Below are 144,179 nucleotides of genomic sequence, written 5' to 3' on the forward strand. Positions count from 1 at the left end.
GATTTTTTTATTTCAGCTCACGAAACATGGGACCAACACTTTACATGTTGCTTTATATATTTGTTTGGTGTACAAGGGGATTCAATTTTAAATGAGAACATACAGTAATTGTTGTTTGTCTTTAGTGTATTTCCCTTCCTTTCAATCCATATCCACAATTTACAAACCATAATGTTCATAGAAATCAATACCATTTTGCTTCTAAGGTCCTTGATGGAAGACCTTGGACCAGATAACAATCCCTTTCTTATCTCTCTTGTCCATCTTTCTGCTTTCAATGGTTTCCTAAGAGCACCTAAAGGCTCTCACAAGGCAAACATGCCACTAAGCTTTTCAGTTGTATTTTTTGAAATCCTTTTACAAGAGGTGATTTTTAACAACTTCCTAATCCCCCTCCAGGCAGGTCAACTCAGTCTGGTGCCTGATCCACTGCTGTCGACCTCGGCCCGGCACCGGCGAGCCTTAACCTTGGATCCCCCCCAACCCTCCAGGAGGCGTGTGGATAGGGGGAGTGGGGCTAGGGGGAGTGGGGCTAAGGCCTGAGGTGTGTGGATAGGGGGAGTGGGGCTAGGGGGAGTGGGGCTAAGGCCTGAGGTGTGTGGAGAAAGCAAAGACATGCCACATTATATGCTTTAACATGACTGGCAAATCCACCGCGGTTAAACAAACTTAACCTTCATTTGTGAAACGGTGCAAATCAAAGGGCAAAAAAGGACTTGTGCTGGTAATTACCGCTGGGGGAGAGCAACAGGGGATTCAGGGATGGAGGAAGGAGAGAGGTGAGCGCCGGGAGATAGAGAGGGGAGAATACAAAAAGAAGGGGAATCATTTAAGGAGAAGACGCATTTGTAATGAGTTTGCCCAGAAATGGATTTTCCGCTGTAATCTTTTATTTATATGCAGGCTGGTCTCCCTCCCCGGCAGTGTGAGGGTCAGTCCTCTGTGAACCCTGTCAGGACCCCACTCAGTCAAACACCCAAAGACCAGGGAAAATGGTATTTTAGCAAAGGCAAACATTGTCCTGTCTTGGCTTAAGGGGCGAAATAGCTGTTTATTTTTAAAAACTTGTTCCCCTTTATCCATCATGCCAGAAAGTCTGTCAGGAGGAAGGAAGACAGGGGCAAATTGAAATTGGAACTAAGTTTAGACAGTTATCATCATAATTATCCAATTAATATTAATGGAGTAGAGTGTCATTAGAGCATCTCAATTAGGCAGAGGGTATTTGGTTAGCAAGCAACCACCAGCAGAACAACTTGGAGGAATGGCTGTGTATGGTAGAATGCAGTACTACTTGTGAAGGAGTGGCTTTCACTAAACATTCACACTGTGTTACTTGATTTATATTATTACTATTGGCAATTGTAATTTATTGAGGGAGTTGTGATTGCGTTTTGTATATTTCATCTTCCGTAAATTAATAACTTGTATAGGTGTCTCTGAGGAATGAGATGTTCAATCTTAAAGGGATTGTTTATATTAGGCTACATATTTTGATTGTCTCAGACGGAATGGAATAGATGGATCATACACAGGTCATAATTACTGAGCTCATTAAATGTGTTCGGTTTGTGTCCACCGTGGTGAGCCACTATTTCAGCCAGCCAATGTTCTTCTGCGCATTAGAATGATGAAATAGATTGCATACGCCTATAAATAGATCACATATAGGTGATCCAATATCTAGCTATATTACTCAGTATCCCAACATAATAAACACATTCAACATTGAATGGCTTTTGTTGCTCTGACTTCTTCGGTTTATTTAGTGGGTCCATATTTCCAGTAGGTCTAAATACAGGACATGTGGGTCTGGCGTTTTTCTTCCATCCACTGCAAGGCTCTGTGTGTTCGGTTCATTAAACGCAGACGGTGTCCAGGACTAGAGGAACATCCAGCAACATGCATTAGTCATATCTGTCAACGTGGATTTCGGAAAGGAGTGAATGCGTGACAATAACTGAATGAAAATGAGAATGAACAAATGCATAAATAAATATTTTCCATATGAATATAAGATTTGCCTACATAAGGGTGTGTAACATTTTTACTATGTCATTAGAAGCAGAACTATCTTTGGTTCTGCTCACACAATTCATTCATCTCTCTTTAGGCTACTGTATGATGCTAGCTCACATTAGGCATCATTATTCAGAAACCTGTCAGAGTTGATGTGAAGTGTTTACCTGACAAAATAATGACCCATTTTTATTATTCCGTGCATGAAAAGAAATGCATCGACTAAAGTCATTGAAATAGCTGTAGGCCTACTCTGATGGATTCATAATGGAATAGGCCTAGGATTACTAGGCTAAACACGGACAAGTTCTAGCCTTGTTTTGTCACCCAACCTGAAAACATTGCATTTCGTGATTTACATCAGGCCAACTGTGGATTTTCAATAGAGTAGACCTATATTTCGAATTTAGTACATATAAACTGTAGGCCAACATAAACCAAGTACATTTGACCACTGAAATGGTTTCGTTTTATTTAACCAAATTACAGCAGTGTAAATATATAAAGCTAGTGGTCTATAATTGGTATGAATTTAAGACACTGAATATGGGATTAAATCCAATTATATGGCACAGGTGAAAATACCCCAATCCTAGTTTCTAGTTTTCAAAGTAGATTATTCTATAAACTAAGCAGTCTATTTGAGTTCTTGGCATGGTAAACTCACTGTCATCTCCCGCATGTTGTAGACTTGGCCTGCTGCAGAAAAGAAGCAACACATAGATTTTTGTGCTGAAAACTACGCTGGAGGAAATTATACATAACCAACAATTGTTGTATATGAAAGCAAACAAGAGCATTACTGAAAGAGATGGAAGTAGTAGAGGTGCCACAGTACCATGGGCTATTGTTTTGGTTTAATGTTTGAGTTTGAGCGTTTCGTGTGATTTGTTTTCTTGTGTGAGCCACCATTGCCACCTGGTGGGGAAAGTAGCACCAGCGTAACTTGATGACCAAACCCCTGCATACCCATTGAAACCAGTAGAGGGCCGAGTGAATTCATTTAGAGAATTCCACCTCTAGATGTTCTGCACGTCTGACCTTTACATTATTGCACTCAATATGTTCGAAATAAAATAGTAACTTGCATTCAAATGGACAAGTAGGCCGAGATAAAAATGCAGCCCAAGAAATGTAAGGGAATTTCTAAAAGTTTATTTTTCAGTAATGATCAAATGCAATAAAATATACTCTTAGAGAAATAATAAATATACACATTTTTTTTATAAACAAAATGCACAATTTACAAAAACTTCCACTGTGTGCCTCGTCCTATTTAGATATTAGACCTTATTACAGTTATAGCTGTTAATATTGTCATTAGTATGTCTATCATCATTAATATCAATATTATTCATAATAATATTTAATTTAAGGTGGTTTGACACCTCTCTAGACTCCTCTGAGAGTTCCAGACCTTGTGCTATACTCATTATTCTATCATATTTTTTTCTTGAGGTTTAAAGACTCAGCCTCTACAACTGACAACTTCATAATATAGATGCCATATAGTATCTTCCATTAGATGTCTGATAGACCGTTTATCCATTTTATCATGGGTAAAAGCTTATTCCACACAGTGTGAGTTTAAATAACTTTTCACAGACTGTTGCATCTCCCTTCACAGAAGCCTGAAGATGGACCGGTCTGTCTCAGAGGTCCCTGTCTGTCTGTCTGTCTGTCTGTCTGTCTGTCTGTCTGTCTGTCTGTCTGTCTGTCTGTCTGTCTGTGTCTGTCCCAACCCTCATATCCATGTCCTGTGAATGTGAAAATGTTCTAATGATCTGTGTAATGTATGTTCCATGCCCATAGCAGTTAATATCCACCTCCAGTTCCCGTTTGCAGAATCTTTATATGTAGATATTTGTATGTTCTAGGATTATGGCACATAACAATGCTCACTCAGGTATGGAGACAGTCAGTGTGTGTGTGTGGAGAGAGCTCCACTGTGTGGTCAGGAGGTGAACAGCAGGTAAGTGATAAGCAATGTTAGCAGGTTGGTGAGAGAGTGGGTGGTGCCAGTGTTGGGCTGGGCTGAGCTGGGCGTGGGCAGGGCAGAGGGGGAAGCCTTGCTGGGGGCCTCCATGGAGGGGTAGAGATCTGCCCTCCTGCGCTGCTCTTGGTGGGTGAGGGCGGGCTCCACTGTCACGTAGCCATTGGTTATCCTCACATTAGGCTGAGGAGGTGTGGTGCTGGAGGGTGAGAACCAGATCAGTCAGGTTAACTGGAACACTGCAGTAGTTTCTGACAGATCTTGTTACTGTCTCTCGCTGTGTGAGTGCTCATCCTGTCCTATGAGTGTGCAGTTACACTGTCTGCTTCTCTTCATGTTATGATACTCTTTGTTGCCATTGGATTGTTTCAATACAGAGCTGGAGACAGTGTGTGTGTTTGTGCTCCTCTCACCTGTCACCAATGCGGACCCACAGGTCACTGAAGAGGCGGGGGCGGCTGTGACCACGGTGGGCCTTCCGAGGGCGCTTGTGTCTCCCAAACTCCTCCAGCTGGCTCAGGCTGTCTGGCAGCAGCATGTGGGGCAGCTCCTCATCCTCCAGCCCCTCCAGCCCATCATCCAGGTCTGAGGGACTGGTCACCCAGTCAGACGGAGAGACTGTACCCGCATCGGAGCCCCCATCGCTGGGGCTTTCTGTTGGTTCTCTGTGGGACAAAGAACTATGCTTATTAAATATTAGAACATTGTGATATAGACCTGGATGTATGTGCCCTTGTCACTAGAAAAGATGAAAGATAACAGAATAATGTTGGTGAGTAGTTTATTTATGTCATGTAATATATTTTAGGGAAGTTCTCCTTCGAGGTTGTGTGCGAATGTGAAATGGTGCGTGGTTTAAGGTGACCTGACCACCACGGTTCTCTCCAGCCTACCTATAGGCTCCAAAGGGCTTTGAACTTCCAACAGGGACACAATGTCCTCTGTGCTTGTAAAGAGTTTACGGAGTATCCAAATCTGCCACAAGGGAGGAAGCTGTAACCCCTCTGACCACATTGACAACTCAATACCTTAGAAATGTATCCTTACCATATTCATTTGCTTGAAGTAGTCAAGGATGTAACACGGTCAGATAGGGCAAAGTAAGGTTTCCGTTACATTGCTTTGATCAACACCGTCATACGAGAGCAGGAAAGGAGGATACATTTCAAAAGCATTGGAACTTGGTCCTACACTGATCCACATTCCTTACCTGTCATTTATGCCACTTCCTTCCCTATCTGATTACCGGTAGTTGCCTGTAGGCATAGATCTAGGATCAGAAAACACTCTAATTGACCTTAACGTTTAGGCGCAACTTCTGCCTACTATGCATATGAAGGGTCATATTGCTTTCCCGTCAGTAAACACCCTGGAGGTTTGACCTCCCAATGAGGCCCCAGATCCAGACCACACACTGTTCAGCTCTGTGTTCGCCAGTATTACACTGTCTACAGATGCTGGCTGCTGTGGGCTACAGCCACTCTACACTGAGTCACTTTGCTTTGGTTCCTTTTGTCATAATCTCTCTATTGAGCAGAAAACACATGATGCCTCTGGGTGCAGGCCCAGTTTTGAGGTTTACACTTCATAACCTCCGGAAAAGCTTCCTGCCACATTGTATTGTTGTCAGCTCATATCAGAGAGCACAAAGTGTTTGGAGCAGTTTTGTGTGTTTTTCGACCACAATCAGTCAGTTCTTAAAGCAGAAGTGTTGTGGCCCGCAGCTCGGCTGAGGCTGGGCCTGGGCCTGCTCTGTGTATGAGCCAGGGAGGAATAGTTTTGTTACAGCTGTAATTCGCAGTGAAGGAAGTGAGTTTGTAAAAGCAGTGGATGGAGGAGATGTTTTACTGTAGCTCTGCTTTATGTGATTTCCCTTGTTGGTCCTCATTTGTCCATTTTCACCCTGGTTCCAGTGAGTGCTGCAACCATTAGCACTGCTATTTTAATGGGCCCGACCTGCACGGGCCTTAGATCAACCCCCCAGGTCCTGCTACTGCTGCTGCTTGCAGGGTGATAGGGAGCCTGTCCCAGCATGCGGGTGTTCAGGGGTGGGAAAGTTCACTGGGGAGACTGGGGACTGGTTTCCATGAGGAGATGCAGCACCCCTCTTCAGGAGGCAGATGGTTGAGGCTCTTTCTGTGAGATGGCCATGCCAAGGGGCTGCTGGGAGCGGGCTGGCCTACCTTTCACAGCTGGCGGGGGGAGGGAGAGATGGAGGAATCAAGGGATTCCTACATAGTTGAGGTCTGGTTGTAAAGGTGTACTACATGTACCGAAGCATGTGTGCTACATTTAGCACATCTATGTGGTGTCAATTAGTACATGTCATGTGTTTCTGCTCTGGAGTGAATACGGTTGATGTGGTATCGTAAACTTCCGTGGTAAATCTGAGACTGTGTGTTTGTGAATGTTCATATGAATTAGTGCCCAATGCCCATACACATGTCAATGTGTGTGCATGTGTTTTGGTTGTGGCCCTACGGTGTGGGCGGGGAGTGTCTCTGTACTCACTCTGTGATTGGTTCCTGGTAGTGTGATGGTGCGTGCACCACCTTGTAGCCCTCCTGTCTCAGGATGTCCAACACACTGTGGTTCCCCATGAAGTGACCTAACAGGAAACACAACAGGTCAGTTCACATCTCAAATAATGCTGTACATGATAGACAGGGCCAAGAGTTTTCCCTGATCAGGCCATGTGGTCCAGAAAATGTCTTCTCCTTAGTCATGATGACAGGCTACAAGATAGTCTCTAGTCTAAAACAGAGGTCTGAAGAGACAGGAATACAGGGGTTATCCTGCCGAGAGTACTTTGTGAACCGACTGCAAACCAATTTCACATGTAGAATATCACGAAAATGTCGGTAGTCAGACGCCAACAGCTCGCTGAATGATTGGTAATCCACATTTGGTCCGATGTGTTCAACTGTTTAAGGTGGCAGACGGGCCATCCTTAGTTCCTAACATATACTGACCCTTGATCTTTCTCTGCACTTGTTCCTATGTACTGACCCTTATTGACCCCATATTGTAGTGCACTCTGCTCCTGGCCCCCTTCCTCAAACCCCTTGTTCTTTTCTGATTCCTTCATTCTGACATCAAACAGACAGGTCCCAGCCACACATTGATGAAAGCAGTTTTATTCCTCCCTACCGTGAATAATCCCAGGTGTCACTCAACCCAGTAATACGGCCTAATGCTCTCTGACATCACCCCCCCAGCACGCTCCCCCAGCTTGTTAACAGCACGCTGGCAATCTTCAAGGGCCCTAGCTCGCCTGCTTTCCCAAACCTCTATTTTATTATTATGATTTGTCTGATCATTCCTGAGGGGAGAAAAGGCGGCGCTACACTTTCTTGGCGGCGGAGTTCAAAGACTGCGTGGGGATTGGCAGGGGAGGGAGGAGAGGCTACCGCCGAGTGTCGGTCAGATCAGACGGCCAGATTACAGCACTCTCCCTCCACCACACCAAGCCCCTCCAGAGAAGAGAGAAGAGGAGGGGACAGACACCCTATTGAGGGGCCCAGACTACTCCTCTCCTCTTTCTCCTCTTTTGACTTATTTCTCCTCACCCCTCCTCTCCTCTCTTCACGTCTCTCCTCTTGCCTTCTCTCTTCCTTCTACTCTCCTCTCCTGGCCCCTCCACAGCAGAAGGCTGCTCCCAGAATGGCAGATTCAATCATCCCCATGTCTTTGTCAAGCAGATATTTCATTCATTTCAGCTATGAAGCCCTTTTACGGTCAGTGAAAAAAGTCCTGTGCATTCCGTCTGTTAGGTCAAGCTGTCTGTTTGACGTCTTATTTATTTTCTCACTTTTAGATAGTGTGTAAGTGTGTGTGAAGGGGCCTGCATATGTGTGTATGGTCATCTCCCTAACAAGACACCAAACAGCCACAGAGATCAGGACTGTAGCCAGGAACACACGCCTGCTACAGGGGGCCAAGTGCACCCTCCCGTCTGTCTGGTCTGACCTGTCACTCAGAGTGAATGTGTGTATTCACTGTCTGTGGTCAGACTGTTTCTGACTCAAGAGACCATTAGAGGAGGTCGAAAATACATTTCTGATATCTTGCGTTCCTCTCTCTTTCTTGATTTGTGAGGGCGCTGTCGCGTATCCCCTGTATGATCCGGAGCCTGGCGTCTTTGGTACCTGAACCCTGGCGAAAATTAATCCTGGACCTGCGTGTGTAAAGGTTCCAAAATCTGTGACCAGAGTACCAGGTATTGTGACACGACAGCGGAAGTTGCGTGGAACTTTATGTCCGTTGTACACAGGCAAGCTTCCTAACGCCACGTAGAGTGTGTGCCGCGCAAATCCCCCCGTGAAATGGTTATTTTCAGGTCTTATGAAAGCAAAACATATTCTGTAGAATTTTCACAAACCATCCAAGAAATCAAACCAGGTTACCAAATGTGAAACACCTTCAATCCCTCACCCACACCCAAAACATCTACACAAATAAACACCCATACACAAACAAACAAATATACCTGCACCACACACCAACACACACATTTAGTAGCCACACACATCCCTCTAAAAGTAGAAGTAGATCCTCCTCCCTGTAAAGACTTCTGTGGCTCTGTCCGGTATGTGGCCCTACTCGGCCAGCCAGTGTGTTTATTTGGTGGCCACACTGATGATTTAGACCACTGAGGATTTAGATCACTGATGATTTAGACCACTGATGATTTAGACCACTGAGGATTTAGATCACTGAGGATTTAGACCACTGATGATTTAGATCACTGATGATTTAGACCACTGATGATTTAGACCACTGAGGATTTAGATCACTGAGGATTTAGACCACTGATGATTTAGATCACTGATGATTTAGACCACTGAGGATTTAGATCACTGATGATTTAGACCACTGATGATTTAGACCACTGAGGATTTAGATCACTGATGATTTAGACCACTGACGATTTAGACCACTGATGATTTAGATCACTGATGATTTAGACCACTGATGATTTAGACCAATGATGATTTAGATCACTAATGATTGAGAATACTGATGATTTAGATCACTGAGGATTTAGACCACTGAGGATTTAGACCACTGAGGATTTAGACCACTGAGGATTTAGACCACTGAGGATTTCGATCACTGAGGATTTAGATCACTGTAAACAATGTGGTGCTAAGAAGCAGTAAAAGAGAGGCAGGCGGCTCATAGGGCAAACCCAAAACAAATCCATTATGGGCTTAATGAGAGAGAAGTCCTGCCTTCTTATGGATCTAATAGCTCTTTCCTGCCCTGCCCTGCCTGCTGTTGTGCCACTGGTCAGGGTAGACTGGAAAATCCTGGGCTACAAACACACTCCTACCAGGGAGTTCCTCCTCAATCCAGAGTTAATTACTTTTCTACAGTAGCTTCCCATCTCTCCCTTCCAAAAGATGCCCCCTCCCTCATTCTTTCTTTCTATCTCTCTCCTAATCTCTCTGTATCTATTTTCCTCTATATTTTTATTTCTCTCTCTCTCCCCATCCCTCTCTCCTCTATAGTAGCGTGTATCTGGTTGCCACCCAGGCTGAGGGGTTTGTGGGGTCAGCACCTTATTACTCACACCGCCTGTCCTCACTTGCACCCCTCCTTCCATCCACCCCTTTCTCCATTCCTTTACCCATCCCTGCTTCTACCCACCCCTGCACCCTGTCAATATAATCAAGCAACGCTGGATGAGGAGAGGATATAGAGGTAATCCCTATAACAGAGGTTGGCAACAGGCAACAAAACAAGTGGTTTTCAAGTTTAAAAAATAAAGATAAAGATAATGCTTTTGGCTTATTTGTTGTCAATGTTCATTGTTCAAATTATAATAACCCCCCGCCCTGACCATCCACAGCTGAATCTAGTTTAGGCATTAACTCCAAATTTTAAAGTTAGGCATTAACCTTAGGCTCCTTCTAATTCCCTCTCCTCCCGGAGGAACTTGGCTCTAGGACCATGCCTAAGGACTACCTGACCTGATGACTCTTGGCTGTCCCCAGTCCACCTGGTCGTCCTGCTGCTCCAGTCTCAACTGTTCTGCGGTTATGGAATCCTGTGCTACCTTGTCCCAGACCTGCTGTTTTCGACTCACTCACTCACTCTCTCTCTCTCTCTCTCTCTCTCTCTCTCTCTCTCTCTCTCTCTCTCTCTCTCTCTCTCTCTCTCTCTCTCTCTCTCTCTCTCTCTCTCTCTCTCTCTCTCTCTCTCTCTCTCTCTCTCTCTCTCTCTCTCTCTCTCTCTCTCTCTCTCTCTCTCTCTCTCTTTCTCTCACTCTCATATCTGCTGTATGCTCAGCTATGAAAAGCCAACTGACATTTACTCCTGAAGTACTGACCTATTGCACCCTCTACAACCACAGATTATTATTTAACCCTGCTAGTCATTATGAACGTTTGAACATCTTGAAAACAATCTGGCCTTAATTGCCATGTACTGTTATAATCCCCACCTCGCACAGCCAGCAGAGGACTGGCGACCCCTCAGAGCCTGGTTCTTCCTAGGTTCCTGCCTTTCTAGGGAGTTTTTCGTTTTGGGATAGGTGTAAAACAAAAATCGCTAGCAATGCCTTAGCAAAACCGAAACATTCTTGAAGGTAACAGCCCTCTCTGTTGTCCCTAGTGGCCGGTTTCCATGTCATCTCCTGACGTCCTAAAACATGAATTGACGTCGAATACTGACTTGTATCAGGGGTGACCTAGCTGGTCCTATAATATAGAGCGTGATGAGTATAAGGACAGATTTAAGGAGAGAGGGAGACTGTATCAGCATCAGAAGGAGAGAGGGATCCATGCCCTCAGAGAATGGGCAGTCAGGATGGCTGGTGGACCCCTGTGGGGAAGGAAGAGGGTGGAAGTAGGACACTGATGTAGACCACAACACACAGAACCCACGCTGGGCACTGTTGCAATGCTGCAAACAAACACAAGCTGTTGCTTCACAGGCTGTGGAACAACAGACCATGAAAAAAGAGAGAAGAAGAGAGGGATGGGTAGAGAGAAAGGGGTGGAACCAAGCCCCACAAAACTGGACTGAAAATAATGATTCCTCTACCCTGATTGGAAATGTGAGTGCTATCTGATGTTTGGGTGTGTGTGTGTGTTCATGCGTGCATTTGCGTGTGAGTGCATGCATTGACAACGTGTGTGCGTGTATGCATGTGTACGTTCACGTGTGTGTGTGTGTGTGTGTGTGTGTGTGTGTGTGTGTGTGTGTGTGTGTGTGTGTGTGTGTGTGTGTGTGTGTGTGTGTGTGTGTGTGTGTGTGTGTGTGTGTGTGTGTGTGTGTGTGTGTGTGTGTGTGTGTGTGTGTGTGTGTGTGTGTGTGTGTAATATTCCACAACGTGAGAATGAGTAATGTAACAAAGGTTTAATAACTCCAGCATCCCTTCACCTTAACCCTGGGTGTACATTTGCACCTCTACAGTACAAGCACATCTATAAATCACCTCCCAGCCTCCCAGTCTGCAAACCGAGGGAGAGAAATCCTAGCCGCAGTGCATCTGAACCAGCTGAACCATGGCGTTGAACAGAGTACCTCTCGCTTGACGTGTAAATCTAAAGTAAGGAATCCCACTATTTTTGTAGAAGGGTTTCCCCTCCTCCTCCTCATTCCTCTCCTTGTCTCTCCCCTTCTTCTCTGTAATGATTTTATATCCTATGTATTAGGCTTAGGAGGTATACCGTATCTACCATATATACCGTATTAAGTATTATTGACCGTATGATTTTCAGTGCCAGTTGGGTCACCCTTAAAGCTTAAACCCCCTCGGTTTCATCGCTACAGCTTATAACTAAAAGTTAAGTATCTAAGATTTGCCAAATAAATTATCTCAGGGCTCCAGCTATGCATTTGGTTGGCTAACTTGCTAAGTAAGTAGCTAGCTTGCCAGCTCAAGCCATTCGGTTACAGCAGAGACAATCAATCCCATTCTGGATCAAGATCCCTGCTGCCTAAATTCGTTCTGTGCATAAAAAACAAGTTTACCTTTGGAAAGAAATAGAGGCCCTTATTTCACCTTTATTTAATCAGGTAGGGTAGTCAAGAACAAGTTCTCATTTGCAACTGCGACCTGGCCAAGATAAAGTAAAGCAGTGCGACACAAACAACAACACAGAGTTACACATGGAATAAACAAACATACAATCAATAATACAGTAGAAAAAATATACAGCATGTGCAAATGAGGTAGGATAAGAGAAGTAAGGCAATAAATAGGCCAGGGTGGCGAAGTAATTACAATATAGCAATTAAACACTGGAATGGCAGGGTTTGCAGAAGATGAATGTGCAAGTAGAGATACTGGGGTGCAAAGGACCAAGATAAATAAATTAATACAGCATGGGGATGAGGTAGATTGGATGGGCTATCTACAGATGAGGTGCAGTGATCTGTGAGCTGCTCTGACAGCTGGTGCTTAAAGCTAGTGAGGGAGGTAAGAGTCTCCAGCTTCAGAGATTTTTGCAGTTTGTTCCAGTCATTGGCAGCAGAGAAATGGAAGGAGAGGCGGCCAAAGGAAGAAATTGGCTTTGGGGATGACCAGTGAGATATACCTGCTGGAGCGCTTGCTACAGGTGGGTGCTGCTATGTTGACCAGTGAGCTGAGATAAGGCGGGGCTTTACCTAGCAGAGACTTGTAGATGACCTGGAGCCAGTGGGTTTGGCGATGAGTATGAAGCGAGGACCAGCCAACAAGAGTATACAGGTCGCAGTGGTGGTTAGTACACAGGGCTTTGGTGACAAAACGGATGGCACTGTGATAGACTGCATCCAATTTGCTGAGTAGAGTGTGAGAGGCTATTTTGTAAATGATATCGCCGAAGTCGAGGATCAGTAGGATGGTAAGTTTTACGAGGGAATGTTTGGCAGCATGAGTGAAGGATGCTTTGTTATGGGAACTGTATGAAGGTATGAAAATCTGGACACCAGCCAACCCTACTATGCATGCAGCCCAATGAGTGCCTCCATCAGAGGGGGTTGATGACCGATGACCGGGATCGATCGTGTCCCAGTCCTGTTCCCCAAATGCACACTGAAAATAAAGAAGACTTCTGCAGCATTGCACACACTATCAAACTGTCGGGCCAAATGAGAGTTCACTCCAGAGAGCCGGAAGAGCTATCTTTATATCCTCCTTTCTTACTTCTGATGAGCTGGTGGCAGCGCACGGTGAAGGCTCCGTGCAGGATTTTGCGACTGGCCATTCTTTATATGTAATACATGGAATTATTCCTTGGGTAATAGCAACCTTTCACAGCTGTTTACGTAATGACCTGGAGCCAGTGGGTTCCAGGTCATTACACCCTCTTCTACCCCCTGTGGGTGAGACCCTCGGAGTGCCTTGACTGGTGGGGTGTGATGACCGACAATTGTGAATGGTCGTGTCCCGATCCTGGTCCCCCAATGAACGAACTCAGCAATAATAATTTGTATATTTATACTCATCTACCCCCTATAGGTCAACCACGAGGTACCGATGCACCAAGTCCAGTGTAATGATCTTCGTCTGTTGTTTGTAGAGAGTCAGACCGAAATGCAGCGTGTAGGTTACTCATGACTTTTAATGAAGAATAATGCGGTACATGAAATAACTGAAAATACAAAAACAACAAACGAGTGAAACTAATACAGCCTATCTGGTGACTAACACAGAGACAGGTACAATCGCCCACGAAATACAAGTTATTACCTCGTACCCGTAAGTAAGCCCGTAAGCATTTCATTGTTAGTCCACACCTGTAGTTTATGAACCATGTGACAAATACAATTTGATTTGATTTGACTTTGTTGTGGACGCTCAGAGACCCACGGTCTCCTGAAAACATGGACCAAGTCAGGACGGCTGTAGGGGTCAGTGGATGGACCAAGTCAGGACGGCTGTAGGGGTCAGTGGATGGACCAAGTCAGGACGGCTGTAGGGGTCAGTGGATGGACCAAGTCAGGACGGCTGTAGGGGTCAGTGGATGGACCAAGTCAGGACGGCTGTAGGGGTCAGTGGATGGACCAAGTCAGGACGGCTGTAGGGGTCAGTGGATGGACCAAGTCAGGACGGCTGTAGGGGTCAGTGGATGGACCAAGTCAGGACGGCTGTAGGGGTCAGTGGATGGACCAAGTCAGGACGGCTGTAGGGGTCAGTGGATGGACCAAGTCAGGACGGCTGTAGGGGTCAGTGGATGGACCAAGTCAGGACGGCTGTAGGGGTCAGTGGATTTCTGTTGGAACATTTCAAGTGTTTCCTGCTGGCTTTAAATATTTAGACTGTCTGTCTCAGTCTGTCTGCCAGACCCCACATGCTACTGTCACTGCTGCTAACCTGCTGGCAGAGAGAGACAGAGAGAGAGAGAAGGGAAAAAGAGAGTGGGGAAAGAAAGAGAAAGTGTACAGGGAGAAAAAGAGGGAAAGAGAGATGGGGTCGACAGGGACTTGCAGGGGTTGGGCCTGTGGTGGGTTTAAAACATTTAGTCAAAATTGCCCCCTCTGTTTGTTTTTGTTGCTGACAGCTGAGGTCTTAACTCCTTGTCTGCTAGGACGGGGGGGTGAGGGCAGCTGGCAGGCGTCTGGAGAAAGGTTCCCTATCTTGCACACACACACATACGCTGACTGCTATGCGATGTAGACACGTGATAGAAGCCATGGCATCTCGTAGACCCCCACAATGGTCTATTTATCTCTCTCATCTGATTCCTTCTCCACCTTTCATCATTTAATTTCCTGCCCTCCAACTTTCACCTCCTCATCCCCTCTTTATTGCAATAAGCCCCCTCTGCCACATGCTAGTCAGGTTTAGCTCTCAGATCAGCTGATACATAATAATTCATAACAGACTTTACGCAAATTGTGTCCATGCAAAACGTGTGTGTGTGCACGCCTGTGTGTGTGTGTGTGTGTGTGTGTGTGTGTGTGTGTGTGTGTGTGTGTGTGTGTGTGTGTGTGTGTGTGTGTGTGTGTGTGTGTGTGTGTGTGTGTGTGTGTGTGTGTGTGTGTGTGTGTGTGTGTGTGTGTGTGTGTGTGTGTGCACGCGTGTGTGTTTTTGTCTGCGTGCCAGAGAAAGTGTGTGTGCATGTGTATTTGTATTAGCCAGAGGAGAGTTATGGAGATGGAGTGAGAGTACATGTTTTAATGCAATGTGGCGTAGCAGTCATTAGTGCTGAATGAGCTGTGATATGTTTTCAAGAGACAAATGAAGCATGCAATCTACCCGCAGTCTAATGAGCCCTCCATCTAATTAGAGCTGCCTGGGAATCCCACCAGCACACCGGATAACGCTAAACCAACCCTCAGGGCCTGAGAGGGACAGAGTCTATGGGCCTGACAGAGAGAGAGAGGCTAGCACTATGGGCCCAAACTCCTCATTTTAGACTAGATGAGTTATCAGTAGTTATTTTAATGATAACGGTGGAAGGTGTCATACATAATATATTACGGGTCAGGAAAAATATTCACTACCGTTCAAAAGTTTGGGGTCACTTAGAAATGTTATTGTTTTTGAAAGAAAAGCACATTAGTTGTCCATTAAAATAACATAAAATTGATCAGAAATTCAGCGTAGACATTGTTAATGTTGTAAATGACTATTGTAGCTGGAAACAGCTGATTTTTAATGCAATATCTACATAGGTGTGCAGAGGCCCATTATCAGCAACCATCACTCCTGTGTTCCAATATCAATGTGTTAGCTAATCCAAGTCCATCATTTTAAAAGTCTAAGTGAGATCCTCTGTCCAGTGTCTGTGTTCTTTTGCCCTTCTTAATCTTTTATTTTTATTGGCCAGTCTGAGATATGGCTTTTTCTTTGCAACTCTGTCTAGAAGGCCAGCATCCCAGAGTCGCCTCTTCACTGTTGACGTTGAGACTGGTGTTTTGCGGGTAATATTTAATGATGCTGACAGTTGAGGACTTTCTCAAACTAGACACTCTAATGTACTTGTCCTCTTGCTTAGTTGTGCACCGGGGTCTCCCACTCCTCTTTCTATTCTGGTTAGAGCCCGTTTGCGCTGTTCTGTGAAGGGAGTAGTACGCAGCGTTGTACGAGATCTTCAGTTTCTTGACAATTTCTCGCATGGAATAGCCTTCATTTCTCAGAAACAAGAATAGACTGACGAGTTTCAGAAGAAAGTTATTTGTTTCTGGCTATTTTGAGCCTGTAACCGAACCCACAAATGCTGATGTTCCAGATACTCAACTAGTCTAAAGAAGGCCAGTTGTATTGCTTTAATTGCAAAAGGGTTTTCTAATTATCAATTAGCCTTTTAAAATGATTAACTTGGATTAGCTAACAGAACGTTCCATTGGAACACAGGAGTGATGGTTGCTGATAATTGGCCTCTGTACACCTATGTAGACATTCCAGTAAAAGAATCAGCCGTTTCCAGCTACAATAGTCATTTACAACATTAACAATGTCTACATTTGTAACGGCTGTCTTGGGAAGAAGGTGAGGACCAATGCGCAGCGTGGTACGTGTTCATCTTTTTTAATGTAAACTGAACACTGAATAACAAAACAACAAAGAAAACAACCGAAACAGTTCTGTCTGGTGCAGACACACAAAGACAGAAAACAACCACCCACAAAACACAATAGAAACCAGGCTCCGTAAATCTGGATCTCAATCAGGGACAACGATTGACAGCTGCCTCTGATTGAGAACCATACCAGGCCAAACACAGAAATGGCAAATCCTAGAAAACGAACATAGACAACCCACCCAACTCACACCCTGACCATACTAAAATAAAAGACAAAAAAAGGTCAGAACGTGACAACATTGCATTTCTGATCAATTTGATGTTATTTTAATGAACAAAAAATTTGCTTTTCTTTCAAAAACAAGGACATTTTTAAGTGACCCCAAACTTTTGAATGGTAGTGTATGTAAAATATGTTATAATGTCAATAAAATGTTTGTGAGAGATTTTCATGCTGCTGCCTTGCACTGTATAGAGACTGTAAGGAGAGTTGGAGACAGGCAAGTGATGAGGCTCCACACTGGGTCTGCTGCTAATGGGGAGATGACTGATGCAAAGATTATGTTTTAATATCGCACCTCTTCAGCTCTGACTTGTGGTGGATCTAATATCAGACAGACCTTGTATGTGTTCCTGTGTGTGTGTGCTCATCTGCCTGTCTTGTGTGTGTGTGTGCGTGTCTGTGTGCGTGCGTGTATGTTTGAGTTAAAGACGTATGCAAGACAAAAAAGGCTGACCCCCGCCCCAGCCCAGTGACACGGGAGACGGGGCCTGTGCATCGTCAGTCTCACGCACGGGAGGGGGTGAGTAGGAGAGGGGGAGGCAGGGAGTGACACGTTAGCCCAACAGGGTGGACACTAAAACAGGACAGAGGCACCACTGTCAAATAATACAGCCACACTGATACAGTAATACAGAAACACACATTCACAACACAACAAACACACACACTGACACACCTGTACAAATACAATACAGAGCAATCAGTGCAAGACCTCTAGTCATCTTTCACTGGTGTCCCTTTGTTTCTCCTCCTATCCTTCTGTACTCTTTTCTGTATCCATAAAACGTTCCTACTGGGAGGAGGGGATGACATGGAAAGACAGAGTGAGACAGAGCAGATGGAGTTAAAGAAGAGAGAGAGATGGCGTCAGTGTGATACAGGGGGGATGGAGGCAGACAGGAAAGCAGACAGAGACAGACGAGGAAGAGAGAGAAGAGAAGAAAGAGAGAACGAGGGAGACGTTGTGACAAAGCAGGAGATATCTAGAGTGGAACAATAGGACCATGGTTTCAACAGAATGGAAAAACCTGCACTGAAATATTCTTTGTTTTAATATTATTTAAAAAAATCTAAAGTCTGAACAAACAGACACGAATAATAACCTAGTATAGATAAACACACATACATAGTGCACACAAAAACTCTGTGCAACAGACAAAAGTAAATATAAATATTGATTATGTATTTTATTGCTGTAGTCATTAATAAACAACTATCTAGGTCATACAACTCACAGTCCCCTTACAGACACACATGCATACACACACACATGACGAACACACACCAACAAACACACACACACACACACACACACACTGCAACACACTTTCTCAGTGAAGTGGTGGCTGGGCTGTGGTTGCTGGAGGAAATTCCAGGGGATGTTTTCAATAATAGAACGTAGGCAGCAGCAAGGAATTAGCAAATGAGAACCTTCTGAAACACTGCTCCAACACACTGCCGCACCACCTCCTCCCCATCAAACTGATCATGAATATTAGTGTGTTATGTAGAGGTGGTGTGTGTGTGTGTTGGCCAATGAAAGAGAAAGTGCTTGTGAGTGTGCTCTTAACCAATTCCTATCAGCTGGTGCTGTGTGTCATTCTGTCCATGGAAAAGTGTACAACATTGTCTTGGCCAGATCACCAGTGTGGTATGCTGTACTTCCACAGTCCTTACAGTAGAAGGCTGCTGCCCAGGATTCTGGATGTTACACCACAGTAACAGTACAGTAACAGTCTGGCTCTTACAGTACAGTCACATGATGAGCTCCCTGAAGAACAAAGCACTGAAGATAAAAGGAGCAGATGGGGGAGAGAGATAGATAGATAGATAGAGAGAGGAAGGGTGGAGATACTGCTGGATACATCTGTATATAAAGTCAGTTCCTGTGAGAATAAGTCCACCTCCCAACTGGAGGTCGACCGATTATGATTATTTTCATATGGCAATGCCGATACCGATTATTGGAGGACCAAAAAAGCGGATACCAATTAAAAAAAATAAATGTATTTGTACTACTGAATAAACCTTTTTCTCCCCAATTTCGTGGTATCCAATTGTTAGTATCTATCTGTCTCATCGCTACAACTCCCATACGGGCTAGGGAGAGACAAAGGTTGAAAGTCATGCGTCCTCCGATACACAACCCAACCAAGCCACACTGCTTCTTAACACAGCGCGCATCCAACCCGGAAGCCAGCCGCACCAATGTGTTGGAGGAAACACCGTGCACCTGGCAACCTTGGTTAGCGTGCACTGTGCCCGGCCCGCCACAGGAGTCGCTGGTGCGCGATGAGACAAGGAAATCCCTAGCGGCCAAACCCTCCCTAACCCGGACAACGCTAGGCCAATTGTGCGTCACCCCACATACCTCCCGGTCGCACCGGTTACGACAAAGCCTGGGCGCGAACCCACCCGCTGGTGGCACAGCTGGCGCTTAACCACTGCACCACCTGGGAGGCCCATGAACACTTTTTAAAAACTTAATATAATACATTAATTAAATTAATTAATTGGTTTAAATCATGAAAAAACAAAGTGTTGGAGACGTAAAAGTGCAATATGTGCCATGTAAAAAAGCTAACATTTGAGTTCCTTGCTCAGAACATGAGAACATATGAAAGTTAGTGGTTCCTTTTAACATGAGAGTTCAATATTCCAAGGTAAGAGGTTTTAGGTTGTAGTTAATATAGTATTTATAGGACTATTTTACACCAGCCATGAGGTTGATAGGCTTGAAGTCATAAACAGCGCTGTGCTTGCGAAGAGCTGCTAGCAAAACGCACGAAAGTGCTGTTTGAATTAATGCTTACAAGCCTGCTGCCGCCTACCATTGCTCAGTCAGACTGCTCTATCAAATCATAGACTTAATTATAACATAATAACACACAGAAATATGAGCCTTTGGTCATTAATATGGTCGAATCCGGAAACTATCATTTTGAAAACAAAACGTTTATTATTTCAGTGAAATGCGGAACCGTTCTATATTTTATCTAACAGGTGGAATCCCTAAGTCTAAATATCCTTGTTACATTGCACAAGCTTCAATGTTATGTCATAATTACGTAAAACTCTGGCAAATTAGTTCGCAATGAGCCAGGCGGCCCAAACTGTTGCACATACCCTGACTCTGCGTGCAATGAACGCAAAAGAAATTACACAATTTCACCTGGTTAATATTGCCTGCTAACCTGGATTTATTTTAGCTAAATATGCAGGTTTAAAAATATATACTTCTGTGTATTGATTTTAAGAAAGGCATTGGTGTTTATGGTTAGGTACAATCATCCAACGATTGTGCTTTTTTCGCAAATGCGCTTTTATTAAATCATCCCCCAGTGTTGCATCAAATATATGCAACGCAGGACACGCTAGATAAACTAGTAATATCAGCAGCCATGTGTAGTTATAACTAGTGATTATGATTGATTGATTGTTTTTTATAAGATAAGTTTAAGGCTAGCTAGCAACTTGGCTTCTACTCCATTCGCGTAACAGGCAGGCTCCTCGTGGAGTGCAATAAGAGGCAGGTGGTTAGAGCGTTGGAGTAGTTAACTGTAAGGTTGCAAAATCTGTCGTTCTGCCCCTGAACAAGGCGGTTAACCCACCGTTTCTAGGCCGTCATTGAAAATAAGAATGTGTTCTTTTTTTATATATATATTTTTACAAATATTTTATTTTTGCATTTTCCAAGAACATTCAAAACAAAAGTGAAAAGATATTAGACAACGATAGGACAAAGTGACAGTAACAGACGAGCGTAACAAAAATAAAAATAATTATAATAATAATAATAATAATAATATATGCCATTTAGCAGACGCTTTTATCCAAAGCGATAAACAAACATATAATAAGAAAAAAAAAGAAAAAAGAAAAAATAACGAGACATTGGATCACCTGCCGTAGGCTACATATTATACTTTACGTGTGAAACATTATGTGAGGATTATATATAGATTCAATCAATGAGATGTGGGGGATTCTCCACATATATGGAGATTCTCCATATAGTCAATAAAAGGTTGCCAAATTCTGTAAAATGTCTTTAACTTATTCCTCAAGCAGTAAGTGATTTTCTTCAAAGGGATACAACTATTAACTTCCGATAGCCACATTGCATCTGGCAGGGAGGAATCCAATTTCCATTTCAAGGCAATACATTTCTTGGCAATCGCTAGCAATATTTCTGTTAGCTTTATAGTATGGCTTTGCCTAAGATTGGTGTTAGTAAAGTTACCCAGTAGACAGACCTCCGGGTCTATAGGGAATACAACCCCGTGAATTGAGGATATGGTATCGCATACCCCCTGCCAGAAACCGTGTAGTTTTCAACACTGCCAAGTGGAATGGAGGAATGTTCCTTCATCTGAGCCACATCTAAAACATAGGGAGGAGATTTCTGGGTTGAACTTGTGCAGTCTAGATTGGGTGATATAGAGCTGATGGAGGAAATTAAACTGGATCAGTCTGTATCTGGAGTTCAATGTGGATGTAACCCCATCCCTGCATAGGTCACTCCATAGATCCTCATCAAGATCAATACCCAGATCTTTCTCCCATCTAAGTCAGGGTTTATCTAGCCCAGGCAGTGTTAGTCCTGACATAAGAGCATTGTAAACACGGGAAATGGTCTTGAACAGTGGTTGGTCTGCGTGGCAGAGTTGTTCAATAGGTGACATCTTAGGTAGGTTCCATTGTCCCTTGAGAGTCACCCTAATAAAGTTTCGTAGTTGTAGGTAGCTAAAGAAGTCCCTGTTAGGCAAGTGGTATTTCTGTTTCAGCTGATCAAAAGACATAAGAACTCCCTCCCCGTAACAATGTTCCAGAAGAGTTATCCCCTTATCAGACCATGTTCTAAAGTTACTATTCTGGAAAAACATAGGGATCAATCTGTTGTTCCATAAAGGGGTTTTAGGGGAAAGGAATCCCCCTCGTCCGAACAGCTCATGCAGTTTGCACCATGCCAGGACAGAATGTATGATTAAAGGGTTGTCTGTGATGGTTTTTATAGATTTTCTGTCCCATTTGTAAAACAAATCTGCCCCAGTGTCATCATTTACCTCAAGCTTTTCAATGTTCAACCATGAGGGAGAGGGACCATTGTCAAACCTCTGAGCCAGAAACCTAGACTGTGCAGCCCAGTAGTACATTCTAAAATTGGGGAGGTTTAAGCCCCCTTGACTGTAATCAAGGGTCAGTTTATCCAGGCCAACCCTAGGGGTTTTGCCGTGCCAGATAAACCGTCTGGTCAGTTTGTCGAGAGAGGAAAAAAATGCTGTGGGAACAGGGAGAGGGAGAGATTGAAACATATATAGAAACCTGGGCAGGACATTCATTTTAATTACATTGATTCTACCCAGTAGAGTGAGAGGTAGGTCCATCCAATTACAAAGGTCAACCTCCATCTTTTGCAACAAACTGGCCAGATTGAGTTTATAGAGGTTGTTCAGATTACCATCCACCATTATGCCCAAATATGTGAAGCCCATAGGAGACCATCTAAAAGGAAACTTGTGCTTGATGGTATGATGGTCAAAGACAGACAACGGTAAGATTTCGCTTTTATCAAAATGTACCTTATATCCAGAGAAAGAACTATAACACTGTAGTAGGATCTGCAAGTGAGAGAGGGAGTGTTCTGGGTTTGTTAGAAATAAGATAAGGTCGTCCGCAAAGAGTGATAATTTATGGGTATGGGGGCCCACCTCAAAGCTATGTATGTCAGGACACGTTCTAATAGCCTCAGCCAACGGTTCGATGGCGAGGGCAAAGAGGTGGGGGCTAATTGGGCAACCTTGTCTGTTCCCCCTATAAAGAGGGAAAGAGGAGGAAGTAATCCCATTGGTAGCAATCCTAGTTTTAGGAGATTTGTAGAGTGATTTTATCAAATTTACAAACATGGTACCTAAACCGAACTTTTCCAAGATGCGAAAGAGGTATGGCCATTCAACCCTATCAAAGGCCTTTTCAGCGTCGAGGGAGACTGCGACACTAGGTATTTTGTTTTTGTTAGCAAGGTGAATTATATCAAAGAACCGTCTGAGATTATTGGAGGACAATCTATTAATTATGAAGCCAGTCTGATCTGGGTTGACCAACAGAGGAAGACATGACTCCAGTCTCTTAGATAGCATCTTGGTGACCAGTTTACAATCTGTGTTAAGGAGAGAGATTGGTCTATAGGAGGCGCACTTTAGCGGGTTTTTCCCTTTCTTGTGGATTACAGTAATCACTGCTTGAGAGAAGGACCTTGGAAAGCAGTTGTCTTCTCTGGCTTTTTAAGTACCTCCATAAGGTAGGGGACCAACAGCTCCCTAAATTCTTTATAGAACTCTGGAGGGAAGCCATCCTCCCCAGGAGATTTATTAGAAGGTAAGGATTTAATGGCCTCCAACAATTCAGGAACTGAGAAGTGTTCACTCAGGCGCTTGCTGTCTTCCCCTGACAGGCATGGGAGGTTGAGAGAGGAGATAAAGGAGTCGATCTCTGATAGATCATCACTTGATTGGGAAGTGTAGAGGTCTTCATAGTATTTCTTAAAAGTATTATTAATTTCAGTAGGGTCGAAAGATATCTCATTAGTAAGAGTTTCTATGGCATTAATTGTCCTCTTACTTTCCTCTGCTTTCAGTTGCCATGCCAATACTTTGTGAGCTTTCTCTCCAAGCTCATAATAACGCTGTTTTGATTTAGTGATGGCCCTCTCAGCTTGATATGTGTTCAGAATATTATATTTAAGTTTTTTATTTACCAAAAGCCTGTATAGATCTTTAGTCGGGCCTCTTTGGTAGGTTTTCTCGAGCTCGGAGATTTCAGATTCAAGGGCACTCAGTTCCGCACCGTGTTTTTTCTTCATCCCTTTAGTATAGGAAATAATCTGTCCCCTCAGGTAGGCCTTCAATGTGTCCCAAAGAATGAAGCTGTCAGGAGCAGAGGGTTTGTTTGTCAAAGTAAAAATATTGATCTGCTCTTTGATGAATGCACAAAATTCAGTTTGCTTTAGGAGTGTAGAATTTAGTCTCCATCTATATGCTCCGTTTACCTTGGTAGGAATGGAGATTAATAATAACAGAGGAGAATGGTCACTAAGCAATCTGGGGAGATACTCGACATCTAACACTCTATGAAACAGTTGTGTCGAAAGTAAAAAGTTATCTATGCGTGTGTGTGTCTTGTGTGGGTGTGAATAAAAAGAGTAGTCCCTATCCTGTGGGTGCAACTGTCTCCAGATGTCTAGTAAATTGAGATCTTTCATGAATGACATGGTGAGCTTGCCGGCTTTGGTAAGAAGTGAGGGTTTATCAGAAGACCTATCAAGAACTGTAATCTAAGCAAAGAAAAAGCAACCAGTAGCCATCCTGGTGGTGCTTGAGCAACCTGAAGGAAGACATTCTGAATAAACATATGGTCATCGAAGTTAGGAGCATAAATATTCAATAGGGTCCCAGACTCTGAAAACATATGCCCCTGCACCAAAACAAACCTGCCAGAGGGATCAGAGATGGTGTTGTTGACGCAGAAGGGGATGTGTCGACTTATCAAAATTGCAGTTCCTCTTGCTTTGGAGTTAAAAGAGGATGCAAAAACTTGTCCTACCCATTCCCTCTTCAATTTCTTGTGTTCACTGGCTGTAAGATGTGTTTCTTGTAAAAACACAATGTCAGCCTTTAATTTCTTAAGGTATGTATAGACTCTTTTCCTTTTAATCGGGCTGTTAAGACCTTTTACGTTGAATGTGACATATTTTAGTGGATTATGCATAGTTTGGGTTTCAAATATGTAACTGAATAGAAATCTATCATATGCAGATAATTAGGAAATATTTCAACTTTGGTTTGAGCACAAAAGTGACATGTGTGTCTCTTTAGGAAGGAAACAATAAACATATAAAAAAAAAATATAAAAAAAATCCCACCCACCCCGATTGTCAGACTAAAACAACAATCAAACATGAATACACTTGTAGAGATACGTTGCTGCTCGCTTTCCATCTCGCTCTTACTAGCTAAACCTTGGCTTAAACTAAAACCTGCGAGCTCTCTATTTGAAAACAAACATTGTGAATAGATATTTATGGCTGAATATTTACTGCCCACGGTAAGGGATGCTTGAGTCTCTTTTCGGAAGATTAACATAAATGAGGGGGAAAGCAGTGGGCCTAAACCCACTTATTGCTTCGCCCAGTAGATATGGACTAAACCAAAATATACTCTCCTCTAAATGTAATAGAACTCACCCCGGGAAGATACGGTTAGTTGAAAATGTACAAATCAATTATAGTGACCGGGAGATACCAGCAGTTCTATCCGGATAAGAGAAAACAAACAAACTGAATTTGATCCCCCCGGAGAGACCGTCCTGGCTCAGACGTTGCTCAGTTCTTTGAGAAAAGTGTGCACTTCTCCCGGTGAGATGGCTTCGGCCTTTGTACTGAACTTTCATCCGCGCAGGGTGGATGAGGTAGCCGGTGATGTTCTTCTCCTTCAGTGCTTTGGTGGCAGGTCTGAACTGCTTGCGGCGTCTGGCGAGATCCGCGCTCATATCTGGGAAAAGGCTGACCCTCTTTCCATCGATGGTGATGTCCCCTTTGGCTCTTGCAAGTTGCAGTGTCTTCTCTCTGTCTTTGAAACGGACGAACCTGATCAGGACGGCTCGTGGGGGCTCATCTGGCCGGGGTTTCGGCGCTGATGTTCTGTGGGCGCGTTCGATTTCCAGCGGCTTGGTGAAGTTGATTATGCCTAGGACCTCCGGGATCCCATCGAGTGAAGAAATGGACCGGGTCACGGCCCTCGCTGTCCTCTTTCAATCCCACCACACGGATATTTACTACGTCTACTCTGGTTCTCCATCTGATTTACCTTGTTTTTGAGGTAGGCATTGTCCTTTTGCAGTTGTATCAAGACCTGGTCGTGTCTAGCGATGGTATCTTCAACTGTGCTAATGCGCAACTCTGCGTCAGTCGTTCTCAAAAGGAGATCATTCATGGAGGATTTCAGGTCGTCAATGGAAGAATGGAGTTCAGCCGATTTCTTATCAATTTTCAGAGAAAGACCTCTGTTACCATCCTGAATTTCCCAGAGGAGAGTAGCCAGCATGTTGGCTGGCTCGCAAGAGGCTGCTGAGAGCAACAGTCTGGAACTGTCGTCTGAGTTATGAGGGCTAATGCTAATCTTGCTAGCTGTAGCGTTATCGTTATCTTGGGAATCAAAAATGTTTTGGTCATCCTTCTTGCCTCTCGGTCGGAGGTCCATGGCTCTTTGGGAAGGTAAGTACTTGACAATTTATCAGCCGATGTTAGAATATTGTTTCAACGTTGTTATTTAGGTAAAAATAGAATAACTTTGAAGAGCTCGGTTTGTCAACGTCTGCTCAGCTCCGCGGCATCACGTGCTCTCCAAGAATGTGTTCTTTAACGGACTTTCCTATTTACATAAAGGTAGAAATAAATAAAAGAATAATAATTAAATCGGCAAAATCAGTGCCCAAAAATACCAATTTCCGATTGTTATGAAAACTTGAAATCGGCCCTAATTAATCGGTCATTCCTTTAATCGGTCGACCTCTAGCCCCCTCTCACTGTAACACCACTCATACTGTAACAACACTGTCCCTGTAACACCATTCTCACTGTAACACCACACTCACTGTAACACCACTTCCACTGTAACACCACTCTCAGTGTAACACCACTCTCAGTGTAACACAACTTTCACTGTAACACCACTCTCACTGTAACACCACTCTCACTGTAACACCACTCTCACTGTAACACCACTCTCATTGTAACAACACTGTCACTGTAACACCACTATCACTATAACAACACTGTCACTGTAACACCACTCTCACTGTAACACCACTCTCACTGTAACAACACTGTCACTGTAACGACCACTCAGAATTGCTGTTGGATAGAGCATTTATTTTCTGCTTGTTATGTTATGACTCCATGATCCCCCCTTGATTTTCATAAATAAGCAGATGCTGTGGCAAGATGGAGGGGAGGGGGGGTGTTGTGGCAAAATGGGTGGCCTGCCCAAACCACTTTATACACATATCGTATGGTTTAATTACCCCCGGAAAAGTCATAAAACGGCACAGGTAACTCTAGAATGCCTTAACCTGGACGCCTGCTCTTTTCCTCCCGTTCTTGTTTACTTTCTGTAGTCTGGACATGGTTCCTGTAGTACGGCGTCCAAGGCAAATGCAGCGGGGAACGTTAATATTTATCAGCCATATGGAAGGAAGGAGCTCTTATAAACACTATTTCTCCTCCAGCTCTGCTTTGCTCTGAAGAGTCTGCAGCTGGGATGATGGAGAAGGTGTCAGAGAAGGCCCTGGACGGATGGGCCAAGACAGACAGACACAGACAGAGAAATACAAACAGACAGTGATGATACAGAGACAGACATACTATGATTAAGACAGAGACAGACGGACAGACAGATATGAAAGCAGAGGCAGACAGAGCTGAGCCAATAAACTGACAGAAAGAAGACGATGGCAGAGTACAGTTTTCCCATAGGCCTCACCAGTACTATGCTCTATGGCTAAATCTATAAGGTGCTATGCATATTTATCAGCCAATTTAACACTTCATAAGTAAAGTGTTAGCAGAAGATGATGTCAGAAGGTGACTGTGGGATATTTTGATATCTGCTTCTCTGAGAGCTGCTTCAGGCGCCTGGGAGAGAACCTAGAGGAAACATAGTTCTCCATGGCCTGGCGCTCGCGTCTGTACTCCTGGGTTACTGCCCGGTTACGGCCGCGCTGCTGTCATGTTTCTCATCAGCTCACACTACCTGTCAGCCCTCACACACACACAGACACAGACACAGACACATAGTCACACACACCGGCCTGTCAGCTGAAGGAATGCAGACAGACAGACAGATGGCCAACAGGTGACTTGGCACTATCCTGTTCACCAGGCACCCAGGTGAGGTCATCACAGGCCATACACCAAATCTTATACACCAGTTATATACCTCCAACTCCACCCTACACAGACTCTACATCAGAGTCAATACCTCCAACTCCACCTTACACCAGCCCTACATCAGAGTCTATACCTCCAAATCTACCATAAACCAGCCCTACATCAGTCTATACCTCCAACTCCACCTTACACAAGCCCTACATCAGAGTCAATACCTCCAAACCTACCATAAACCAGCCCTACATCAGTCTATACCTCCAACTCTACCCTACACCAGCCCTACATCAGAGTCTATACCTCCAACTCCACCCTACACCAGTCCTACATCAGTCTATACCTCCAACTCCACCTTACACCAGCCCTACATCAGAGTCTATACTTCCAACTCCACCCTACACCAGCCCTACATCAGAGTCTATACCTCCAACTCCACCCTACACCAGCCCTACATCAGAGTCTATACCTCCAAACCTACCATAAACCAGACCTACATCAGTCTATACCTCTAACTCCACCCTACACCAGCCCTACATCAGAGTCTATACCTCCAACTCCACCCTACACCAGCCCTACATCAGAGTCTATACTTCCAACTCCACCCTACACCAGCCCTACATCAGAGTCTATACCTCCAACTCCACCCTACACCAGCCCTACATCAGAGTCTATACCTCCAAACCTACCATAAACCAGCCCTACATCAGTCTATACCTTCAACTCCACCCTACACCAACCCTACATCAGAGTCTATACCTCCAACTCCACCCTACACCAACCCTACATCAGAGTCTATACCTCCAACTCCACCCTACACCAGCCCTACATCAGAGTCTACCTACCTATACCTCCAACTCCACCCTACAACAGCCCTACATCAGAGTCTATACCTCCAACTCCACCTTACAACAGCCCTACATCAGAGTCTATACCTCCAACTCCACCCTACACCAACCCTACATCAGAGTCTATACCTCCAACTCCACCTTACAACAGCCCTACATCAGAGTCTATACCTCCAACTCCACCCTACACCAGCCCTACATCAGAGTCTATACCTCCAACTCCACCCTACACCAGCCCTGCATCAGAGTGATGTAGAATGGGAAAAAAATTAGCGATGTTATCGGACACATTTTTAGCAGTACCTCCTCAAAGTGTTCTATATATTCCCATTGCCTACAAGCCCAGTAACAAATTCTTATTTTCAATGACGGCCTATGAACAGTGGGTTAACTGCCTGTTCAGGGGCAGAACGACAGACTGGCTGGGAGGACTGGTTTGGTTCACTTGTATCTGTGGTTCACGTGGGTTTCAGGATACCAATGAAAACACACAGTTTAATAATGGAAGGATGTATCTTCAGATTCATCAAGGGTTATTTCCTCCACCGGTTCACTGGAATGCTGGTCATAGATGTATTTATTACATGAAAATCAACTCATTACTTCTAATACACATACAGTGTGTACACTTGTGAACACACAGCTATAGTACACTTACTGTATAATCATGTACACACACACACACACACACACACACACACACACACACACACACACACACACACACACACACACACACACACACACACACACACACACACACACACACACACACACACACTGTACACACACACATACTGTACACACACATACTGTACACACACATACTGTACACACACATACTGTGCACACTCTATCTCTGCACAGCTGGTTATTGCTGCAGTGGCCTTGTCCAAACATTGGGTAGAAGGAGCGAGGGAGTGAAAAATGCTCAGAGGAAGGAACCAGGCGATCAGCATCAATCATGCAGTATGGTGCACAGCACTAAGCACACACCCAGGAGACTGCACCACCCATTTACACACATACACACACTCCCCTCTCCCCCAGGACACACTGCAACATTCAGGAAACATTAGCAGCATTAGTGTGGAATGATAATTGAAACAAACATCTCATGGTTTCTTCATTTCTGGATTTGGGAGGGAACTGCTGTTGTGTGTGTGTTCATGCATGTGTGTATTTTACATGTGTTTCTACATGCCAGAGATCTGGGAACAATTGAAGACTATTATTGTCCTGCACTTTCTCCAGTTTTCAAACACAAGTTTTCAAACACAAGATTGAGAGCATTTTGCTCAGCGTAAACACACATTAACATGGGTACAAACACTAACCAGACACAAACCTGATATCTCTTTCTCACTCGCTGCCCCCCCCCATACACACAGACCCACACACAAACACACACACAGACCCAGACACAGACCCACACACAAACACACAACCAGACATTCAGACACTGTGCAGATGTAGATGTAACTGTATCCATGAGCATTCCTTGCCTCCACTGAGATGTTGGGTATAAGCTCCTCTCCTCTCCTCTCCTCTCCTCTCCCTCCCTCCTCTCCTCCTCTCTCCTCTCCTCTCCTCTCCTCTCCTCTCCTCTCCTCTCCCTCTCCTCTCCTCTCCTCTCCTCTCCTCTCCTCTCCTCTCCTCTCCTCTCCTCTCCTCTCTCTCCTCCTCTCCTCTCTCCCCTCTTCTCCTCTCCTCCTCCTCTCTCTCCCCTCTCCTCTCCTCCTCCTCTCCTCTCCTCTCCTCTCTCTCTCCTCCTCCTCCTCTCCTCTCCTCTCCCTCTCCTCTCCTCTCCTCTCCTCTCCTCTCCTCTCTTCTCCTCTCTTCTCCTCTCCTCTCCTCTCCTCTCTACGCCCCATTAGTCTTTACTGGTGGCTGGGGAGAGCTAACGGTGGGCTGAGGTGCAGGGCAGCACTGTGAACATGGCCTCCAGCCTTCATCTGTCTCCTGTCCTCTGGCTGCCAAACCCCACCTCTGACTGGGCCATAAAGACAGGTAATCCATCATTTACTACTGTCGCCGTCATCCACCCTGCAGCCACTTCCAGCTCCCTATGTCAAGTAACTAAGCTTCAGTGTTTGTGAAAGACGAACACACAGTTTCTGTGTGCACAACAGAGTACCAGAGATGGGGTCCCATAGAGGTGCCCATAGGCACAGATCTAGGTTGAGCTTACCCTCCCTAAATCCTAACCTAACCCTTTCGTTCCAGTTCTCTGCTGCCTGTGACTGGAACGAATTGCAAAAATCGCTGAAGTTGGAGACTTTTATCTCCTTCACCAACTTCAAACATCTGCTATCTGAGCAGCTAACCGATTGCTGCAGCTGTACATAGTCTATCGGTAAATAGCCCACCCAATTTTACCTACCTCATCCTCATACTGTTTATATTTATTTACTTTTCTGCTCTTTTGCACACCAATATCTCTACCTGTACATGACCATCTGATCATTTATCACTCCAGTGTTAATCTGCAAAATTGTAATTATTCGCCTACCTCCTCATGCCTTTTGCACACAATGTATATAGACTCTCTTTTTTTCCTACTGTGTTATTGACTTGTTAATTGTTTACTCCATGTGTAACTCTGTGTTGTCTGTTCACACTGCTATGCTTTATCTTGGCCAGGTCGCAGTTGCAAATGAGAACTTGTTCTCAACTAGCCTACCTGGTTAAATAAAGGTGTTCTCAACTAGCCTACCTGGTTAAATAAAGGTGTTCTCAACTAGCCTACCTGGTTAAATAAAGGCGTTCTCAACTAGCCTACCTGGTTAAATAAAGGTGTTCACAACTAGCCTACCTGGTTAAATAAAGGTGTTCTCAACTAGCCTACCTGGTTAAATAAAGGCGTTCTCAACTAGCCTACCTGGTTAAATAAAGGTGTTCTCAACTAGCCTACCTGGTTAAATAAAGGTGAAATAAAGAAAGAAAATAAAGGGATAAAATGTGAAACTGACCTTAGATGAGCGTTATGTGGTTAACTGGACTCATAACCTTACATTCCTCCCCACTCACCTGCACCAAAAGCAAAGAAGAAGGTCTGGGAGGGGTTTCGCTGGATGAGGGCAGAGATGCGGCGTGCCATTCGCTCATTGCGTTTGTATATGAGCTCCTGGCGGAAGTAGTTGTCAATCTGAAGTGCCGTGGTCTTCTCATGGGCCGGCAGGGAACTGTTGATGAAGTGAGGGAGCTGAGAGAGGGGGGAGAAGGAAGGGGAAAGAGAGAATGGAAGAGAGGGAAGGGAAAGAGAAGGACAGAGTGGGAGAACGAGGGAAGAGGAAAGAGAGGACAGAGTGAGAGAACCAGGGAAGAGGAAAGAGACAAGGACAGAGTGGGAGAACCAGGGAAGAGGAAAGAGACAAGGACAGAGTCGGAGAGGGAGGGTGTTAGTGACATCCTGGCACACACAAGTGTCTGTGTGAGACCTGGCAGGAGAAAGTGTTCCTGACATTTGTGCCAGCGTGTGTTGCATGACAGCCTGATGGAAAATGACCACCAGAGACAGACAGAGAGAGACAGAGAGAGAGACAATGACACAGCTCTACTCTGCTGATGTGTGTGTGTTTGCATGCCTGCTTGCATGTGTGTGTGTGAATGTGTGTTTAATTGGGGTTTGATTGATTTACAGCAGACAGCTTCCTGGATGTAGTCAGCTCTTGGCCAGCTCAGAGGGATAGGCAGTCCATTAATCTGCAGAGATGATCAGGGGTCCAGGAGGAGCAGGAGGGGAGGGAGGCCTTGTGTTTAGAGGGGGGCCTCAAGGGCCACGGTTACAGAGGCCCTGCTCTATTATAAAGCTGCTCTGAAAGACACACACACACACACACACACACACACACACACACACACACACACACACACACACACACACACACACACACACACACACACACACACACACACACACACACACACACACACACACACACACACACACACCGGGGGCCAGGAGGCAGCAGAGCAGACTGCCTCTGAGCCCCATCCCTGTGCTGTTCTCTGGGAGTATCCTGTTCACTTCCTTCCAGCTCTGGGGTCAAAGCATTTGTTAGGAGAAAGTTCCTCTCCACTTCCTGACCAGGGCTACTCCCCCCAGTGGAGATGGAGGGAGTGAGGGGGGAGGAGGGAGGGTAATGACAGGAAGGGGTTATCAGGAGAGAGGTCAGAGAGAACAGGGCTGTGCGTGGGCTGTGCGAGAGAGAGAGAGAGAGAGAGAGAGAGAGAGAGAGAGAGAGAGAGAGAGAGAGAGAGAGAGAGAGAGAGAGAGAGAGAGAGAGAGAGAGAGAGAGAGAGAGAGAGAGAGAGAGAGAGAGAGAGAGGCGAGAGAGAGAGAGAGTATATCATGTCTCTTGGGGCTTTAAAGACTGATTGCCCAGAGGGCCTTGAAAAGTACTGTATGATGTACTGTACTGTATGTTCTGGACACCTGTAGCTGCTGTGTCTTATTGAGCTGCAGCACTAAAAGTCATGAGGAGGACTGGAGAGCTGAAAGCCAAGGGAGCATGGAAAGCTCCTAATCACGTACATGTGTGTGTTTCTGTGATGGGTTGCGCTGAGACATAGATGGGTCAGCTGTCGTACTCCTGTTAGCATGCAGTCTCTATCTCACACACTCCCCCAAAACACTCTCATCCCTCTCTCCCATCTCACACTCTCTTAATCTCCTCTCTCTGTCTCTCTCTCACCAATAATATCTCTGTCTGTCTCTCTCTGTCACAACTCTCTCTCTCTTAATCTCCTCTCTTTGTCTCTCTCGCTCTCTCTTGTAGTGTATGCTGGGAGTTTTTTGGAGTTTGAGTGTTTGGTGTGGAGGGCTCTGTCCTAACAATTTTTTTATTCTGTCCTTGGTCTTTTCTTTACATTTATTTTTCTATAGTGGAGGGTTAATGCACTATTTGTTTTAGCGGTATCCACAGATTTTTTCAAAGTTAGGGTGGAAGAGGACAGAGTTAGTTTCCTGGGGTTTGGAAGGTGTTGGTGTGTGCGATGGCTTCTCAGCCTAGCGCGGAGGAGACGCTGTCGATAGGGCATGGATTCAGGCGTGTTCCTTAGAATGGAGTTAAAGTGGACGAGGTTTTGCTTGCAGTCGGTGAACAGGTAGGAGCTGAACTTATACATTCTGCTTCTAGGATGAACAAAGCTGTGGTTGTCTTCATGAAAAGAGCCAATTTGGCTGGTAGGCTAATTGCTTGCGGAATATTTAGAAGGGGTGTTGGTGCAAATTTCACCTCTTTCTACCCCTTCGACCAGGTTGGTAGTTGCAAATTTGCCTCCATTTATTACAGATGATCAAATCAGGAAAGAGCTGAGTCGTTTCGGTAAGTTTGCTAGTGGTTTTTAAGCACGTTGTTTTGTTCCGGAGGGAAGTGTTTTTTTGTGTTTTTTTGACCTTTATTTAACTAGGCAAGTCAGTTAAGAACAAATTCTTATTTTCAATGATGGCCTAGAAACAGTGGGTTAACTGCCTGTTCAGGGGCAGAACAATAGATTTGTACCTTGTCAGCTCAGGGATTTGAACTTGCAACCTTCCTGTTATGAGTACAACACTCTAACCACTAGGCTACCCTGCTGCCCCAAGTGTTTATGTTTCTGAAAAACAATGAACAACAACTAAATGTGCATTTTAAAGTGAGGCATGGTGAGGGGCTCTACGCAGGGTTTGACAGCACAGATAGCCTACGGTGTTTTGAGTGTGGGGATTTGGGGAATAAAAGCTTTGCGTGCCCACATAAAGGCAGCAGACAAGGTGAGGGCACAAGCGCCAGTGGGGGAAATCGAGGTCAACATGCAGGGGGCAATGAGATGCAGAGGCTGGGCCTAGTCATGCTATGGATGGTGGTGTAGATGAGACTGGGTCTAGTCATGCTAGAGATGGTGGTGTAGATGAGGCTGGGTCTAGTCATGCTATGAATGGTGGTGTAGATGAGGCTGGGTCTAGTCATGCTATGGATGGTGGTGTAGATGAGGCTGGGTCTAGTCATGCTATGGATGGTGGTGTAGATGAGGCTGGGTCTAGTCATGCTATGGATGGTGGTGTAGATGAGGCTGGGTCTAGTCATGCTATGGATGGTGGTGTAGATGAGACTGGGTCTAGTCATGCTATGGATGGCGGTGTAGATGAGGCTGGGTCTAGTCATGCTATGGATGGTGGTGTAGATGAGGCTGGGTCTAGTCATGCTATGGATGGTGGTGTAGATGAGACTGGGTCTAGTCATGCTATGGATGGCGGTGTAGATGAGGCTGGGTCTAGTCAGGTTATGCTAGTGGATAAGGAAAGTATAGTGGGGAAGTGTAAGAGACTATGGGGGGGGGGTGTCAAGCAGAAAAGGAAAAGGGGTGTGGTCAAAAGCACCATGGAATCTTTTCCTGGTGCTGGGGAGGAGGCCCTGACCAGAGAGGAAGGGGCAGGTGGTCAGGATGGGAGATGGAGAGGAGGAAAGTGAATCTGAGGAAGAGGACGATGAGGAGTTATTTATCCAAGAAAGTTTGTAAGATCCGTACAACATGCTATGAAAAATGAGGGGCATGGTGTCCTCTCACCCAGGAAACGGTTTAGGTTGAGGAAGTGGGTCACAACCGTGCGTAAGGGTCGACCTTCAGACACTTTAGATGTATAGTTTCTTTCTGGCACTGAGGCTTTTTGAGCTTTGCTATTAGTCTCTTTCTTTGCTGGCTTTTCTCCCACTTCTTATGGAGAGTTCGGTAGGCTCGCTCAATATAAATGGCGCCAGAGATGCGGGAAAGAGGAGTGTGTTGGGTGAGTATGTAAAACAAAAAAAGGTACGGGTGTTGTTTCTGCAGGAGACACATAGTGATGTGTTGAATGAAGTCAATTGGGGGCTCTGGTGGAAAGGGGCAAGTGTGTTGAGCCATGGGACAAATGTTAATGCAGGGGTGGCAATCCTTTTTGTACCGGGTCTGTCTGTAAAAATGTTCTCCTCAAAGGAGGTGTGTAGGGGTAGGATGCTTGTTGTAAAAGCAGAAATGAAAAACATGGGTTTTGTCTTTATAAATGTGTATACGCCTAACACAGGGAGAGAGAGTGGGAGTTTGGGAGTTTTAGACAGGAACTCTCACAGGTAGTGCCTGAAGAGACGGTGGTGGTCAGAGGGGACTGGAACTGTACAATGGATTTTAACGAAAGACAGAAATGGGGAAAAGCCTCATTCAGTGTCAGTGTGAGTGTTAAGGGACATCATTAATCAGTTCGACTGGGTGGATGTTTGGAGAACTAAACATCCCAACACCAGACAGTATACATGGGTGAAGGTCTTTGGGGCTAGGGTGAGTGCAGCCCAACACCAGACAGTATACATGGGTGAAGGTCTTTGGGGCTAGGGTGAGTGCAGCCCAACACCAGACAGTATACATGGGTGAAGGTCTTTGGGGCTAGGGTGAGTGCAGCCCAACACAAGACAGTATACATGGGTGAAGGTCTTTGGGCCTAGGTTGAGTGCAGCCCAACACCAGACAGTATACATGGGTGAAGGTCTTTGGGGCTAGGGTGAGTGCAGCCCAACACCAGACAGTATACATGGGTGAAGGTCTTTGGGGCTAGGGTGAGTGCAGCCCAACACCAGACAGTATACATGGGTGAAGGTCTTTGGGGCTAGGGTGAGTGCAGCCCAACACCAGACAGTATACATGGGTGAAGGTCTTTGGGGCTAGGGTGAGTGCAGCCCAACACCAGACAGTATACATGGGTGAAGGTATTTTGGGCTAGGGTGAGTGCATCCCAACACAAGACAGTATACATGGGTGAAGGTCTTTGGGGCTAGGGTGAGTGCAGCCCAACACCAGACAGTATACATGGGTGAAGGTCTTTGGGGCTAGGGTGAGTGCATCCCAACACAAGACAGTATACATGGGTGAAGGTCTTTGGGGCTAGGGTGAGTGCAGCCCGGCTTGATCGATTTTACAAGTCCAGGAATCGGTGCAATAGGCTGTTGGGCGCTTCCATTCTCCCGGTGGGGTTTTCAGAACACCACATAACCATGGCTCGGCTGTTCATTTCACCAGGGCCTCGGCAGGAATCCTATTGGAAGTTTAATGTAAAGCTCTTACAAGATGCCACTTTTTGCTCAGGTTTCCAGACCTTTTGGGAAAGGTGGGAGCAGTGAAGAGAGGAGTATGAGTCTCTGAGTCAATGGTGGGATGTGGGGAAAGTCCAAATTCTGCTTTTCTGTCAACAATATACAGCTCTCTCATCCTCAGAGGCTAGGAGAGTATTGGGGGAACTGGACCGTTGATTTAGTGAGATGGATGTAGAGATGGTGGGGCAAGGCAATGTAGGCCTCGAGGCTAATTTAGCTGAATTACGTAGGGACTTGGGCAGTATTTTCCGGGTTAAAGCAAAGGGAGCACTTGTAAGAGCTAGGTTCTCCATGCTCAAGGAGATGGAGGCTCTCAGCTCCTTCTTCTTTGGTTTGGAAAGACGGTGAAGCGGTGAAGACAAGGGTATGCATTGTCTACGGCTGTCTGATGGGCGGGTGACCTCTGTGGTGGGGGAGATGGGGGAAAGGACTGTGGTGTTTTATACTGAGTTGTATAGGGCAGAAATGTGTGACCCTATGTGTGCTCAGGTCTTGTTTACAAGATTCCCTAAGCTATATCTGGCACAGAGGGATGAAATGGACATTCCTCTGTTGTCCCATGAACTGGCAGAGTCCGTAACCCAGATGTCCCCCGGTTGTGTAACGGGGGTCGATGGACTCCCAGTGGAGTTTTATAAACAATTCTGGGGAATAATAGGACAGGACTTCTGTTGCGTGTTGCGTGAATGCGTCGGGGTAGGAGAGTTGCTGATTAGCTGCCGTCGGGCGGCTCTGACTCTCCTGCCCAGAAAAGGGGACTTGTATGAACTTAAGAACTGGAGGCCTGTGGCATTACTCTGTGCGGACTACAATATATTTGTCAAGGTCCTCTCTAACAGACTGAAGCCCCATTTAGACTCAATAGTACATAATAACCAAACATATTATGTACCGGGACGCTCAATCACGGACAACTTGTTCTTAATCAGGGGCGTGTTGAACTTGTCGAGAGGTTCTAATGTGAACTTCGGACTGGTCTTTTGATAGAGTGAACCATGAGTATCTGTTTAATGTGATGTCTGTGTTTGGGTTTGGGAAGAGTTCTTTGACCTGTGTGAAGCTGTTGTATGCTGGGGCGTCATGTATGGTCAAGGTGGGAGGGGGGCTCAGTAGGCCAGTCTAGGTGAGGCAGGGCATTAGACAAGGATGTCCTTTATCTCGGCCGTTATATACACTAGCCATTGAGACTTTTTGGGGACTGCTACGCAAGAGACTGCAGGGAGTGTGCTGGACAGGCATGTATGTGGTGACAGGCATAGCAGTGTCAGTATATGCAGATGACGTTTCTGTGATGGTCAGGATATGCAGGCACTAGAGACCAGTCTGAAGGTGTACGAGGGAGCTTCATCAGATAAGGTAAACTGGGGCAAGAGAAAAGCTCTGTTATGTGGGGCATGGGGGGATAAGGCCCCTCCTCTGCTTCCAGGGGGTTTGTAGTGGGGTTGTGAAGGGCTTAAAGTGTTGGGGGTGTACCTGGGCTGGGAGAAGTGGGTCAGGAAGAACTGGGAGGGTCTGTTACAGGCAGTGGTGTCAAGACTGGCCAGGTGGAAGTGGCTCCTGTCCCAAGTGTCATATAGAGGGAGGGTGCTGATAATCAACAACCTGGTGGCATCTTCCCTGTGGCATAAACTGTCTGTCCTCAACACCCCCGCCGGTCTGCTCGCAGAACTGCAACGCAAGCTGGTGAACTTTTTCTGATCGGGCCATCACTGGCTGAGGGTGGCAGTGTTGTACATGACCGTTCACGAAGGAGTACAGGGCTTGGTGGAACTGGAGAGCAGGGTGGCTGCTTTCCAGCGAAAGGCGGTGCAGAGACTGCTGAACCACACTGATGTCGGCTGGAGGGAACCAGCATGCGCACTGCTGAGGAGAGCTGGCGGATTAGGTTTGGACCGGCAGCTGTTCCTCATGTAGCTGGAGAGGCTGAGTACAGCAGGTCTCTCAGATTTTTACTCTGCAGTGCTGAGGGCCTGGCAGCTGCTAAGGCCCACACGAGAAGGAGGTGTGGAGCCTGGGCTGTGGTTGTGGGAGGAGCCTATTTTCCACAACCCAGCCATCCCTTTGAGATCGTTTCAGTCGGCCACCCTGCAGAGGCAACTGATGTCAGTGGGTTTACAAAGGCTGGGAGACCTGCGACTGCTGGGAGAGGAGGGGTGGAAAACCCCGGAAGTCCTGGCACAACAAACAGGAATAACGTCTCTTAGGCTGCTGGAGAGATTCCTGGAGGAGGTCCAGGAGGCACTGTCTGAGCCGGTAAGGGGGATGTTTGAGCGGCCAAAGGGGGAGGGGCCACCAATGTTCCCGCCACTGCAGGTGACTGCAGAGACTGGAGACTGGCAAGGGGTCTGGAGGACTTGTTAGATTTTAACACTCCGAGCCTGGGGGAGTTTGAAGGGGTGGGAGGTAAAGCCCTCTACAACCTCTGTGTTAAGGTTAGGAACATTAGGAGCCTAACAGGAGTGAATGTATGGTGGGTTTTAAATGGAGGGGGCTCTACAAACCCCCAGTACCAAAGAGGTCAGGGGACCTCCGGTGGAGGGTTCTTCATGGAACCCTGGCCTCTAACAGCTGGTTGGCAGGGGTTGAACCGGGAATCGGGCAGGGTTGTCCATTCTGTGTAATAAAAGAAACTGTGATTCGTGTGTTTTCTGTGTACGCCAGGTTAATGCCATGAATGTCTCTGTTGGAATGACTGTGTGAGAGGTTGGGGGTGGTTTTTACTGTTGGGATGTTTATAATGGGGTACAAGTACTTTAATAAGTAGAAGGCCAAATGTGTTTTGTTCCATCTTCTGTTTGATCAGGCGAAGTTGTCTATTTGGCTCACAAGGAGGAACAGGGTCAAAGGTGGGTGAGATAACAGACCCTTTACTATTGTTTAATGGGATGGTCTCTGCGCGCCTTAGGGTTGAGTTTGACTTCTATAGAATGATAAAAAGTGTGGAGATGTTTCAGGAGATGTGGTGTGTTGGGGGGGCTGTCTGTATAGCTGGGGGAAGATGTTTTGGATATACGGTTGTAGAAGTGGTGTGTTTTTTGGAGACTTGTGATGTATCATGTGGTATCATGTGGTACATGGAAAGGTGAGTATGGTACATGTATGCAGTACAGGATATATTTAGGTGTTTTATTTTTAAGGGGGTGGGGAGTTTTAAATGAAATTAGAAAGGTTCATTAAAGAAAGACAAAGTCAAAGTCTCTCTCTCTATCAATCTGTCTACTCTCTCTCAAGATCTATATTATTATTATATTATCTGGTTTTCATGGCACGTAGTAATGTGGTTAAACACATGATTATTGGTGTATATGACATTGTGTGTAACCAAGGACATGAACCATATTTACTTTTTGATACAGCTCTGATCTCTCCTATATCATGTATCTTTACAACTCTCCTTCCTCTTTCTAAATATCTTTTCCCCTCATACCCCCCCCCACTCTCTTGTGACTCTCTTCTTTCTCAATTTTGCTCTCTCTTTCCTCTTTCAATCTCTCTCTTTCTTGTTATATTCTCTCTCTCTCTGTCTCGCTCTCTGTCTCTCTCTCTCTTTCTCTCGGTCTCTTTCTCTCTGTTTCTCTCTCTCTCTAGGACTGGTGGGTCCTGTGGTACTAGAGTGTGAGTGTCTAGGCTAGAGAAGGAGAAGCAGAGAGGATGGGGGCGGGGGACCGGGGGGGGTGGGGGTAAAGAAAAAGGGAGGGAGCCCCATCGGTTCTCTGATGAATGAGGAGCGTTTAATGAAAACAGAGAAGAAAGAGGTGGCCAGTTGGAGGGGGGGGGGTGAACCACATGCAGATAACTTATCACAGGAAAGCCCATTAGCTGCAGTCTATCCTGACCGCTCAGGAAATGTGAAATGACAGGGAAACATTTCCTCCCTTCCTCACTCCTGGTTGCAGCTCTGACCAGGGCCTTCGTCTGCATTCTCTCTTTGAACGTCCTAATTGCTCTACACCCTCTGGTGGATTGGACTGCTCTGCTACGGCTGAGGCGGAGGAATGAGTAGGGCCCTCCGTGTTGAAATCCATTAACCTCTCCCGCCTGCGGCCCATCAGGCCCCCAGTAGATGAAGACTGAGTTGGGAGAGCATGGGGCTGGGGATTACTGTCCATTTATCAGGGAACACCTGCTACTCCGGTAGAAAGTTCATAAGGCCTGCCATAGATCAGCACAGCCAGGCACCGCCATCAACCATTAGATGGTTATAGCATGTGGTATGGAATGTTGATGTGTTATTATTAGATAAAGACCCCAGGCTCACTGGTCTGATTTAGCGGAGGGACTCAGGAGACAACTGTAGGAGACATGGTCTTTAGGGGCCAAGGATACAGAAGAGAATGTCTTATTCTATCATTTGTCTGGCCGTAATAATACACCTGTGAAGGTAAAGTGATGTAATATTCTGAAATTATCCTAATTAGACGTTGCTGATGTCGTGATCACAGATGATCATGTGTGTGCCATCAGTCTGACAACATACATAATGGTACGGTGTTCATGAATGTTGAAATATGACCATACCATAATTGGTATGTCAATACAGGATTTATAGTACATGGTGTGTGACGACTATAGTGTGTGTGGTCATAGTAAGTCACTCCTCTAAGTCTGGGCTTGATTGTTAGTCCAATCGGGTGTGTTAGTGCTGGGTAGAAACAAAAGCCTGCATCTTCAGGACCAGGATGGAATAACATGGCTTTAGCGCCTTTCCGTCTTCCAGCAATGGTGGATGTACCTGTGAGGTGTCGTGGTTGAAGATGATGGAGCTGAGGTCTCCACAGTTGTAGTGTGTGATGAGGTCCTCGGTGGTGTAGGAGCCCTGCAGACTGCCTGCTCTTACACTCTCATGCTGCAGCAGGGTCTGGTTCAGGGCAAACAGCACCTGCAGAGGGAGGAACTGTTAGGGACTTGGCAGTGTGAACAATGACAGCATAACAGCACACTGTTAAAGTCTCATTTTGTTGTGGCTCACACTAACACAGGCATACTGTAGTGGAATTGTATGATGGATAGTTTATAGAAGTTTCTTTCCATTAGTCTCCTAACGTTGCCCATCATGTGCAGACTGGCTAAAACAGACCACAAGAGGCATGGCAGAGCTCCATTTTCTCCACTTCTCCTCTCCCAGGGAAAAATAAGGGAGAATGGAAAAGAGGAAGACTGTCCCTTTAAAAATAGCTCTCTCAGGGCCTCAGCACCATAAATTTACAGCCCCCATTAAAATAAAAAGTAAACCCTCTTTAGAGAGAATTTATGGCGTGCAGCAACCAGCGGGAGCTGCGACACTGCAGCTGTCCCAGACACCAGTGGTTAACAGTCCCAGCTCCCGCCCCCTCAATCCCACGGCCGCATCTGACTGGCCTGTCAGGCCCCAGCCAGCTGTCAATCAGGGCTAAGTGTTCTGACAGGAGCGCTAGGTGGAGGGCGTGGGGAACAGAGTGGTTTACTCAGAGTACAGTAGATTGAGTTTCACACTGTCTCACATTCCGCCCACTAACACATTCATGTCCTATGGTGGTGCGGTCAGTTGATTTGCACTCTTGATTACGTACGTATGACTGCATGTTACATCACCGCTGGTAATTCCTAAACCTAATTGCCTCCACCAGGGTTAGTAAAGGAAAGTGATGGCTATACCGTAAATACTGAAGGTCGACATCCCGACCGCATGATTTGTGTGTAAGCTTAAGGCCTACAGCTGCACAACTGATCTACCCTAAGTCAACACACTGGTTATATGTAATAATTCACAAAATGATGTTATGTTTTTGCAATCACTTATTGAACTCATAAATGCCTTATTGTATTGTCTTCTTGAATGTTGCTTAAACTTTTTGTTACCTTAACAATGAGCTGAGCACAACCTAGTTCTAAACTAATTCTTGTGACTCTCTTCTTTCTCAATTTTGCTTCTCTCTCTCTCTCTCTCTCTCTCTCTCTCTCTCTCTCTCTCTCTCTCTCTCTCTCTCTCTCTCTCTCTCTCTCTCTCTCTCTCTCTTTCTTTCTTGTGTAGTCTGAGGTCATTGTATTTGCTAACCAGTCTTCCAGGCGGTGCCTTAGTAGTGTGCCTCTGTTCTAATGAGGGGAGACAACACTAGAGAGCTGACAGCATGGATGCCTCTCTTTCCCTCTTGCTCCCTCCCTTCTTCCCTCCCTCAGTCCACTCTTCAACCTCTTCTCATATTTCCCATTGCATGCAAGCAACCCCAGGACCTCACCCAGCCTTTCTCACTGCACAGAGAGCGGTGAGCAATCTTATTTATTTTATTAGACGAGTTTCACAGTCTATTTTCAGCCAAGGGCCCAGCGCCGTGCTGTCATCCTGCCAAAGCGGTAATCCCAAAATGGGCCTTGATCAAACCTGCAGCCTTAACGGTTAGTGCTGAGTAATTTCGTTTAAAAAAAAACATTGAATGCATTGTGAAATAATGACATTAAAATGATTTTAGAGCTTTTTAATGGAAGTTCCAAAGCCCAAACTAGTGAACATTCAATTGCCAAAACATTGAAAATATTCACAGTCACAGTTTTTACAGTCCCCAAATCCAGAACAAATTCAAGAAAATGTTCAGTATTATATAGAGCCTGTATTGCATGAAACTTCCTTCCATCTCATATTGCTCAAATAAACAGCAAACCTGGTTTTAAAAAACAGATAAAGCAACACCTCACGACACAACGCCTCTCCCCGATTTGACGTGGATAGTTTGTGTGTATGCATTGATATGTAGGCTACATGTGCCTTTTTAAAAATGTATGTAGTTCTGTCCTTGAGCTGTTCTTGTCTAATGATGTTCTGTATTATGTCATTCTGTGTTATGTTTCATGTATTGTTTGGACCCCAGGAAGAGTAGCTGCTGCTTTTGCAACAGCTAATGGGGATCCTAATAAAATACCAAATATTGTTCCTGCTGTGATGATTCACCATCTTCATCAAATGTTTTTAAAATTTATCTTCCGATAATCACCAATAAGCTTAGGCCTCCCAGTAGCCTATGCAAATTAGGGAGCCAAATTAAGGACTCTCTCATCGATACGATTTGGTAGGCTATACTTACTGACTGACAATGCAATACAATGGACATATAACGGAAGTTACTAATGTAACTATGGCTCTACTAATTCCTGAAGACTGTCAATATGGTTGAAAGCATGGATAACAAGAAAGTAACAAGAAAGTCATGCTAGTGACGTGACAGCATCGGAGGATGTGCCCCCACGGTTCATATAAAACAATACATCAGACCACGCACTCAGAGAATTTTCTCGCCCAAAGATTCCGAGCGACAGGAAAGTACTGACGGTCTACAAGGTATTCGTAGAACCATAGTTACATTCGTAACTTCCGCTCTACTTCATACCTTTCAGAACGTCAGTACGGTGAAAGTATGGATGAGTCATACCGACAAGGTCGCAAGGAATTGCACTACTAATTGATTGATCTGATTATTGCACCTGTGCCACTGGAAGAATGGCAGACCCCATGGTGTGGCAGGATGTGACGTTGACCCTTTCAAATCTTGAGAATATGCAGGGCGACGACCAGGTAGCAGTTGCTCATGTCTCATTCAGGGGGATGCCTCTAGGTGCAGTCCAGGATGTGGCTACACTTCTGATCGAGTGACATATCACACCTTCTAGGACAGGGAGCCCTACACCCTTGTAGGTCTGAGTGATGACATCCACAACCCAGTGTGAAAGCCACTGCTTGGACAATGCAAGGCCTTTTGATTTACCATTGAAACACAGAAACAACTGGTCTGTCTTCCTGTACTGCTCCGAGGCTTGCATGTAGCCTTTGAGAGAACAGACTGGACACAGGAGATTTGCTCGCTCGTCCTCCTCCGCATTCTGGAGAGGAGGGGGGCAGTAGGCCGGCTCGATGGCTTGATTGATGTGAAGGGGTGATAAAACCTTAGGCAAAAAGGCTGGATTGGGCCATAAGGTCACAGCTAGGTCATCTACCTTCCATCGTAGGCAGACAGGACTCATAGAGAGCGTGTGGAGCTCACTCACACGTTTCGCTAAGAGGAAAGCTGTTTCCAGAGAGAACCATTTTATGTCCGGCTCCTCCGTATGCTCGGTAGGGAGGGTTTGTCAAAGCCTTCGAAGCTAGTGTCAGATCCCAGGATGATGCGAGGACACCTCTGAGGTGATGCAGACGGTGGACATCATCTTGCCGATTTTCCATCGCTGCCTAAATGGTTAGCCGATATGGCTGAGGCATACACCTTCAAGGTAGAGGCAGAGCAACCAGAGTCCAATGGGTACAGAGCAGGATACAGTAGGTCCTCGGGCCACGTGTGGGCTAAGGCATACATGCCCAGGAGGGCTCTTGGACTCTGCCAGCAAGAACCAGAGGGGGCAGTGGAATGTTTGCTCTGTGGACCAAAACTTGTAAGATTCCCATTGTTAGGGCAGAGAAATGAGCATCTCGTCATTATATACAGATCTCTAGTTGCAGTCTAATTTCTTTACACGGAGGAGGGAGAGAGAGCATGATGTGGTAACGATGAGTCAAAATCCAACAGCCTAATTATTGTTTACTGACTCATCTGGTTTGCGTATCCCTTTGTCATTCATACATCATGCAACGTGGTTCTACGTCATACCTTTCAGGTCGTCAGTACAGTTGAAAGTATGGATTATATCCCTCGCGCTTCGCGCAGGTCCAGTAATAAGGCAGTCCAGTAGTTAAACAGCCATCACTAGCACATCAGAGGCTGCTGCCAATAGGCATTGACTAGAATTCACTGGCCACTTTAATAACTGGAACACTAGTCCCTTTAATAATGTTTACATGTCTGGCATTACTCATCTTATATGTATATACTGTATTCTATACTTTCTACGGTATCTTAGTCACTTAATAATGTTGACATAACTGACATTACTCATCTCATATGTATACACTATATTCTATACTATTGTACTGTATCTTAGTCTGTTCCGCTCTGACACCGCTCGTCCATTTATGTATATAGTCTTCATTCATTCCTACTTAGATCTGTGTGTATTGGGTATATGTTGTGTCATTTGTTAGATATTACTGCACTGTCGGAACTAGAACCTGCAATAACATCTACTAATCAAGTGTACATGACCAATAAGATTTCATTTGATTTGAATCAACTCCCACAATTCTGCGCTGAACTAGGTTCAGCCCAGCGTCCCACATGGTTCTTGACTTGATTTCTATCCTGAATGACGTGATTTCTCCCTAGAGAAACGTTGCATGGAGTTCACAAAAAAATAACCAACTCAATGGAATTCAAGTAATTGAACCATCGTTGGTCAATTAGTTGTTTAATAACCAAAACCCCCCTGAAACGTTGGTTAATCGCTCAGCACTAATAACTGCAAATATGCTTTCATTCCCCCGCACACCTCATACCTCACCAGGAAATTCCAGGACCCCCTGCCTGGTCCATAATGACAATCCCTCACATATTTATTTCTATATCGCGTGCTTGCTTTATTGTTTTCATTTTTCCTCTGGCTGGCGGGCTGGGGCACAGATGCGCATTGGCGTTGCCCAAGACCTTGACCCACATGGCTCTCTGCCCGCCCAGGGCTTTCTACGGCTGCCAAGAGCAACACCAGACCAGGCCCTGGGCAGAGAGAGGGCTGGGGCTGGGTGCGGGGCGGGGTATGGGCTGGCACAACACAACCTGCCAGCCCCTTTGGACTGCTGGGAGTTTCCTTAAACACAGCTAACTTATATATATATATATATATATATATATATATATATATATATAGAGAGAGAGAGAGTATAGAGAGAGAGAGAGTATAGAGAGAGAGTATAGAGAGAGAGAGAGAGAGAGAGAGAGAGAGAGAGAGAGAGAGAGAGAGAGAGAGAGAGAGAGAGAGAGAGTGAGTGGTCTGGTAAGTCAATATTGTTCTCACACTGTGGAGACTGCACATCTCTGTGCTCTTGCCATAGCGCCTGCACTTTGATGTGTTGAATGAGTGTGTAGGTGTGTGCGTGTGCGAGTGTGTATGTTGACGGACAGAGTGGCTGTCCTACAGATGAAGTGTCTCTCTCTGCCTAAGGGAAAGGCTGAAACAGGCTAGACCACAGAGGCCTGACATAGGCCATCACAGCACTTCACAAAGGTGGAGGGTGATTACGTGATGATCTCATGGAATTGAATACCACACTTTACTTCACACAGGTTACTCATCACAACACCTTCATGAGATCCTAATTAAGTACAGATTGCTTAAAGAACAAAGCTGGAAAGAGCACCGCGCTGACAGTGTTGGAACGCCAGTGAAGCATTCCAACATTTAATATGTGATCAGTGGAAAGAAAGAGCAAGAGAAAAAAACGAGAGAAGGTGCAGAAAAACGGCCATTTATCAACACGTGTACATAGAAGCAATTGACCTTGAAGTGTATTAAACCCTGTCTGTTTGTTAGAATTTGTGTTCCTGGTTTTACGCCTAAGACTTTTATGCTGTTATAACATGTAATGAGTAGGTGCTGGTGACAAGGTGTTGGACAGCTCGCTCATGTCATCTACCTCACTTCCTTTCCTACCTCACTCCATTTCCTCCCTCACTTCCTTGCCTACCTAACTCTTTTTTTCTCTTTCTCTCTCTTTCGCTTAAAAAACAATTGGTTTGTTAACTCTTTATTCTCTCTCTCTCTCTAAATGTAATTGAAGGGCTTCATTGTCATGGGAAACATATGTTAACGTTGCCAAAGCAAGTGAAGTAGATAAGAAACAAAAGTGAAATAAACAATAAAAATGTACAGTAAACATTACACTCACAGAAGTTCCAAAAGAATAAAGACATTTCAAATGTCATATTATGTCTATATACAGTGTTGTAACGATGCGAATAAAGTACAAAAGCGAAAATAAATAAACAAATATGGGTTGTAATTACAATCTCTCTTCCCCTCTCTCTCTATATATATATATATATACACACACAGTATATAACTATTTTTTTCTCCACTGAGGCTGAGGAATGAGGCACCCTTCTACCCTCTCAAAGTACGTAGACGGAACAAAATAAAGAGAGGGAGATAATGAGAGGGAGATAATGTAAAACAAATAAGGGCAAGTCATAATGGAAGCATGTGTTAGGCAGACGTAGCTTTGTCCTCTGTGGGCAGGGTAAGGGGCATCGTTAGTGGAAGTGGGCCGTGGGTCTAAGGAGGTATGACAAGCATGGAGAGACCTACCAGCATCAGGCAGGAGATCTGAGAAGGATCTGAGAAGTCTGCTCTCAGATATTTAATCACCACTGATCAGGGATACATAGAGAAACAGCTTCAGGCATTGTTCCTCTCCACTGCCTGGCTCGCTCTGGGAGCTCATAGAGGTGGTTGTGTTTCACCAGCAGACCCGGCACCCTGACCCAGGAACATGCTCGGCTGGGCTCCTCTGGGAAGGAATGGGGCTTAGCCCAAAGGGGATCGGGTTCAGAGTGTCCTGAGACTCTGGGGGTGAGTGTGGCTGTAATAACATCCAGGGTGAGCTAGGGAAACCAGGATCCAGACATCTCATCATACACACATCCTCCTGAGTGGTTCAACTACGGCAGATACTATAAGATTTGTGCGTGTGGGTGTGTGTGGGTGCGTGTGGGTGTGTGCGTGTCTGGATGTGGAAGAAAACCTGTGCATCGCTGCCTTTGAAAAGACACCGGGGCACAATCCCCTAAATTCCCACAGACTCCTAGTTGATCACAAGACAAAACACAGTAAAACAAAAGTCTAAATTTCCTCTTTTCACTTCCTGTCTTTATCATCTCTGCTTGATGCCTGTTTGTCATACTGAGCAAGTTATTGTGACTCTTTCAAAACCACTGTCGTCTGATCTTTTATGTTTAGTCGGAAACACCTTGAATACATTACAGTGGGAAATGGAGATTGTGACACACAAGACCACTTCAAAGTTGTCCGTACATTCTCTGGTAGCTTTACCGTTGTCTTCAACAGTAGCCCTCATACCTGATCATTTTTTAGGTAACCCTGTAACCTGTCAGTGCTATAAAACCAACATGAAAACAAAAACATGTCTTCAAATGTGATTTTCCAACTTCCAAGAATTGGCTAAATATTTTGACAACCCCTTGGCACCTCTTTTGTGTTACTTTTACTTATTTGAAGGTAAGCAATGCTTTCAACTGATAGCATCTGACAATAGCAACAGCCGGGTCCCTTACACAGTCTTTACCCTGGTTAGTACCCTATCTAGACACACACACACACACACACACACACACACACACACACACACACACACACACACACACACACACACACACACACACACACACACACACACACACACACACACACACACACACACACACACACACACACACACACACACACACACACACACACACACACACACACAGCCATACCATACATACCAGCTAAAACTTTTGTCCCTTCTATACATTTTTCGACAATCTTTCCGGTCAGCCATCCCTTCCGGATTTGACTTTCTATCTCTCTCTCTCTCTCTCTCTCTCTCTCTCTCTCTCTCTCTCTCTCTCTCTCTCTCTCTCTCTCTCTCTCTCTCTCTCTCTCTCTCTCTCTCTCTCTCTCCCACTCTCTCTCTCTCTCTCTCTCTCTCTCTCTCTCTCTCTCTCTCTCTCTCTCTCTCTCTCTCTCTCTCTCTCTCTCTCTCTCTCTCTCTCTCTCTCTCTCTCTCTCTCTCTCTCTCTCTCTCTCTCTCTCTCTCTCTCTCTCTCTCTCTCTCTCTCTCTCTCAGCCCAGGAAATCTGGGGATTACCAGGGGACAATCCCAGTGGCAGCAACTTGGTGCTCCCAGCATCTACAGAAAGCCTCCCTTTCTTCCCTCTCCTCCCCCTCTCCCTCCTGAACCAGGGTCTCAGTGCTGAACACTGCAGGACCCTTTCAGCCTGGCGGGGGACAAATCTCATCATCCTTCTCTGTTATCCCTCCTTTCTGACCTCCTCCCTCAGGCAAACTCTCCGTCTCCTAGCCTCCGTTCCTTCCCCTCCTTCATTCCCCCTCATTCTCCCAGTCCAAACTCAGGCCTAGGCTCCACAGCCCCTCTCCCCGGCCCCCCTAGTCCAGTTAATAAGAACCTGTGGGGGGATCGGCCCTGCTCTCTTTACACTTGTCCACAAACAAACCCCGCTGTTTGACTTGGCAGCCCCAATACAACGCCATTCATCTGTACTTTCCTGCCAGTCTGAAAATTCAGAAAATAATAAAGTATCGTTTGAGCTGCTGAGCAGCTGCCTCTTCACCATGAATACCCAGGAATGGTGTGAGAAAAGAGAAAGGGAGATTGGAATGAAAGAAGAAAGAGAGAAAGGGGTGAAATAGTGCTCAATCTTACTCCCTTTCAGTACTGCTGGTGGCTGAGGTAAGTGGAGGTGTAGAGAAAGGAGCAGAGGAAGAGCGAGGTACTGTGGTTAGGTCACAGAAACACTTGACCTGTCTAAGCTACTAGCCCACAGCTTACATGCAATGCTGTACTGGGATCACACTGATCCATACACATTCTGAAGATAGCTCCTCTTATCCTAGGGAAAGATCTTATTGAATCAGATTTATCTGCCCCAATGAAGATGTGTGATTCTATCCGAACCATATGAGTGGGTTTCATTCCATAGTCAGCAAGACCAGGGAGACTCCTGCATGTATAAAACATACAGCTCCAACCCACAGACCACTTCCCTCTTATCTCGCAGCCTGCTTTGGTTCATTTAATAGCTTTAGACAGTGTAATTCCCTAAGAATGATTTGTATTTCTGAAAAGTCCCATGCTAAGGTCCTGCTGAAACATGAGAGTAGCACCTAATCCTCTGTATGAAGATAAATTGTGTCGTGGACCCTGAATCCTGGGAGTTGCAAGGCAGGCTGCTAGAGCAGCAGTGTGGGAGTAGGACCAGTCCCTTTACAGGCTGAATTCCTCTGAGGTTTTCCTGAGTGGTTCCTGTCACCAGGGCTGTGTGTGTGTGTCTGGAGCCAGTGCCAGGTACAGCTCATCTCTCACACACAGCTCAGATGAAGTGTTAAGTGAGGTCATCATGCCTCATACATCTGATCTTGGGCCTGTGTCAGTTCAGATTGGCGTTACTGGACCCTGGTCTGACTGATAAGCAGCTCTCTCAATGTGCTCCATACTGCCTGGGTAGTGTACAGGACTATGGCGTAGCATTGAAATAACTGCAGCATTTCCATATAAAAAAGAATATGATTGAAAGGCTATTATGTATGAGTTAATGTCTGTGTGCAGTGCATATGTGTCCATTTGTAAGAGAGACCATGAGAGAGGAGGTGGGGGAGTCCTGGAGAAAGGGAATGTAAGAGTGAAGAGAGAGAGAGATAAAGAGAGAGAGAGAGAGAAAGCCATGTGTTTATAGTTAGCAGGAAAGCAGGATCTGACTTCCAGTGAAATCCCCCCCCCCATCCCTCCATCCCCCTCTCTGATCCAGTCTGGAGCACAGCTGGCCCTGCACTGCCCTCCACCAGCCCACCTCTCCACTCCTCACCCCTCCATCCAGACAGACCTGGATCCTCCACACAGTTATTAACAACATCACTCACCCTCTCTCTTCATCCCCCATTCCTCTCTTTCTTCTTCTTTTGACTGCTTGCCTTCTCCCTCCCACCACTGTCTGTCTGAACCCTGTTTACTTTGCTTTCATCTACTCTTCATCCTTTCTGCTTTCTGCCCCCACTCTGTTGTGTTAATACTGTGTGTGTGTGTGTGTGTGTGTGTGTGTGTGTGTGTGTGTGTGTGTGTGTGTGTGTGTGTGTGTGTGTGTGTGTGTGTGTGTGTGTGTGTGTGTGTGTGTGTGTGTGTGTGTGTGTGTGTGTGTGTGTGTGTGTGTGTGTGTGTGTGTGTGTGTGTGTGTGCGTGCGTGCGCGTGCGTGTGTGTGCGCGTGCGTGCGTGTTATAGATTATGTGCGTGCATATGTGTGTGTGTGTGCGTGCATCAGAATGTTTGTGTGCGTGCGTAAGAATGTGTATTTGTGTGTGTGTGTTATGGTGCGGTCAGTGTGAGTACAGTGTACAGTGCTGTGTCTGTCTGACCGTAGCAGTAGCAAAACGGAAGAGGGCTCTGCTCCCCTCAGTCACGGCTTCCCCCAACATTAAACACTAAAGCAGCGTAATCCCAGACAAACACACCATTTCACGGCAAATCAACGGGAGAAATGTCACATTTCACGGAGGCAATCTGGAGAGAGGCCGTGCCTTAAAGGCGGTGAGAAAAACACATCGAGACAGTATGTGAGTGTGTGTACTTGTGTGCACTTGTGTCAGTGCACGTGTGCAATAACGAGCACATGTACAGTATGTTCCCTGTGACGGTGTGTGTGTGTGCCTGCCGGCCGGCCTGTGTGTGTATGTGTTTGCGTGTAAGCTCATATGTGTGTGTGTGTGTGTGTGTGTGTGTGTGTGTGTGTGTGTGTGTGTGTGTGTGTGTGTGTGTGTGTGTGTGTGTGTGTGTGTGTGTGTGTGTGTGTGTGTGTGTGTGTGTGTGTGTGTGTGTGTGTGTGTGTGTGTGTGTGTGTGTGTGTGTAAGGGAGTTTCAGGGGGAATCACACGATGCCTGAGGGTCACGTTGCCCCGTCATTTTCAATGTATTATATTATATTTTGAAAAACTTCTGTCAGCACATCCGTGAAGAGAGAGAAGAAATCATCTCCCCAATGAGAACAAGCTGTCTGAGACAGAGCGTGGAAGAGGGAACACACAAATCCCAATACACACAAACCCCAATACCTTCAATAGACACTGAATTTTCCCTGACGGAAAATATTTGTGGGTTTTCTTGTCTGCCTCTTACTGCTGTGGCCCCCTACCATGCATAGCCCCCCACCCACCTAGACACACACACATGGCAGATCTGATGAAGATGTGTGTGTGTGGTGTTTAGCTACACAGGAATGAGGAGCCTATCAGGTCAGAGAACCCTGCTGTTCAGCCGTGTCCTCCTCACTGGGCCTGGGCCTAGGATACACACACACTCAGGTTCCACTGATCAGAGGAATACATCATGTCACCTCCTGCCATATCTCTGTCCCCCTCTCTTTCTCTGTGTCTCTCTATCCCCCCACTCTCTCAGTCTCTCCAGAGGTCCATCCAAAAGTAGCTTGGAAGTGGAGTGTGAATTGAAAGCAGATGAAGGCGTGAATAACAGCCAGTATGAAACATTTTATTCTTTAATCTACAGTAACAACGGAACACTTGAGCCTTCTCTTTCCACTTCCTGTCTACCCCTTTCCCGCCCAACAACCCCACCTTCACCACTCTCGTCGATCCAAGACAGGAAGCCAAGCCAAGCCAACCTGCATGATGGACAGAAAAACTCAAAAATACTGAGAGACAGATGGAGAATGATCAGAGGGAGAGAAACAGCAGGAAGAGAGAACCAGACAGACAGAAATGACAGGAAGAAAGTGGAGAGAGAGGTAGAGCAAGGGGAGAGAAGAAAAAAGAGAATGAGAAAAAGGGGGGAGAAGGAAATGAGAGTTGAGAAAGAAGGGAATTGTAGGGAGGAGAGAGTGAGAAAGAGAGATACAGAGATGAAGAGATACCGAGTTATCCAGCCAGAGAAAGAGAGATGAAGAGATACAGAGAGTTGTATCATGTGAGTTATCCAGCCAGAGAAAGAGAGATGAAGAGATACAGAGAGTTGTATCATGTGAGTTATCCAGCCAGAGAAAGAGAGATGAAGAAATACATAGAGTTGTATCATGTGAGTTATCCAGCCAGAGAAAGAGAGATGAAGAGATACAGAGAGTTGTATCATGTGAGTTATCCAGCCAGAGAAAGAGATGAAGAGATATCAGAGAGTTGTATCATGTGAGTTATCCAGCCAGAGAAAGAGAGATGAAAAGAGACATGTGAGTTATCAGAGAGAAAGAGATTGTATCATGTGAGTTATCCAGCCAGAGAAAGAGATCATGAGTTATCACAGAGAGTTGTATCATGTGAGTTGTCCAGCCAGAGAAAGAGAGATGAAGAGATACAGAGAGTTGTATCATGTGAGTTATCCAGCCAGAGAAAGAGAGATGAAGAGACACAGAGAGTTGTATCATGTGAGTTATCCAGCCAGAGAAAGAGAGATGAAGAGATACAGAGAGTTGTATCATGTGAGTTATCCAGCCAGAGAAAGAGATGAAGAGATGAAGAGACACAGAGAGTTGTATCATGTGAGTTATCCAGCCAGAGAAAGAGAGATGAAAAGACACAGAGAGTTGTATCATGTGAGTTATCCAGCTAGAGAAAGAGAGACGAAGAGATACAGAGAGTTGTATCATGTGAGTTATCCAGCCAGAGAAAAAAGACACAGAGATTGTATCATGAGTTATCCAGCAGAGAAAGAGTTGTATCATGTGAGTTGTCCAGCCAGAGAAAGAGATGAAGAGATACAGAGAGTTGTATCATGTGAGTTATCCAGCCAGAGAAAGAGAGATGAAAAGACACAGAGAGTTGTATCATGTGAGTTATCCAGCTAGAGAAAGAGAGACGAAGAGATACAGAGAGTTGTATCATGTGAGTTGTCCAGCCAGAGAAAGAGATGAAGAGATACAGAGAGTTGTATCATGTGAGTTATCCAGCCAGAGAAAGAGAGATGAAGAGATACAGAGTTAGTTGTATCATGTGAGTTATCCAGCCAGAGAAAGAGAGATGAAGAGATACAGAGAGTTGTATCATGTGAGTTATCCAGCCAGAGAAAGAGATGAAGAGATACAGAGAGTTGTATCATGTGAGTTATCCAGCCAGAGAAAGAGATGAAGAGATATCAGAGAAAGAGATGAAGAGATACAGAGAGTTGTATCATGTGAGTTATCCAGCCAGAGAAAGAGATGAAGAGATACAGAGAGTTGTATCATGTGAGTTATCAGCCAGAGAAAGAGATGAAGAGATACAGAGAGTTGTATCATGTGAGTTATCCAGCCAGAGAAAGAGAGATGAAGAGACACAGAGAGTTGTATCATGTTATCCAGAGTTATCCAGCCAGAGAAAGAGAGATGAGAGATCATGAGTTATCAGAGATGAAGAGATGAGAGTTGTATCATGTGAGTTATCCAGCCAGAGAAAGAGAGATGAAGAGATCCAGCCAGAGAGTTGTATCATGTGAGTTATCCAGCCAGAGAAAGAGAGATGAAGAGACACAGAGAGTTGTATCATGTGAGTTATCCAGCCAGAGAAAGAGAGAGTGAAGAGATCCACAGAGAGTTGAAGAGTTATCCAGCCAGAGAGTTGAAGAGATACAGAGAGTATCATGTGAGTTATCCAGCCAGAGAAAGAGAGATGAAGAGATACAGAGAGTTGTATCATGTGAGTTATCCAGCCAGAGAAGAGAAGAGATGAAGATCATGTGAGTTATCCAGCAGAGAGAGATGAAGAGATGAGAGTTGTATCATGTGAGTTATCCAGCCAGAGAAAGAGATGAAGAGACAGAGAGTTGTATCATGTGAGTTATCCAGCCAGAGAAAGAGAGATGAAGAGAGAGAAAGAGATGAAGAGATACAGAGAGTTGTATCATGTGAGTTATCCAGCCAGAGAAAGTGAGAAAGTGAGATGAAGAGATATGAAGAGAGTTCTATCATGTGAGTTATCCAGCCAGAGAAAGAGAGATGAAGAGATACAGAGAGTTGTATCATGTGAGTTATCAAGCCAGAGAAAGAGAGATGAAGAGATACAGAGAGTTGTATCATGTGAGTTGTCCAGCCAGAGAAAGAGAGATGAAGAGACACAGAGAGTTGTATCATGTGAGTTATCCAGCCAGAGAAAGAGATGAAGAGACACAGAGAGTTGTATCATGTGAGTTATCCAGCCAGAGAAAGTGAGATGAAGAGATACAGAGAGTTGTATCATGTGAGTTATCCAGCCAGAGAAAGAGAGATGAAGAGATACAGAGAGTTGTATCATGTGAGTTATCCAGCCAGAGAAAGAGATGAAGAGACACAGAGAGTTGTATCATGTGAGTTATCCAGCCAGAGAAAGAGATGAAGAGACACAGAGAGTTGTATCATGTGAGTTATCCAGCCAGAGAAAGTGAGATGAAGAGATACAGAGAGTTGTATCATGTGAGTTATCCAGCCAGAGAAAGAGAGAGAGAGTCTCCCTGGCTCCCTATATAATTAGTCCACAACTCGTCCCTCATGTCCAACACCCTGAACCTGCTGTAGCATCAACAGCTCTATTACACCTAGCCTAAATACAATTTACAGTTTACCATAACCTGTATTCACCTTAGCTAGTGCCTAGGCAGAGCCCAAGCCCCTTAGACTGTCCTCTCCAACACCCAGCCAGAATAGTACTCTCCCCCCATACTCTCCATACCCAACCTACACAGAAGTCTGAGCCAGGATCCACTATAAGAGAGACACTTGGAGTGTTCTCCAGACTCTTTAGGCCTGTTTGAAATGGCAACAACGGGAGTAAGTAGAGTCAATCACATTGGGCAGTGACCACTGATGGCTCTCCCATTCAGGATAATAACACAGTCATAACTCTGTGGGTCTGACTGGTGTATTAAAACGTATTTGGACAGAAGGGGTCCTATGGACATACTGTAAGAGAGGATTATGAATAATAGAGATTTACCGTAGGGTGTTAGTGGTGGTAATGGTGTCTGGTCAGAAGGTAAAATGGGTCGTGGACACCCTTGCAGCGCAGTGCTGGTTGTTGGTGAGAACAGAGCTGAATGTCAGATCAGAGCTGAGGCATTTTACTGCTCTCATAAGCCTCTAATTATTTCATAAATCTTTAGTTAGGCTCTGAGTTGTGTTGCTTGAGCTTTGTCCAAGAAGATTTAGAATGTTTATGTAATCTCTCTGTCATTTATTTCTGAGAAGTTTGATTTCTTCCCCTGTTTGGTGGTACATGTGGATATGGGGAGAGGGTGAGTGAACCTCATGTTCTGTTTGTTGTTTTGTCTGTCTGGCCTGATGTGTCAGTGTACAGTATGAGGGTATACATCTGGGTGAGGTGGTGCAACAGGCTTTGGAAAAGTGATGATCACAGAAGGGCATAAACATTTCTCAACCCTGCTATACCTTGTTCTACCCTGTTCTACCCTGTCTACCCTGCTCTACCTTCTTCTACCCTGCTATACCCTGTTTTACCCTGCTCTACCCCATCTATTCCACTCTACTCTGCTCTACCCTATTCAACCCTGTTTTACCCAGCTCTACCCTGTTTTAACCTGATCTACCCTGTTCTACCCTGTCTACCCTGCTCTACCTTGTTCTACCCTGTTTTACCCTGTTCTACCCTGTCTACCCTGCTCTACCTTCCTCTACCCTGCTCTACCCTGTTTTACCCTGCTCTACCCCATCTATTCTGCTCCAACCCTGCTCTACCCTGTTCAACCCTGTTTTACCCAGCTCTACCCTGTTTTACTCTGCTCTACCCTGCTCTACTCTGCTTTACACTGATATACCTTGCTCTACCTGTTCTACCCAGCTCTACCCTGTTTTACTCTGCTCTACCCTGCTCTACTCTGCTTTACACTGATATACCTTGCTCTACCCTGCTCTACCCTGCTCTACCCCTTCTACCCTGCTCTCCCCTGTTTAACCCTGCTATACCCTATTTACCCTGCTCTACTCTGCTTTACACTGATATACATTGCTCTACCCTGCTTCACCCTGTCTACCCTGCTCTACCTTCCTCTACCCTGCTCTACCCTGTTTTACCCTGCTCTACCCCATCTATTCCGCTCTACCCTGCTCTACCCTATTCAACCCTGTTTTACCCAGCTCTACCCTGTTTTAACCTGATCTACCCTGTTCTACCCTGTCTACCCTGCTCTACCTTGTTCTACCCTGTTTTACCCAGCTCTACCCTGCTCTACCCCATCTATTCTGCTCCAACCCTGCTCTACCCTGTTCAACCCTGTTTTACCCAGCTCTACCCTGTTTTACTCTGCTCTACCCTGCTCTACTCTGCTTTACACTGATATACCTTGCTCTACCTGTTCTACCCAGCTCTACCCTGTTTTACTCTGCTCTACCCTGCTCTACTCTGCTTTACACTGATATACCTTGCTCTACCCTGCTCTACCCTGCTCTACCCCTTCTACCCTGCTCTCCCCTGTTTAACCCTGCTATACCCTATTTACCCTGCTCTACTCTGCTTTACACTGATATACATTGCTCTACCCTGCTTCACCCTGTCTACCCGGTTCTACCCCGCCCTACCCTGTTCCACCCAGCTCTACCCTGTTTTACCCTGCTCTACCCTGCTTTGCACTGATCACCCTTGCTCTACCCTGTTTTACCCAACTCTAGCCTAACTAAAAACAACAGCCTTGTTACGGTGCCTATATTACATTATCAATCTCTCTCTACTATTCAAACAAGAGTAGTTGTATAATAAAGAGGAGCAGTTTGAACCGTTTTAAAGAAACATTTGAATCTCTACCCTGTTCTACCCTGTTTTACCCTGCTCTACCCTGCTCTACCCTGTTCTACCCTGCTCTACCCTGTCTACCCTGTTTTACCCTGCTCTACTCTGTTCTACCCTGCTCTACCCTGTTATACCCTGTTATACCTTGTTCTACCCTGCTCTACCCTGTTTTACCCTGATCTACCCCATCTATTCCGCTCTACCCTGCTCTACCCTGTTCAACCCTGTTTTACCCAGCTCTACCCTGTTTTAAACTTCTCTACCCTGTTCTACCCTGTCTACCCTGCTCTACCTTGTTCTACCCTGTTTTACCCTGTTTTTACCCTGTTTTAACCTGCTCTACCCTGTTTTACCGTGTTTTACCCTGTCTACCCTGCTCTACCCCATCTATCCTGCGCTACCCTGTTCTACTCAGCTCTACCCTGTTTTACGCTGCTCTACTCTGCTTTACACTGATATACCTTGCTCTACCCTGTTTTACTCTGCTCTACCCTGCTCTACCAAGCTCTACTCCTTCTACCCTGCTCTACCCTGCTCTACCCTATTTTACCCTGCTCTACCCTGTTCTACCCTGTTCTACCCTGTTTTACCCTGCTCTACCCTGTCTACCCTGTCTACCCTGCTCTACCCTGTTCTACCATGTCTACCCTGCTCTATCCTGTTCTCCCCTGTCTACCCTGCTCTACCCTGTCTACCCTGCTCTACCCCATCTATCCTGCTCTACCCTGTTCTGCCCTGTCTACCCTGCTCTATCCTGTTGTCCCCTGTCTACCCTGCTCTACCTTGTTCTACCCTGCTCTACCCCATCTATTCCGCTCTACCCTGCTCTACCCTGTTCAACCCTGTTTTACCCAGCTCTACCCTGTTTTAAACTGCTCTACCCTGTTCAACCCTGTTTTACCCAGCTCTACCCTGTTTTAAACTGCTCTACCCTGTTCTACCCTGTCTACCCTGCTCTACCTTGTTCTACCCTGCTCTACCCTGTTTAGCCCTGTTTTACCCAGCTCTACCCTGTTTTACCCTGTTTTAACCTGCTCTACCCTGTTTTACCCTGTCTACCCTGCTCTACCCCATCTATCCTGCTCTACCCTGTTCTACCCTGTTCTACCCAGCTCTACCCTGTTTTACGCTGCTCTACTCTGCTTTACACTGATATACCTTGCTCTACCCTGTTTTACCCTGCTCTACCCTGCTCTACCCTGCTCTACCCTGTTTTACCCAGCTCTACCCTGTTCTACCCTGTTTTACCCTGCTCTACCCTGTCTACCCTGTCTACCCCATCTATCCTGCTCTACCCTGTTGTACCCTGATCACCCTTGCTCTACCCTGTTTTACCCTGCTCTACCCTGTTTTACCCTGCTCTACCCTGTTTTACCCAACTCTACCCTGTTCTACCCTGGTCTACCATGTTTTACCCTGTTCTACCCTGTTCTACCCTGGTCTACCATGTTTTACCCTGCTCCACACTGTTCTACACTGTTCTACCCTGCTCTTCTTCTGTTCTGCTCCTGAGACATGAGCTACATCAGCTCTGATGTCTGCCTGGCTCCCCACAACAAAACCACAGTTTGGTAAATAGCGACGCCCCTGCCCAAGCCAAACACCCCCTCCCTCTCCGCATTCATAACCTCCCACAGCCTGGAAGCGAACCCCCCTGGCCCGGAGAAGAAACTGCTCACTATGCAAAAATACCATGATGATAGGATTGCAATTGTCACCCCTTTCTATTTGGAAAAGCATTTTGTTTGGACCAAAGCTGAGAAAAGCTCTTGACAGGAAGAATTGGTGCAGTGTAAACACAAAGCCTACTGAGGCGCAAGGGCAGACGCGGTCTAGCGCTGAGGAGCTGTGGTCGGGAGGCCAACAAAATCACAGGTTTGTGGCTTTAAATGGGCCGCTAATCATCCCCCACGTCTACAGTCCAAACAAACCGGGGGGAAAGCACAGAAAGACAGGCGATGTAAGCAAGATTGGGACTCCTCTGTAGTAGGGCAGAGTTCTCTGTTCTAGAACCATTCATTGAAGAGTACAGTACAGTGAGGATGAATGGACAAACAGCAGAGGTTGGACTAGTATTTGGGTACTACAGAATGCAACCACGTCCATTGCTGTTGTTGGTAAAGTCTCACAGCTGTTCTCCTCAGGGTAGTGTTCTGGGATTCTGGGGTAGGGTTACCTGGTATGGACCCTTCTGTGTGTACAATAGTACACCTACAGTAAGAGTAAAGTTGGGCTGCCAAGATTCTGCTGATTGCATTCAATGAGTCGTTCCCTTCCTGCTCTGGAAAGGAGGGTTCTGTTCCCTACAGCAGAGCAGCCAGGCCAGTCAGAGTCAATCACCCAGTCACAGATTCTGCACTGTGCAGCATCATACATACATTAGGCCTCTCAATGTGGGAGCTATACGGGAGGCTGGGTGGAGATAGTGTAAGGAAACATATAGTCAATTACTAACGGTAACGAGGGAGGTGTCCTTTAGGGATTGAGTTACACAACTCAGCGGTCAGTGGAAAATTGGTATTGTGTTTCTGCACCACACAGGGTTGTACCGATGGAGTAGGGACATACAGGCTTTCAAGTGTGCCTACATATGAGTAGGTTTGATCATGTACATATGTAGTGTGGTTTCCTATTGGACCATACAGAATCGCTGAAGCTACAGTAGACCTGTAGCTATATAGCTATACAGCTTTATAGAAGCAATGAACCCTAGCTGCTAGGATCATGTGAATCCGTGTGTACTACCACAGTATGTCCTTTTCTTCACTGTTGCATTCTGGGTCCTGAGAAGGGCTGATAGGCAACTCCATCTGGCTCCCATGGTGCCTCTGGCTCCTGTGTCACCTCTGGGTACACACATCCTCCCTCCTCTCACTCTCACCTCCCGGACCGCACTCTGACCCTGTCTAGACCCTGATGCTATCTCTCCTCAGATATGGGTCCTATTGTCTGCCTGGGCTGGCCTCGGGGCCTGATCGTCTGCCTGGGCCAGGCCCGGGGCCTGATCGTCTGCCTGGGCCAGGCCCGGGGCCTGATCGTCTGCCTGGGCCAGGCCCGGGGCCTGATCGTCTGCCTGGGCCAGGCCCGGGGCCTGATCTCTCCAGCCAGCTCTCTCTTACACTGCTCCAACTAATAGTCCAGGATCTCACCACAGAGGAAGTCATTTCCCATCAAAGCCGCTTGCCATTTCTAAAACACTTTATTTCAGTGTTGTTGTAAGGGAACATGACTGTTCTGGGGTATAGAATACACAGCTGTGTGTGTGATGTATGTAATGTACTCTGTACTGCTGATGTGGTGTGTTTTTATCAACCCTCTTCCTCGTCTCCATTTCAGCACATTCCCTGCTGGGCCCAAGCCCCTCTTTATGAACATTGGCTTTTATTAGGTGGTTGTTGTTTAAATACCGGGAACATTTTTTTTTCTAAACAATTAAGCCTTGAAGTTGATTTAACAAACTGTAGTCCAGGCTTCTGTATTACATCAGAGAGAGGGAGGTTTCAGAGTGGAATCAGGAATCAGCCATCTGTACTATGTACAGGGTCCAGCACACATAGCCACATGGTCACGGGGAAACAAAATCTGTCACAGAGCTCCATTCCGATGTTGTTTGTGACCAGCTCCAGAGTCTGTGAGTCTATGAATGTGTGTGACTGTCTTTACTGCGAGTAAAGACAGTCACACTGCGAGTGCATGCATGTGTGAGTGTCATCAACATGCTTTTGTGAATGTGTGTGTGTGTGTGTCCCAGGCTGAGAGTGGTCACGGGTGTGTGGCGGTGGTTGTCGTGGCTCCACGCCGGCCGTCTGTAGAGCATTAATGACACAGCCGTGCCCCGTACACACAGGCATGTTGACCACAGCTGTTAAACAACCATGTTTGCTGGAGCTCACATTAAATGCTGGGGCCTTTTACAATGCCGGGGGGGGGTGGATGGGGGAATCAGCGCTCCAACACTGCTGCATCCTCCCACAAATAAGTACCCTAATCACCACAACCATGCGAGTTAACAAAACACAGAGACACAACACACAACTTCATACATAAAACACATGCATACCCAAACACACACACACACACAACAATGTTTGTGGTAAAGGCAAAGCAGAGTTTTCTGACTGAACAACAGTAACACACATCAGAATGTTTAGGAGACAATAACTCACCTCCAAAGGTTGAGAGAGAACTGCCCCCCTCTCCCTCCTTCTCCTGCCTCTCTTGATCCCCCCTCTCTCCCTCTCTATCTTCTCTCCTTCTCCCTTCTGTATCCTGGTTCATTTCAGGCCAGCCTGTTGCCCATGGAGAGGGGCCAGGAACAGCCATGAGTCAACAGACTACCATAGAGCCCCACTCTAAACCACTGTCTCCAGGGGGAACCTCATGTGTACAGCCCTCGCTCTCCTTCAACCAGAGATCCTCATTTTACTGTTACCGACACAGGGCTGCAGAGAGAGCCCAAAACTTCTGTTATTCTGCATGACACCATGCATGTGAGTAGTAAACAGTGGAGGAGAGATGGAGATGGAGATGGGGATGGAGGAGAGGGAGGAGGAGATGGGAATGGATGAGAGGATGAGATGGAGGAGAGAAGGAGATGGAGAGGAGGAGATGGTGAGGAGGAGATGGTGATGGAGGAGAGAAGGAGATGGAGATGGAGAGGAGGAGATGGTGATGGAGGAGAGGAGGAGATGGAGGAGAGGAGGAGATGGGGATGGAGGAGAGGAGGAGATGGAGGAGAGAAGGCGATGGAGGAGAGGAGAGGAGGAGATGGTGATGGAGGAGGAGATGGGGATGGAGGAGAGGAGGAGATGGAGATGGAGGAGATGAGGAGATGGAGGAGATGGAGGAGAGATGGAGATGGAGGAGAGGAGGAGATGGTGATGGAGGAGATGGAGGAGGAGATGGTGATGGAGGAGAGGAGGAGATGGGGATGGAGGAGAGGAGAGGAGAGGAGAGGGGAGATGGTGATGGAGGGGAGGAGGAGATGGAGATGGAAAAGATGAGGAAATCGGCGATGGAGGAGAGGAGGAGATGGGGATGGAGAAGAGGAGGAGATGGGGATGGAGGAGAGGAGGAGATGGAGATGGAGGAGAGGAGGAGATGGGGATGGAGAAGAGGAGGAGATGGGAGGAGATGGGGATGGAGGATATGGGGATGGAGGAGATGGAGGAGAGGAGGAGATGGAGATGGAGAAGAGGAGGAGATGGGGATGGAGGAGAGGAGGAGATGGAGGAGATGGGGATGGAGGAGAGGAGGAGATGGGGATGGAGGAGAGGAGGAGATGGAGGAGAGGAGATAAGCAGATGGGGATGGAGGAGAGGAGGAGATGGAGTAGAGGAGGCCTGGCATCTGGTGGGAATAGAGGGATGGGTCATGCTGTTAGATGCCTTGGTTAGCGCTGTCATGACTGTCCTGATCAGGTCAGGTTACAGGAAACTACAACCCTACAGATCTCTCAGGTTACAGGAGACTACAACCCTACAGATCTCTCAACCCCAACAGAGGAAGAGAGATCTTGGGGTCTGAAGATGTGGGTGTTTTATGACCCCTCACACCCATGGTAAATCTTAGGCCACAGACAAATTCCTTTTATCCTGTTACTATGGAGAACCAGCCTCAGAACATTAAACATGAAATAAAGGGACTTTGGAACAATGGTTTCCGTCAGCCACAATGGTGGTCAGTTTACCTAGTATATGTTTGATGTTTATACATTGTACGTTGTATGGAAAATGTCCAAATCAAAGAGAATGTTTTGGTAAAGATGAACTGTGAAGTTAGTTGTCTAAAATTGGATTTGAGTCAAATCTAGACCATGCCTCTTAACTAGGTACGCCCAGAGAATTGCCCTAAAGGCGATTACGCCCACTTCTGACCCGAGGGTATAAAACCTGTGAGTAAAGAATTTACAGATAAGACTACGTGACCCAAGCTGCAGCCGAGGTCTAAAAAGTCAACGAACCCAAAACGCAACACAAGTTTGAAGACAAATCTTTTTCTACCCAAGCTACGGATGAGTAGCTGTGTCTAAGCGGGTGAATTCATATCAAACCACTTAGCCTCCACTCCTCATCGAATCGGGATATCTACACTGTTTCATTCCTACACTGTGAGCTCTGAGCTACAGAGCTGTCTGTCCTCAGAAGAGCCCTTCCAGAGCAAGGGCGAGGGAGCCGACTCCTAAGCCAAAAAGGACACTGACATCGTGAGGACAACCAAAGAGTTGCGCCGTAGAAGTACGTCATTGAGCAGCCTGAACGGTCCACGCAGAGAATCCACAGAGACCTTCCCCATGTAATTACATCAGTGTCACGACTAGTCAAGGTGGGTGGAATCAGGCGCAGAGAGCAAATAATGAATAAAGGTTTATTCTCCGGTGAACAACAATAAACACGGACAACCCAAAATACAAACAGGGTGAAAAATATCCAAAACAGGAATAAACAGACAAACCGGAGAAATAAAACACAAAAACACCGACAGCCGAAACGAAATGTCAAAAACAAACAATCCCGCACAAAACAAGGGCGTGACAACCTACATTATATACAGATACTAATTAACTAACACACAGGTGAAAACAATCAGACAAAACCAACAGATAACCGAAAAGGGATCGGTAGTGGCTAATAGGACGGTGACGACGACCGCCGAGCACAGCCCGAACGGGCAGGAGAGCCAACCTCGGCGGAAGTCGTGACAATCATTATATTCTGACCCATAAAAGTGGCAGTTTGGGGCAAGGCTAGGGTTAGAATAAGCATAGCTGACAAATTCACCCAAATGTATATTTCTCTCGTGTACTTTCTCTTTTCTCTCTCTTTTAAATCCCCATTTTGAGTAACACGCGCCATAGTGTGTTGGCCCGTTATACTAAGTTCTAATCAATAGCCTAGAATGTGTTTTTGTGTATGTATATCTTTTATCATCAATTTCAGCTTTCTAGTAAATAAATATTCAACTAAGATTGGTGTGGTACGAACTCATTGGTGGGACCCGGGTCCGTGCAGATTCCCGAATTATGCGACGTTCAGAACGAGACTGTAGAGGGAACTGGTTAATTAGTGGCTGTTGTAAAGTCGATATAGTCGGATATTCTTTGAGTTAATTTGAGAAATAGAAACGCAATAAAACTAATTTTCCCATGGTGCCCCAGATTAATGAGTTAATAATTGCTTGATTCAGTTAATCACGCCATTAGAAAGCTTTAATCATTCGTTGAGCAACAGTCGTCACATTCACTAATACAACGTCACGACAGCGCTGTGGTGGCTAGCTGCTGGGACCAAGTGGATAAAGAGAGGTGTTGGTGTGTCATCGTCAGCAGGAGCGTCAGGGTATGGGTCACACAGCGTCAGTAAGGAGCACATCATCAGACTGGGGGACGGATGGTGACGCAGACACATGTTTATCATTGAGGGAATGGGGCGGATTCCTTTCGTCTGAGACTCTGACTGTTCCCTCGCTCCCTGCCTGACCTCTATGACTTTATCACTCTCTCTCCCTCCCTCTCTCTCACTTTCTCTCCCCCTACCGTTCCACTCTCACCCATCTGCTTTTCATCTCTGGGTAGACTGGGTGGGATGGGATGGCGTGATGGTTGTAGTAATGGTTGAATTGGGATTGTGTGGATGTTGGCTATTTAACCCTTTGGATTTGTGATTAAGTTGATATATATCATTCCTGACTTACTTGATTTAAGCAGTATGTGTCTGTACGTGTGTATGAATGTGTGTGTTTGTACTGTACTATACATGTGTGTCAAAATAAGTGAGTAATTAAAGTGAACCACGGCTGTTTGCCTTCCCAAAGAAATGCACAGACATTTGGCATGGCTGAACACCGAACCCCGACACCCCCACCCAGCCACCCCTCCCAAACACACACACTTATACACAAGCACGCACATATTTCTCACTCACAAGAGCTGTCAGTCCCTGTTAGGCTTGGCATTCTCATTAGCACACGGTTTGGATCGCCTTTCAGAGGAGCTGAACCCAGGACCTTTTCCCCTGAGCACTTCCAGAGAGAGATAGAGGCCAAAGGAAGGAGGGATGGACATATAGAAGAGACAAACAGACAGACAGACAAACAGAGGAGGGAGCCAGAGGAGATGGAGAGAGAAAGGCATTAACTATTGAGCGTTTCTCCTCCTAATATCATCAGCCTCTCATCAGTGCTTTACTGGCTAGGTTCAGAGTCTCTCTGTTCTCTCATCCAACACAGACAACTTGTCTGAGACAAAGCACAGTGCACGCTCACTCAAGCCCAGAAATCATGGGTGGCACATCCAGTAGCCTACCTCAGTATATTACGTAGTTTCAAAAAGGCAAATTAGTTTCTTTTAACAGATAATCTATTCTGTACCAAAGAAGACAGTCGGAAAATGTGTCTTTATTAAAACTCTGCCTAGATTACTCCAGAGTATGTCAACTTTTGAATGATGTTACTTTAAGTTTCAATTACATTCCTTCCAATTGAGCCCCAAAGGAACCCGTGGCTGATTAAAAGGAATTGATTTGTGTTTCACTTTCGAGGAGAAAATGGAATCTTGAAACTAGCATCAGATTGCCTTTCAACCGTCAGTTCAGCAGGACATGGGTTGCCCTCTAACACTGATCCTGGGTCAGTTGCCATAATGAAGGAGAACTAATGGCTGAAACTGATCCCAGATCAATGGTTGACCCACCCCACATCGACCCACCCAAGAGAACATAGAGAAGCAAGCCTCACTTACAAGAACACACCACGAAAGAGATGAGAAAGGGATCCGTACGTTAGTATCCCAAACCTTGTGCCCCTACTTTGGAACAGCCTTCCTCAGCAACCCCAAGCTCGCCACCACAGTGAGGACTGATGGAATTCCTGAAATATCTAAGAGACTTAAACGAGACTTTGCACTTTTTACTTCTAAGTTTTTCCCTTTCTTTTAAACTGCTGAGGTTTCAAATAATCAGGATGTCCCAGATGAGTGTGGTTGGAGTTGTAGCAGAGGAGGAGGAGGAGGAGGAGGAGAAATGTTCAAGCTTAAACGATACAGAACAAAGTTGAGCTCAGCAGCTCAGCTCCTTCATGTTTCCTGTGTAACCATATAACACCGTACTGCCCCAACAACACACTGCATTGCACACACACACAAGTCTCCCACTGACAGGACACACACTGAGGTCCAGTCCAGCACAGCGGGCGGCAGGGTAGCCTAGTGGTTAGAGCGTTGGACTAGTAACTGGGAGGTTGCAAGTTCAAATCCCCGAGCTGACAAGGTACAAATCTGTCGTTCTGCCCCTGAACAGGCAGTTAACCCACTGTTCCTAGGCTGTCATTGAAAATTAGAATTTGTTCTTAACTGACTTGCCTAGTTAAATAAAGGTCAAATTAAAAACAAAACAGCCAAGAGAGCCTGAATATGTTTTACTCTTACACTGCTGATCCAGGTCACACATGATCTCCACAGACTGGGGTCAACGGAACTCTGAGAGTCTGTGTTTCCTGTGAGGGTAAGGATCTGGTTGGGACTGGCCCGGAAAACACATGAGGGAAGGAAGACGCAAGTACACACACACACAGCAAAGAATAGATCACTCAGCTCTCACACCTGTCCCACAATGATAATGTCAGAGGTGTAAGAGTGTGTTAATAGTGTGAAATAAAGGTGCTACAAGGGTACATAGAGGGAGACAGTGTGTTAATAGTGTGTAATAAAGGAGAAAAAAGGGTAAAGACAGTGGAGAAAGTGTGTTAATAGTGTAATAAAGGTGCTGTAAAAGTACAGAGAGTGGAGACAGTGTGTTAATAGTGTAATAAAGGTGCTGTAAAAGTACAGAGAGTGGAGACAGTGTGTTAATAGTGTGTAATAAAGGTGTTCGTAGGGTACAGAGAGTGGAGACAGTGTGTTAATAGTGTGTAATAAAGGTGTTCGTAGGGTGCAGAAAGTGGAGACAGTGTGTTAATAGTGTGTAATAAAGATGCTATAAAAGTACAGAGAGGGAGGCAGTGTGTTAATAGTGTGTAATAAAGGTGCTATAAGGTAACATAGAGGGAGACAGTGTGAAAAAAAGGTGCTATCAGGGTACAGAGAGTGGAGACAGTGTGTTAATATTGTGTAATAAAGGTGATATAAGGTAACAGAGGGAGACAGTGTGTTAATAGTGTGTAATAAAAGTGCTATAAGGTAACAGAGAGGGGGACAGTGTGTTAATAGTGTGTAATAAAGGTGCTATAAGGTAACAGAGAGGGAGACCGTGTGTTAATAGTGTGTAATAAAGGTGTTAAAAAAAGTAGAGAGAGTAGAGAAAGTGTGTTTATAGTGTGTGAAAAGGTGCAATAAAAGAACAGAGATTGGAGACAGTGTGTTAATAGTGTGTGAAAAGGTGCAATAGAAGCACAGAGTGGAGACAGTGTGTTAATAGTGTGTAAAAAGGTGCTATGTGGGTACAGAGTGGAGACAGTGTGTTAAGAGTGTGTAATAAAGGAGCGTGCTATAAGGGTACAGAGAGGGAGACAGTGTGTTAATAGTGTAATAAAGGTGCTATAAGGGTACAGAGAGGGAGACAGTGTGTTAATAGTGTAATAAAGGTGCTATAAGGGTACAGAGAGTGGAGACAGTGTGTTAAGACTGTGTAATAAAGGAGCGTGCTATAAGTGTACAGAGAGGGAGACAGTGTGTTAATAGTGTAATAAAGGTGCTATAAGGGTACAGAGAGTGGAGACAGTGTGTTAAAGTGTGTAGTAAAGGTGCTATAAGGGTACAGAGAGGGAGACAGTGTGTTAATAGTGTAATAAAGGTGCTATAAGGGTACAGAGAGTGGAGACAGTGTGTTAAGACTGTGTAATAAAGGAGCGTGCTATAAGTGTACAGAGAGGGAGACAGTGTGTTAATAGTGTAATAAAGGTGCTATAAGGGTACAGAGAGTGGAGACAGTGTGTTAAAGTGTGTAGTAAAGGTGCTATAAGGGTACAGAGAGGGAGACAGTGTGTTAATAGTGTAATAAAGGTGCTATAAGGGTACAGAGAGTGGAGACAGTGTGTTAATAGTGTGTAGTAAAGGTGCTATAAAAGTACAGAGATGGAGACAGTGTGTTAATAGCGTGTAATAAAGTTGCAATAAATATACTGAGAGGGAAACAGCATGTTAATAGTGTGTAATAAAGGTGCTATAAGGGTACAGAGAGGGAGACAGTGTGTTAATAGTGTGTAGTAAAGGTGCTATAAGGGTACAGAGAGTGGAGACAGAGTGCTAATAGTTTGTAATAAAGGTGCTATAAGGGTAGAGAGTGGAGACAACTTCTTAGGGTTGCAATCCCGTTAACGGGATCGATATGACAACAGCCAGTGGAAGTGCAGGGCGCCAAATTCAAAACAACAGAAATCTCATAATTAAAATTCCTCAAACATTTATTTTATACCGTTTTAAAGTTAATCTTGTTGTTACTCCCACCACAGTGTCCGATTTCAAATAGGCTTTACAGCGAAAGCAGCACAAACGATTATGTTAGGTCACCACCAAGCCATAATCGGCCCTTAACTTTCAGTGCAGCAAACTCCCACCAGAAGTTCAGTGAGGATCTCTGAATGATCCAATGTTGACCTAAATGACTAATGATGATAAATACAATCCACCTGTGTGTAATCAAGTCTCCGTATAAATGCACCTGCACTGTGATAGTCTCAGAGGTCCGTTAAAAGCGCAGAGAGCATCATGAAGAACAAAGAACACACCAGGCAGGTCCAAGATACTGTTGTGAAGAAGTTTAAAGCCGGATTTGGATACAAAAATATTTCCCAAGCTTTAAACATCCCAAGGAGCACTGTGCAAGCGATAATATTGAAATGGAAGGAGTATCAGACCACTGCAAATCTACCAAGACCTGGCCGTCCCTCTAAACTTTCAGCTCATACAAGAAGAAGACTGATCAGAGATGCAGCCAAGAGGCCCATGATCACTCTGGATGAACTGCAGAGATCTACAGCTGAGGTGGGAGACTCTGTCCATAGGACAACAATCAGTCGTATATTGCACAAATCTGGCCTTTATGGAAGAGTGGCAAGAAGAAAGCCATTTCCTAAAGATATCCATAAAAAGTGTTGTTTAAAGTTTGCCACAAGCCACCTGGGAGACACACCAAACATGTGGAGAAAGGTGCTCTGGTCAGATGAGACCAAAATTGAACTATTTGGCAACAATGCAAAACGTTATGTTTGGTGTAAAAGCAACACAGCTCATCACCCTGAACACACCATCCCCAATGTCAAACATGGTGGTGGCAGCATCATGGTTTGGGCCTGCTTTTCTTCAGCAGGGACAGGGAAGATGGATAAAATTGATGGGAAGATGGATGGAGCCAAATACAGGACCATTCTGGAAGAAAACCTGATGGAGTCTGCAAAAGACCTGAGACTGGGACGGAGATTTGTCTTCCAACAAGACAATGATCCAAAACATAAAGCAAAATCTACAATGGAATGGTTCAAAAATAAACATATCCAGGTGTTAGAATGGCCAAGTCAAAGTCCAGACCTGAATCCAATCTCGAATCTGTGGAAAGAACTGAAAACTGCTGTTCACAAATGCTCTCCATCCAGCCTCACTGAGCTCGAGCTGTTTTGCAAGGAGGAATGGGAAGTGGGAAGAAATTTGGGAAGAAATTTCAGTCTCTCGATGTGCAAAACTGATAGAGACATACCCCAAGCGACTTACAGCTGTAATCGCAGCAAAAGGTGGCGCTACAAAGTATTAACTTAAGGGGGCTGAATAATTTTGCACGCCCAATTTTTCAGTTTTTGATTTGTTAAAAAAGTTTGAAATATCCAATAAATGTCGTTCCACTTCATGATTGTGTCCCACTTGTTGATTCTTCACAAAAAATACAGTTTTATATCTTTATGTTTGAAGCCTGAAATGTGACAAAAGGTCGCAAAGTTCAAGGGGGCCGAATACTTTCGCAAGGCACTGTAGATATACCTCTCCTTAATGCAACCGCTGTGTCATATTTCAAAAAGACTTTACAGAAAAAGCAAACCATGCAATAATCTGAGACGGCGCACAGAAAACAAATAACATTTTCCGCCACGTTGGAGTCAACAGAAATCAGAAATGACATTCTAAATATTCCCTTGCCTTTGATGATCTTCATCAGAATGCACTCCCAGGAATCGCAGTTCAACAATAAATGCTTGATTTGTTTCGATAATGTCCATTATTTATGTCCAAGTAGCCATTTTTGTTAGGGTGTTAGGTACACATATCCAAACGCTTATGCATGACAGGCATAACTTCGGACAAAAACTTCAAAAATTATATTACAGTCATCAAAAAGTGGAGGACCAAGGCACTCTTCATATAATTCATTTAAATGATTTTATCATAAATCTTAAGTCATAAGTCCCAACCGGAAAATTCCTTTGTGTGTAGAGGAGCCATGGAACGCAGGTCGATATCATGTGAAATGCACGTGGCCAGAAAATGTCTCTCTGCCAGTAATCTGACTCATTCCCCTCTCATTCGCCCCACGACACAGTAGAAGCCTCATTCAAGTTTCTAAAGACGGTTGATATCTAGTGGAAGCCCTAGGAAGTACAACTTCTTCCATACAATTCCCACTGTGAATTCAATAGGGCCTGGGTTGAAAATCAACCAACCTCAGATTTCTCACTTCCGGTTTGGATTTCTTCTCAGGTTTTTACCTGCCATATGAGTTCTCTTATACTCACAGACATCATTCAACCAGTTTTAGAAACTCAAGAGTGTTTTCTATCCAATACTAATAATAATATGCATATATTATCAACTGGGACTAAGGAGCAGGCCATTTACTCTGGGCACCTCTGGGCACCTTTCATCCAAGCTACTCAATACTGCCCCTGCAGCCTAAATAAGTTATTAACAGTGTGTAAAAACAAAAAAAGGTACTACAAAGGTCCAGAGAGTGGAGACAGTGTGTTAATAGTGTGTAGTAAAGGTGCAATACAAGTACAGAGAGGGAGACAGTGTGTTAATAGTGTGTAATAAAGGTACTACAAAGGTCCAGAGAGTGGAGACAGCATGTTAATAGTGTGTAATAAAGGTGCTATAAGGGTACAGAGAGTGGAGAAAGTGTGTTAAAAGTGTGTAAGAAAGGTGATCTATGGGTAAAGAGAGTGGAGACAGTGTGTTAATAGTGTGTAACAAGGGTGCTATCAGGGTGCAGAGAGTGGAGACATTGTGTTAATAGTGTGTAATAAATGTGCAATAAAAGTACAGAGAGTGGAGACAGTGTGTTAATAGTGTGTAATAAAGGTGCTATAAGGTACAGAGAGTGGAGACAGTGGGTATAATAAGGGAGTTATAATGTAGTAGTTATGTGTCAGTGTGTAATAGGGAAGCTGCAGATGAAGAGGGTCCAGGGGCCCTTGGGGTCAGCAGAGCAGGGAGCTCCCTCTGTCCACATGCTGTCTGTCGTCACCCACATCCTAACTCTATCCTGCTAAATACCCAGGCTGTTAGCAGGCATTAAATAGCCATTCACACCATTGGCTCAAGTGCTTGAGTTGGCCACCATCACAGCTGAGCATAGGCTTTGGGGAGAGATGGGGAGGGGGGTTCTGCTCCACTCAACCTCTCTCTCTCTCTCTCTCTCTCTCTCTCTCTCTCTCTCTCTCTCTCTCTCTCTCTCTCTCTCTCTCTCTCTCTCTCTCTCTCCTCTTTCTTCCTCAGCTTTTGGCAAGTATGTGCATATAGAGTATCTACAGTATGTACATATAGAGTATCTACAGTATGTACATATATCAAAAAGAGGGGATTTGCTAATGCTTTCCATAAAATAACAGGTCTTCAGCTATATAAACGATTCTATTATTCTCGGTTTAGGCCCCATGTTTTTCATATGAAGAGATCTGTAAAGTTGCTTTGTGACATATGAGCTTGTGGCCACATCCGCTGGCATCCAGCAACGAGGACAGATCTCCACGGGCCCTCCCATTGGCTGGTTGACCATCTCAATAAAACCTGAGCCAATCAGGGACACCGGCCACATAGTGTAAAGCCTGCTACAGCTCTGAGCCATGGGCGCACAGCCAGGGCTACGGTGAGGGGTTGATATGGGTTAGGTAGCTTGGGGTGAGCTGAGTTGGCCATTCGCCTTGGGTGGCAAATAGAGAGAGAAGCTGTTACTCACCCTCTTCCTCCCCCTGCCCCTGCCCCTCCCGCTCCCCCACTTCTCTTCCCATCCCACTCCCCCTCTCACTCGAGACAGGTGGTCTGGCACAGGGCTGACAGGGGCATCAGAAACCAATTACCCCAGCTGCTTACACACTGACTTTTCTGAGCCAAGCTAAACTCACATATCTGAACAGGCCTGCATGTTCAGACACTTTCTTACTTACTCTGCCTCACTACTTCTCTGTCCCTGTCTCTGTCTCTGTCCCTGTCCCTGTCCCTGTCTCTGTCGCTTTCTCTGTCTCTGTCCCTGTCCATGTGTCTGTCTCTGTACCCGTCCCTGTCCTTCTCTCTGTCTCTGTCTCTGTCTCTGTCTCTGTCTCTGTCCCTTTCTCTCTCCCTATCTCTGTCCCTTTCTCTGTCCCTGTCTCTGTCTCTGTCTCTGTCTCTGTCTCTGTCTCTGTCTCTGTCTCTGTCTCTGTCTCTGTCTCTGTCTCTGTCTCTGTCTCTGTCCCTGTCTCTGTCCCTGTCTCTGCCCCTGTATCTGTCTCTGTCCCTGTCTCTGTCAGTCTCTGTCCCTGTCTCTGTCAGTCTCTGTCCCTGTCTCTGTCTCTGTCCCTGTCTCTCTCCATGCCTCTGTCCCTGTCTCTCTCCCTGTCTCTGCCCCTGTCTCTCTCCCTGTCTCTGTCCCTGTCTCTCTCCCTGTCTCTGTCCCTGTCTCTATCCCTGTATATGTCTCCTTACTGTAGCTTTGCTGCAGGAATGCTGATGGCGTGAAGCCTGCTCACTAAACTCAGTTCAATCTCCTCTCGAAAAGTTTCTGTCTTTTCACAACATAGTCATATAGACTTAGTTACTATGGTACAAGGATGACTGGATGAGTAACACGATACTAGGGTATCTGCTGTTTGCATGCACTGTGTGTGTGCCTACGTGCGTAAGTATGTGTACTGGAGTGGGAATGCATGTATAAGGCAATTGCCCCACCTGATGCCCATTAATCCATTAGTCCATCAAAGTCCTACACAGGCCCACATCTGTGATTCACACAGCACAGAACACATATTCACCTTGGAGAGAGCCGTGCGAGCCGACACGTTTCCCTTGCTGACCTGTTTGCACAACTCTGGTGGAACCACAGGCCAATTACCCATCACATGATGCACGCCAGAGGCAGCTTCAGAGAGGCAGGCCTGACAGACAGAGGTGAGAGAGCCATGGACCCATCTTAAAAGTATCTTAGCAAGGATATCATACAAACCCTCTCTCATGTATATAGTCTTGATTCATTCATACTTAGATTTGTGTGTAATGGGTATGTGTTCTGTAATTTGTTAGATATTACTTGTTAGATATTGCAGCACTGCCAGAGTTAGAAGCACGAGCATTTCACCACACCTGCAATAATATCTGCTAATCACGTGTACGTGACCTGCACTCTCCTCCATGTTATCTCCCTGCTCCGGCCTGCACTCTCCTCCATGTTATCTCCCTGCTCCAGCTTGCACTCTCCTTCATGTTATCTCCCTGCTCCGGCCTGCACTCTCCTCCATGTTATCTCCCTGCTCCGGCCTGCACTCTCCTCCATGTTATCTCCCTGCTCCAGCCTGCACTCTCCTTCATGTTATCTCCCTGCTCCGGCCTGCACTCTCCTCCATGTTATCTCCCTGCTCCGGCCTGTACTCTCCTCCATGTTATCTCCCTGCTCCAGCCTGCACTCTCCTCCATGTTATCTCCCTGCTCCAGCCTGCACTCTCCTCCATGTTATCTCCCTGCTCCGGCCTGCACTCTCCTTCATGTTATCTCCCTGCTCCGGCCTGCACTCTCCTTCATGTTATCTCCCTGCTCCAGCCTGCACTCTCCTTCATGTTATCTCCCTGCTCCAGCCTGCACTCTCCTTCATGTTATCTCCCTGCTCCGGTCTGCACTCTCCTTCATGTTATCTCCCTGCTCCAGCCTGCACTCTCCTTCATGTTATCTCCCTGCTCCAGCCTGCACTCTCCTTCATGTTATCTCCCTGCTCCGGTCTGCACTCTCCTTCATGTTATCTCCCTGCTCCAGCCTGCACTCTCCTTCATGTTATCTCCCTGCTCCAGCCTGCACTCTCCTTCATGTTATCTCCCTGCTCCAGCCTGCACTCTCCTTCATGTTATCTCCCTGCTCCGGTCTGCACTCTCCAGCTCTCTCCTTCTCTACCTTCCTATGTCCTGCTCATCCCCAGCTCTCACCATCTCTCTCCCCTTCAGCTCTCAGCCCTGCTCTCTCCCTATCCCTCCCCCAACTATCTCCTCCTCTCTCTGTTTGGGGATGTAATTAAAACTGCCCATCGGTCTCTACCTCAACAATCAGTCTTCTCAGGGAATACGGTTGCAGGAATCTTTAAGTAAATTTGATTTCTAAACTAATTTGCCTTCTATAAACGCTGCCATATGTTTGATATTATATTTAAACTGTTCCAGTGAGCGCAAAAGAGATGTAGAGAACATTTGCCTTGGTAGAGGTAGAGAAACACGGGGCACAACTCCACTGGTGAATGACAGGTGAAATTGAGCGAGATCTGTGAGGGGGAGAAAACAAACTCCTGAACCATGAGAGGAGAAAGAGGAGAGAGGGGAGAGAAATCTCACAGCAGAGGAGCGCAGCATCTCCTCTTTTGTTTTGGCAAAACCTGCCCAATGGAGAAAGTGAAAGGTTTCCTGTGTTTTTTTGGCCTTTCTCTCCCTCTCTTTTCCTCATCCAAATGTATTTTCCTCTCTTTTTCCTCTTGCTCTGACTGAATGGTGTTGGTCTCCTGAATATCCTTCATTCTCTCCTTCCCCTCCACTATTATGTTCCTATCTCTCTTAGGGATGTAGTATATACCGGTGAATTTATCGGTATCGGCCCGATGTCTAGTTTAACGCCGATATGCAACATAGATGTCAAAGCAAACATGCATATCTATATAACGACTGGTCTGTAACGGCATTCGTCTGTTGAAAGAAGAGAGTCGGACCGAAATGCAGCGTGTTGGTTACTCATGCCTTTAATGAATGAAAACGCGGTACATGAAATAACTGAAACTAAATACAAAAACAACAGAACGGAACGTGAAACTAATTACAGCCTATCTGGTGACTACAACACAGAGACAGGTACAAACACCCACAAAATACAAAGCGAACTCAGGCTACCTAAATACGGTTCCCAATCCGAGACAACGAGAATCACCTGACTCCAATTGAGAACCGCCTCAGGCAGCCAAGCCTAACTAGACACACCCCTAATCATACACAATCCCAATGCTAATAAAACCCCAATACGAAACACAACATATAAACCCATGTCACACCCTGGCCTACCCAAACATATAACAAAAACACAAAATACAATGACCAAGGCGTGACATGGTCGAGCACCGGTACACACTACCAGGTGCACTATTTTTCAGATGTTACCCTACCGGAGTTACACATTTGGTCATTTGGACCAGTGATATCTGCCCCATGACCATGCTGAGTCTGACAGCACAGTGGGTCGTTGAGGATTTCGTACTGAGGAAAGTCGTATTGCATTGCTCATGAATGTGCTGGTTGTCATACCGCTGCTGCCAATTCAGAGGCATTTGAGAACATGTTTGAAACTTGGAAACATGAACACGCTAGCCAGCTCCATTCGAACAATCTGCAGCAGACGTGATACCCTCTGTCATGGCATTGAAACGCCTGCTCAACAAAACTGTCAACACAGGCTGTGAATAAGCGATTCGGTTGCATTCTCTCTTTACTGTCGCCATCATGCTCGAGGCTAGGTACAAGGACCGCTACTTCGATGTAGACAAGAAACAGGGTTTACGCGAAATGCTACATACACAGCTGAAGAAGATGGAAACGGACACAGTAACAGTACGCACGGAGGAAGAGAGGCCACGGACAGACAGAGCTGAAACTTCACTGCTTGACATGTATAATGAAATCCTGGTTAAGAATGAAAGGACTGAACAAATGAACACAGAAACAGCACAGCAAGTAAATGAAAGAAATAGGTTTTGATTATGTTTTACTGGGAATGGGGAAATACGTAAATGCCCCAAAAATAACTTTTTGGTCAGTGTGTGTGTGTGTGTGTGTGTGTGTGTGTGTGTGTGTGTGTGTGTGTGTGTGTGTGTGTGTGTGTGTGTGTGTGTGTGTGTGTGTGTGTGTGTGTGTGTGTGTGTGTGTGTGTGTGTGTGTGTGTGTGTGTGTTTGTGTGAACTTTATTTAACTAGGCAAGCCAGTTAAGAACAAATTCTTATTTACAATGACGGCCTACCCTGGCCAAACCCGGATGCCGCCCTATGGGATTCCCAATCACGGCCGAATGTGATACAGCCTGGATTCGAACCAGGGACTGAAGTGATGCCTCTTGCACTGAAATGCAGTGCCTTAGACCGCTGCATCCGTGTGTGTGTTAACTATTTAACTGTACTAGAATGCTTGAAAGGCAGCTAAAATTTTACATATCGGTTATCGGTTATCGATATCAGTTTTTTTTTTGGCAAGGAAAATATCAGATATTGGTATCGGCCAAAAATGTCATATCGGTGCATCACTAAATCTCTCTTTCTGTATATCCTTCTCTCTCTGTTATTTTCCCTCTCCTTTTCTCCTTTTCTCTCTCTGTACTCTCCCTCCTCTCGTCCTGGTTCCCAGGTCTCAGGCCTGTCGAGGTCACACGTCAAAAGAAGGGGAGCGGAATTCTATCATTCCAATTCCCGGCACAACAACTGGCCTGAACAATAGAGCACAACCACTAGCCTGAACAATAGAGCACAACCACTAGCCTGAACAATAGAGCACAACCACTAGCCTGAACAATAGAGCACAACCACTAGCCTGAACAATAGAGCACAACCACTAGCCTGAACAATAGAGCACAACCACTAGCCTGAACAATAGAGCACAACCACTAGCCTGAACAATAGAGCACAACCACTAGCCTGAACAATAGAGCACAACCACTAGCCTGAACAATAGAGCACAACCACTAGCCTGAACAATAGAGCACAACCACTAGCCTGAACAATAGAGCACAACCACTAGCCTGAACAATAGAGCACAACCACTAGCCTGAACAATAGAGCACAACTACTAGCCTGAACAATAGAGCACAACCACTAGTCTGAACAATAGAGCACACCCACTAGCCTGAACAATAGAGCACAACCACTAGCTTGAACAATAGAGCACAACCACTAGCCTGAACAATAGAGCACAACCACTAGCCTGAACAATAGAGCACAACCACTAGCCTGAACAATAGAGCACAACCACTAGCCTGAACAATAGAGCACAACCACTAGCCTGAACAATAGAGCACAACCACTAGCCTGAACAATAGAGCACAACCACTAGCCTGAACAATAGAGCACAACCACTAGCCTGAACAATAGAGCACAACCACTAGCCTGAACAATAGAGCACAACCACTAGCCTGAACAATAGAGCACAACCACTAGCCTGAACAATAGAGCACAACCACTAGTCTGAACAATAGAGCACAACCACTAGCCTGAACAATAGAGCACAACCACTAGCCTGAACAATAGAGCACAACCACTAGCCTGAACAATAGAGCACAACCACTAGCCTGAACAATAGAGCACAACCACTAGCCTGAACAATAGAGCACAACCACTAGCCTGAACAATAGAGCACAACCACTAGCCTGAACAATAGAGCACAACCACTAGTCTGCTCTCCACACCATTCAGCCAGTCACAGGGAATCAGCCAGAGTCATGTAGCAGCACAGAAGGGAGGAGTAAGTATGGGGGATTGGGGGATGTGGGTAATTTAAGGGGCAACCTACTCCCTCAGTCAATTCAATTTCTGCTCTAAGCAAGTCCTGGGAATGAAACCTTCGTATGCAGCAAATTCCTGAACTCTCCTGGCCAACAGTGGAGGGAACATGGAGGTCGAATGTGTTTATCGCCCAGAGATTAGCAGTTGGGATTTTAACAAAGTGAAACACTTTCATAGTCGTAGCGTTTTTTCTGTGGTATTAAGTCTTCCCATTGAAGGCCTACGTTGCTGTTGTTTTGGGATCGGGTTTCTAAACGCTACCTCCATGCTGAACTGTGTTCTTCTAAAAAAACCTGGCCTGATATTTCAAATGCAGCCAAACACACAGGAACGCACACAGACATGTACTGAACATGTACTGAATAAGAATGCATGCCTGCAATGGTGTGTGTACACATTCCCACAGGGTACACCTTATAATATAAGTGTGTTCTAGTTACACCCTTGCCAATCCATTACAGAAACAGGATGGGGAGTGCAACATGACCTTCCTCAAATCACTGTGAGGGATCTCCTACCTACTGATAACAATGATGTTGACAATGGTGAGCAGTGCAGCTATCCCATCCAGCCCTGACCTCACCACTCCATTACTGGGTCAACCCAGAGCCAAGATGGACCCAGGGATCAGTGTGTTCTCATAAAACACTCAATGAAGAGATCTGAACATAGTGCTGCTTTTAAACAGGGATACATGGGCTTTGGGCTAACTGCTGTGCTGTCACTTCTCCCCACAGACATCAGTGAGTTAGTACCAGTGCCTGTGTGTTTGAGGCCTTGTTAATGTCAGTGTAGCCTGTCTCCTGCCCTCCCCGCCTCCCACCCTGCTAGCCTGGGGAGAGACAGGGGGATAGGGGGACGGGCGTTGATCCATGTGGTTGTGCGGGGGTACAGCGGGAATCAGAGGATTTATGTGCACCCCAGTAAATGTTTACAAGAGAAGCTCAGTTTCAAGAGCTCCAACTAGCGGTTTGCACATCAGTCTGGGGGTTGGGGAGGACGGACGACCCGAGTCATGAACACTCTGACTCTGTCAGTGGCAGTAGAGGAATAGTCTAAGCTGAGACCTCAATCAGGACTGATGGAACAAAAAAAGGGCCAGTCTAAGAGCTGCTAAATACCCCTCAAACAGTTATGGACCCCTATCTTCCGGATAGGAAAAGACTCAGAGCTGAGGCAGTTTGAGTTCCTCTTTAATAATACACGACTTGTACAGAGGTGCAGAGTCAGGCCTGAAACGCTTTCAGAGTGTTAAGGGGGAAGGAGTTGATAGGGGGTGTGAGGTGGGGGTGAGCGGAGCTGAAGGGCCTCTGGGTGTGTATACCTGGGGACAGGGCACAGAGGGAAGAGACGCATGGAACATATTAAAGCAGGGTTCAGTGAGAGGCCTCCACTTACGCTCCTGTAAGCCCTGACAAGCCTCGCTATGACACACACACACGTGCACACACACACATGCACACACACACACTTCATTTCTCAAGGCTAATGATCTGTGACCATGATCTGTGACCATGAGTCTCAGATAGACATACAAATGTAAGCATTTGTGTACAGACAACAACACACCAACACCCAGTCATAGAGAGCAATGTGAGGTGGTTATAACGTACAGTGCCTTCAGAAGGTATTCATACCCCTTGATTTATTTCACATTTTGTTGTGTTACAGCCTGAATTCAAAATGGATTAAATCATATTTATATTGTTTTTCTCACCTATCCACACACAATACCCTATGACGACACATGTATGCTAATGAATTGAAAATGAAATACAGAAATATCAGTCAAAAGTACCAGTCAAAAGTACCAGTCAAAAGTTTGGACACACCTACACATTCAAGGGTTTTTCTTTATTTTTACTATTTTCTACATTGTAGAATAATAGTGAAGACATCAAAACTATGAAATAACACATTTGAAATCATGTAGTGACCAAAAAAGTGTTAAACAAATTCAAATAGATTTTAGATTTTAGATTCTTCAAAGTAGCCACCCTTTGCCTTGATGACAGCTTTGCACACTTTTGGCATTCTCTCAACCAGTTTCATGATGTAGTCACGTGGAATGCTTTTCCAACAGTTTTGAAGGAGTTCCCACATATGCTGAGCACTTCTAAAATGGACGAAATTGATTTTTTTCTCTCACCCATCTATACCCAACACCCCATAATGACAAAGAGAAAATATGTTTGAATTTTGTTTGCAAATGTATTGAAAATGAAATACAGAAATGATCTAATTTATATATATACATAAGTATTCACACCTTGTAGAAGCACATTTGGCAGTGATTACAACTGTGAGTCTTTCTGGGTAAGTTTCTAAGAGCTTTGCACACCTGGATTGTACATTATTTGTATATTATTCTTTAGAAACTTCTTCAGGCTCTGTCAAGTTGGTTGTTGATCATCGCTAGACAGCCATTTGGAAGTCTTGCCATACATTTTTAAGCTGATTTAATTCAAAAGTGTAACTAGGCCACTCAGGAACATTCAATGTCATCTTGGTAAGCAACTGCAGTGTATATTTGGCCTTGTGTTACTGTCCTGCTGAAAGGTGAATTTGTCTCCCAGTGTCTGTTGGAAAGCAAACTGAACCAGGCTTTCCTCTAGGATTTTGCCTGTGCTTATCTCTATTCCGCTTCTTTTTATGCAAAAAACTCCCTAGTTCTTGCCGACGACAAGCATACCCATAACATGATGCAGCCACCACTATGCTGAAAATATGAAGAGTGATACTCAGTGATGTGTTGTGTTGGATTTGCCCAAAGCATAACACTTTGTATTCAGGACAAAAAGTGAATTGTTTTGCCACATTTTTTGCGCTATTACTTTACTGCCTTTGTTATGCAGGTGAATGAGGACCCAAAAGCGACTTGGCGAAAACAGAGTCTTTATTCCAGTAAAGGAAATAGGCAATACTCCTAGACAAATCAGAGCAGAAAACAAAACATAAAAAACTAATTCCACTCGTAGTGACGAGGACAGACTGGAGACTCGACCATAAACTGTAGGTTGCCTCGGGAAGGCACCGACCGTAGCAGACTCAGACACCTGCTCACACGCAGCATCTGAGGGAAACAAGACACAGCACGGCGAACAATATACAAGGATCCGACAGGACAGAAACGGAAGACAAGGGGAGAAATAGGGACTCTAATCAGAGGGCAAGATACGGAACAGGTGTGAAAAGATTAGATGATTGATTAGGGGAATAGGAACAGCTGGGAGCAGGAACAACGATAGAGAGAAGAGAGAGAGGGAGGGAGAGAGAAAAAAGGGAACTAAAAAGACCAGCAGGGGGAAACAACAGAAGGGAAAGCAAAATGACAAGACAATATAAGACAAAACATGACAGTACCCCCACTCACCGCGCCTCCTGGCGCTCTCGAGGAGGAACACTGGCGGCAACGGAGGAAATCATAGATCACAAACGGTCCAGCACGTCCCGAGAAAGAACCCAACTCCTCTCCTCAGGACCGTAACGGAAAACGATAAAAAGGGAAACTAGGGTACTATTCTAAAAAAAAAATGAGACACGGGTAGAGAACTGAAAGCTTTAGAGCAAACAGGACCAAACAGGCCAGGAGAGTAACAACTAGGGACAGACTGAGACACAGCAAGGGCAGGAACAAGACCAGGAGAGATGCGGTGGCAGGGAACAGACTGAGACCCAGCAAGACCAGGAGCAGAAGCAGAAAAAAAATTACCAGACTTATTCTGCGCGCAGTCCGAACACGCAGCCACGAAACGGCGCGTGTCACGCTCCTGTCCACCAAAAGCGCTGGTGAATAGAAGCAAGAGTACCTCGAACGCCGGGATGGCCAGCTAACTTGGCAGAGTGAGCCCACTGAAGAACAGCCAGACGAGTAGAAACAGGAACGAAAAGAAGGTTACTAGGACAACGCGCGGCGACGCAGTGTGCGTGAGTGCTTGCTTAACCTGTCTTTCAATTCCCAGACTGTCAACCCGACAACACGCCCATAAGGAAGAATCCCTCGGGATCAGTAGAAGCCACAGAAGAACTAAAAAGACGGGATAAGGCATCAGGCTTGGTGTTCTTGCTACCCGGACGGTAAGAAATCACAAACTTAACGCCCAACGAGCTTGACTTAAGTCGTTTGGCAGAACGGATGTACTCAAGGTTCTTATGGTCTGTCCAAACGACAAAAGGAACGGTAACCACTGTCGCCATTCGCCTAGGGCTAAGCGGATGGCGAGCAGTTCACCCACATCATAGTTGCGTTCAGATGGCGACAGGCGATGAGAAAAATAAGCGCAAGGATGAACCTTATCGTCAGACTGGAAGCGCTGGGATAGAATGGCTCCCACGCCTACCTCTGAAGCGTCAACCTCGACAATGAATTGTCTAGTGACGTCAGGAGTAACGAGGATAGGAGCGGACGTAAAACGTTCTTTTAGAAGATCAAAAGCTCCCTGGGCGGAACCGGACCACTTAAAACACGTCTTGACAGAAGTAAGAGCTGTGAGAGGGGCAGCAACTTGACCGAAATTACGAATGAAACGCCGATAGAAATTAGCGAAACCTAGAAAGCGCTGCAACTCGACACGTGACCTTGGAACGGGCCACTCACTGACAGCTTGGACCTTAGCGGAATCCATCTGAATGCCTTCAGCGGAAATAACGGAACCGAGAAAAGTAACGGAGGAGGCATGAAAAGAGCACTTCTCAGCCTTCACTAGAGACAATTCTCTAAAAGGCGCTGGAGAACACGTCGAACGTGCTGAACATGAATCTCGGTGACGGTGAAAAAAAAAATCAGGATATCGTCAAGGTAGACAAAAACAAAGATGTTCAGCATGTCTCTCAGAACATCATTAACTAATGCCTGAAAAACAGCTGGCGCATTGGCGAGACCAAACGGCAGAACCCGGTACTCAAAATGCCCTAACGGAGTGTTAAACGCCGTTTTCCACTCGATCTGATGCGCACGAGATGGTAAGCGTTACGAAGGTCCAACTTAGTAAAGCACCTGGCTCCCTGCAGAATCTCGAAGGCTGATGACATAAGGGGAAGCGGATAACGATTCTTAACCGTTATGTCATTCAGCCCTCGATAATCCACGCAGGGGCGCAGAGTACCGTCCTTTTTCTTAACAAAAAAAAACACCGCCCCGGCCGGAGAGGAAGAAGGCACTATGGTACCGGCGTCAAGAGACACAGACAAATAATCCTTGAGAGCCTTACGTTGAGCCGACAGAGAGTATAGTCTACCCCGAGGAGGAGTGGTCCCCGGAAGGAGATCAATACTACAATCATACAACCGGTGAGGAGGAAGGGAGTTGGCTCGGGACCGACTGAAGACCGTGCGCAGATCATGATATTCCTCCGGCACTCCTGTCAAATCGCCAGGTTCCTCCTGAGAAGTGGGGACAGAAGAAAGGGGAGGGATGGCAGACATTAAACACTTCACATGACAAGAAACGTTCCAGGATAGGATAGAATTACTAGACCAATTAATAGAAGGATTATGACATACTAGCCAGGGATGACCCAAAACAACAGGTGTAAAAGGTGAACGAAAAATCAAAAAAGAAATAGTCTCACTGTGGTTACCAGATACTGTGAGGGTTAAAGGTAGTGTCTCAAATCTGATACTGGGAAGATGACTACCATCTAAGGCGAACATGGGCGTAGGCTTGTCTAACTGTCTGAAAGGAATGTCATGTTTCCGAGCCCATGCTTCGTCCATGAAACAACCCTCAGCCCCAGAGTCTATCAAGGCACTGCATGTAGCACCCCCGGTCCAGCGTAGATGGACCGACATAGTAGTACAGGATCTAGATGGAGAGACCTGAGTAGTAGCGCTCACCAGTAGCCCTCCGCTTACTGATGAGCTCTGGCTTTTACTGGACATGAATTGACAAAATGTCCATCAAATCCGCAATAGAGGCACAGGCGGTTGGTGATCCTCCGTTCCCTCTCCTTAGTCGAGATGCGAATCCCTCCCAGCTGCATGGGCTCAGTCTCTGAGCCAGAGGAGGGAGATGGTTGCGATGCGGAGCAGGGAAACACCGTTGACGCGAGCTCTCTTCCACGAGCTTGGTGACGAAGATCTACCCGTCGTTCTATGCGGATGGCGAGAGCAATCAAAGAGTCCACACTGGAAGGAACCTCCCGGGAGAGAATCTCATCCTTGACCACTGCGTGGAGTCCCTCCAGAAAACGAGCGAGCAGCGCCGGCTCGTTCCAGTCAATAGAGGCAGCAAGAGTGCGAAACTCTATAGAGTAATCCGTTATGGATCGATCACCTTGGCATAGGGAAGCCAGGGCCCTAGAAGCCTCCCTACCAAAAACTGAACGGTCAAAAACCCGAATCATCTCCTCTTTAAAGTTCTGGTAATTGTTTGAACAATCAGCCCTTGCCTCCCAGATAGCTGTGCCCCACTCTCGAGCCCGGCCAGTAAGGAGTGAAATGACGTAAGCAACCCGAGCTCTCTCTCTAGAGTATGTGTTGGGTTGGAGAGAGAACACAATATCACACTGGGTGAGAAAGGAGCGGCACTCCTTGGGCTGCCCGGAGTAGCAAGGTGGGTTATTAACCCTAGGTTCCGGAGGCTCGGCAGACCAGGAAGTAACAGGTGGCAGAGAGGTCGGAAACCTGAGCGGCCAGGTTCTCCATGGCATGACGAGCAGCAGACAATTCCTGCTCGTGTCTGCCGAGCATGGCTCCTTGGATCTCGACGGCAGTGTTACGAGCGTCTGTAGTCGCTGGGTCCATTCTTTGGTCGGATCCTTCTGTTATGCAGGTGAATGAGGACCCAAAAGCGACTTGGCGAAAACAGAGTCTTTAATCCAGTTTAAGGAAATAGCAATACTCCTAGACAAATCGGAGCGGTAAATAAAGCATAAAAACAATTTCACTCGTAATCACGAGAACTGACTGGAGACTCGATAATAAACTGCAGGTTGCCTCGGGAAGGCACTTGACCGTAGCAGACTCAGACACCTGCTCACCACGCAGCATCTGAGGGAAACACGACACGACAGGGCGATACAAAGACACAGCACGGTGAACAATATGCAAGGATCCGACAGGGCAGAAACGGAAAACAAGGGGAGAAATAGGGACTCTAATCAGGGGAAAAGATAGGGAACAGGTGTGGGAAGACTAAATGATTGATTAGGGGAATAGGAACAGCTGGGAGCAGGAACGGAACGATAGAGAGAAGAGAGAGAGGAAGGGAGAGAGAAAAAGGGGAACGAACCTAAAAAGACCAGCAGGGGGAAAATGAACAGAAGGAAAAGCAAAATGACAAGACAATATAAGACAAAACATGACAGGATCCTTCTGTTATGCAGGTGAATGAGGACCCAAAAGCGACTTGGCGAAAACAGAGTCTTTATTCCAGTAAAGGAAATAGGCAATACTCCTAGACAAATCAGAGCAGAAAACAAAACATAAAAAACTAATTCCACTCGTAGTGACGAGGACAGACTGGAGACTCGACCATAAACTGTAGGTTGCCTCGGGAAGGCACCGACCGTAGCAGACTCAGACACCTGCTCACACGCAGCATCTGAGGGAAACAAGACACAGCACGGCGAACAATATACAAGGATCCGACAGGACAGAAACGGAAGACAAGGGGAGAAATAGGGCCTCTAATCAGAGGGCAAGATACGGAACAGGTGTGAAAAGATTAGATGATTGATTAGGGGAATAGGAACAGCTGGGAGCAGGAACGGAACGATAGAGAGAAGAGAGAGAGGGAGGGAGAGAGAAAAAAGGGAACGAACCTAAAAAGACCAGCAGGGGGAAAACGAACAGAAGGGAAAGCAAAATGACAAGACAATATAAGACAAAACATGACAGCCTTGTTGTAAACAGGATGCATGTTTTTATAATATTTTTATTCTACAGCCATTAAATGCTGTAACTGTTTTAAAGTCACCATTGGCCTCATGGTGACATCTCCGAGCTGTTTCCTTCCTCTCCAGCAACTGAGCTAGGAAGGATGCCTTTATCTTTGTATTGAGTGGGTGTATTGATACACCATCTAAAGTGCAATTAATAACTTCACCATATTCAAAAGGGATATTCAATGTCTGCATTTTTTTATTTTGACCCATCTACCAATAGGTGCCCTTCTTTGTGAGGTATTGGAAAACCTCCCTGGTCTTTGTGGTTGAATCTGTGTCTGAAATTCAATACTCGACTGAGGGACCTTACAGATAATTGTATGTGTGGGGTACAGAGATGAGGTAGTCATTCAAACATCATGTTAAACACTATTATTACACACAGAGTGAGTCCATGCAACTTAGTATGTGACCTTACTCTAACTTATTTAGGCCATAACAAAAGGGTTGGATACTTATTGGATAACATTTCAACTTTTCATTTTGAATTAATTTGCTAAAATGTCTCTAAAAATAATTTCACTTTGACATTATGGGTTATTGTGTGTAGGCCAGTGACACAACCAAATGTGGAAAAAGTCAAGGGGTGTGAATACTTTGTGAAGGCACTGTATGTGATTTGGATCTGAGATGTTTACTTATCAGCTTATCAGCTTTGACAGACAACATGGTTCCAGGCAGGGAAACTTTGGATGACTCACTGAGTCACATTCCTGTCTGCAATCAATCAGCCGCTACCTCATATAACTAGCGGCGGAGGTAGAAATTGCTGTGTGGCTGGGCATACATTTCCCAGCAGAAATACAGCAAAAATACCCAGACATATTTAAGTAAAAATGAGTGCAATCACATTGCATCGTTTAACACATAACACAGAATAAATTTGACCAAAAAAATACAACTTTCCCTGGACAAACAAGCCCTAGACTATTACCAAGTAGGCAGCGCAAATACGCAACTACACAACCGCTTACAACACTGCTGACAAAACAGGCCGACTGTCTGAAGTCCAAGTCCGACAGTAAACAAACATAATGAAATGCAAAACATGTCTATCAACAACATATTGAGAGAGAAAGAGAGAGAGAGAGAGAGAGAGAGAGAGAGAGAGAGAGAGAGAGAGAGAGAGAGAGAGAGAGAGAGAGAGAGAGAGAGAGAGAGAGAGAGAGAGAGAGAGAGAGAGAGATTATACAGCAGCAGACAAGTGCAGTGATAAAATGGGAAAAATGATACTGTCACAAAATACAGATAATGGATGAAGTGTTCAGTCCAACCTCATGAAACAATCAACATATTATCAGATCAGATCTGCCACTCCCACTCAAAGGAGCAATCTACAGTACAGGCACCACAGGTGGATTCCAGGACCATGGTCAGCGCATCCGCCACACACCAGCTCGGCACTGGATTGGAATATGCGCAGACAGCTTATTGCACAAAAAAAGCAAGCAGGAATAGAAAGCCGCGAAAGTGCTTTCATTAAGCCCAAAAGTGCACACTTTTTGCCACATAAAAACAGACACACATGTTACAATACAAACACTTTAGGGCTATCTTGAACTGTACTACATATGAAGTGAATAGCTCACTTTGAATAATAGAATGCTACTCTACAGACATTCAGGCATGAAATCATGAAACATAATACCACGGCGGGTGGAATACACTAGAATCAGCAAACATAAACCTGGCCTACCAAAGTAGGCGTGAAAACATGAACACATCATACATAGCCTCATATCATGCAGGGTATGAATACAGTAGCTCATTGTTTAAATAAAACACAAATAGCCCTGGCCTACCAAGGAAGGCATGAAAACATTATGCTAAATCATAAATAAACAGTACTCAGACTTACCTTGCTTGTGTGTTTCACGTTTTACAGCACAAGGTATAGCTTGGTGTTGAAAATGATTTAATTATAGTCCAGAGTCACTGAGTTCCATTTCAAAGGACAACAGGGCTAGATTGTTGATATGTGCAGTCAGCATTCAAGATCTGCTGGATGTTTTGATATGGCCTGTAGGGGAGAATAGTCTCTTAACAGTACATGCAGTCATAGGATGGTGATGATGGCACTTAGTAGTCTATTGATGTTAGGGAAAATGTCAGGACTACAGCTGTTTAAAACGTCAATAAGGGATGGGAATTCCTGACCTCCCCTAACTTTTCGAAGCAGTTTCTGAATAAACATGGTTAATTCTGCATCCTCAAAAGAGATATAGGTGCTTGGCGATTCCCAGAGCTCTGCTTTGATCTTGCGCAATAGTAGGGAGGCTGCCCTCCCAAGCAGCTCGTGTTGAATGTCTGGACTCAGTAATCTATTGTCACTCCAATACCTAGACTTTGTTGTCCTTAAGCCATTTTGCCACAATTTTGGAATCCAGCTTGGGGTCATTGTCCATTTAGTAGAACCATTTGCGACCAAGCTTTAACTTCCTGACTGATGTCTTGAAATGTTTCCTCAATATATCCACATAATTTTCCTAACTCGTGATGCCATCTATTTTGTGAAGTGCATTAGTCCCTCCTGCAGCAAAGTAACCCCACAACATGATGCTGCAACCCCCATGCTTCATGGTTGGGATGGTATTCTTCGGCTTGCAGGCCTCCCCCTTTTCCCTCCAAACATAACAATCGTCAATATGGCCAAACAGTTCTATTTTTGTTTCAACAGGCCAGAGGACATTTCTCCAAAAAGTACCATCTTTGTCCCCATGTGCAGTTGCAAACCATAGTCTGGCTTTTTTATGGTGGTTTTTGAGCAGTGGCTTCTTCCTTGCTGAGCGGCCTTTCAGGTTATGTCAATATAGGACTCATTTTACTGTGGATATAGATACTTTTGTACCTGTTTCCTCCAGCATCTTCACAGGGTCCTTTGCTGTTGTTCTGGGATTGAGTTGCACTTTTCGCACCAATGTACATTCATCTCAAGGAGACAGAATGCATCTCCTTCCTGAGCGGTATGACGGCTACGTGGTCCCATGGTGTTTATACTTGCGTACTATTGTTTGTACAGATGAACGTGGTACCTTCAGGCATTTTGGAAATTGCTCCCAAGTATGAACCAGACTTGTTTTCTGAGGTCTTGGCTGATTTCTTTTGATTTCTCCATGATGTCAAGCAAAGAAGCACTGAGATTGGAGGTAGGCCTTGAAATACATCCACAGGTACACCTCCAATTGACTCAAATGATGTCAATTTGCCTATCAGACGCTTCTAAAGCCATGACATAATTTTCTGGAATTTTACAAGCTGTGTCACTTGTGTCGTACACAAAGTAGATGTCCTAACCAACTTGCCAAAACTATAGTTTGTTAACAAGAAATGTGTGGAGTGGTTGAAAAACAAGTTTTAATGACTCCAACCTAAGTATATGTAAACTTCCGACTTCAACTGTATGTCCTGTTTAGCGCATAACATAACAATATCCAGAACCACTTTGACATGATCACAATTCTTCTCTACAAATGAATAGATTGATTTAAAACATGACCCAGGCTTTGATAGCGATGGCTTGAACTGTAGCCTTTAAATGTATCCAGTACAAAAGAGTGAGGTTTGCTAGCCTGGTGCTTGAAGCATGTATTGGCCTTCCATAGTGGCATTGGGGAAATGTCTACACATTTGACGGAAAACAGCATCCCTAGTCGAACTGTATTCCAGCCAATAAAATTGAAAATGAGGCGGGCCGGGGGATGTTGAGCTAGCTGTGCTGTGGAAGTTGATGCAGTAGCCATACAAACCTCCTCATGGGATCACAAGCTAGCCTACTAAAGGGTCGACGACGACTGAAGGATTGGGCTCGGCTAATGGAGGTAGTGGAGCAGGTGGTGTGTCTTCATCCTCCATCAGTGGCTATTTGAAAAAGCGCATGAGTGAACTTTGTTTTGCCATAACTTGTGACTAGCTAGCGTTTGTTTGCATTAGCAAAGACCTGCAGAGGGTTAAAACCATTTGCGCACAGTTAGCTAGTAGGTACGTGTGTGTGTGTGGGGGGGGGGTACAACCAATTAGATCCTAGGACCCTACTAGTGCATTTTTACACATTTCTGATTAGTTCGGAGACAACACAGACAACAAATCAAATGAATTTATTTCATTTATATATTTTAAGCCAGCCTGATTGGGTGGGCTAGTGTTCAATCTCGCAGGGCCTCTGCTTAGCCTGGCCCTGCCGTGGCTTCACCTCTACAGACCAACCAACCCACCCTGACCAGAGGTACAGTGAGAACACCAACAGGAAATGTGAATTATTATGTTGGTTTATAATGAATGTAAATTCATTAGAAATGACAAACTTTCTATGTAAACCTCAAATACACTACAAGTTTTAAATGTTCCGCATTGCAGGAAATTGATCCTGCAACAGGGTGATCAAATTAAGATCCTACATCTGTATGTGAGTGTGTTTCAACTGCATTGGTCACTGTGGTGTGTGTGAGAGAGAGAGAGAGAGAGAGAGAGAGAGAGAGAGAGAGAGAGAGAGAGAGAGAGAGAGAGAGAGAGAGAGAGAGAGAGAGAGAGAGAGAGAGAGAGAGAGAGAGAGAGAGAGAGAGAGAGAGAGAGAGAGAGAGAGAGAGAGAGAGAGAGAGAGAGAGAGAGAGAGAGAGAGAGAGAGAGAGAGAGAGAGAGAGAGAGAGAGAGAGAGAGAGAGAGAGAGAGAGAGAGAGAGAGGGAGAGAGAGAAGAGAGAGAGAGAGAAGAGAGAGAGGGGGAGAGAGAGAGGAGACAGCGAGATAGAGAGAAAGAGAGAGAGAGGGGGGGGGAGAGAGAGGAGACAGAGAGAGGAAGAGAGAGAGGAGACAGAGAGAGGAGAGGTTAGTGTGATGACACCCTTTAATACATCACAGACCTGGGCTGGCTGGAGGAGACGAGACCCACGAAAGAGAGAGAAAGAGGAGAGAGTGTCAGCTCTGAGAGAAAGAGCAGGCGTAGGAGGATGACCCATAGCGTGACATCAGGCCATTAAAGTAAAGGTAGGAACCAGTGCTCTGTTTAAAACAGGAATGTGGGATACAAAAAAATGATGATTTTGGCACTGGGAACCCAACGGTATGGGATAGCACTCTAGCCCACTCTGTCTCATTATAGTGGCTACCTCAACAGCACTTTGCTCAGTGACAATGTGGTGAATTCATTACTGATCGAGGTCCTCTCCTCTGGCCAGGTATTCAGAGATGCTAGAGGGGACATGGTGTTTCTCCAGACAACAGGGATACAGATCTATCATGAAGCTAACTTTAGAATAGACATACAGTGTCATACAGTGCCTTCACAAAGTATTCACACCCCTTGACTTTTTCCACATTTTGTTGTTACAGACTTGGATTAAATTGTGATTTTGTGTCACTGGCCTACACACAATATCCCATAATGTCAAAGTGTATTTATACTTTAGGACATTTTTACAAATGAATTAAAAATGAAAAGCTGAAATGTCTTGAATCAATAACTATTTAACCCCTTTGTAATGGCAAGCCTAATTGTGTTCAGGAGTAAAAATGTGCACAATAATAGTGTTTAACATGATTTTTGTATACCTCATCTCTGTACCCCACACATACAATTATCTACAAGGTCCCTCCGTCGAGCATTGAAGTTGAAACAGATTCAACCACAAAGACCAGGGAGGTTTTCCAATGCCTCGCAAAGAACAGCACCTATTGGTAGATGGGTATAAAAAAAGCAGACACTGAATAACCCTTTGAGCATGGTTAAGTTATTAATTACACTTTGGATGGTGTATCAATACACCCAGTCACTATAAAGATAAAGGCATCCTTCCTAGCTCAGTTGCTGGAGAGGAAGGAAACAGCTCAGAGATGTCACCATGAGGCCAATGGTGACTTTAAAACAGTTACAGCATTTAATGGCTGTAGAATAAAAATATTATAAAAACATGCATCCTGTTTACAACAAGGCACTAAAGTAATACCGCAAAAAATGTGGCAAAACAATTCACTTTTTGTCCTGAATACAAAGTGTTATGTTTTGGGCAAATCCAACACAACACATCACTGAGTATCACTCTTCATATTTTCAGCATGGTTAAGTTATTAATTACACTTTGGATGGTGTATCAATACACCCAGTCACTACAAAGATACAGGCATCCTTCCTAGTTCAGTTGCCAGAGAGGAAGTAAACCGGTTACCATGAGGCCAATGGGGACTTTAAAATAGTTACAGAGTTTAATGGCTGTGATAGGAGAAAACTGAGGATGGATCAACAACATTGTAGTTGCTCCACAATGATAACCTAAATGACCGTGAAAAGAAGGAAGCCTGGACAGAATAAAATACTCCAAAACATGCCTCCCGTTTGCAATAAGACACGCCTCCCATTTGCAATAAGACACACCTCCCGTTTGCAATAAGACACGCCTCCCATTTGCAATAAGACACGCCTCCCGTTTGCAATAAGACATGCCTCCCGTTTGCAATAAGACACGCCTCCCATTTGCAATAAGACACGCCTCCCGTTTGCAATAAGACACGCCTCCCGTTTGCAAAGAAATTAGCTATATCAAATCAAATCGTATTTTTCACATGCGCCGGTCTACACCTGTCGATCTTTCACTGTAAGGTCTACAGGTGTTTGGGGCAAATACGGTAGCAGAGAGAACAGTCTGTGGCTAGGGTGGCTGGAGTCTTCCTCTGACACGGCTTTGTATAGAGGTCCTGAATGACAGTAAGCTTGGCCCCAGTGACGTACTGGGCCATACACACTACCCTCTGTACTGCCTTGCGGTCGGAGGGTGAGCAGTTGCCATACGCGGCGGTGAAACAACCAGTCAGGATTCTCTCGATGGTGCAGCTGTAGAACTTTTTGAGGATCTGAGTATCCATGCCAAATCTGTTCAGTCTCCTGAGGAGAAATAGGCGTTGTCGTGCCCTCTTCACGACTGTCTTGGTGTGTTTGGACCATGATAGTTCGTTGGTGCTGTGGACACCAAGGAACTTGAACTTGAAGCTCTCAACCTGCTCTACTGCAGCCCTGTCAATGAGAATGGGGTCCTCCTTTTCCTGTAGTTCACAATCATCTCCTTTGTCTTGATCACATTGAGGGAGAAGTTGTTGTCCTGGCACCACACCGCCAGGTCTCTGACCTCCTTCCTATAGGGAGGGATATTTTATATATGAATGCTTCCGCTCAGTGTTTGAGATCAATTGACACTCTTTACCATGGCACTTTGAGATGTATTTTAAACTGCAAACCCCTTACACACCACTGCACTTTGTATGCCAGGGTTGGCTGGCCTTCTCTAGTCACTCGTAGGCTCAGTCACTGGTATACTTTTATTTACAAAGCCATTTTGCGTTTACTACCTTTTTATTTGTGCATTTTTATTGTTCAGAAATGTGGTGGGTACTCTCTTCGTTCGCTGGACTTTATCCTGCTAACTGTTCCAAATGTCCAAACTGAATTTGGTAAAAGGGCTTTATGCAGTCTGCGCCATCATCTTGGAACACCTTACAAAATACTTTTAAACTGGAAGATCTTGTCCCGATTGGTGTTTTCAAATCACTGATGAAGGATTTTGAGGCTGATTCCGTGACCTGTCAATGTTGTTGCCTGGCCATGCTGTCATGGGTGAACAGGGAGTACAGGAGGGGACTGAGCACGCACCTCTGACGGGCCCCTGTGTTAAGGATCAGCGTGGCAGATGTGCTGTTACCTACCCTTACCACCTGGGGGCAGCCCGTCAGGAAGTCCAGGATTGCAGAGGGGGGTGTATAGACCCAGGGTCCTTAGCTTAGTGATTAGCTTTGAGGGCACTATGGTGTTGAACGCTGAGCTATAGTCAATGACGTAGGTTCTCACGTAGGTTTTCCTTTTGTCCAGGTGGGAATTTGTGGATCTGTTGGGGAGGTATGCAAATTGTAGTGGGTCTAGGGTTTCTGGGATAATGATGTTAATGGCCCTGAATACAAAATGTTATGTTTGGGGCAAATACAACACTTCACTGAGTACCACTCTTCATATTTTACAGCATGGTGATGGCTACATCATGTTATGGGTATGCTTGTCATCGACAAGGAAAGGAGTGTTTTAGGATGAAAAGAAACGGAATAGAGCTATGCACAGGAAAAATCCTAGAGGAAAACTTGGTTCAGTCTGCTTTCCAACAGACAAATTCATCTTTCAGCAGGACAATAACCTCAAACACAAGGCCAAGGCCACTGGAGTTCAGTGGAGGCTGCTGATGGGAGGATGGCTCATAATAATGACTGGAAAGCAGCGAATGCAATGGCATCAAACACCTGGAAACCATGAAAGAAACCATGTGTTTATGTATTTGATACCATTCCACATATTCTGCTCCAGCCATTACCATGAGCCCGTCCTCCCCACTTAAGGTACCACCAACTTCCTGTGCAGGAGTTCCTTACCAAGACAACTGTCGTGTCTTTGGCATCATTAAACTGAAGATGAATCTTTATAAAAAATTCTCTGTAATTATTATTACGTGATTAACCTACTTAATCATGTACTGTAACTGTAATTAACTAGGAAGTCGGGGCACCAAGTAAAATATTCAGATTACAAAGTTATAATTTTCCTAATATAACTTTCAGATATTTTAATCTGATCACTTAGTTTTCTGATTAATTTATTATTTTTCCCCTTACGTTAGTCTCATTCCAAACGTCGTAAATTGTTGGTTATCTGCACGAACCCAGTCGTCACTATGAGTCATTAATACATCAATTGTCTTAAACAATTTATTTACTAACTATGTACTCACAGAAAGGCATAAACAAACAGTAGATATGGTTACAAGGAAATGATAGGGGAATGTGCACTAGTGGGCTAAACCCGGCATCGCGGCTTGGTGGACAAAAGGGAAGTGGGGGTCGACTGAGATAAGACACCAAAGTTGATCATTATAACAATTGAAATGCTAAACCTTTGCACATGAACGCTCAATCATTTGGGAATAATTGCAATCAATATATATATCTACGCTCAGTGTGTCGTCCTGATCTTGAAGAGTTTGTTTCTGTTGTTTCTGTTTGTTGTTCTTGCCATCATATGGACTTGGTCTTTTACCAAATAGGGCTAACTTCTGTATACCACCCTTACCTTGTCACAACACAACTGATTGGCTCAAACGCATTATGAAGGAAAGACATTTCACAAATGAACTTTTAACAAGGCAAACCTGTTAAATTAAATGCATTCCAGGTGACTACCTCATGAAGCTGGTTGAGAGAAGGCCAAGAGTGTGCAAAGCTGTCATCAAGGCAAAGATTTTAGCTTACTTTGAATAAGCTAAAATCTCAAATATATTTTGATTTGTTTACCACTTTTTTTGGTTACTACATGATTCCATATGTGTTATTTCATAGTTTTGATGTCTTCACTATTATTCGTCAATGTAGAAAATACCAAAAATAAAGAAATACCCTGAGTAGGTGTGTCCAACTTTTGACTGGTACTTTTGACTGATGTAACACAACAAAATGTGGAACAAGGGGTATGAATAATAGGCTTCCACAGACTTGAAAATGGACCCAGATGACCCAAAAATATATATCCAGTAGCTACAGTCATCACTAGCGACCCACGCCTCACTCCACATCTACGTTTGGCCTTTCTCTCCGCCTCACTGGGTTCTACCCTCAGCCTCTGTTCTGGACAGTGTATAATAGTCTAAGTGGTTCTGGATAGCAGAGGGCAATTTAGTCATTAAGCAGCCAATTAAGTCATTAGAGCAGTGGTTGGTTGGTTATCCGTCTGCCCGCCCTCCCCTCCCCTCTGCCCGCCTGCCAACAGATATCCTGTCTGATACCTGTTGCCAGTTTTCCACATATTTGTACTAGGAGTCGTACAAGGCTTGACGTCGTTCTCTCACTTCACTCGAAAAGAGGATGGATGTTGTACGTCTACCAGCGTTTCCTTTGGAGTGTTTTTTTCTGAACATTATAACAACATTGAAGCAATGTAGTAGCAGCGTCTTAGTACCAACCATAGAAGCAATAGTGTAGGAGAGGCCCTGTGTTTGCACTACAGTATATTTTCCTAGTCTCCTCTTCTATTCTGTGTGTGCAGATACAGGTGTGTACAGTTCAGCAGTGGGACAAGGAGAGCCCCAGGACATGGAGAGAAAAAGAGCGAGGGAGACAAAGGGAGGGAGCATGGAGCCAGAAGAAGCCAGGAGGTTAGGGAGCAGAGCAGAGCAGAGAGCAGAGGAGATGACTGTTTTTTCCATCACTCGTCATCAGGCCCTGCGGCCAGAGGAGCGCTCCAGACCCATCCTTACTCATCAGCCATGGAATGTAAATATTTGAATATAGACTGGTTAGATACCTAATTCCTCCCTTTAAATATTCATTATTTATATGACAGAGTCCAATGAACACAATGAGAAGTGTTCTGTCATGATTTGACATGACACCCGGGTGATGTGTTTTGAACACAGCTCTTCTTCGTCGGCGATCTCCCTGACCCTGTCGAGACAAGGGAGATATTAATTTCCCTGGTCACACAGGGTACCATCTCTGAGTATAATCTTCACCCCATACCATTAAACCAGAGAAACAAAACTCTGATTGAAATAGACGTCTCTGTCACAGTGCACCACCGGGCACCTCCTTGCCACCATGACTCCTGCTGAGGAGAAACTAGATTTGGTCCTGCTAAGGTGACAATACAACTGCAGAGACTTGGGAGTGTGTGTGTGTGTGTGTGTGTGTGTGTGTGTGTGTGTGTGTGTGTGTGTGTGTGTGTGTGTGTGTGCGTGCGTGCGTGCGTGCGTGCGTGCGTGCGTGCGTGCGTGCGTGCGCGCGTGCGCGAGTGTGTGTGTGTGTGTGTGTGTGTGTGTGTGTGTGTGTGTGTGCGTGCGTGCGTGCGTGCGTGCGTGCGTGCGTGCGTGCGTGCGTGCGTGCGTGCGTGTGTGTGGGTGGGTGTGTGTGGGTGGGTGTGTGTGGGTGGGTGCACTTCTGCGTGTTCATGAATGTGTGTGTGTGGGTGGAGCCAACAATATGGCCCTCCCTCTTCAGAACACAGTGAAAATAGCCCAGTAACCCAGCCTGTTCTGTTCTGGGGCCCCTGAGAGTTCAGCTTCTCACCCACAGACTGCAGTCTCCTCACGGATTCTGCTCACGGCCCACTGCTCCGCCAACACCCACCTCTAACCCTCGCTCAGGGTTAGAGGTGGGTCACAGCTGTGATGTCATCTCCCCCCGACAAAGGCCTGTGCCTCGGCTGCAATGTGACCCAGAGTAAATAAATACGGGTATTTATACACCAGGCCAGACGCTGAAAGGCAGAGAGAGTAGCAGGCAGCAGAAGGTCTGGTCTAGATGTAGATATAGAAGTACGCACTGAGCCGAGGGAGTGGGAGGGAGACGGTTGTGTGGTTGTTGTTGACACTCTCACAAAGGTCGGTGACCAGCTTGCACCCCTCTAGACGGCCTGGCTTTCCACAGGTTCCCCCTCGGTACAGATAGCATGCCTTTGGAGAGAGTTTGGTGCTGGCTGGCCCACCCAGCTGTAGGCCTGCATCGCCCTCCATAGCTCTGGAGATTAAACATGCTCTCCCTCTACCTTTGTTTCCACAGCCTCACTGCTGCCTCAGTGCTGCTGCACACAGAAACCAAAGTGTTATCAGGTCTGTGAGAGCTCCAAAGCTCTGTCTGTAGGGCCCAGCGCCAACCTCTCAGGCAGGGCCCAGCAGCCCAGCTTCCACACTGGCCTGGCCCCTGTACCACCACCTCCATCACTGAGATGCCACAGGATGCACTACTCAACGAGGGGGGTGGACTTTTTATCAGTTCCACCTCTCATCCGGACAGATTACTTTCTGTGAGGTCGGGGGACCCAGAGCGATGGCTGAGCCAGTGACGCCACTCTGTCCTCATGCTGAGAAGCCGAAGGGCAGGGAGGGGAGAGGAGGCTGACTAGGGCTAGCCCATGCCCCAGGTCAAGCTACACAGTTCTAGGTCACTGAGTGTGCAGGGGCCAGGTGCCTATGAAAAGCTTATGGCAGATGATGAATCACCAGCCTTTATGTTTCGGAGACCCTCTTGGCGATGCGGGAGCAGCAAGTTACAGGATATTGTAAGCAGCTACTTTTATTGGGAAAAAATAATAATGTGGGCCGGCAGGGTTTGGAACTGTTCCCAAGTCAGATCTCCCACCAGAGAAGTGGAGCTCATGTTTCAGATTAGGGTTCGCACTGACATGATGCACATCACTCTTTCCCTCCTCTCCCTCCCTCGTTTTCACTCACTCTCTCATGTACTTTTCTTCTCTCTCTCTCTCTCTCTCTCACTCTATCTCACTTTTTTCGTCTATCTGACCTCATCTTTGTTCCAATCAACCATATAGAGAGATTCAATCAACCACAGTGTTCAAATTATATCTCAAATTATAATAATTGACTATAATTGTTTCCATGTCACTTTCATTTAAGGCTTTGAACTTATTTCATACCATTTGGAAAGGGGGGGGGGGGTTGAGCTCAAAAGTCCAAAAGTCTATTCTACTACACAGTTTAACTTAAGTTATTCATTATCCAGATTTTATGAAAATAACCTCCAACAACACAAATGGTATCCAACAATACACCTGCCTCATAAAACGGTCTGTTCCCAGGAACAACAGAATTGCAGGCAGTCCTCCAACACTTTGTATTGTTGATTTACTCAATTCTTCATTCGATATAAGTCAAAATTGGCTATATCGTAAAAATGTATTAAAACAAAAATGGGCTTTTTGGTCTTAATTTAAGGTCAGGGTTAGGCATAAGTTTAGCACTATGGTAAAGGTTAGGGTTAAGGTTAGGGTTAGGGTTAGGTTTCAAATCAGATTTTAAGAAGAGAAATTGTAGAAATAGTCAAGCTTTATAACTTTGTGGCTGTGGTAACTAGTGACGACCAAATAACAGGAATGACACTTAGAGTTGTACTGGTATAGTATTAGCTCCAGGTATGGTCATTAGAAACTACCCCTTAAATTATCACTGTATACTACTACATTGAGAAGCAGTGCATGCCTTGACTTTGCAAAATTGCTCTGATGTAGGGCAGTTGTGTTCCAGGTTCCCACGAATGTGCAAGGCAACTGTGTGTGCGTTTTTGGTTTTACTATCCTTGTGGGGACCAGAAGTGTGGACATTTCATCGGTACCCACAAAGAAAAAGGTTTAGGCTTAGGGCTTAGTTTTAGGGTTAGGTTTAGAATTAGGGTTAGAGTTAGAATTATGGTCAGAAGTTAGGTTTAGGGTTAGGAATTAGGGTTAGGAGTTAGGTTTAGGGTTAGGAGTTAGGGTAAGGTTTAGGTTTAGGAGTTAGGTTTAAGGTTAGGGTTAGGAGTTAGAGTTAGGGTTAGGGTTTGGGGTTACAGATACAGTTAGGTTGGAGGGTTAGGTTAACTGTTAGGGTTAGGGGTTAGGTTAACTGTTAGGGTTAGGGGTTAGGTTAACTGTTAGGGTTAGGGGTTAGGTTAGCTGTTAGGGTTAGGGGTTAGGTTAACTGTTAGGGTTAGGGGTTAGGTTAACTGTTAGGGTTAGGGGTTAGGTTAGCTGTTAGGGTTAGGGTTAGGGGTTAGGTTAACTGTTAGGGTTAGGGGTTAGGTTAACTGTTAGGGTTAGGGGTTAGGTTAACTGTTAGGGTTAGGGGTTAGGTTAACTGTTAGGGTTAGGGTTAGGGGTTAGGTTAACTGTTAGGGTTAGGGGTTAGGTTAACTGTTAGCGTTAGGGGTTAGGTTAGCTGTTAGGGTTAGGGTTAGGGGTTAGGTTAACTGTTAGGGTTAGGGGTTAGGTTAGCTATTAGGGTTAGGGTTAGGGGTTAGGTTAACTGTTAGGGTTAGGGGTTAGGTTAACTGTTAGCGTTAGGGGTTAGGTTAGCTGTTAGGGTTAGGGTTAGGGGTTAGGTTAACTGTTAGGGTTAGGGGTTAGGTTAACTGTTAGGGTTAGGGGTTAGGGTTAGGTTAACTGTTAGGGTTAGGGGTTAGGGTTAGGAGTTAGGTTAACTGTTAGGGTTAGGGTTACGGGTTAGGGTTAGGAGTTAGGTGTAGGGTTAGGGTTAGGGTTAGGTTAACTGTTAGGGTTAGGGTTAAAGGTTAGGGTTAGGAGTTAGGGTTAGGGGTTATGGGTTAGGGTTAGGGGTTAGGTTAACTGTTAGGGTTAGGGTAGGGGTTAGGAGTTAGGGTTAGGGGTTAGGTTAACTGTTAGGGGTTAGGGAAAGTAGGATGTGTGCGTGTGCGTGTGTGTTTGCTCTTTGACAGCGTAGTTAGGAGGTGCTGATGAAAGAGGAGAAGCTGTGTGGGGCCAGTGCCTCTCAAATTAGCGCAGGAGCCTCGTAGCCTGTCACATGGAGGCCCAGGCACTCCGAGATTCTGTTACACTGTGTGTGTGTGTGTGTGTGTGTGTGTGTGTGTGTGTGTGTGTGTGTGTGTGTGTGTGTGTGTGTGTGTGTGTGTGTGTGTGTGTGTGTGTGTGTGTGTGTGTGTGTGTGTGTGTGTGTGTGTGTGTGTGTGTGTGTGTGTGTGTGTGCGTGTGTGCGTGTGCGTGTGTGCTCGTGTATGTGTGCTTGCGTATGTGTGTGTATGCATCCATGAATGTGTGTGTGTGTGTGTGTATGTCGCTCTCTGAGGACCAGAGAGCACACGGATGAGCATAAATTACAGGGGAACATCCTCCCAGTCCTAGCTCATCAAAGACATACCTGGACCTCCCAGAGTTTGGAAAAATACACTGGAGTTGACCTCTGCCTAACCCTTCCTGTGCCATCATTTATTTAGTCCTACATGTTGCCTGTCCTCTACAGCCAAGGAGATATAAAACAAGGATACTCCCTATGTTTATGTCATCAAGTAATCAGACTATTCTGTCCATCTTTCAGTGTTAAGTTACAGAGCAAGATACTAGCAGTGGTAGTATCATGAGGACACAGACAGGCATTCAGCCCAGGAAAAAGAGAGCTACCCCTCCCACACTCCCACCTTCACTAACTTATCACTTACATCTGTCATCCTGACACCTTGTCAGCTGATTCAGCTCTCATGTCTGTTTGTTTTGTAAGGCTCAGGAACATTCAGAACTTTAAAACCATCTACAAAGCTTTGAAGCATACCATCTCTAATACTATTTTTCTCCCCCCATTGTCATCTACATTCTCCACCATCTCCTCCCAAGACGTCTCCCTTCCCCTAAATCCACAAACCTCCAGCCCCCAGCCACCAACAAAATGAATCCAGCAATCATATATCCCCCATTCCAATGATCATGTCCAACCACCACCCCCTCCATGTAGTCCCATCTCTTACCTGGGAGAAGTTGAGTCCGTTGAGGGGGTGACACTGCTCCTCCACCCGCTCCACCGCTCCTGTCCTCTTCCCCATGCGGTCGGCCTCCTGGGCCAGGAACAGGTCCAGTACGGGTGTTCCCCGTGACCTCACGTCTGACTCCGTCAGAGAGTTGACCATCAGCATCACCCACACAGGCCTCTTCCTCTCCCAATTCCCTGCGATGGCATTGAAGAGATAGTCAGCGTACAGCCCCCGGCCCCGCTGGTCCGCCGTCATCCAGTAGGGCATCATGTGCTTAACGTAGTCCAGGTGGCGTTTGAGGCGGCGATATAGGTCCCGGGGCAGCAGGGTCTGCAGGTTCTCCCCGTGGGGCAGCAGCTGGCAGCTGGTCAGCTTGGAGATAGTCAGGGGGTCGGTCAGGTCCAACTCGAAGAATACGTTGGCACTGGTCTGGAAGGCCCGTTTGGAGACGTCTGGGATAAAGTCCCATACACGGGTGTAGGGAACATGGATGGTCCCGAAAAGATAGGATGGAGGGTAGGGAGCTGGGTGCTTCACTGTCCAGAGGAATGAGTTCATGTCATTTTGCTATGGGGGTGGAGGGGGGTTGAGGGGGAGGAGGACGAGAAGAGGGAGAGATTATGACTATCAGCATTAGGAATACAGTAACATAACCTTCTGAGTTAAGGCTATCTGCAATAATACATTTGAAACTACATTTTGTGATTAAGAGATTCAAAACAGCCTTTTAGTACATCTGTCTGAGATACAGGTCAATGCAATAGAATCTGATGAACTGTAATCTCCAGATAAAGACAGGGGCACAATGAAACCATGTTAACTAGCTTCCACTGTGCTGTACTATGCTGCTCTCTGTCTGTCTGCTGTTCTGAGGCAGCGAGTTTATAGTGAAGCTTTCTCCTTGTAAACAGACCCCAGTGTATTGCCGAGGTGCATAGCTGTGCTGCCAGTGCCTCTGTGGAACTGGAAAGCTTTTCAACGCTTGTTACAGCAGTATAAACATAATGAACCATATGAAACTGCTGCAATCCACCTAGCTGGTATATTCTTGACTTGAGGAATGTGTTGTTGTTGTTGCAACAGTCATTGGAACAGATAGCCTACACAAACATCAAAATGCACACACATAGGCCTTTGATTAGGATTTGGTCAGACGTGGCTAATGTATCTGGTTTACTAAACACTATACAATTGTGATCAAATGGAAAAAGGATGTGTGCATGTGTCTATTACTTGCAGTTCATTAACATCCCAGAGATTTCATAGGGGTCAATTATGCCCTGTTTCCAAAAACACTCATAGACCATAGATCTGCAAAACATCATGCAAATCATTGAGATGCTGTTGTGATGGGAATGAGGACAAATGTAAACAAGCAACATAACTATGATATGATCAAAGTGGCTTATCAAAGTAGTTATTGGATAGATGTATGCATTGCACAACAAACTCTAACTATGGACAAACTGTTATTTTGTGAAATGCTTGATTCTGTTCAAATGGATCTATTTTCATTGGAGTTAACAGTATAGTACACTGACATTGGACTGAAGAGAAACCAACTTCAGTGTTATTAAACCAATTGGAAAGCCTGGTCGAAATGGGAGAGGAATAAATTAAATAGAAGCATTTGGTAGGCTTAGAAGTGCATATAATGTTATTAACGTCACATGCTCCTAATGTATTTCAATTAACATTTCCCCAGTTGAAATAGCAATTGTAATGTCATGCTGCCAGTGTACATTTGTCATATTAGAAAATATTTTCTAAAGGATTTCAAAACCCTGCCAAAAGGCATTACATCTTTGGAAATATTATTACTATTGCAAGGGTTTGTTATTTTCATAAATTAAATTATAATTATTTTCTCACACAATCTATGTATTGAGCATTGTCTTTTACTGAAATGTTTACACATCATCTAAGACGTGTAAATAAAACATTTATTTGGAAATTAATTCCACATTGGACATTCACATAGCCTAAGTACACAAAATAAATCCACAGATGATGACCGCTCTCTAACCATCATACTTTGATTCTATTTTGACAACTGTGTAGCCTACATATAATTTGTTAATCATTAACTTGTCTAAGAATGTTCGTCAAGTTCACGGAGTCTACTGTCCGATCGAACGAGGACGGTTGAAGTCCATACAGACGTTGATGAGAAAAGGCCCTCTCCTTTCCTCGCGCGGTGTTTTCTATGAGTTCTCGCGCTGGAGCACTGACTTGAGCACCTCCATTTTATTGGCTAATTAAATAAAAACAGAAAGCTTTGTACTGGCGTATTAGAAATCACACTTAAGGGGGGACACTTCTACAGTTAATATCTGACAATAATGCCATAATCACAGATGATGAAACAGATTAACAACACTACAAATAAAATACTTTTGTGGACTATGTTGTTGCAATACTGTCAAGTCATCCCTGATAAATATTTTCAATAATGTATTATAACATTTGTATTTTATTAATAGATAACATCATGCCCGGTTAAAATTATATGTTATTTACGTTCGTGCTGGAGTCATGTAATTTCAGTTCAGACTTATTGCGTTAATATCTGGGAAATTGTAGCATACCCAAGCCAGCGATGTGCGCGTGTGGCACGCGCTGTGTCCAGTCATGATTTTAATTAAGTTCCCTCTGATTCATCTCTTGTACTGATGATAAATTCACACTGCGATAAAGACAGACGAGAGCGAGTGCAACACGGTCCCGACCAGATAAGAGAACACTGAAATTAATTCCCTTTGGCTATTGAGCCCATTCCATAATATTGCAAAAATGGCCGATAGCTGTTTTAATAGGTCGTGTTTAATTGAAACTTGATCAGTTTTGAAAAGTCACTGAAACTTGTACAAATAAATGTTATATTAACAGTGGGTCAACGGTGGGTGTTCCCCACGTTATTTTGCCACATAAACATGCATAGGGTTGGCGGACGATATTTCGCTTGGCAACTGCTTCCATATTTTCAGGAAACACCGGAATATGTCATGTGCCATTGGAAGCAACTTTGCTGATTGGAAAATCTTTCAATTCTAGGAATCTTTGAAATAATGGATTATCCTAATAAAATATGATGACATAAAAATAACCTAATAATAATCATATTAATAACCTACTACTACTACTACTAATAATAAATGTGCTATAATAGAAAATAATAGGGTAGCCTAATAAAGTAGCTATGAACATAATTATTGTTCTTGTTACACGTGTAAGTAGTTATTAGGGCATGTTAATATTTCCATGACAATAAAACGCAGTTGCTATAGTCATTGTTAATTTGGTTGTTACTCAAAACCCAATAACAACACAACATCTCACTTTTTTGTTGTTGCTGTAGACCTACCGTTGCTCATAGAAACAACTCATTCAGGAACACTGTCTAAGCAAAGTGCATTTATTTTACTCATAAATAGGACATCCTTTTTCCTTTTATTTTTATTTTGTCTTATCATTTGCTATAGCCTTTTGGGGCAGTTATATGCAAGGCTAGACACATAGGCCGACATTTGCAATTAACTTTAACTATTTCGCTAGAAGGCTATCCATTCAAGGACATCTTTATGTTTGACATTGCCTTAAGACATTACTGAAACAGGTAAAGACCATGTAGCCGTAACGATCGGGCACAACTCACCGACTTCGGTGGGTCACATTGCCTTGGTCTCTCGCGGATGTCCAGGGGTGCAACAGCGTGCAAGAGAGCGGTAAGTAGGAACCATCGATGTCCTGGCGCGCAGACCATCTCGAGATGAGAGGAGAGTGGTGTCGACTGGCTGTCTTAGATACGTCAATCGTCTCTTTCTCGCTCTTTACTGTCCTTTGCCTCCTACTACGTAACAAAATCGACCCGCAGGAGACGGGGTTCGGTTCACATGTGCGGTTCGGAAGGAGGGAATGGACCATTCCGACTTTCCGCCATTCCCGAACCCCAGGCAGCTAGTAACCGGCTATGCGTTCCGCTTTCACTGTCTCTTCCCACTCGGCGCTGTCCTGTCGCAGGCACTAACCTATTCAGCAGTTGCAGGGGAAAGTTTTCACAGTGCGCTCTAGAAGTGTGTGTGTGTGTGTGTGTGTGTGTGTGTGTGTGTGTGTGTGTGTGTGTGTGTGTGTGTGTGTGTGTGTGTGTGTGTGTGTGTGTGTGTGTGTGTGTGTGTGTGTGTGTGTGTGTGTGTGTGTGTGTGTGTGTGTGTGTGTGTGTGTGTGTGTGGTTGAGAGGAGGTGTAAGGCTTTGAATATTTTCCCTCACTGCTTATTTTAAGAGGGCAGCGCAGGTTCTGGGGGGATGGATAGGGAGAGCACAGGTTTGCGTGTGAGTGGGAGATGATATGGGAGATTGAGTTGTATAAAACTGTCATCTGTATTTCCAGTGCGTAAAACCCGGCACGAAACGAAAAAAATGCTATGCCCAACCACTGGAGGGCAGGTGGCAGGCACAATGTTGCCAGTCTGGTGCCTTTCATGCGAGGAATAATTAAAAAGTCTAAATTAGTTATATTAACATGTTGTCATCTGTTTCCTTTTCATTTGGTTCACATTTATCACTGTCATTAATTGTTTGACACTTTTTGTGCAAAACTTGAATATGGGTCCTTAGACCCAGTGTCTTAATCATGATTGATTAATGCCTACAAATAAACATCTCAGTAAAGACAACTGTGGAGAGTGTTTTATTTATTTATCCTATAATAGCCCTCTTAAGATATAGTCATCTTATATAATTCTGAATGGTTCGGATGAATGACCATGTTGAGAGCCCTAGCTGTCCCTCTCTTCAGGCTACAGTGTCAAACCTCTGCCATGACCCGTGTTATTCTCCAAGTGGCAGACATTGTGACAGAATCATGTAGTGGGCTATTTATCATGAGAGCCCCTCAAACAAGTGCCCCCCGGGCCTACCCTCTGGGCTGATGGCAGACAGGCCCTGGACAAGTGCCCCCCGGGCCTCCCCTCTGGGCTGATGGCAGACAGGCCCTGGACAAGTGCCCCCCGGGCCTACCCTCTGGGCTGATGGCAGAAAGGCCCTGGACAAGTGCCCCCTGGGCCTCCCCTCTGGGCTGATGGCAGACAGGCCCTGGAAGAAGTGCCCCCCGGGCCTACCCTCTGGGCTGATGGCAGACAGGCCCTGGACAAGTGCCCCCCGGGCCTCCCCTCTGGGCTGATGGCAGACAGGCCCTGGAAGAAGTGCCCCCCGGGCCTACCCTCTGGGCTGATGGCAGACAGGCCCTGGAAGAAGTGCCTCCCGGGCCTACCCTCTGGGCTGATGGCAGACAGGCCCTGGACAAGTGCCCCCCGGGCCTCCCCTCTGGGCTGATGGCAGACAGGCCCTGGACAAGTGCCCCCCGGGCCTCCCCTCTGGGCTGATGGCAGACAGGCCCTGGAAGAAGTGCCCCCCGGGCCTACCCTCTGGGCTGATGGCAGACAGGCCCTGGAAGAAGTGCCCCCCGGGCCTACCCTCTGGGCTGATGGCAGACAGGCCCTGGAAGAAGTGCCCCCCGGGCCTACCCTCTGGGCTGATGGCAGACAGGCCCTGGACAAGTGCCCCCCGGGCCTCCCCTCTGGGCTGATGGCAGACAGGCCCTGGACAAGTGCCCCCCGGGCCTCCCCTCTGGGCTGATGGCAGACAGGCCCTGGACAAGCCATTCATTGTCGTCTGTCTTGTTTTAACTCGCTCTCCTGTCTCCTCTCCATTCTCCACTTGTCTCTGGACGCCTGGTTTGTGTTTGACTTTGACTGTCCTCATAGTTCTACACATGTAACAAATTCTCTGTTTGTTCTGGGGTTGTTGGTTAAATGTCTTTCATCTCCTTCTATGTTCACATTGTGGACTCGTGATTGTTTCATCTAAGAACTGGTCCCACATCAGTATACTATGGGTTTGATTTATGGTTCTGTTTACCCGACAGTATTGGTATGAAAACATTTTCAAAGTAACTAATTACGTGAATCATTGCCTGTACATTGTATATATATACAGTGGGCTCCAAATGTATTGGGACATTGACAATTTTTCTTTAGTTTTGGCTCTGTACTCCAGCACTTTGGATTTGAAATGATACAATGACTATGAGGTTATTAAAGTGCAGACTGACAGCTTTAATTTGAGGGTATTTCATCTATATCAGGTGAACCATCTAGAAATTGCAGCACATTTGTACGTACATAGTCCCTAGTACCAAAAGTATTGGGACAAATTCAGATGTGTATGAAAGTAGTCAAAGTGGAATTTTTGGTCCCATGTTCCTAGCACGTAATGATTACACAGTGGTGTAACGTACTAAGTAAAAATACTTTAAAGTACTACTTAAGTCATTTTTGGGGGGTATCTGTACTTTACTATTTATATTTTTGATGACTTTTACTTTTACTTCATTACTTTCCGATTGAAACTAATACACTTTTTACTCGATACATTTTCCCTGACACCCAAAAGTTCTCGTTACATTTTGAATGCTTAGCAGGATAAGAAAATGGTCCAATTCATGCACTTACTGTATCAAGAGAACATCCTTAGTCATTCCTACTGCCTCTGACCTGGCAGACTCACTAAACACACAGGCTTCATTTGTCATTGATGTTTAAGTGTTGGAGTGTGCCCCTGTCTATCCATACAATTCTTTTTGAATGGTGCCTTCTGGTTTGCTTAATGTAATGAATAAAAAATGAGGATAATTACGTATATTTGAGCAATTACATTTACTTTTGATACTTAAGTATATTTAAAACCAAATACTTTTAGACTTTTACTCAAGTAGTATTTTACTGTATTTTTACTTGAGTCATTTTCTATTGAGGTATCTTTACTTTTACTCAAGTATGACAATTGGGTACTTATTCAGCCACTGTGATTACATCAGGTTTGTGACTCTTTTACGCCCTAAAATTATTTGATTTTGTCCAAAAAATATATACGTTTGTGACTCTACAAACTTGATGGATGCATTTGCTGTTTGTTTTGGATGGGTTTCAGGTTGTTCTGTGCCCAATAGAAATGAATGGTAAATGATGTATTGTGTCATTTTGGAGTCACCTTTACTGTAAATAGGAGTAGAATTAGTTTCTAAACACTTCTACATTCATGTGGATTCTACCATGACTACAGACTAGTCCTGAATGAATCGTGAATAATGATGAGTAAGAAAGTTACAGCCATAAATATCATACCCCCCCCCAACAAACAAAAAAAAACACACAAGACATGCTGTCCTCTCACCATTTCAATAACAGGAGGAGTTAGCATTTTTTGGGGGGGGTATGATATTTATGCCTGTAACTTTCTCACTCATCATTATTCAAGATTTATTCAGGATTTACTGTAATCATGGTAGCATCCACATTAATGTGGAAGTTTTTAAAACATATTATATTCCTATTTACAATAAAAGTTACTCCAAAATGACACAGTGTATTATTAAACAGTCATTTCTATTGGGCACAAAATAATCTGAAACACAACCAAAACAAAAAGCAAATGCTTCCACCAAATTTGTAAAGTCAAAATGGGACCAAATACTAAACGTTTTACTACTTTAGTACACATACTGTACATGATACATGAATTTGTCCCAATATTATGTTGTAATGCAGACCCAGTTACCTGCTTTAACCACACTTGTGAAAGGCTTCTCTTTGAATGAGGCTGGTTGACATTGGCTGGTTAGAGAAGGCGTATGAGCGGCTGCATGCAGGACATTCCTGGACAGGGACCAGGTGGACTTACAGCATATATAGACCAGATACAGGCAGCATAAGAAAATACTTCAAAGTTAATGTTCTGTTTGAAAACCACAGAAAGTGCTCACTGCTGAAAATAGATGTCTGGGGACATGTTAGTAAGACACAGGAACAGAGAGAGGGAGGGAGGGAAGGAAGGTGAAGGTGAGAGCACAGGGTGGCAGCGGGCATAGAGAGAGAAAGTAAGTGAGACTGAACTCTTGTTCTGTGGATGTGCATATTGTTTCCATTCATAAGATATCGTTTGTCGTTTGGAAACGTTTACAGTAAATCCATGATTGGACCTGTCGTTGGTGAAATGTGCTTTCAATGTCAATTTTCTGACATTGATCACTTACTGCAGCATAATATATTTCTTTAACAAAAGGCCATGGCCACAGAAGGCCGTGGCCACAGAAGGCCGTGGCCACAGAAGGCCGTGGCCACAGAAGGCCGTGGCCACAGAAGGCCGTGGCCACAAAGCTGAGGTATTAGCTCTCAGTCTCTCACTCTGCCCGCACCTCTCTTTTGAATGGGCGAGTCATGAGAGGGTTACAGCCCCACCATATAAAATAGGACACTTTCATGTCCATTGTAACTGTTTTACAGTGTATGTTGGTGTTCATCATGTGAAGAGGGACCCCTAGTGGCAGGATATGAGGTGACACCGATCACACTATATTTACATTTGAGTCATTTAACAGATGCTAATATCCAGAGTGAATTATAGTAGTGAGTTCATTCATTTTCACTACAAGGTGTCCCCCCTCTTCTCTCTACGTTCAGCCTGCTGCAATAACTTCCTGCTTTGTGGACTTTGAATAATATTGACTCTTGAGTCACTGATAAAAACATTTTTATTGTGGTTTCGCTTTCTTGATGTTCTGGGGTAGCAGGGGGCTTTGTTGTGGGGAAGTAGGGGGGGGGGGGTGTCATATGGGAGGTCAGTTGATCCAGAGGAACTCTCCATCATACACTACCGTTAAAAAGTTGGGGGTCACATAGAAATGTCCTTGTTTTTGAAAGAAAAGCACATTTTTATATCCATTAAAATAACGTCACATTTTTACATCCATTAAAATAACATCAAATTAAAATGCAGTGTAGACGTTGTCAATGTTGTAAATGACTATTGTAGCTGGAAATGGCTGATTTTTAATGGAATATCTGCTTAGGCCCATTATCAGCATCCATCACTCCTGTGTTCCAATGGCACGTTGTGTTAGCTAATCCAAGTGTATCATTTTAAAAGGATGATTGATCATTAGAAAACCCTTTTGCAATTATGTTAGCACAGCTGAAAACAGTTGTCCTGATTAAAGAAGCAATACAACTGGTCTTCTTTTGACGAGTTGAGTATCTGGAGTATCAGCATTTGTGGGTTCGATTACAGGCTCCAAATGGCCAGAAACAAAGAACTTTCTTCCGAAACTCATCAGTCTATTCTTGTTCTGAAAAATGAAGGCTATTCTATGACAGAAATTGCTAAGAAACTGAAGATCTCGTGCAACGCTGTGTGCTACTCCCTTCACAGAACAGCGCAAACTGTCTCTAACCAGAATAGAAAGAGGAGTGGGAGGCCCCGGTGCACAACTGAGCAAGAGGACAAGTCAATTAGAGTGTCTAGTTTGAGAAACAGATGCCTCACAATACCTCAACTGGCAGCTTCATTAAATAGTACCCGCAAAACATCAGTCTCAACGTCAACAGCGAAGAGGCAACTCCGGGATGCTGGCCTTCTAGGCAGAGTTGCAAAGAAAAAGCCATATCTCAGATTGGCCAATAAAATTAAAAGATTAAGATGGGCAAAAGAACACAGACACTGGACAGAAAAGCTCTGCCTAGAAGTAGTCACCTCTTCACTGTTGATGTTGAGACGGGTGTTTTGGTACTATTTAATGAAGCTGCCATTTGATGACATGTGAAGTGTTTGTTTCTCAAACTAGACACTCTAATGTACTTGTCCTCTTTGTAACGCACTTCTATGCGTTGTGGGTGCGGAGTCAGGCGCAGGAAGCAGAGGGTAAAGGACAATGTTTTATTCCAGCACAGGACAATGGTCACGCCAAAACACCAGGTGCAATAAGAAGACCGGCCCAAAACCAGGACCCAACAAGTCCAGAGAAAAAAACAAGAAAACGCACAACCACAAACATGAACAGAGGAAAATAAGCACAAAGAGCAGGCGGGCATCACCGGCTTCAATAGACCAACTAAAACCTAAACAAGAAACAGGTGTAACCAATAAGACAAAACCAACAGAAAAGGGAAAAGGGAAAAGGGATCGGTGACGGCGAAACAGGAAGAGGAGACACCTTCGGTGGGAGTCATGACACTCTTTCTATTCTGGTTAGAGACCGTTTTCGCTGTTCTGTGAAGGGAGTAGTACACAGTGTTGTACAAGATCTTCAGTTTCTTGACAATTTCTCGCATGGAATAGTTTTCATTTCTCAGAACAAGAATAGACTGACGAGTTTCAGAAGAAAGCTATTTGTTTCTGGCCATTTTGAGCCTGTAATCGAACCCACAAATGCTGATGCTCCAGATACTCAACTAGTCTAAAGGAGGCCAGCTGTATTGCTTCTTTAATCAGGACAACTGTTTTCCGCCGTGCTAATTTAATTGCAAAAGGGTTTTCTAATGATCAATTAGCCTTTTAAAATGATACACTTGGATTAGCTAACACAACGTGCCATTGGAACACAGGAGCGATGGTTGCTGATAATGAGCTTCTGTATGCCTACGCAGTTATTCCATAAAAATCTGCCGTTTCCAGCTACAATAGTCATTTACAACATTAACAATGTCTACACTGTATTTTTGATCAATTTGATCTTATTTTAATGGACAAAAAACATGTGCTTTTCTTTAAAAAACAAGGACATTTCTACGTGACCCCAAACTTTTGAAAGGTAGTGTATTTAATGGTCTCCTGGCAGTGATGGATGATAGGGAGGAGCGATACAGTACTCTATAGAAACCGACTGTTATCCTATCTATCACTAGATCTGTGTTCAATGTCTGTGTTATTCCTGTCCCTATGCCTGGTTCTGTGTTTGTGGAGCACAGCGAGACTGAAACAGGGGTTTGGACAACATAGTCAAGAGGAGGAGGTTAACTACTGCACATCAAGATGCTCAGGGGTTGTGTGTGTGTGTTTTCCATTGTTTCTGCTGCAGGGTCACCCCTGGCATGTAAACACATGCAGTAATGGCCGCAGCTATCTCTCAGAGATCAGAAGGAGTGAGAGGACAGAAGAGATTGGAGAGAGAGATAGAGGGATAGGGGTGACAGTCAGTGGTTGTTTTGCTGCTTGGAATCTGTTCTCTCCTCGTTTTGGATTATACAGATAGAGTCGAAAATTTGAATAATGTAAGTTTCCATTGTGGAAAGTAAATAATGTTTATCTTACTCTCTCATGTCTGTCTGTCTGTCTGTCTGTCTGTCTGTCTGTCTGTCTGTCTGTCTGTCTGTCTGTCTGTCTGTCTGTCTGTCTGTCTGTCTGTCTGTCTGTCTGTCTGTCTGTCTGTCTGTCTGTCTGTCTGTCTGTCTGTCTCTCTCTCTCTCTCTGTCTCTGTCTCTGTCTCTCTCTCTCTCTCTCTCTCTCTCTCTCTCTCTCTCTCTCTCTCTCTCTCTCTCTCTCTCTCTCTCTCTCTCTCTCTCTCTCTCTCTCTCTCTCTCTCTCACATACACACACACATATTAATATTCTCTTTACCGGGGCTTATGTATGGACCCCTGCGTTTGTCTTCTAAAGCACATTGAGCACTGACATCAAAGGACTGACTGGCTGACATACTCACTCATTCTCTGATCCAATGATGTATTGTCTCTTCCCATTGATTCAAGGCCATGTGAGTTACTGTATGATGTATTTTCGGGGCTCCCTGCTAGCCTTCCCCTCCATACTTTGTACCCCTGAGAGGGCATGAGAGGAGCAGACAGGAATGACTGGAGTTTATCCCGCTGATAAGTAAATCTATCTGCATTTGAATTGTAAAAGAATCAGAGAAGGAGAATGTAGGATTACAGCAGCCGTTGTGACAGGACTGTAGAGATCAGAGACAGACAAAGGATGCTGTGGATATCATAATATTATGGAAATAAAAATGATGGCATTGTTGCCAGTCAACAATCCATTCACATTTGCAATTCTAGTCCATCAGACAGTTTATCCTGGTTGGAGTGACTGTGAAACCAACCTGCCAAACCACTGCTTCAAGGTCATGGCTAGAAGGGATCCAGCTTTTGTCAAATTAAGTTGAAATATTTTAGCTTACCCTAACCCTAACTCTTTTCATAACCTTAACCTAATTATCCTAACCTGCTATGTAAATGTTCCTAATCTGCTGCTTGAATTCTCCTAACCTGCTACGAAAAGTCAAATCTGATGTTAATTTGACAAAAGCTGGATCCCGTCTAACCCTGACCCTGCTTCCGGGCTCATAGAGAAACACACAAACACCCTGCACTATGATGTCATACAGGGTGGGTCATTCTTAAATTGCAGTGGTAAATGCTTTCCTTTGACTTTGTCGCCATGCTAAAACCCTTTAAAATAAAATAAAAACCATGAAAAACAATATTTGTTTTTATTTTATCTGTTATTTTATAAGAAATCATGTTAAGTCCTTTAAACAGCAAAACATATATTTGTCAGCATTGTGAAAACTACTGGGGGCCAGTAAATTGGGTTGTACCTCTGGTGATTTGAGGAGGTGTAGTGACATGTTATGGGGATATAGAGATATATATGTATTATTTTGAATGCTAGACAGGGCCAATGCTAGACAGGGAGCTAACATTAATGATACGCATGCCCATCTCTCATGGCTCAAAGTGGAGGAGAGATTGACTTCATCACTACTTGTGTAAGAAGTGTGGACAAACTGAGTGCATCGAACCGTCTGTTTAAACTACAAGCACACAGCTCAGACACCCATGCATACCTCACAAGACATGCCACCAGAAGCCTCTTCACAATCCCCAAGTCCAGAACAGACTATGGGAGGCGCACTGTACTACATAGAGCCATAACTACATGGAACTCTATTCCACATCAGATAACTCAAGCAGTAGAATCAGATTTAAATAACAGATAAAAATACACCTTATGGAACAGCGGGGACTGTGAAGAGACACACACACAAAGGTACAGACACACGCATAAGTACACAAATGCTAGAACACAACCACTCTACACACACATACATTGTAATATTGTTTTATGGTGGTATTATACATTTTGTATTGTAGATATGTAATGGTGTAATAATGTTATGGGATGTACTGTTTTATATTTGGTTTTATATGTAATGTAGGTGCCTTAATGTGTTTGGACCCCAGGAAGAGTAGCTGCTGCCTTGGCAAATACAAATGTAAAAGTGTCCCACTGTTATCCGGGGAGGGGTGTACAGTATATTAAGGACAATTATTAGCTTTAATATGTCATACATTTGAGGATTCCATTGATTCAGTAATTTGGGGTGTCTCAATCCAACGTGTCACTGGGTGTTAGTCCATTTAAATGTAAGGGAGATAACGTGGTGAGCTAAATGATTTATCATACTGTATCACTTTAGTCACTTATTTTGAAAGGATTCATGACCTTAGATTTGAGCATTTGTGGCTTCCATGTCAGAAAATGTACCTAAAATTGGTCATACCTACTGGAGGCACAATGTTATTATAATGGTAAAAAATGATTTAAAGTCATTAAGCTAGCATATTGATTTCGAATGGGGAGATGTACCCAAATAGATTTAAATATAGATTTTCTTATAGGAACATGAAGTATGTTTTTCTCCAAATGCCATGCCAAAATGCCATCATAATTGAAGAACAACCCGGTTCCTACTGTTCCCCAGACACCACTGCATGCTGGTTTTAGGATCAGTCTTTCTTTAGACTGAATAGAGATCTGGACATTAACTTACTTTCAAGATTGCCATTTCATTTAGTTATTTTGAAGAAGATTAAATTGCAAGCAGCTTGTATTTTGTACTGTTGTACAAAATATGGATCAAAGTTGAATTCAGTAAGCATATCAACCAATAAGGATATTATCTTAATCAAAGAAATGGATTCTGTGGGCTCAAATGTGGGCTTGTTTCTTGGAGACGATACTCAGATATCGCTGGCCGTCCCATGTTGTACGGCGTTGTTTTTGTGCTCTACCTTTTCCTTCTGTCTGTAGTGTGAGCTGACCAGGGACAGGAACCATGAGTCCAGTGCTCAGCCCTGAGAAACAAAGCCAGTCCTGTGTTGGAGCCGCATCAAGCTGTGTGTGGCTGCTAGTGTTTTCATCAGGGGTGAAACCTTAACCGTGTTTATCCTGCGTTCATCCACAGTTTATTTAGTATTTTGTCTAGAACGTCTCAGACTGACTCACCGACTCTGGGGTGGTACTGTGGCTGTGTCTTATAACATCATTCAGAATAGGACATTATTCGTTGGGTGGTACTGTGTCTGTTCTGAATACTCGTTGTTCATTATTATTGAATTAACACCAATCAATTATATCAATCATAGCTGTCTGTCAACCTTGACCAGGACCAACTCTTTGTTGTCAGTTGCTGAACACCTAGTTGAGGCTTTCAGTAGTTCATAGTCTGGACAAGTCAGTCTGTCATTACATTATAAGATGTTGGAGGAGGTCTGGTAATTGTCAGATCCCATCAAGACATCTATCCTTGAGTGCTGCCTGTCCAACATGACCGACACTGTATGCCGTTGGGTCTTCCTGGACTGCAGTCCTGGGAGCAACATGCAGCCTGTAACCTTATACCCAACTAACTCTCACAACCCACGCAGATACAGGCAGAAGAGGGCAAACCTTTCAACTCTGCCACCTTGACTGATAGCGAGCGCAGTATGGAGGATTCACAGATAACGCTCCTCAGTGATTAATAAGGTCTAGAGAAATGCAAGGATGGAGCGTGAGGCCGTGGGAGAGAGATTGACTAAGAAGTTTTTAGGGAAATTAATTTGAAAGACCCTTGTCTATGTAGCTCATGTTGTTGCGGTAATGCAGAGCGACTTCTCTGTTTCCTTTCCATCATTATTTTTATGGTCTTCCCTCTTTTATTTTTCCAAATCCCTCTCGTCTTGTTTCCGTTCCTTGATCAAAGCGAGGGACTCAGAGTGGCACAGACTCTGTGTCTGTCTCCCACAACCCAGAGGACCCTGGTCCATTTGTCATGGTAGTAAATCCCCCGAATGACATAACTTAAACCAATGATGGACTGAAAGAGAGGAGATGATGGATGGAGGAAAGTAGGAGAGAACGAAAGGTGGAGGAAAGGAGGAAAGGTCTGCTCAGTGAAGCTGAGCCTGGCCCAGTCTCCCCAACCCCTCCTCGTGTATGTAGTCAGCCTGCTTCCTTGTCCAGACTGCACGCCTCTCTGGTCGTCTCTACAGCCTCTCCTCACTCACACTTGACTTGTTCTCCTGCGTGACTTAGAGCAGAAGTACTGTCAACGGGGCCTGTCAGGAAGCCGCCTCAGAGCAAACAGAGCAGAAACACATGAAACAGCCAGGCCTTTATGAGTGAACTGTAACATACACACAGAACAGAGAGGTCTTCCAGGAAAAGAGTAGAAGTAATTTTCTGCTTCTTCAACTGATCCCAAACATGTGTCAAGGTTTACACTGTAATCTACTGTGCCACTAAGAAAAGAAAATACACCTCGCTCTCCTTTAATTTTTTATTTATTTATTGTCCTGCCAGGATCCATGTTTGTACTGCTTGATGTTGTGACTGTCTCTCTTTGGCCGTGCGTGTGTGTGTGTGTGTGTGTGTGTGTGTGTGTGTGTGTGTGTGTGTGTGTGTGTGTGTGTGTGTGTGTGTGTGTGTGTGTGTGTGTGTGTGTGTGTGTGTGTGTGTGTGTGTGTGTGTGTGTGTGTGTGTGTGTGTGTGTGTGTGTGTGTGTGCATATGGGTGTATGTGTGTATGTTTATATATACAGTATGCCTCTCATCTACTGACACTGCACTGTATTTACAAGACTCACCAGGTGTACTCTAATACTGTATGTGTTGGGTAAGGACACTATATACTTCCTCAACCTGGTAGAGAGCTGAGTTCAGCTCTATAGCTCAGTCCCTTGTGGCTCCAGCCTAGCACATCAATAATACTAATGCTGACAGCCCCTAGTCCCCACCAGGCCTCTTGCCCTCCTCATAGAAGATTAATTGTTGCTGATCTCGCAGGTATGTTCAACCTCGCCCCAAGCGGAGTCGGAGTCAGACCCAGACCAAACCCAGACCAGACCCAGACAGCAGGCATGGTGTGACGGTTAATGCCCCACCAGGGAAACCTATTAGTAGGAATGTGGCTCCTGTGGGAAGCAAAGCCAAGCTCCATCCATTACCTGACACCTGATGGACACATCACCTCAATGCAATGCTGTAGCGAGGTAGAGAGGACCGAGCCAGCAGGCCAGCTGTGAGGTTCAGTTCCGGACCACTGTGAGTGGAGTGGAGTTTGTTGGAGTCTGGACCGCCTGTTGAGGTATACACAGGGTTTGTTTTAGTGGGTGAGAGCGAAGGACCACGGAGGGTTAAAACACATATTACACGCCGGGAGGTTAAAAACTCAGCAGCAGCACGCACAGCAGGTCGCCGACTTGATTTATGAGTAAGGGCTGTTCCTACTGCGGCGAGGAACGGGACCATGATTGAAAATCACATCGGCTCCAATATTACAGCCACTCACTCACTGGAAACGCTTGGCGATGATTGTCACATTTTTAAATTTCAGTTTTCATATCGAAGCTGCCAAAATATTATTTCATAAGCAATTTCGGCACACGCCGCGATACAGAGCCCGCTGTCCAGCTGAATGGAATTTCTGCCGTCAGTGAGTGGCGTGTCGAGTCCATAAAAGGTCCTTCACAAGGCCTACTACTCCCACTCTCACTGCTCTAACTCACTCTCCTATCATGAAGAAGTGCAGCCATTTCAATTCATATTGCGAAACCTCTGAGGATTGTGTTTGATGTGTTGTGGGCAACTGGGCATGTCAGAACTGGTATCAGTGGTTAGTTTGCAGTTGATCATGTATCTCCAGGGTCTAAATGAGGCATGGCTGGTTGACAGGCATGTGGATACAGAGAGATAGACAGTAGGCAGATAACACTGTGGTGATGCAGGCTGTGCTTTGACACCCACTCATAGTGTTCACAGACCATGTCATACCACCAACCTGCTCCAGATGTGTAAAACATGATCCCTGCTCAATTAGTGGTTAAAGAGCATTATCATTTAGTTGGCGATGTAACGGTTCTCCTCTTCGTCTGATGATGAGGAATAGGAATGATCGGACCAACACGCAGCATGGTAAGTGTTCATAGTACATTTAGTTAAATAAACTGAACACTGAATGACCAACAAAACAAATCAACAAACAGTGTGAACGAAACAGTCCTGTAAGGTGAAAAAAACACAAAACAGGAAACAACTACCCACAAACACAGGTGGGAACAGGCTGCCTAAGTATGGTTCTCAATCAACGATTGACAGCTGCCTCTGATTGGGAACCATACCAGGCCAAACACATAGAAATACAACACACAGAACAAAACAGAATGAAAAACATAGAATGCCCACCACAACTCACGCCCTGACCAAACCAAAATAGAGACATAAAAAAGTAACTAAGGTCAAGACATGACAGGCGAGACATTACTGTAACTTTAATGGTAGATGACTTATCTAAATGATAACAATGGCACACTTTGTTTACATCAAGGCCCTCCAGGCACCAAAATCATGTGTAAAAGCAACGAAACACAAATTAGTAAGAGAAGTTGAAGGGGAAGCAAGAGATAGCAGAACAAATATGTATATATATATATATATATGTCACAATGTTTCCAGTCAGACAGACATAAATTCAAGATGTCTGCATTATTGGAGGAGATCTTCTTTACAAATGTGGTTCTTATTTTCTGCTATTATCAATGGACATGTCCACACCACATGTCCACATTTTGTTTTGAAGACGCTGGATTCTGAGACTAAATGAGCCGCAGAGTCCGTCATTTGAGATTTAATCCACTTTAAGCCCCGACAGAGACTTCTCTGTTTGGTGGAAACATTGCAGAGCCCAACCACCAGTTACCATCCAGGGAGAGAGGGAAAAAGATGGAGTGATGGTATCACGTTTCAGGAGAAGACCCAAATGCAGACAGTGTCGAAGTAACAAAAGTTAATTACTAGAACAGGGGGCAGGTTGAAGGACAGGCAGAGGTCAGTAATCCATATCAGAGTCCATAAGGTACAGAATGGCAGGTAGTCTCGGAGTCGGGGTAGGCAGAATGGCAGGTAGTCTCGGGGTCAGGGTAGGCAGAATGGCAGGTAGTCTCGGGGTCGGGGTAGGCAGAATGGCAGGTAGTCTCGGGGTCAGGGTAGGCAGAATGGCAGGTAGTCTCGGGGTCAGGGAATGGCAGGTAGTCTCGGGGTCAGGGTAGGCAGAATGGCAGGTAGTCTCGGGGTCAGGGGTAGGCAGAATGGCAGGTAGTCTCGGGGTCAGGGTAGGCAGAATGGCAGGTAGTCTCGGGGTCAGGGTAGGCAGAATGGTCAAAACCGGGAAAACTAGAAAACATGAACTAGAAAAAGACAGGAGCAAGGGGAAAAATGTTGGTAGGCTTAACGAACAAAACTAACTGGCAACCAAAAAATAGAGAACATAGGTATAAATACACTTGGGATAACGGGGCTGCGGTGGAGACAAGCACAAAGACAGATGAAACAGATCAGGGTGTGAGAAGATGGAGTTGACAGAGATGGTTGCCTCGCTTCGAGTTCTTAGGAAACTATGCAATATTTCGTTTTTTTATGTATTATTTCTTACAATGTTACCCCAGGAAATCTTTAGCCTTATTACATAGAGCTGGGAAGAACTATTGGATATAAGAGCCACGTCAACTGACCAACATTACGACCAGGAATATGACTTTCTTTTTATTTATTTATTTAATTTTTATTTTACCCCTTTTTCTCCCCAATTTCATGGTATCCATTTATTTTTATTTTTAGTAGCTACTATCTTGTCTCATCGCTACAACTTCTGTACGGGCTCGGGAGAGACGAAGGTTGAAAGTCATGCGTCCTACCGATACACAACACTACCAAGCCGCACTGCTTCTTAACACAGCGCCATCCAACCCGGAAGCCAGCCGCACCAATGTGTCGGAGGAAACACCGTGCACCTGGCAACCTTGGTTAGCGTGCACTGCGCCGGGCCCGCCACAGGAGTCGCTGGTGAGCGATGAGACAAGGAAATCCCTACCGGCCAAGCCCTCCCTAACCCAGACTTCGCTAGGCCAATTGTGCATCACCCCACGGACCTCCTGGTCGCGGCCGGTTACGACAGAGCCTGGGCGTGAACCCAGGGTCTCTGGTGGTGCAGCTGGTGCTGCAGTACAGCGCCCTTAACCACTGTGCCACCCGGGAGGCCCGGTTGAATGACTTTCTTGAAGTGGATCCTCATTTCTGACCACCACCCAGTAGCCGACCCAAAACAACGGCGCCGCAGAAGGGGCAGACGGAGCAGCTTCCTGGTCGGGCTCCATAGATATGCATATCGCCCAACTCTCCCGAGTATACTACTTGCCAATGTCCAGTCTCATGACAACAAGATAGACGAAATTCGAGCAAGATTTGCCTTCCAGAGATATCAGAGATTGTAACATTCTCTGTTTCACGGAAACATGGCTCCATCGGATATGTTGTCGGAATCGGTTCAGCCACCGTGCTTCTCCATGCATCGCGCCGACAGAGATAAACACCTCTCTGGGAAGAGGAAGGGTGAGGGTGTATGCTTTATGATTAACAACTCATGGTGTAATCAAAACAACATACAGAAACTCAAGTCCTTCTGTTTACCTGACCTAGAATTCCTTACAATCAAATGCCGGCCATTTTACCTACCAAGAGAATTCTCGTCAGTTATAGTCACAGCTCTGTACATTCCCCCTCAAACAGACACCAAAATGGCCCTCAAGGAACATCACTGGACATCTATGTAAACTGGAAACCATATATCCTGAGGCTGCATTTTTTGTAGCTGGGGATTTTAACAAAGCACATTTTAGAATAAGGCTACCTAAATTCCATCAGCATATTGATTGCACGACACATAGGGGTAATACTCCCAACCACTGCTACTCTAAATTCCACGATGCATACAAAGCTCTCACCCGCCCTCTCTTTGGCAAATCTGACCACAACGCCATCTTGCTCCTACCGTCTTATAGGCAGAAACTCAAACAGGATGTACCGGTGACGAGAACCATTCAACACTGGTATGACCAATCGGAAGCCACGCTTCAAGATTGATTTGATCACTCGGACTGGAATATGTTCCGATCAGCCTCAGAGAACAACATCGACCTATACTCTGGCTTGGTGAGTGAGTTTATAAAGAAGTGCATTGGAGATGTTGTATCCACTGTGACTATTAAAACCTGCCCTAACCAGAAACCGTGGAAGGATGGCGGCATTCGCTCAAAACTGAAAGAGCGAACCATCGCATTTAGCCATGGAAAGAGGTCTGGAAATATGGCTGAATATAAACAGTGTAGTTATTCCCTCCGCAAGGCAATCAAACAAGTGACATGCCGGTACAGGTACAAGGTGGAGTCGCATTTCAATGGCTTAGACACAAGACGTATGTGGCAGGGTGTGACAGAAGGAGATTTTTGTCTGTCCTTCTGTATGTCTGTCTGTCTGAAAGGATGGAACTGGATCTGGTGTCAGGCAAACAGTGTGTGAAGTTGAACTTAAGGTTGTGAAGCGCAATATGTGACTGCTCCGGTCTTTGGCAGCCTGCCGCAATTGTAGCTTTGGGGAAAAACAAGTAGATATGAAAGTATCTTATTTCATTATGAAAGCCTTGAAATAGCTGATCAAATTATCCAACATTTATACCATTATTTTTATATAGCCATGTCTCTTCATCAGATCTTGGCTCTGGAAAACTCTATGGGTCTATAGAAGAAGCACCATATATGAGCATGTTACATAAACATTACACAAATGTCTCTAATCTGTATAATTATAGTAATCAAAGAGGTCATCCTTGTGATGAAAGCTATACATGGAGTTTTGAAATACAGTCCAGTAAATCATTATTATCCTTTAAAAAAAGAAATACCTTGTCCTTCACCAGGTACAGTTTTTCCCACAGACAGACGGACAGACAGGGCTATCTGTTTATAGTGTGATGGTTCCATGGCCCTGACAGAGTGTCACTGTAAGGAATATGAGGATTAGTGATTAGGAAAATCCCTCCCCAATCATTTTGTTTGGAAACATAGCTGAAGTGTCTTTCAGCACATTACTGTAAACCTGGATTGTCTCAGTGAAATCTAATGGACATTGGGTTAAACATAAGCTGAGGTGCTGGAAACGGGATGTCTGTTAATGAAATTACTGTAAGTATGTGGCGGGATGTGTGTGTGTCTGTGTGTGTGTCTGTGTGTGTGTGCGTGCGTGTGTGTGTGGTATAGCCTAGTGTTTTCTATGGCGGGCCTACTAAAGGAAGGCTAACCCTGTGGTCTCCTCCTGCAGTGTCTGTGATTTATCACCCAGCCGCCCCTGTGCCTCGTTTGGCCTCCCCAAACCCAGGAGGCCATTCAACTCTCTGTCAGCAGGGTCGTTATGTGGTTAACCATCCCTCTTTAAAATAAATCTCATAATGATCTCGTCTCAACCCACTGCAGGGTCTATACCCTCCCTTAGCAGCCGGCCCCAACCCTAGCTTCAACCCTAGCCCCAGCCCGAACCCCCAACCCTGGCCCAGCCCCAGCCCGAAGCCCCAACCATGGCCCAGCCGCAGCCTCAACCCCAGACCCAGTCCGAAGCCCCAACCATGGCCCAGCTCCAACCCGAAGCCCGAACCCTGGCCCAGCCGCAGCCCCAAACCCAGACCCAGTCCGAAGCCCCAACCCTGGCCCAGCCCCAACCCCAACCCCAACCCCTGCCCAGCCGCAACCCCAGACCCAGTGCGAAGCCCCAACCCTGGCCCAGCCGCAGCCCCAAACCCAGACCCAGTCCGGAGCCCCAAACCTGGCCCAGCCCCAACCCCAACCCCAACCCTGGCCCAGCCCCAACCCCAACCCTGGCCCAGCCGCAGCCCCAACCCCAGACTCAGTCCGAAGCCCCAACCCTGGCCCAGCCCCAACCCCAACCCCAACCCTTGCCCAGCCGCAGCCTTACACTACAGTAGCCTAACCCTACAGTAGCCTAGGTAATGGCTAAGGTTGAGGTTGTGTCGAGGAGGGGAGGGAACATGAAGCTAAGGTTAGAGTTAGGGTAAGGGTTAGGGTTAGGGTTGAGCCGAGGTGTTAATCCTAGCTTCATTTACACATCCGGCTTATCCCTAACCCTAGCCATGAACCTGACCTTAACCCTAACCTTAGCCCTAGCCTTATCTCCAACCCTATTTAAACCCTAACCCTAGACATGAACCTGACTTTAACCCTAACCTTAGCCCTAGCCTTATCTCCAACCCTATTTAAACCCTAACCCTCGTCCCATCCTCATCTTTACTTGAGCCATAGCTTCAGCCTTTTCGTCAGTCATGATCCAAAACATACACAAGTATAGTAACACATACATAGCAATATTCTCAGAGTCCTCAAACCCACTCACATAAATGGTAAAAATAACTATTTATCTTCTTGACATTGAAAGCCATCAAACAGAAGTGGTTAATTGTTCTATAAATCTTTCTCATATCCCTTGATTTTAGTCAGTGTCTGTTCAATGTGGTCAGTCCTTGTTGGGCCTGGCAGCAGACTTGGCAGCTCTCTCTCTCTCTCTCTCTCTCTCTCTCTCTCTCTCTCTCTCTCTCTCTCTCTCTCTCTCTCTCTCTCTCGTCTTTTGGTCTCTCACACTATCGCTCTCTCAATCACTCTCATTGGGAGAGTCTGGGTGAGGGAGAACTTGTTGAGTGAGAGTCACCCAGAAAAATACTACTTGAGTAAAAGTCTAAAAATATTTGGATTTAAATATACTTAACTATAGGAAGTAAATGCAATTGCCAAAATATATTATCCAACGTACACTCATTGGATAACAAAATAGACGAGCTACGATTACGAATATCCTACCAACGGGACATTAAAAACTGTAATATCTTATGTTTCACAGAGTCATGGCAAAACGACGACACGGATAACATGCAGCTGGCGGGGTTTACGCTGCATCAGCAAGATAGAACAGCTGCCTCTGGTAAGACAAGGGGTGGCGGACTATTTGTAAACAACAGCTGGTGCACGAAATCTAATTGTAAGGAAGTCTCGAGGTTTTGCTCGCCTAAGGTAGAATATCTCATAATATGCTGTAGACCACACTATTTACCAAGTATTATATTTTTTGTAGCTGTCTATTTACCACCACAAACTGATGCTGGCACTAAGACCGCACTCAATGAGCTGTATAAGGCCATAAGCAAACAGGAAAACGCTCATCCAGAGGCGGCGCTCCTAGTGGCCAGGGACTTTAATGCAGGGAAACTTAAATCTGTTTTACCTAATTTCTACCAGCATGTTAAATGTGCAACCAGAGGAAAATAAACTTTAAACCATCTCTACTCCACACACAGAGACGCGTACAAAGCTCTCCCTCGCCCCCCATTTGGCAAATCTGTCCATAATTCTATCCTCCTGATTCCCGCTTACAAGCAAAAACTGAAGCAGGAAGCACCAGTGACTCGGTCAATAAAAAAGTGGTCAGGTGACAAGCTACAGGACTGTTTTGCTAGCGCAGACTGGAATATGTTCCGGGATTCTTCCTATGGCATTGAGGAGTGCACCACATCAGTCACCGTCTTCATCAATAAGTGCATCAAGGACGTCGTCCCTACAGTGACTATACGTACATGCCCCAACCAGAAGCCATTGATTAGAGGCAACATCCACACTGAGCTAAAGGCTAGAACTGCCACTTTCAAGGAGAGGGACGCTAACCCGGACGCTTATAAGAAATCCCGCTATGCCCTCTGACGAACCATCAAACAGGAAAAGCGTCAATACAGGACTAAGATCGAATCATACTAGACAGGGTCCGGTGCTCATCGGATGTGGCAGGGCTTGTAAACTATTACAGACTACAAAAGGAAGCACAGCATTGAGCTGCCCAGTGACACGAGCCTACCATGCGAGAAAAAAGTTACTTCTATGCTTGCTTTGAGGCAAACAACACTGAAGCAGGCATGAGAGCATCAGCTGTTCCGGATGACTGTGTGATCACGCTCTCCATATGACTGTGTGATCACGCTCTCCATAGCCAATGTGAGTAAGACCTTGAAACAGGTCAACATTCACAAGGCCGCAGGGCCAGACAGATTATCGGGACATGTACTCTGAGCATGCGCTGAACAACTGGTAAGTGTCTTCCCTGACATTTTCAACCTCTCCCTGACGGTGTCAGGACCCGGTTACAAACTTGGGTCTCCGGTGTGGGAAACAGTCACTTAGCAAACTGAGCCTCTAATAGTCGGCAGAACCCAGAAGATGAGGCAGACACAGCAGTACTTGAGACAGTGTTTTAATAAAGTAAAAAGGTAAGTACTTCAGGCAGAAATATAAATCCACAATGTCAAAAGTAATTCCAAGAGAAAAAGGTAATCCTCCAAGTGAAAAGGTAAATCCACAAGGTGGTAGGTACAGCAGGGGAAAAGCCTCAAAAGATAATCAAAAATAAATAAACGAGAACAAAAACAGAGTACCACAAGAGAGTCCAACTGGAGTAACAAATGTTCACAGCATCGCTGTGGCTGGGTGCTAACATTCAAACACAGAGCAAAGAACTAAGGAAAACTAAGAGTTAAAATACATTCAAGGGAAACGAGGCACAGGTGCAAATAATAATCTGGAAACAGGGGAAAACAAAAGGGTCAAAAAAGCACAATGGGGGCATCTAGTGGCCAAAACCGGAACAATCCTGGCCAAATCCTGACAGACTGAGTCTGTAATTCCAACATGTTTTAAGCAGACCACCATAGCCTAAATGACCACCGACCCGTAGCACTCACGTCTATAGCACATGGCTCACATCAACACCATTTTCCCAGAAACCCTAGACCCACTCCAATTTGCATACCATCCCAACAGATCCACAGAGGATGCAATCTCTAGTTCACTCCACACTGCACTTTCCCACCTGGACAAAAGGAACACCTACGTGAGAATGCTATTCATTGACTATAGCTAAGCATTCACCACCATGTTGCCCTCAAAGCTCATCACTAAGCTAAGGACCCTGGGACCAAACACCTCCCTTTGCAACTGGATCCTGGACTTCTTGATGGGCCGCCCCCAGGTGGTAAGGGTAGGTAACAACACATCAGCCACGCTGATCCTCAACACGGAGGCCCTTCAGGGGTGCGTGCTCAGTCCCCTCCTGTACTCCCTGTTCACCCATGACTGCATGGCCAGGCACGACTCCAACACCACCATTAAGTTTGCCGATGACACAATAATGGTAGGCCTGATCACTGACAACGATGAGACAGCCTATAGGCAGGAGGTTAGAGACCTGGTCGTGTGGTGCCAGGATAACAACCTCTCCCTCAACGTGATCAAGACCAATTAGATTATTGTGGACTACAGGAAAAGGAGGACAGAGCACGCCCCCATTCTCATCGACGTGTCTGTAGTGGAGCAGGTTGAGAGCTTCAAGTTCCTTGGTGTCCACATCACCAACAAACTATCATGGTCCAAACACACCAAGGCAGTCGTGAAGATGGCACGACAATGCCTATTCCCCCTCAGGAGACTGAACAGATTTGGCATGGACCCTCAAAAAGGTGCACCATCGAGAGCATGCTGACTGGTTGTATCACTGCCTGGTATGGCAACTGCTTGGCCTCCGACCGCAAAGTACTACAGAGGGTAGTGCGTACGGCCCAGTGCCTAGCTGGGGCTAAGCTTCCTGCCATCCAGGACCTCTATACCAGGTGGTGTCAGAGGAAGAACCTAAAAGTTGTCAAAGACTCCAGCAACCCTATTCATAGACTGTTCTCTCTGCTACCGCACGGCAAGCTGTACCGGAGTGCCAAGTCTGAGTCCAAAAGGCTTCTTAACAGCGTCTAACCCAAACCATAAGACTCCTGAACAGCTAGCTTAGGTAGCCTAGTGGTTAGAGCATTGGACTAGTAACCGTAAAGGTTACAAGATTGAATCCCTGAGCCGACAAGGCAAAAATCGGTTGTTCTACTCCTGAACAAGGCAGTTAACCCACTGTTCCTAGGCCATCATTGAAAATAAGAACTTGTTCTTAACTGACTTGCCTATTTAAATAAAGATAAAAAATTCAATGGCTACGCAGACTATTTGCATTGTCCCCACCCCCTCTGTTACGCCACTCTCTGTTTATTATCTATGCATAGTCACTTTAACTCTACCTACATGTACATATTACTTCAGTCACCTCGACTAACCTGTGTTCCCCTGCATATTGACTCTGTACCAGTACCTCCTGTGTCTAGCCTCGCTACTGTTATATAGCCTCGCTACTGTAAGGTGTTGTACTCCTGTTGTACTCGGCACACATGAGAACTACTTTTGGGGGGGGGGGGTGTCAGGGAAAATGTATGGAGTAACAAGTACATTATTTTCTGAAGGAAAGTCTTGGAGTAAAAGTAAAAGTAGTCAAAAATATAAATAGTAAATGACAGATTCCCCCAAAAAACTACTGTGTACAACTCATTAACGAATGAGTGTGTGTTCGTATTTATTTGTGTGTATGCATGTGTGCACATGTGCTAGTGTGTGTGTATGCGTCAGTGTTTATGAGTGTGTCAGCCTGCGTTTACTATTGGTGTTAGACAGTAAGAGCTTGGAGCAGGTCGAGGAGGCTCAGCCAAGGACAACAGGAAGTGCCTGAGGACAGAGGAGCCAGTCATTAATCAGGTGTGATACCTGCACCTTCCGCCAGCCTAGCCAGGGCAGCAGGACTGGGCCAAGTCAAAGACAGCCAGCCCACAGCCCAGAGGGACCAGGACTGGACCGGCCCCAGTGTGAATACACTGTGGCCTAATTAACTTTTCTGCTCCTAAGGCACTGTCTGTGTTACTATGGAAGTAATTAGAGGGGTGTTAAAATTGTCCGTTTTCTCTCCACTTAAAAAACAAATCCATTCACACCTTCAGGAACACTGACCCCTCATATATGGACATATGGAGTCTGACGTATAAGGAAGGACCACCTTGGAAACCAATATCCTCATTCCCTCACCTGGCTGTAGTCAAATTAATATATTTTCGCAGTGTAAGATAATGTGAGGTAATGTTTTAACACTTAGGGACTTTGAAACAGACATGAACCATTGCGTCTCGTTAAAACGGCCCACGTTTGTTGAACTGAATATCTTTACAGGCTTTTTTCTCTGTTTGGTCAGTTAGAAAAACAGATTACTCTGCATTGCCAGCGCCTAGTTTCAAGCTGAGCACTGAAGCTGTGCTAATTTGGTTATTTATGAAAGTCAGTGATGCTGACCAGTGAAACCATGGATACGGGACTATTTGTGGTGGAAAAGTGCACCAGGGTCATTATTGTAGTTGGCAACATATTTGATATTTTTTTGCTCCCCAATTAATCATGACTGTCTCTCACTGCAGGCTACTAATTCCATAACAATGATGCTCACACAGACACACACAGAGGATCAATTGTGGAGAAAAAGCCTTAGTACACTGAGGACTCGTCTCTCGTCTTTATGAGCCTGTCTTCCACCATTTTGTCGGGTTTCAAATTTGCCTGCGTCCACAACCCTCATATGTTCATCAATACTTTGGGGCCTGGCAGAAGGGCATTTCTTCTGAATGTTTTCAATATTTCAGGTCTATAATGTGTTAATGAATGACCCTTGTATCTGTTTGGGTTCAGAGAGTTTGTTTTCGCTTGTTTTCTCAAGTGTGATAATGTCTGTTGTGTCTGTCTCTCCACTCAGCTAAGCTCTCATCCCCATAATGAAACCCTCTTTAATAAACAGAACGAAGCTGTCATCTACATGTGTGAATATCGGTCTGCTGGCTGTCAACTGACTGGCTGTCAACTGAGATGTATTAGACAGTTATTGGCTGAGGGTAGATGTCAACTCTGGGTTTACGAGGTAGAAGGCCACCCTCACCTGGTTGTGACCCACAGTGGGACTGTGCTTCTCTGCGTACCCCCAGTGGGGTGACACAGGGGCCACAGGCAGTTTGGGGCGAGGGTAGGGTTTCAGTGTCACACTGGGGTAACTCTCCATATTGTCCTCCTCCTCACCCTCTAGCCTTTTCCAGCCTCCAGCCCCGAGCTCATAGGCCTTTCCATGCCCCAGTGCACTCCACAGGTCTCTGTTACCCCGTTTCACAGCAGTAAATGTCATCTGAGTTACATCCCCCCCCAGCACCCACAGACAGCCCTTTATTCATCGCCTTTTAGAAGAGCCACAACTCACATTTCTTGTTCGCTAGGTTTATTATGTGCCAAGAACCTTTTCCTCCCCTCAGTTGGATCACTCCCCTTGAAGTAGGTAAAGTGCTTGTGTATTTGGGGCCTGTTTCATTTTATATCTTGATTCGTTTTCTGTTTTAATGTGGTCTTCATTGCTGTATGGTCGAGAGGACCTTACACACCACAGCCAGGATTAATGTCAGTGTGTATGTCGCTGGTATGTCAAAGGTACTTCACATTTAGGCTGACCAATGTGAGTTTACAGCTACGAAAAGCTTTTATACGGGAAACGGTGTGTTAAACAAAGCTTAGAAATCATATGAGAGAGAGGTGCATTAACGAACAGAGCAGAGGGCTTGGCCCGGCAGAGTAGTATGTTGTGACACCAACCCACGTTAGTCCAGGATAGGAGACCAGGAGACTTGATCTAATGTGCTGATGACAACATGATTTATCCCCTCCTCAATGTCCAGTTACACACTGCCTGCACACAGCCAGTAGTCCTATACATCAACCGAAAAGTGGCTCCTTTGTAGGGCCCCAGTATTACATCACATTACAACCTGGCTGTGTGCCTACAGTTACCGTAAGTGGTATGGGTTGGTGCTCACTTCTGTTGTTAAAGCTTCTCCTGGAACCTTCACTATTTGTTTCAACACCCTACTCGATCTCTCATGGACTGCAATAGGTGGGTCAATGTTGAGAATTCTTCTATACCTGACACGTACAGTAACTTGGTTCCAGCGAGAATATGCCAATGTAAACTGTCAGAGCCATAGAGAAGTCTCTTGATGAACTAGAGTTGGAAAGCAGCCTCGGCTCTGCCAGCATGGATCACCCCTCTGCCAACCCATGGCACTGAGGACATCTTTATGGAACCCATGGATTTTCCTCCAGGAAAAACTCAACTGGATTGCTGTTATTCTTTCTCCGTCTTTAAATGCTTTGTGATCACGATGAATTCATTTAATCACAATTTAGGCGATATTGATACACCTTAAAGCGATCCAAAGTTCACAAATGTATAATTTGATTTCATGTTTCAGACATTAGAAATAATATTTTCATGATCAGCTCTATTATGTGATTACATTGCAATGAGGCATTCAGATGGTAACTATTTTCCTTGGTAAAAGCCTATTCTAAACAAACACTCCTGTTCATTTCCATGAGTACGTGGTTGTATACTGAGTGTACAAAACATTATATTGAGTTGCACACCCTTTTCTCAACAGAACAGCCTCAATTTGTCAGGGGATGGACTCTACAAGGTGTCGAAAGCGTTCCTCAGGGATGCTGGCCCATGTTGACTCCAATGCTCCCACAGTTGTTAGATGTCCTTTGGTGGAAGACCATTCTTGATACACACAGGAAACTGTTGAGCATGAAAAACCCAGCAGCATTTCAGTTCTTGACACAAACCTGTGCGCCTGGCACCTACTACAATACCCTGTTCAAAGGCCCTTCAACCTTTTGTCTTGCCCATTCACCCTCTGAATGGCACACATACACAATCCATGTCTCAAAAATATTCTTCTTTAACCTGTCTCCTCCCCATCATCGACACTGATTGAAGTGGATTTAACAAGTTACTTCAGTAAGGATCTTAGCTTTCACCTGGATTCACCTGGTCAGTCTATGTCATGGAAAGAGCAGAAGTTCTTAAGGTTTTGTACACTCAGTCTATGTCCACATGCAACACAGGACACAAAATAATTGTTCAATTCTTCTGCGGATATTGCCTTGATGATCCGTGTCCGATTTTCCACATACTTTGTAAGCATGACTTTTTTCAGGTTAATTGATTACCGTATATATAAACTGGGCACTAATTAGGAGATTTGTATAAACCGTGTTGTCTGTCTCTCCGACATTTGCAACACTGTTTCAATATTCAAATTCTATCTCCAGCTGTCCTTTAGTAGTGAACATGTCGGGAGTCAGGACGAGACAGACAGACAGGCATCATTTGTCAGCCAGTCGAAATCATGAATCAGCTTTGTGTCGGGACTTTGTGGAAGGATGAAATAGTATGAATAAATTCATCAAAATAACGTTTTTAATTAAAATATGTCAATCATTATTTGAATATGTTGGTAACCCATTGTAGAAAAGTGATAATGCCCTCGAAGCCCGGTTTTCCGGCACTCGAACCGGTGCCAATATATCCTCCAAACCATGGCATCTCGGGCATTATCAGTTAAATAAGTCTCACACAAACAGTTTGGTGTGGCAGGCTGAGCAGTAAGGTTTCCCTGCCTGCTCCTTGAACACCCCCTGGCTGAGTTTACGCAGACAGAAGGCACACACAAAGTGCTCAGGGTGGAACTTGCGCTCCAAAGCAGAGATGCAGCGGCCAGAGATGGGCTCTCCACAGCCCCCACACAGTGTACCCTGTCGGGAGTGGAAGTGCAGAGAGCACAGGGGACGACCATCCAGCTCCAGGAAACAACCATCGGTGAAGGGCTTCAGACAGTCCTGGAGGGATGGAGAGAAGGAGAAAGAGAGCACTTCTTCTATCTAATTGATATAGTAGGCCTACTCTTTATTTGAGGTTGAGTAGGATTCTGATAATATCCGCACAATGTTGTATTGTGGCTGTTGGCTGTTGAAAGTTTATTGTCTGAGAAATGGTAGAAATTTCGATTTTGTGCGTGATCTGTGGTGAGCGACTCACTGAGCAGACGAAGCAGTTGGGATGCCAGGTGCCGTTGGCTGCAGTCAGGTAGTTCTCTCTCACAGGGTCTCCGCAGCCAGAGCACTTTGGAGCAAAGAGATGGTAAAAGTCTCTGTGGCAGTACGGCTTCCCGTCCTTCTCCAGAAAACCTATGGCACATCAAAGGACACACACGCAAAGAGAGGAGTGTTCTCAGTCACACCGTGGTCTAGATCACATGTTACCCTATAGGGAACAGTAGTAGTTGTGGTGCCATCTGTCAGACAGATAGTGTGCTCCTTCACCTTCAGCCCCAAAGAGCTCCCCACAATGGGAACAGAAGAAGTGCTCAGGGTGCCAGGTGCGGTCCATCGCTGTCAGGATGTTCTGAGAGAGAGGACAAAGAGCCCAGCATGTGGTGAGGTAAACCCAACGACAACAGATCTAGAGAGGTGGTGAGTTGGTTTTGTGCACTTTTTAAATAATGGTGATAATATAGTCCTATCCAAAGAGAAGGAGTTTACCTGCAGAATGGGACCCTTGCAGTAACCACAGCGAGGTGAGAAGAGATGCTGGTAGTCTTTCTCACAGTAGGCCTTCCCCTCCCTCTCAAAGAAGCCACTAGTCCCCAGCTCAGCCTGACACTCCACACAAACAAAGTGTTCTGGGTGCCACACCTGGCCCAGGGCTGTGATCATCTGCCCAATAAAATAAAGTGGTAAGAAGAAAAATATACTTTGTTTCATGTACTGGCCGTGGTACTTTTGATTGATCATCTTCGCCTATACTGTTATTTTGAAATCAAGCTTTTGTCTGGTTTTTGACAGCTCAAGCTGTTTACCTTTCCCACAATGACCTTGCCACAGGAAGCACAGTGGCCCTTCGCCACCGTTCGTACACCCATCTTCTCCATATCAGAGCTCAAGCCTCCTAGAAGGTCATCTATGGCGTCCGTTTTTCTCTGTGTTGATGCCTTGCGCTCCAGATCAGAAGTCTTAGGACTGTTGGTGCTCTCCTGGTTCGCTTGGGTGTCCTCCTTTTCTTTCTTTTCTCCAACATGGTTCTTTTTGACTGACTTCTGGACAAGTGGTGGTGGGGTTGAGGGAGGAGGAGGGTCTGGGAGCTAAAGATGAGAAAAGGCTGTGTGTCCTCAAAACAGAATTGCGTCCGTTCATATGCATCTAAAATGTGTTTTTAACAGTTGTATATCTCAAAATTCTATTCATTTTGGAGGCACTAGTGGTACTAAAGCTTCCAATATTTATTTAGTTTGCTTATACTGCCCTCTGCTGTCAGATCAAGTCAACTTCATTGAAAGACAGAGAATTGTATTTGCTTGATTCTACCCATCCTCTCTCCTTGCCTCCTTCTCAAAACCCATTTGATGAGAAGCCGTTGGATGGGAAGCTCAGAGGTCCCTCCCCTCTCCATACAATGGGTTTTGAGGGGGCGAGGAGGGAGGACACAAGGAATCAAGGAAATGCATTTGAGATTCTCCTACAGTCATCCTCTGCTCATGCTCTGACCGACAGCGTATTCCATGATAGATGTTTCCTCACCCTCATCTCCAGGCCAAACAGCAAATCCTCCATTATGGAGTCCAGCTCTCTGGTAGCAGAGCAAGGACTCAGCAGACCGGCTTCCATTGGAGCTGGTAACTCACTGACAAACACACAGAGAAAACCACAGATGAGCACTGCTATAGAATGGACACTGGACAGATACTTGAATCTGAGGTGATACATCTCAGTCTCAGCTCTTTCTGTACGGTCTGACCCAGGGTCATAACGTATGGCTATCTGTGAGCAGACCTACTAGTGGCTCACCTGTATGCATTGGTGCGATCTGTCTCAATTTCTTTCTTTGGAGGGAGACCAACAGGACACACCTTTGAGACCTGTGGGAAATGTCACATAAAGCCTAGAGCTAAAAGACACGTCCAGTTGTAGTAGTTGGACAAACGACTAAACAACAACTGCCAGAGGTGATTTTGTCATTACCTGTCCATTTGTGTTGGCTGTATCACTTTCTTTCTTCTGAGTAGCTGACTCTGGAACAGCTAAGTTGAAAGCCAGCTCTTCTAGGATAAGATCTATAAAACACATACATGCTGTGGTATGGTATAGTACGACAGTATCAATCAGAATAAGCACTTCTGACAGACTTCCTCTGAGATGAGTTACAATGCCTCACTACGTTCTCCTTTTGCCTATTGCGAGGCGCACCCATTGATCTGATGTGGTTGTTTCCAGTGGTGTAAAGTACTTACTTAAAAATACTTTAAAGTACCTCTTAAGTATTTTGGGGGGTATCTGTCATTTACGTTACTATTTCTGATGATCTTTTACTTTTACACCACGACATTGCAAAAGAAAATAATGTACATTTACTCCATACATTTTCCCTGACACCTAAAAGTACTAGTTACATTTTGAAAGCTTAGCAGGAGAGGAAAATGGTCCCACTCACACACTTATCAAGAGAACATCCCAGGTCATCTCTACTGCCTCTGATCTGGCGGAGTCACTAAACACACAGGCTTTGCTTGTAAATTATGTCTGAGTGTTTGGGTGGCTATCTGTAAATTAAAAGAACATAAAAAATGTGCCGCCTGATTTGCTTAACCAAATAGACTTTTACTCAAGTAGTATTTTACTGGGTCACTTTTCCTTGAGTCATTTTCTATTAACATATCTTTACTTTTACTCAAGTACGACAATTGGGGACATTTTCCACTACTGTTTCATACAGTGCTGCTTCCTGAGGATATAGGAGATGTTACAGACAAGAGCCTCAAAGCAGAAGTGAAACTTTTGAAACTGATGCACTCTATGACTAACAAACAGTCTTATTCTGACTTTTAACTCACATGCTGACAGTAGCCTATGAAAGGGAACATTACATAAAACTATTGTATTGTGCTCATTTTAAGAGGAAGTTGAACACAAGTAAGTCATAACTACGCTGGTGGAGATTTAGCACAAATCCATGATTTGTTTCTTTTTTCAAAGTAAAAATACAACGTATATTAAGTACCTTCAGAAAGTATTCATACATGGAATCGCCGCCAAAGGTGCTTCTACAAAGTATTGTACTCAGGAGTGTGATTTATTTTTTCTCAAGAGCATTGCACACCTGGATTGTGTAATATTTGTCCATTATTGTTTTTTAAGTTGATTGTTGATCATTGCTAGACAGCCATTTTCTAGCATTGCCTTAGATTTTCAAGCCGATTTCATTCAAAACTGTAACTAGGTCACTCTGGATCATTCTATGTCGTCTTGGTAAGCAATTCCAGTGTAGATTTGGCCTTGCGTTATGATACACAATCCAAAGCCTAATTAATAACTTCACTATGCTCATAAGGATATTCAGCGTCTGCTTTTTTTCTTTTCTTTTTTTTTTGTGGTTGAATCTGTGCTTGAAATTCACTACTCAATTGAGGGACCTTACAGATAATTGTATGTGTGGGGTACAGAGATGGGGTAGTCATTCAAAACTCATGTTAACCCATAAGAGTCTAAGCCCTGTCAAAGCTATATGGAATTGTTTTAAGAAGGTGATACCAGGGATCATTTTGCTATTTGGTTTTGAATTGTAAGACCCAATTGAAATATGGAAAAAGGTTTTGGGGGATGAAAATGTTTTTGGGGCCTTACTGCTATTAGCCCATACAAACGCAATGAACAACATATTCACAGCATGGAATGCAAACTAAGTTTGTTCTGAAGTGCCCTATAATCTGAGCGATCAGGACTGTTTTGGCACTACACAGTCTCCATATATGCTTGCATTCATTGTTTCAACTGGTACTGGGGGACCTTTAGACGAGTCTTGTGAACACATGTACAGTTGAAGTCTGAGGTTTACATACACCTTAGCCAAATACATTTAAACTCCGTTTTTCACAATTCCTGACATTTAATCCAACTAAAAATTATCTGTTTTAGGTCAGTTAGGATCACCACTTTATTTTAAGAATGTGAAATGTCAGAATAATAGTAGAGAGAATGATTATTTCAGCTTTTATTTCTTTCATCATATTCCCAGTTGGTCAGAAGTTTACATACACTCAATTAGTATTTGGTAGCATTGTCTTAAATTCTTTAACTTGGGTAGAACATTTCAGATAGCCTTCCACAAGCTTCCCACAATAAATTGGGTGAATTTTGGCCCATTCCTCCTGACAGAGCTGGTGTATCTGAGTCAGGTTTGTAGGCCTCCTTGCTCGCACATGCTTTTTCAGTTCTGCCCACAAATGTTCTATAGGATTGAAGTTAGGACTATGTGATGGCCACTCCAATACCTTGACTTTGTTGTCTTTAAGCCATTTTGCCACAACCTTGGAAGTATGCTTAGGGTCATTGTCCATTTGGAAGACCCGTTTGCGACCAAGCTTTAACTTCCTGACTGATCTCTTGAGATGTTGCTTCAATATATCCACATAATTTTCACTTCTTATGATGCCATCTATTTTGTGAAGTGCACCAGCAAAGCACCCCCGCAACATGATGCTGCCACCCCCGTGCTTCACGGTTGGGATGGGGTTCTTTGGCTTGCAAGACACCCGCTTTTTCCTCCAAATATAACAATGGTCATTATGGACAAATAGTTCTATTTTTGTTTCATCAAACCAGAGGATATTTCTCCAAAAAGTACGAGCTTTGTCCCCATGTGCAGTTGCAAAGCGTAGTCTGTCTTTTTTATGGCGGTTTTGGAGCAGCGGCTTCTTCCTTGCTGAGCGGCCTTTCAGGTTATGTCGATATAGGACTCGTTTCACTATGGATATAGATACTTTGGAACCTGTTTCCTCCTGCATCTTCACAAGGTCCTTTGCTGTTGTTCTGGGATTGATTTGCACTTTTTGCACTGAAGTACGTTCATCTCTAGAAGACAGAACACGTCTCCTTCCTGAGTGGTATGACGAATGCGTGGTCCCATGGTGTTTATACTTGCGTACTATTGTTTGTACAGATGAACGTGGTACCTTCAGGCATTTTTTTAATTGCTCCCAAGGATGAACCAGACTTGTGGAGGGCTACAAAAAAAAATTTGAGGTCTTGGCTGATTTATTTTTATTTTCCCATTATGTCAAGCAAAGAGGCACTGAGTTTGAAGGTAGGCCTTGAAATACATCCATAGGTACACCTCCAATTGACTCAAATTATGTTAATTATCAGAAGCTTCTAAAGTCATGACATCATTTTCTGGAATTTTCCAAGCTGTTTAAAGGCACAGTCAACTTAGTGTATGTGAACTTCTGACCCACTGGAATTGTGATACAGTGAATTAGAAGTGAAATAATCTGTCTGTAAACAATTGTTGGAAAAATTTGTGTCATGCACAAAGTAGATGTCCTAACCGACTTGCCAAAACTATAGTTTGTTAACAAGAAATTTTGGGAGTGGTTGAAAAATGAGTTTAAATGACTCCAATTTAAGTGTATGTAATCTTCCAACTTCAACTGTACATGTTCGTGAGAGCCTGACCTTTCCACAGAGGGGTCATATCACTGGAATTGTGATACAGTGAATTAGAAGTGAAATAATCTGTCTGTGTCACGCCTTTGTCATAGTATTTTGTGTTTTCCTTAATTATTTGTTCAGGCCAGGGTGTGACATGGGTTTATTGTGTTGTCTTATTGGGGTTTTTGTAGGCATTGGGTTTGTTGTTGATTAGGGGTGTGTCTAGTTTAGGCTTGGCTGCCTGAGGCGGTTCTCAATCAGAGTCAGGTGATTCTTGTTGTCTCTGATAGGGAACCGTATTTAGGTAGCCTGGGTTTCACTGTGTATTTCGTGGGTGATTGTTCCTGTCTCTGTGTAGTGTTCACCAGATAGGCTGTATTAGGTTTCACGTTCCGTTTGTTGTTTTTGTATTTATTAGTTATTTCATGTATCGTTCCGTTTTTGTTCATTAAAGACATGAGTAACCACCACGCTGCATTTCGGTCCGACTCTCTTTCGACAAACGAAGAACGCCGTTACAGAATCACCCACCACACACGGACCGAGCAGCGTGTACACAGGCAGCGACAGCATGAGCAGCGAAGGGAAGACGTTATGGACAGCAGAGGTATGGAGTATACGACGTGGGATGAAATAGACAGGTGGGCGGTCGACCCAGAGAGAGTGCCGGAGCCCGCCTGGGATTCGCTGGAGCAGTGCGAAGAGGGCTATAGGAGAATGGAGTCGAAGAGAAAGACACGGCGGCGCAGAAAGAAACCCGAAAGTCCCCCCCAAATATTTATTGGGGAAGGGCTCAGAGGGAGAGTGGCTGAGTCAGGAGTCAGACCTGAGCCAACTCTCCCTGTTAATCGTGAGGAGCAGCGATCAAAGGACTTCTGCACTTGGGAGGAGATGTTAGACGGAAAAGGACCCTGGGCTCAGCCTGGAGAATATCGCCGTCCCAAGGAAGAACTGGAGGCGGTAAAGCGGAGAGGCGCTGGTATGAGGAGGCAGCATGGTGACGCGGATGGAAGCCTGAAAAGCAGCCCAAAAAAATTATTGGGGGGGGGCTTACAGGGAGTATGGCTATGCCAGGTAGGAGACCTGCGCAAACTCCCTGTGCTTACCGGTGGGCTAGAGAGACCGGGCAGACACAGTGTTATGCTATGGAGCGCACGGTGTTTCCAGTGCGGGTGCATAGCCCGGTGCGGTACATACTAGCCCTTCGTATTGGCCGGGCTAGAGTGGGCATCGAGCCAGGTAAGGTTGGGCAGGCTCAGTGCTCAAGAGCTCCAGTGCGCCTGCACGGTCCGGTCTATCCAGAGCCACCTCCACACACCAGTCCTCCGGTAGCAGCTCCCCGCACCAGGCTTCCTGTGCGTGTCCTCGGCCCAGTACCACCAGTGCCAGCACCACGCATCAGGCCTACAGTGCGCCTCGCCTCTCCTGCGCTGTCGTAGTCTCCCGCCTTTCCAGCACTGTCGGAGTCTTTCTCCTCTCCTGCGCTACCGGAGTCTCCTGTCTGTTCAGCGCTATCAGAGCCTTCCTCCTCTACAGCGCTGCTGGAGTCTCCTTGTCATGTTTTGTCTTATATCATCTTGTCATTTTGCTTTTCCTTCTGTTCGTTTCCCCCTGCTGGTCTTATTAGGTTCGTTCCCTTTTTCTATCCCTCTCTCTCCCCCTCCCTCTCTCTCCTCTCTCTATCGTTCCGTTCCTGCTCCCAGCTGTTCCTATTCCCCTAATCATCATTTAGTCTTCCCACACCTGTTCCCGATCCTTTCCCCTGATTAGAGTCCCTATTTATTCCTTTGTGTTCCGTTCCTGTCCCGTCGGTTCCTTGTTTAGTATTCACCATGCTGTGATTGCGTTTCGCCCTGTCCTGTCGTGTTTTTGCTGTGATTGTGTATCGCCCTGTCCTGTCGTGTTTTTGCCTTCATCAGATGCTGCGTGTGAGCAGGTGTCTCTGTCTACTACGGCCTGCGCCTACCCGAAGCGACCTGCAGTCTGTGGCCGCTTCTCCAGTTATTCCCCTCTACAGACTAGAGGATTTCTGTTATTCCCTGTTTGGACTTAAATAAACTCTGTTTCTGTTAAGTCGCTTTTGGGTCCTCTTTCACCTGCATGACAGAAGGAACCGACCAAGTAATGGACCCAGCGACTTCAGACGCTCGTTACACTGCCGTCGAGATCCAAGGAGCCATGCTCGGCAGACACGAGCAGGAATTGTCTGCTGCTCGCCATGCCGTGGAGAACCTGGCCGCTCAGGTTTCCGACCTCTCTGGACAGTTCCAGAGTCTACGTCTCGTGCCACCTGTTACTTCCTGGCCTGCCGAGCCTCCAGAACCTAGGGTTAATAACCCACCTTGCTACTCCGGGCAGCCCACTGAATGCCGCTCCTTTCTCACGCAGTGTGAGATTGTGTTCTCTCTCCAACCCAACACATACTCTAGAGAGAGAGCTCGGGTTGCTTACGTCATTTCACTCCTTACTGGCCGGGCTCGAGAATGGGGCACAGCTATCTGGGAGGCAAGGGCTGATTGCTCTAACAAGTTCCAGAACTTTAAAGAGGAGATGATTCGGGTTTTTGACCGTTCAGTTTTTGGTAGGGAGGCTTCTAGGGCCCTGGCTTCCTTATGCCAAGGTGAACGGTCCATAACGGATTATTCTATTGAGTTTCGCACTCTTGCTGCCTCTAGTGAGTGGAACGAGCCGGCGCTGCTCGCTCGTTTTCTGGAGGGACTCCACGCAGTGGTTAAGGATGAGATTCTCTCCCGGGAGGTTCCTTCAGATGTGGACTCTTTGATTGCTCTCGCCATCCGCATAGAACGACGGGTAGATCTTCGTCACCGGGCTCGTGGAAGAGAGCTCGCATCAACGGTGTTTCCCTGCTCCGCATCGCAACCATCTCCCTCCTCTGGCTTTGAGACTGAGCCCATGCAGCTGGGAGGGATTCGCATCTCGACTAAGGAGAGGGAACGGAGGATCACCAACCGCCTGTGCCTCTATTGCGGAGTTGCTGGACATTTTGTTAATTCATGTCCAGTAAGAGGCCAGAGCCCATCAGTAAGCGGAGGGCTACTGGTGAGCGCTACTACTCTGGTCTCTTCATCTAGATCTTGTACTACTATGTCGGTCCATCTACGCTGGACCGGTTCGGGTGCTACATGCAGTGCCTTGATTGACTCTGGGGCTGAGGGTTGTTTCATGGACGAAGCATGGGTTCGGAAACATAACATTCCTTTCAGACCGTTAGACAAGCCTACGCCCATGTTTGCCTTAGATGGTAGTCATCTTCCCAGTATCAGATTTGAGACACTACCTTTAACCCTCACAGTATCTGGTAACCACAGTGAGACTATTTCTTTTTTGATTTTCAGTTCACCGTTTACACCTGTTGTTTTGGGTCATCCCTGGCTAGTATGTCATAATCCTTCTATTAATTGGTCTAGTAATTCTATCCTATCCTGGAACGTTTCTTGTCATGTGAAGTGTTTAATGTCTGCCATCCCTCCCGTTTCTTCTGTCCCTACTTCCCAGGAGGAACCTGGCGATTTGACAGGAGTGCCGGAGGAATATCATGATCTGCGCACGGTCTTCAGTCGGTCCCGAGCCAACTCCCTTCCTCCTCACCGGTCGTATGATTGTAGTATTGATCTCCTTCCGGGGACCACTCCTCCTCGAGGTAGACTATACTCTCTGTCGGCTCCCGAACGTAAGGCTCTCGAGGATTATTTGTCTGTGTCTCTTGACGCCGGTACCATAGTGCCTTCTTCTTCTCCGGCCGGGGCGGGGTTCTTTTTGTTAAGAAGAAGGACGGTACTCTGCGCCCCTGCGTGGATTATCGAGGGCTGAATGACATAACGGTTAAGAATCGTTATCCGCTTCCCCTTATGTCATCAGCCTTCGAGATTCTGCAGGGAGCCAGGTGCTTTACTAAGTTGGACCTTCGTAACGCTTACCATCTCGTGCGCATCAGAGAGGGGGACGAGTGGAAACGGCGTTTAACACTCCGTTAGGGCATTTTGAGTACCGGGTTCTGCCGTTCGGTCTCGCCAATGCGCCAGCTGTTTTTCAGGCATTAGTTAATGATGTTCTGAGAGACATGCTGAACATTTTTGTTTTTGTCTATCTTGACGATATCCTGATTTTTTCTCCGTCACTCGAGATTCATGTTCAGCACGTTCGACGTGTTCTACAGCGCCTTTTAGAGAATTGTCTCTACGTAAAGGCTGAGAAGTGCTCTTTTCATGTCTCCTCCGTTACTTTTCTCGGTTCCGTTATTTCCGCTGAAGGCATTCAGATGGATTCCGCTAAGGTCCAAGCTGTCAGTGATTGGCCCGTTCCAAGGTCACGTGTCGAGTTGCAGCGCTTTTTAGGTTTCGCTAATTTCTATCGGCGTTTCATTCGTAATTTCGGTCAAGTTGCTGCCCCTCTCACAGCTCTTACTTCTGTCAAGACGTGTTTTAAGTGGTCCGGTTCCGCCCAGGGAGCTTTTGATCTTCTAAAAGAACGTTTTACGTCCGCTCCTATCCTCGTTACTCCTGACGTCACTAGACAATTCATTGTCGAGGTTGACGCTTCAGAGGTAGGCGTGGGAGCCATTCTATCCCAGCGCTTCCAGTCTGACGATAAGGTTCATCCTTGCGCTTATTTTTCTCATCGCCTGTCGCCATCTGAGCGCAACTATGATGTGGGTAACCGTGAACTGCTCGCCATCCGCTTAGCCCTAGGCGAATGGCGACAGTGGTTGGAGGGGGCGACCGTTCCTTTTGTCGTTTGGACAGACCATAAGAACCTTGAGTACATCCGTTCTGCCAAACGACTTAATGCCCGTCAAGCTCGTTGGGCGTTGTTTTTCGCTCGTTTCGAGTTTGTGATTTCTTACCGTCCGGGTAGCAAGAACACCAAGCCTGATGCCTTATCCCGTCTGTTTAGTTCTTCTGTGGCTTCTACTGATCTCGGGGGGATTCTTCCTTATGGGCGTGTTGTCGGGTTGACAGTCTGGGGAATTGAAAGACAGGTTAAGCAAGCACTCACGCACACTGCGTCGCCGCGCTTGTCCTAGTAACCTCCTTTTCGTTCCTGTTTCCACTCGTCTGGCTGTTCTTCAGTGGGCTCACTCTGCCAAGTTAGCTGGTCATCCCGGTGTTCGAGGCACTCTTGCGTCTATTCGCCAGCGCTTTTGGTGGCCGACTCAGGAGCGTGACACGCGCCGTTTCGTGGCTGCGTGTTCAGACTGCGCGCAGAAGAAGTCTGGTAATTTTTTTTTCTGCTTCTGCTCCTGGTCTTGCTGGGTCTCAGTCTGTTCCCTGCCATCGCATCTCTCCTGTTCTTGTTCCTGCCCTTGCTGTGTCTCAGTCTGTCCCTAGTTCTCATTTTTTTTAGAGTAGTACCCTAGTTTCCCTTTTTATCGTTTTCGTTACGGTCCTGAGGAGAGGAGTTGGGTTCTTTCTCGGGACGTGCTGGACCGTTTGATCTATGATTTCCTCCGTTGCCGCCAGTGTTCCTCCTCGAGAGCGCCAGGAGGCGCTCGGTGAGTGGGGGGTACTGTCATGTTTTGTCTTATATCATCTTGTCATTTTGCTTTTCCTTCTGTTCGTTTCCCCCTGCTGGTCTTATTAGGTTCGTTCCCTTTTTCTATCCCTCTCTCTCCCCCTCCCTCTCTCTCCTCTCTCTATCGTTCCGTTCCTGCTCCCAGCTGTTCCTATTCCCTAATCATCATTTAGTCTTCCCACACCTGTTCCCGATCCT

General features: G+C 45.3%; 2 protein-coding genes across 4 annotated transcripts in view; both read right to left on the reverse strand.

Moving 5' to 3' along the window:
- Positions 1–3,745: 3,745 nt before the first annotated feature.
- LOC124037718 (metalloprotease TIKI2-like) lies at positions 3,746–106,262 on the reverse strand. The gene is made up of 7 exons (XM_046352704.1): positions 105,803–106,262; positions 102,145–102,714; positions 41,384–41,530; positions 31,577–31,751; positions 6,524–6,620; positions 4,426–4,677; positions 3,746–4,211 (listed from the first exon to the last, which is right to left on the reverse strand). Exons 1-7 carry the CDS (start codon positions 105,908–105,910, stop codon positions 3,974–3,976), a joined length of 1,587 nt encoding a protein of 528 aa, XP_046208660.1. The 5' UTR covers positions 105,911–106,262; the 3' UTR covers positions 3,746–3,973.
- Positions 106,263–132,365: 26,103 nt separating this feature from the next.
- Positions 132,366–144,179, reverse strand: part of LOC124037062 (leupaxin-like) — a 15,120-nt gene continuing 3,306 nt past the window's right edge. Inside the window, exons 1-9 of one of the 3 annotated variants that reach the window (XM_046351697.1) lie at positions 135,454–135,562; positions 134,985–135,076; positions 134,811–134,881; positions 134,544–134,646; positions 133,826–134,107; positions 133,509–133,682; positions 133,290–133,371; positions 133,006–133,154; positions 132,366–132,806 (exon numbers count right to left, since the gene is read on the reverse strand). In XM_046351697.1, the coding sequence (XP_046207653.1) occupies positions 132,540–132,806; positions 133,006–133,154; positions 133,290–133,371; positions 133,509–133,682; positions 133,826–134,107; positions 134,544–134,630 (1,041 nt within the window). In that variant the 5' untranslated portion in view covers positions 134,631–134,646; positions 134,811–134,881; positions 134,985–135,076; positions 135,454–135,562 and the 3' untranslated portion in view covers positions 132,366–132,539. Of the gene's footprint in view, positions 132,807–133,005; positions 133,155–133,289; positions 133,372–133,508; positions 133,683–133,825; positions 134,108–134,543; positions 134,647–134,810; positions 134,882–134,984; positions 135,090–135,453; positions 135,563–144,179 lie in introns of those variants that run through there. The other 2 variants (XM_046351695.1, XM_046351696.1) reach the window with 2 other exon arrangements.

This window comes from Oncorhynchus gorbuscha, linkage group LG06 (genome assembly GCF_021184085.1).
Source record: "Oncorhynchus gorbuscha isolate QuinsamMale2020 ecotype Even-year linkage group LG06, OgorEven_v1.0, whole genome shotgun sequence".
Lineage (NCBI taxonomy): Eukaryota > Metazoa > Chordata > Actinopteri > Salmoniformes > Salmonidae > Oncorhynchus > Oncorhynchus gorbuscha.

Bases quoted from the DNA above. Each gene is read 5' to 3' on its own strand.
- LOC124037718 (XM_046352704.1), bottom strand. From the start codon at position 105,910: ATGGTCTGCGCGCCAGGACATCGATGGTTCCTACTTACCGCTCTCTTG. The intron at 41,531-102,144 runs GTAAGAGATGGG...CTCCCTCTGCAG, and splicing joins ACGGACTCAACTTCTCCCAG to GTGCTGTTTGCCCTGAACCA. The intron at 31,752-41,383 runs GTACATCCACCA...CCCCTCTCTCAG, and splicing joins TCAACCACGACACCTCACAG to CTCCCTCACTTCATCAACAG.